Source organism: Dromiciops gliroides, chromosome 1 (genome assembly GCF_019393635.1).
Source record: "Dromiciops gliroides isolate mDroGli1 chromosome 1, mDroGli1.pri, whole genome shotgun sequence".
Classification (NCBI taxonomy): domain Eukaryota; kingdom Metazoa; phylum Chordata; class Mammalia; order Microbiotheria; family Microbiotheriidae; genus Dromiciops; species Dromiciops gliroides.
The window spans coordinates 668,965,277-669,101,836 of record NC_057861.1 but is presented as its reverse complement, the minus strand read 5'-3'; the positions used below and the strand labels follow the sequence as shown (position 1 = coordinate 669,101,836).

The 136,560-nt window shown below is 40.5% G+C and overlaps 1 protein-coding gene across 1 annotated transcript; it reads right to left on the bottom strand.

Annotated features, from left to right (window-relative positions):
* Window positions 1-35,926: 35,926 nt before the first annotated feature.
* CCDC12 (coiled-coil domain containing 12) lies at window positions 35,927-109,895 on the bottom strand. Its single transcript, XM_043977958.1, has 7 exons — window positions 109,777-109,895; window positions 67,856-67,923; window positions 46,208-46,287; window positions 43,643-43,704; window positions 43,228-43,262; window positions 37,284-37,360; window positions 35,927-36,727 (listed from the first exon to the last, which is right to left on the bottom strand). The coding sequence occupies exons 1-7, from the start codon at window positions 109,870-109,872 to the stop codon at window positions 36,660-36,662; spliced, it is 486 nt and encodes a 161-aa protein (XP_043833893.1). The 5' UTR covers window positions 109,873-109,895; the 3' UTR covers window positions 35,927-36,659.
* Window positions 109,896-136,560: the final 26,665 nt, after the last annotated feature.

Here is a 136,560-nt window from a genome sequence, read left to right as displayed (position 1 = left end):
CCTCATTCTCTGCACATAAGCTGCACATGTCTTCATGAATGAATGAATGAAACATTTATTTGGCAACAATATTCCTTGGAGTTTTCCTTTTGGGGTCTCTTTCAGGAGGTGATCGGTGGATTCTTTCAATGATGATTTTATCCTCTGACTTTATAGTATCGGGCCAGTTCTCCTTAATAATTTCCTGGAATATGGTGTCTAGACACTTTTTCTGATCATGGCTTTCAGTCTGTCCAATAATTCTCAAATTATCTCTCCTGGATCTGTTTTCTAGGTCAGTTGTCCTTCCAATGAGGTATTTCACATTTTCTTCTATTTTTTTCATTCTTTTGATTCTGTTTGACTGATTCCTGGTGTCTCATGGAGACATTATCTTCCAACTGTCCAATTTTAATTTTTAATGCATTGTTTTCTTCAGTGAGATTATGTATCTTTTTTTCCATTTGGCTAGATGAATTTTTTTTAAGGAATTGTTTTCTTCAGTCAATCTTTGTGCTTCCTTTTCCAAGCTGCTGATTCTTTTTTCATAATTTTCTTGTGTTGCTTTAATTTCTCTCCCCATTTTTTCTTCTACCTCTCTCAATTGATTTTAATTTTTTTTTAATTTTTTTTTTTTTTTTTGCGGGGCAGTGGGGGTTAAGTGACTTGCCCACGGTCACACAGCTAGTAAGTGTCAAGTGTCTGAGGCCGGATTTGAACTCAGGAACTCCTGAATCCAGGGCCAGTGCTTTATCCACTGCGCCACCTAGCCGCCCCCTAATTGATTTTTAAAAATACTTTATTGAGCTCTTCCAAGAAGGCTTTTTGTTCTTGAGACCAATTCATCTTCCCTCTTCACATGTAGGCAATTTGAGAGTATTTTCCTCATATGAGTTTGTGTTTGCCTCTCCCCTGTCAACGCAGAAGCTCTCAATGGTAAGAGATCTTTTTTGTTTCTTATTCATATTGAAGCTTTTTTTTTTTAAGTTGAGGTCTGCTGTGGGGGCACTAGGAGCCCTGTTTCAAGCTTCTTGTGCTGGGGTATAGGGGCTGTGTCACTGGCTTTCTACACTGAGGCCTCTGTGGCTTGTGGATTTCTCACCGCCCTGGGCTTGTTCCTGGCCCACTGGAATGGCTGGGTCTGGTCGCACCTATCCTGTGGGTGACCCTCCAGCTGGCAGCCTGTCCTCTCAGCTAGTGCTGGTGGGTTTCACCACTGGCCTGCTGCACCACCAGCTTATTGAGCCAGGATCCAGGGGCCTCAGTTGCTTGGCTGTGGCCTACAGCATCCTGCTGACTTGCCCCAACCCCCTCCATGCTGCGCTGCAGTGTGCTGCGCCTCCCTTTTGCCCAAGTGAGACCAACTTTTCCCGAAGTCTTCTAAATTACCTCTGGTTGGAAGACTGTGTCTCTCTGTCTCTTTGCAGATTCTGTAGTTTCAGAATCCATCCAGAGGCTTGATTTAATCTTCTTTTTGAGGGAACCGAGGGAGAGCTCAGGCAACTCGCTGGCTTCTCTCTGCCATCTTGGCTCCCGAATGAAGCAATTATTAAGGACTTACTATGTGCAAAGCACTGTGCTAAGCACACAAACAGAAAAGTAATATAGGAGCTGCTTCCAAAGAGCTCACATTCTAATGGGGAAGACAATGTATATGGAAGGTTTCAGTTGCAAATCAGATAGAAAGACTCCATGGACCTTTGAATGCATCAGCAAAGCAGATGGTAAGGCTTCTTCTTATGTCATTTCTACTGATAAAATGATGTCTGATGATAGTAGTAGCATGGTGATCCTTTCTCAAATGCTTATCAAGAGTCTTACCATGGGAGAGTATTCCATGAAACTGGCTTATTATCTTTGGGTGAACAATAAAACAAGCTCTGAAAACTCTGGGTTTTGATTTCTTCATCTATAAAATGAGGGGATTGGACCCTAGATGCATTTGAAGGTCCTTTTCAGCTAATGATCCTACATACTCTTATTTGCATTTTATTGCCTGGAAGCCATATAGCTGCAACTTTCTAATATTTTCCGATTTCATTTCCACTATGAATGTCAAGATCAGTGTAATTCAATTCCTCCATTGAGTGTGTCAGCCCATTAGTCATTGGACAAGAATCTCAGTTTAAGAATCAACAGTTAATTTAATGTTTACAGTCTTAAAATGGTGTGGTTTTTTAACACTTTTTGTTCTTTTCACCACAATTCCACCATCATCACTTCAAAAGGGAAACCAAACAATCTGAGTGATTCTTTATATTTTTCTTTTTTTATGGGTCACCAGCCAAATAATTTATCGCCACCTAAATAGTCTATTTGTTTCTTTTTCTTTATTTGGTGAGGCAATTGGGGTTAAGTGACTTGCCTAGGGTCACACAGCTAGTAAGCTAGTAAGTGTAAAGTGTCTGCAGCCAGGTTTGAACTCAGGTCCTCCTGAATCCAGGGCTGGTGCTCTATCCACTGCGCCACCTAGCTGCCCCAATAAGTAGTCTATTTGTGATAAGCCTCTCTATACTTAGGAAAACTGGTCCTCAGAAAGCAAACACAGTCTGCTATTAGAATTATACTCAATATGGAATAAAAATGGATCATGTTTATTACATCAAACTAGAAAGGTTTTGCACAAACAAAACCAATGCAGCCAAGATTAGCAGGGAACTGGGGTGGTGTGGGGGGATTTTATAGCAAGTTTCTTGATAAAGGCCACATTTCTCAAATATATAGGGAACTGAGTCAAATTTCTATTAATATGAGCCATTTCCCAATTGAGAAATGGTCAAAAGATATGAATAGGCAGTTTTCCAAAAAAGAAACAAAAGCTAGTTATAGTCATGTGGAAAAAAATGTTCTATACCACTACTGATTAGAGAAATGCAAATTAAAACAACTCTGAAGTACTACCTCACATCTACCAGATTGGCTAATATGACAGAAAAGGAATATGACAAATATTGGGGAGGATATGAGAAAAGCAGGACATCAATGCATTATTGGTGTAGGTGTGAACTAATCCAACCATTCTGGAGAGCAATTTGGAACTATGCCCAAAGGGCTATAAAACTGTGCATACACTTTGACCCAGCAATACCACTACTAGGTCCGTACCCCCAAAGAGAACAAAGAAAAAGGAAAATTACCTATATGAGCAAATATGTGAGTATACAAACATCTTTTGTGGTGGCAAAGAATTGGAGATTGAGGGATGCCTATCAATTGAGGAATGGCTGAACAAGCAGTAGCATATGATTGTGATGGAATACTGTTGTACTATGAGAAATGACAAGCAGGATACTTTCAGAAACCTCTAGGAAGACACATGTAAACTGATGCAAAGTGAAATGAGCAAAACCAGGATAATGTACACAGTAACAGCAATATTGTAGGATGAAAAACTGTGAATGACTTAGCCATTCTCAGCAATACAATGCTCCAAAAAAAAGAAATTATGGAGTCTGAATGCAGATTAAAGCATACTTTTAAAACTTTATTATTCTTGGAGTTTTTGTTTCTGTTTTATTTTGCAACATGGCTAATATGAAAATATTCTGCATGACTATACGTATATAATCTGTATCAAATTGCTTGCCTTCCAAGGAGGGGGAGGAAAGGAAAGGAGGAAAAGAATTTGGAACTCAAAATTTAAAAAAACCAAATGTTAAAAATTATTTTTGATTACATGTAATTGAGAAAAATAAAATTAAAATTAAAGGTTAAAAAAAATCTCTTCTAAAAAAAAAAAAGAATTCTACTCAAAGCCTTTTCCACTATAGGACAAACTGTCAGTTTGCATTCCAAAAACAACATTAAAGCTAGTTATGCAGTGTGTAGTGGATAGATTAGACTTAATTAGTAGATTGGACTTAGACTTGGGAAAACCTGAGTTCAAATCCTGTCTAATATACTTTATTAGCTGGGCCTTAGTTTCTTCACTTGTGAAATGAGGGTGATAATAGTCCCTCCTTCCCAGGGTTGTTGTATCATATAAGATAATATTTGTAAAGCTTAAAGTGTTATACAAACAGTAGCTATTATCATCATTATTAGGAATTTTGTCAAGCTATAACTAATATAAAATAGTGGCCATAAGGTAACATTAGACAGATAAGTACAACACAGAGTTATAAAATAAATTGTTATGTTAGATCCAAAGGGAAAAAAGGAAGGTTGTTATGCAGAACACAAGAAGTGACTCAAGGAAGATTCCTGGAGAAAGTGACATAAACAATTTTCATAAATTTGCAGACACGGAGACTGTCTCATCCACTGGAGCTCTCTCTCTAACCCAACTCTCACTCAACAGCTACATAAAAGTACACAACCGATTCTAACAGTGTATGGAGCAGCCAAAGATCTTACTCCAAGCATCTTCTCTCCATCTGTATTACAAAGGCAGCTTGGTGTAATAGGAAACACACTGATTTTAGGGGTTCTGGCAAGGTGGCTAAGTGAGTGGTCATGAATAAGTCCCATTCTTCTGAACCAACTCAAACAATGACAAAGTAGCCAAATAAAAAAATCAGGGAAGGGAAAGGAGCTTTTACAGGAAAACTAACAGAATGACCAAAAAAAGAGCTTTTTTTTTTTTTTTAAAAGAGGCCTCAATACAATAAACACTAAGGGGAAATTTGGAAATAATGGGAAATGTTCAGGAGAAAAGAATAGCACCTTAACAACAACCAAACTTCTGGAAGAAGGAATGGATATACGGAAGGAAGTTCCACAATGGTTTAGGATCACAATAAGAGACATAGGAAGAGGGGCAGCTAGGTGCGCAGTGGATAGAGCACTGGCCCTGGAGTCAGGGGGAACCTGAGTTCAAGTCCGGCCTCAGATACTTGACACTTACTAGCTGTGTGACCCTGGGCAAGTCACTTAACCCCAACTGCCTCACCAAAAAAAAAAAAGAGAGAGAGAGAGAGAGATAGGAAGAAATCTGGAATCTATAAGACTGGAAATAAAACCATGGAAGTAACAATTCAAGAAAGCAAACTTGAAAACTCACAACATAGAAAAGACAACAGAGAATTTCATGGAAGCAATGGATTCTTTGAAGAAAAAAGTGGCTCAGGCAGTACAAAAATGAAGTAATACAACTATAAGTAATAGATCAAAATTTTAAATTGATAAACCTATAATCAATCAATCAAAAAGCATTTATTAAGCATCTGTTAGGTGACAGACACTCTGCTACGTGCTAGGGATGCAAATACAAAAGCGAAAAAAAACAGTGCCTGCACTACCTAAACTTGGAAATAAAACAACAAAACTAATTAAAAAAAAAAAACAGATAAGGGGTAGCTAGGTGGCACAGTGGATAAAGCACCAGACCTGGAGTCAGGAAGACCTGAGTTCAAATCCGGCCTCAGACACTTGACACTTCCTAGCTGTGTGACCCTGGGCAAGTCACTTAACCCTCATTGCCCCACAAAAATAAAATAAAATTTTAAAAAATAGATGCAAATAGTCCTCAAAAGAATTGCAAACTATTAACTTTGTGAAAGAATGTTCCAAATCACTCAAGGAATATGCACATCAAAACAACTCTGACTAAAGTGACTAAAATCCCCATACCTTTTGACCCAGAGATTGTAGTATTAGGTTCATAACCAAAGGAGTCATTGATGAAAGAAAGAAAGAAAGGAAGGAAGGAAAGAAGGTCCTTAGATACACAAAAATATTTACAAAGCACTTTAATGGTAATAAAAAACTAGAAACAGGGGGAAGCTAGGTGGCACAGTGGATAGAGCACCAGCCCTGGAGTCAGGAGGACCTGAGTTCAAATTCAGCCTCAGACCCTTGACACTTACTAGCTGTGTGACCCTGGGCAAGTCACTTAACCCCAACTGCCTCACTTTAAAAAAAAAAACTAGAAACAAAGTAGATTTTTGGGGGGATGGTTAAACTAATTTGATACATAAATGTCATGGCATGTTACTCTGCTATAAGAAAAAAATTAATATGATGACTACAAAGAAGCATGGAAAGACTCATATATGCCATGCAAGGTGGCATATACCTGTAATACCAGCTACTGAGCAAGCTGAGGCTAATGGATCTATTGAATTCAGGAGTTCTGGGCTGTAGTGGACTAAGTCCATCTGGTGTCTGATTTAAGTAGGATACCAATATGAATCATTACAAGGGGAGTGGATGGTGAGGGGAGCACCAGACTTCCCAAAGAAGGGTAGACCAGCCCAGGTTGGAAATGGAACAAGTCAAAACTCCCACTTGCCAATCAGTAATATGATTAAGCCCTTGTGTAGCTGCCCCGTCCTTTCAAACTGAGCAAGATAGGGCAACCCAGTCTTTAGGAGAAAAAACAAAATACTTACATGAACTGATGCAAAGTAATCAGCCTGGAAAACAATATACACAATGACTACAATGAAAATGGAAAGATCAATAACTATTTTTAGAAATGAGGGTTGTAAAATAATAAAGAACAATGTTCTCAAAGAAGAGATATGGAAGATGCCTATGTCCACTTTGCTGAGATGGGATATTCATGAAAGTGGATCATTCCATATATTTTCTGATTTTTAAAAATATATTGATTGGTTATGCTGATTTTTTTCCTCTCCCTTTTTCTTTTTTAAAAAAGTATTTGTTATGTGAGATGGCTCTCTGGTAGAAAGAGGGATACGTAAGGAAATGTAGGTATTATAAAAACAAATGCTATCAATTTTTTTTAATTTTAAACAAAGCTGATTTTTAAAAGATTAATAAAATCTAGAAAACTTTTTGCTAATTTGTCCAAAAATGATAGAATGACATATTAACAAAATTTAAAGTGAAAAGAGAATTCAAAGTAAATGAACAGGAAATAAAGAAAATTGCCAGATTCTAATACACTGAATTGAATGGCAGTAAAACAGAAAACTTAAGAGAGATAAATATCTACAAAATATGTACAAAAAATTATATAAAATTATCAAAACAGGAAATAAATAATGTAGACAACTGAATCTCAGAAAGAGAAAGTGGGAAAGCCATAAATGAACTCCCACAAGGGGAAAAAACCTCAAAGAATTATAAATTATATATAATACTTTAAAAAAATTTCTATGCTATACAAACTATTTCCAAAAAGACAGAAATATGGTACTTTGCCAAACCATAAGATAAGCATGGTCTCAATTCCCCAAACTGAAGAAGGATAAAGAAATGAGTAAAGCAATATCACTAATAAACACTGAAATGAAAATATTTTAAAATATGGCAAAGGATTATATCAACATATCAAAAAATTATTCATTTGACCACATTGGATTTATATCAATAAAGCAATGATGATTCAACATTAGGAAAGCATTTTAAGCCCAATAAAGCATACCAATAACAAAAACAATGAAATTCACATGTTTATATTAATAGAAACAGAAAAAGGCCTTTGATAAATACAGTATTTATTTATATATTTTAAAGCATTTTTTTTTTAAAGAATGAAAAGGCCTTTCCTCAATATGATCAAAAGCATTTACATAAACCTAAAGGCTAGTATTATTTTTAGGGAAGAATCACTAGAAACTTTCCCAGTAAGATCAGGAATGAAGAAAGGATATTCACTGTCACCTTTATTATTTGACATAGCACTAGAAATATGTACAATAGCAAGAAGATAAGGAAATAAGACTTGACAAAGAAAAGGCAAAACTATTTCTGAAATTGCTTAGAAAACCCTAAAGAATCAACAAAAATTGAAACCCTTATTTCCTCAAAGTTGCAGAATACAAATAGATCTACAAAAACATCATCAACTTTTCTATATGTGATGGACAAAAACCAAGATGATCTAGAAACAAAAATACTATTTGAAATAATAATAAAATGCATTTAAACACCTGGGAATTAATCTACCAAGGCACACAAAGGACATTAAAATAAAAGCTATAAAAGAATTTTCACAAAAATAAAATTCTATTCAATAAAAAAAATTTTTCTAAGAAATAAAGTCCTAAATAAGTGAAAAAGTATTTACTATATTGACTGTGCCAATATATTAAAAATTATGAGACTACTGAAATTAATTGATAGATGTAATGCTGTACCAAAGTACCAATGAATACTTTATAGATATGGACAAAAATAAAATTCATAATGAACAAAAGATCAAAACTACACAGGGAGATAATGAAAACAAGTAGGATTGAAAAAATCTGTTACTGGATTTTTTATAAAATTGAAGTTGCCAGTGAAACAGCAAACACAAGACTTAGAGGGAAATACGTACAGTAGACTAATCTTCAGTAGACCCAAGAACACAATGTCCTGAGGAAAAAAATATTTAGCAAGAATTATTTAGCTGGGAAAAATAGAAAGCAGTTTGGCAAAAGTGGGTTTAAACCATCATATTACTTCTACCATATACTATAATATTCTCTAAATAAATAAATGAGGGAAGGGAGGGAGGGAGGGGAAGAGAGAGAGAGAGAGAGAGAGAGAGAGAGAGAGAGAGAGAGAGAGAGAGAGAGAGAGAGAGAGAGAGAAGGAAAGAAAGAAAAGGAAAAGGGGAAGGGGAGGGAAGGAAAAAAGAAAGGGAAGGGAATTGATTAAAAATTTAGAGGAAAATAGAAAGTTATACTTCTCACAACTGTGGAAAGAGGATGAATTTGTAATCAAGGTAAAGAATACTATAAAAAACATAAAAATAAAAAACTTTTGCACAAGTTAAATAAACAGCAAGAATAAGAAGAAAAAATATGGAATGGGGGAAAACATCTTTGCACCAAGCGTCTCTGATAAAAATCCGACATCAAGCTGTCAATTAGCACTTATTAATCTCTTAATACACGACAGGCACTCTGCTAGATGCTGGGGATACAGTCCCCAATCTCAGGGAAGGAAGGAAACAAGCATTTATAAAGCACCTACTATGTGCCAGGCACTTTCAAAGATATTTTATTTGCTTTTTCCCCGGCACTATTTTCTACGCCACCTTCGGAAGCATGCCAGGGACGGCTCAAAAATGGCATCAGAGAATCACTCCTGACTCCACTCTGCTCTTCCCTTAGAGCTACTCCTGGAACCCAGAGCAGACGATGGGGCCGGTCCAGCTGTGGTAACTCAACTTCTTTCATCGGTGAAAGTCCGGACTGGGGTGAGAATGCCCCCGAGCTTCCAGAGGCTGCGTCGGGTGTCAGCGGATGTGGGTTCGAATTCTAGCTCGGGTATTACTGCCAGAGTGTCCTCGGGTTTCCTCGGGTGTAAAATAAGGGTTGGCCTCTGAGGCCCCTTCCCACTCCAAATCAGGAATTCTTTGATCCTATGTATAAAGCGTTGCGGAGTAAACACAGCAGAAACAAAGGAACGATAAACCGCAATCCCTACAACTCTGTAAACGAAGACCAGCTTCAGCAACAACACAACTCAGATACCAAACATTGGGCAACATTCGTTCTAACATAAATCTCGCCACCACCCCTTCATTCCTCTTAACAAGGGTTCACTCCTATAGTGTAAGGTCGAATGTACCAACGGTTTCAACTGCTCTTTGAAGCCGTTTTACTCAACTACTTTCTGAGGCTGCAAATAGTGAATACGTTAGGGTTTCCTATGATATGTTGAAATAGAATATTCAATTTTTTAATTAAGAAAATAAGGGGCGGGGCTACTGGACCTAGAATCAAAGGAAATGAGATTGAAGTTTTGTTTTGCTTTGTGTAACCTTTGGCAAATCGCTTCCCCTCTCTGGGCCTCAGTTTCCCTCCCTGTAAAATAAAAGGGTTGAACTAGATAATCCGAAAGTTTCCTCTCAGCCCTAAATTATGATCCTATGGCTGGGCATCCCACCCACCAGGGTCTATTGCCTGTTAATCTAGGGGCTTCTCTTCTGTTCTCAGTTCACTCCCTACCTTATTCCCCTGCCCTGAACTGAGTAGGAAATATTCTAATCATATCTATAGCACTTGTGTTTTATCAGTAGCTCCTAAAGTGTTCACTTCAAGAGCCAGCTCTCAACCATGTCCTCCATGAAGCTTTCCCTGACATTCCCACTTCCAGGTGAAAGAGAGCTTTACCTCAGAAATCTTCACCTGGGAATCGTCTTTGCCCTTGCCTCCCTTTGTTTCTCACCTCTCTATGTCAACTGAGGCACTGAATGCAGGACCTAACAAATGGTAAGAACTGAATAAACAGTTGTTGAGTTTGATTCAATAAACACTAATAAAGCACCTACTGTGTGCTAGGTCCTCAGGCTCTCAAATGTTCCCTTGAAACTCTCCCAAGACAATCAGGCAAGATCAGAGTTGATGGAGTTGGTTTGACAAATATAAAATATATGGGGTACCATGGGTAAGATGTAGATGTCAAGATAAGGATTCAGAGTCATCTGCAGAGACATGTGATATTAGTAGCATAATGTGTGACTTTGCCAAGGGAGGGTTAAAAAATTATGAGTAAGGGGCAGCTAGGTGGCGCAGTGGATAGAGCACCAGCCCTGGAGTCAGGAGTACCTGAGTTCAAATCCTGCCTCAGACACTTAACATTTACTAGCTGTGTGACCTTGGGCAAGTCGCTTAACCCCAATTGCCTCACTTAAAAAAGAAAAAAAGAAAATTATGAGGAAGACTCCAAGGATTCAACCTTGGAGCATGGGAGGGGGATAAGAATCCAGAAAGGAGATAAAAAAGGCATGGCCAAAGAGGTAGGGAGAGAGCAGGATATTTATCATGTCACAGAAACCAGCAAAGGAAATTCAAGGAAATTTTGGTTAATTCTCAAATTCATATTTGTTATTTGATTCTTTAGATGAAAGCTACTACCCTCATTAGGGACTTTCAAAAATGTGTCTCCAACCCATGGATTAGCTTTGAGAACCAAAAAAAAAAGAACCTTCAATGAATGAGAAATTCCCATGTGATACTAGAGGCGATGAGAGACAGGGAAATGATTTAGTCAGACAGCACATTAGGAAGGTTATTTTGGCTACTGGGCAAAAGATAAATTGGAATGGGGAAATAATGAAGAAGAGAAGAATTTTTTTAAAAAGAAGAATGGGGGTAGGGAGGAACAAGAGAAAGAAGAAGTAGGAAGTAGCATGGATTGAGTACCAGACTGCTTCAGACACTTCCTAGCTGAATATGTCGCTTAAATGTCTTGGGGCCTCAGTTTTTCAATATGTAAAATGGGAATATTCCTTACACACACCTTCCTGTCCCATAGCTGTTGTGGGAAAGGCACTACAATAAAACCCTGAAGCGGTTATAGAAATGTGAATTATTATTGAGGAAGAAGAAAAAAAGAAAGGAGAAGAAACTGTGAATGCTCTGCATCTGAGAGTTCTACACACATGTGGGAAGGGGGCCTTTGCACAGGAATCTATTGTTTATGAACGAAATTGTTTGTTGATCAGCACTGGAAACCAAAAGTGTAAATATGAGATGTAGGATAATTTCAGTATAAACATCTACAATTTTTTGTTTTTGCATTGGAATCTCTAGCAGCCCAGGCAAGCTCCTGTTTCTCCCCAGTGGTCTCAAGGAAGAGGTGACAGCTAAATGGGGCCTTGATGGGGAGAAAACATTTTATCAGACAGAGAAGGTGGGGAGGGGAGTGGAGAAAAGGATGGGATCCATTCCAGGCATAGGGACTGTTGTGAGCCAATTCACACAGTCCTGTCATTTCTACCTGAACAATATCTCTCCTTTACTCCCTGTGGTCTCAAATGATACAGCCACTCACCCCATCCCTGACCAGGACAGGCCTTCATCACCTCTTGCCTGGAATATTACAATACCACCACCACCCCTCCTGCTTCCTCTCTCCCACCTCTAATCCAACCTCCACCCAACTATCAAAGGGATTTTGGGGAGGGGGAGGCAATGAGGGTTAAGTGACTCAAAATGCTCTCCACTTCTTACCTCCAGCTTCAGAATCCTCGGCTTCCTTTAAGACTGCCACAAGACTTTTCCTGGTGTCTCAGAAAAGTTCTTTAAGGTTATAACCCTGCCCTTTAAGGGTACATTCTACTAAAAGCCTCCACAATCTGGCACCAGCCTAATTCCCCAGACTTATTTCCTATCACTGGTTCCTCCTGAGCTCCACATTCCAAGCCCCCAGCCCTGCTTCTCCTCTCCTTACACCCTCTGTATCTTTTTGAAGGCCTGGAATTTATTACCTCCTAACCTCTACCTCTTCAGACCAACCCCCTGACTGCTCTAGATTCAGCTTTTAAAATAAAAGTATTTTACTATTTTCCAGTTACATGTAAGGATAGTTTTCAACATTTTTTCATAGGATTTTTAGTTCCAAATTTTTCTCCCACCCTCCCTTCCCTCCCTCCTCCCCAAGATAGAAAGTAATCTGATATAGGTTATATATGTACAATCACATTAGATATATTTCTCCATTAGTTATATTGCAAAAGAATCAGAACACAAGGGGAAAATCTCAAAAAATAACGGGAAAAAACAGCCCAAAAGTGGAAACAGTATGGTTCAATCTTCATTAAAAATCCACAGTTATTTTTTCTGGATGTTGAGAATATTTTCTATCATGAGTTCTTTGAAATTGTTTTGGATCATTGCACTGCTGAGAAGAGCCAAGTCTATCACAGTTGATTATCATTCAATGTTGCTGTTACTGTGTACAATGTGCTCCTGGTTCTTCTCCTCTCACTCAGCATCAGTTCATGTAAGTCCTTCCAGGTTTCTCTGAAATCCTCCTGCTCATCATTTCTTACAGTACAACAGTATTCCATTACTTTCATATACCACAACTTGTTTAGCCATTCCCCAGTTGATGGGCATTCCCTCGATTTCCAATTCTTTGCACCACAAAGAGAGCTGCTATAAGTATTTTTGTACATGTGGGTCCTTTTCTCTCTTCTCTGATCTCTTTGGGATATAGACCTAGCAGTGGTACCACTGGGTCAAAGGGTATGAACCGTCTCATAGTCCTTTGGGCATAGTTCCAAACTGTTCTCCAGAATGGTTGGATCGGTTCACAGCTCCACCAACAATGCATTAGTGTTCCAATTTTCCCAGTTTTTCCACCATTTATTATTTTCCTTTTTTGTCATATTAGTCAATCTGGTAGGTAAGAAGTGATACCTCAGAGTTATTTTAATTTTCATTTCTCTAATCAATAGTGATTTAGAGCATTTTTTCATATGGCAATAGATAGCTTTAATTTCTTCCTCTGAAAATTGCCTGTTCATATCCTTTGACCACTTCACCTTAAGGCTCTTTCTGATTCTCTCAGTTGTAAGCACTCCCCTTCCACCCCAAAATGGTTTGGGGGAGACTTTGTACATTTGATATTTACTTATCTGTGTCCACACCATTTGCCCCCCTGGAAGAATGTAAACTCATTGAGGACAGGGATTATTTCTATTCCTGTCTTTTTATCTCTAACATTTATGCCTGGTGGGCATAAGAAATGCTTGTTCAGAAGCTGAAGATTTTTAATCAGGGAGTGATAGACATCCTCCAGACCTATTCTTTGAGAATATTTCAGTTTTTGGACAGCTATCATCGCTTCAAGTAATGCGGATTGTAGGGATGAAGACCAGAGAGGAAGATCAATCCCCAAATTGATCCAACAATTTCATTATAAAGATGAGGAAATGAAGGTCAGAGAAAGAAAAGAACTTGCCCAAGGTCTTGTAGGTAATGAAACCAAGGACATCTGACTCTAAATCTAGTGGACGGAGGAAAGTGGACCAACACATTGGCTATGAGTAAGATGGTCAGGAGGAGGGAGGGTTGCCTGACATGGTAGGTCAGGGGAGGCAGCCATCAATCAGGATTGTGGAGCCCCTATGTCGCAAAGACGTATTATCACCCTCATTTCACAATGAAGAAATCTGTTATTAAGGGTCAGCACCATCACTTGAGTTCACATTCCAAGTCTGGGACTTGGCAAGTGATTGCATGTGTACGCCCGGCATATAGTAAGTATTTAATAAATGTCTATTGATTGTTTGAAGAGTGATGGAAAGGGAAAAATCAGAGGCCCTACCTTAATAAAAAGTCACTTTTTAAAGGAAAAATTTCATCTGCATTTTTTAAACTGAGAAAAAGAGTAGAGGCAGCTAGGTGGCACAGTGGATAGAACACCACCTCTGGAATCAGGAGGACCTGAGTTTGAATCAAACCTCAGACACATAGTAGTGGAGTGACCCTGCAAAGCGACCCTGATTACCTCCCCCCAAAAAACAAGTGTAATGAGAATTGTTCAGAGAAGAATCTCCCAGTGAACTTGATGAAATTACAGAGGGTACCCCTCTGTCTTCAGGTCACCTCCCATACAATGAATAAAAGATGAATCAATGAATGAATGCATGGATCAGTGAATGAATGAATGAATGAACAAAAGAATGAATGAATGAAAGAAAGAAAAAGCATTTACCATGTACTAGACACCCAAAGGTCTGTCACCTTGCTGGGAGGACACTGGAAACACCTCTGATTGATCTCCAATAACTGGGGTTGCCTCGAAGATGACAGGTGACTGAAAGGCTAGGGGAATGGATTTTTGTTGGAAGAGTTGGCCCTCCCTTGAGGTTTATAAAAGCAAACTGTGAAATGACTCAGTACATTTTTCTCTGATGGTCTTCAGACAGCAGAGCAACAAGTGGGGATTGGGAATGTGTGCGTATTGGGAGGTGGCATTCTTCCCTCCCCTTCCCCTAGAAGCATAAAGAAGAAGCACATGTATGCCCAGGTGACCTGAATTTATCGTCCTCTTTCTGACTTCCTGTGTCCTTTCTAAGAAGGACTTTCCACACTAAGATTCAATGGAAGCCAGCAAATTGATAGAATTCCCACAGAGGCAGAACAGATGAAGATAATATGCTTGTTCACGGCTTGAGAAGGGAGATGCTAAAAGGGGTCTTTCCCTGCTGTTAGAGTCACCTCGAGGGTAGATCCAAGAATTTCCAATTTTGAGAGTTCAGAAATTGACCTCTTAGAGGGAAACTGTCTCAGCTTCATGTCTCTTGGAGCCTCATCTTGGGGGGACAAAGGCCCAAAATGAATGGAGTTCCTCCTTAGCCCCCGTGGTATGTTTACCTGTAGGTCGGGGTTCATACCTTTTTTGCATTATGGACCCCTTTCTCAATCTAGTGAAACCCCTTTTTAGAATAATGTTTTTAAACACCTAAAATAGAATACAGAGGATTACAGAGGAAACTGGTTATATTAAAATATAGTTATCAAAATATTTTTTCAGTTCATGGACCCCAGGTTAAGAAGCCCTGAAAGTTTAAGAGAAGTCCAATGGATTGCTTGATCACTTGATATTTCTGTATTTTTAAGGGCTCCTATGAGACCTCGTGTTTTATACATTTTGGCAGGTGGGAGAGGTATAAAATAAAAAGAAAGCTTTACCATACATTATACTGAACTATTACACAATTCTGGAGAAAATTAGACATGAGACATACCTAAGCTTTCTTTTGGAGATTTCCCCAAAGCGACACAAGGACAGGGCACAAGACAAAGAAAGAAACTAACCCTTTTGAGATCAGCCCCTCAAATGTCACTCATGGCCTAAATCCCTTTGCCAAGACTTTGGTGTCATCTTGATCTGGTTTGATATGTGGGATCTTGACCTTGGTACCCAAATTCTCAAACTCAGGAAATCTAAGATCCAGGACCGTCCAGTAACATGAAAAGTCCAGTCAGGAGATCGAGTCTCTGACTTTGTTCAGAAAAGAAAGCATAGAGGGGGGGGAATAGGGAGGAAGGATGAGAATTTGGAACACAAAGTTTTAAAAATCAATGTTACGATTTGTTTTTACATGTAAGGTGGGGGAAAATTCTAAATAAATAAACAAATAATTTTTTTTTTAAAAGAAAGCAGAAGGCAAGCCAGGAACAGGAGGTCCAGAGACTACCATCTCAGACTACCATGCACTATAAATCACCATTTTCTGCTCCTGAGGGGGAGAGGGAGGGAGCAATCCCTTTTAACTCCTTTCTTATATTCCATTCTGAAAGTCTAGGGCAGAGAAAATGAGTGAACAAGAGCCAACTCTTTTCACAGCTCATTTTTATAGACCACAGGGGATAGGTGACTCTTCCAACAAGAGTCTGTCTCTTCTGATTCAGTAGCCAATCATGTGGGAGGCAGCCCCAGTTACTGAAGACTAATCAAAGGAGTTCCCTGTGTCCTCTCAGCAAGGTGCCAAGTCACACATCTCCCTCCATGGGAACTGTCTTTCCAACAATGGCCTGGGCCCTCTAACTCATCAAGTTCATTGGGAAACTCAGCAAATTGACCAGGGGGTTCCCCTGATCAACACCCACTTGTCCTTACATAATGAAAAAATAATAGGATAATATTTTAGCCAAATACAGAGGAGGTCAAGAGAGGGAGAGAAAAAAGAAATATTCTCTTAAAATATTTTATAAGAAGGCAACATTCAGTTCCTTTGGATCTCCCCCAAAAAAACTGAATCTAGTTTTGTTTCTGGTGGGTCCTAAAGGTCAATCAGTCTATAAACCTTTATTAAGCACCTACTATGTAATGGACACTGTCCTAAGTGCTGGGGAGGCAAAAAATAACCCCTGTTCTCAAGGAGGAGGCAAAAAAAGATGATCCCTGATCTCTCACAGTCTAATGGGAAGACAACATGCAAACAACTTCACACAAACAAACCACATAAAAGCAAGGTGATAATATATAGGAGGAACCAGAAAAAGCAAACAAAATCCCCAGATCCCAGGTTCTAGAAAAGTACTATACATCTTTGACTATTGACATCCAGAGAGGCTCCCAACCAAAGGACTGGCCACTAGGGATAGATTCTTTTTTTGGCCAATGGTAAAACTATGTATTGGTAAAAAAAATAAAATAAAAACAAAAACCAGAACCCACCTATCTACTGAAGTCAGGATCTGCCTTGGCAGAGGGAGTGCCCACAGAGATGAAATAAAGAGATCTTACAGAGTTCTGATGTTGAAGTATCTTAGACTGGGAGGCAGAAGACTTGAGTTCAAATCTTTCCTCTGCCACTTGTTTTGTAAATTCCTTCTCCGGATCACACTCAGAACCAGATGATCTCTAAGGTCTCTGCCAGTATAAGCAACAGATGAACTCATTAACCTAAGACCCTTGACCTTCTGTACCTCATCTTCCCCATCTGTAAAATATTGACAAAGACCATTGGACCGTTGTTGGGAAAGCACTTTGTCGATTTGGAAGCACTATCGGTGTAGGCAAGTATAATGAAGGAGGAGGAGGCAGCTTATGTGTGGTACAGTGGCAACAACTCTAGCTTTGTGCATGGGATCAAATTCTAGCTTTGCCACCTATGCAACCTTGGTTTCCATTCCCTCATCTATGGCAGAGGAGGCTTAGATTAGAGGGATCTGTAAGATCTCTTCCAGCTCTAAATCCATGAGAGAGGAAAAGAGAAAAGGAGAAAATAAAACATGGTCAGACCTGTACCTTAGGGGGGGGGGGTTTGGGCAGCTATGTACAAAGAAGATTGGCCCAGGGAGAGACTAGAGGCAAGGAAGTCCATTTATTTAGGACAGAAGGGACCCTAAGAAAGAGAAGTGGAGGAAGGGAGGGAAGGGGAGAGGAGGAAAAGAAAGACTGGGTCCCAGACCCAGACTAGGCAAGGCAAGAAAGGATGCCCCAAGTTCCGACCATAGCCCTTTGGAGAGAGGAGAAGTGTTGATTCCCTCTGGCACAAGTTCATTTCTTTTTCCAGTTACTTTGGAAACATTAACACAACCCCTGTGATAGTAATGCCAAAAGCTCAGGATTCTCAGACACTTTAAGGTTTACAAAGTACTTTCTTCAAATAGGTGAGGGGGGTTGGAGAGGTAATGCAAGGATTGTTATCCTCTCTTACAGAGAAGGAATGTGGGGGTTCAAAGAAAGGAAGTATCTTGTTCAAGGTCACACAGCTAATAGCCAAAGCGTTGGAATTAGAATCAAACCCAAATGTATAATTATGTTTAATGTTATTGTACATATATAACCTATATCAGATTACTTGCTGTCTTGGGGAGAGGGGAGGGAGGGGGAAAATTTGAAACTAGAAATCTTATAAAAACAAATGTTGAGGGACAGCCAAGTGGCACAGTGGATAAAGCACTGGCCCTGGATTCAGGAGGACCTGAGTTCAAATCCGGCCTCAGACACTTGACACTTACTAGCTGTGTGGCCCTGGGCAAGTCACTTAACCCCAATTGCCTCACAAAAAAAAAAAAACAAAAACAAAAAAAAAATGTTGAAAATTATCTCTATATGTAACTGGAAAATAATAAAAAACTTTTATAATTTTTAAAAAAAGAATCGAACCCAGATCTTCTGATGTCAAATTCAGTTCTCTTGTCACATCCCTGTCTGGCGTAGGATAAGGCTAGTATAAGGATGGAGAGGGGGGCGTTCAGATGTGGGAGCCCTGGTCACAAGGAGCACAGGATGAGCTCTTCATCAATCTAAGGAGGCTTCCCAAGAGAGACAAAGCATGAGATCCAGATTCCAAATTATTTCATTGAATTTCAAATCCATCATCATTACACCAAACCCCTCCCCTCCTCTTCACTTCCTGTCTATTGATGACATCCTTCCAGTCATGAAGGTTTGCATCCTAGTAATTCATCCTTGTCTCTTCCCTCTTCCTTGCCCCACCATATTCAGTCAATTACCAACATCCAGCCGATTCTACCTGTACAATATATCTCTCAGTTGTCACCTCTCCACTCACACAGCTACTACCACAGTTCAGGCATAAGCACCTCTGGTCTAGACTACTTGTAGTAGCTTTGGAATTGGTCTCTCGGCATCCATCCTCTCCCCATCAGCAATCCATACTCCAAGTGGCTGCCAAATTGCTATTTCAAAGACCTCAACTCCCTTGCTCAAGAATTTTCAGTGGCTCCATCTTGCCTCTAGGATAAACTCCAAACTCCTCTGTTTGTCTACTGAAGTCCAACACAGGCTGTCTCCAGACCATTCTCCAGCTCCCCTTCATTCATTCTATGCTCTGGTCAGACTTGCTGTTTGCTCCCTCTGTCGGACATTCTATCACCATCTCTATGCCTTTACACAGACTATCTCCAACATCTGGAATTCTCTCCACCTCTTAAATCCCTAGCTTTCCTTCAAAGTTCAACTCGAGTGATGCCTCCTAGACGAGGCCTATCTTGATTGTCACCCACCTTTTTGCTGAGTACTCTCTCCCCGAACTATTTTGTATTTACTTATCTGTGTGCATTGGTTGTAAGCTCCTTGAAGGCAGAAGCTGTTTTGGTTTTTGTCTTTGTATCCTTAATATGCATGCCTAATGTGGTGACTAAGACATAATAAACACTAAATAAATGCTTGTTGGACCAAGGAGCCCCCACCTGCAGAGCAATGCCCTTATCCAAACACCTGCTGGCCCTGAGATCAGCGACTCTTGACTGGCTGCCCAAAGTCATTTTGATTTGGCTCTGGACTTGTGGCTTTACTTGACTGAGTGTGGCTCCAACGATTTCCTCTTCCATCTCCCCCACTGCCCCCATCCCCACCCCAGCATCTCCTTAGATGGATCACAAGTCTGTCTGTACTGTCTCAATAACAGGGCCCCCCCATCTCCCCTTCCTCAGACCACTCTTCTTGGCCTTGGAGTATATTTGGGGGCTAGAAGGAAGCAGTTCAGGGGCCCCAATCTGAGATCTGAGAAGCTAGTAGAAGGTGGAGAGAGGGCGATGATCCGAGGGAGGGAGGGAACAAGCTCTCCCCAGGAGTTATTACAGCCAAACCAAGGGCAGGGGGCAGGGGGCAGGGAGAAACCCAGGAACAAGAAAGGAGATTTTGCCTACAGACTTTCGATACCCACTCCCCATAATTGTGGCCTGTGACCAGCTATGTGTGACCATGTTTACATGGATCTGTGTGTAAGATTGTGTCTGTTTTGTGTCTGTGTATGGCTCTGGGTGACTATGTTTATACATGTCTGTGTATATCTATGTCTCTGTGTGTATATGCGTATGTGTGTGTGATCACCTCCAGGACAGGACACTGTGCTGTGTGTCTGTGCGGTCTGGCTCCTCTCCCCCTCTCCCTCCCTCCTTGTGGCCTAGCCCCTCCCTCCCTGCCTTTGATGGGGAATTGGATTCCCCGGCTCCTGGCTGGAGTGAACATGTGGTATTTATTTCTGTCCCCACGTCTGCCCAGAGGCCTCTGAGTAATGGGAACGTTTAAAGAAAACCAATAAATACAGCCCAAATACGGACGCCATTCCCAGGCTGGCCAGCACAGCTCTCCCTAGTCCCTACCCAGCCTCCTAGATCCCCAACCTGGCCAGTCATTTAGTGTGACATTCCATTAGTGTTTGAGCCTCTCTGGGAAATCATTCTTTCTAAAAAGAAGAGAGTTGTGGACAAGGAAGCACAATACAGTGGTTAGAAACCTCCTCAGACCCCAGGCAGCAGGCATACCCATCAGTACCCCCCACACCCCAACTTGTCCCCTGGCCGGTTAGTGACAGGACTAGAAGTACAATCCTGAACTCTCAAACTCTCAAACTAAGGCTCTTTCTAACCTTTCTTTGGCCCAGGGAGTTCTTTCTGAGGATTCGCAAGTAACTAAGGGAGAAACACACACACACACACACACCAAGATAAAGTTCCTTCCCAGGATGTGGGGAAAATGCAGATTAGTCAGATGCAACCATCCTCCCCAATTAAGGTAGCCCAAAGAGCTTAGCATGACCACTTAAAAGTCCAGCCCTCTCTCTGTGAGGGCATTCTGTACAGAAAAATAATTGAGTGTCGTGGTCTAAAAGGCCAGACACCTCCGTAGGACTGTCCTATAAAGGACATAACTAAGGGATGTTTCCAAAGCCCAGCACCCCCTTCCCAGAGCAGTCACCCATAAATAGAAGTAATTAAGTGTTGGGCTATTGTAAGCCAGCCCCCTTCCCCTCGAGGTGTCCTACCTAATTACCTAAGGAAAGTAATGATGTATTCTAATTGAAAACTCTAGCCAACTCCATGGAGTTTTCTGTAAAGACAGGTGACTGAGAGTTGGAGGATTTTGATCCAGCCACAGGATTTGTCTAACCGGAAGTACAGTAATTAAGAATTGTGGTTTAAAATCCCAGAGCCCCTTCTCACCCCTCCATGGAGATGTCCTGTAAAGAAGGTAATGGTTAGGGGCAGCTAGGTGGATAGAGTACTGGCCCTGGAGTCGGGAGGACCTGAGTTCAAATCCGACCTCAGACACTTATCACTTACTGGCTGTGTGACCTTGGGCAAGTCACTTAACCCCAATTGCCTCACACACACAAAAAAAAGAAAAAAAAGAAAAAACAAAACAAACAAAAAAACCAAAGAAGGTAATGGTTATGATGTCCAGTGTGCCCTGCCCTGCCCTGCCCCGCTTCCAAATCCAGCTACCTCCCCACCATAAGATTGTGAAGTAAAGGCAGATAATTAAGTGTTGTGAATCAGTCCCAGAGGGACTATCAGAGTAAGTGTTGGGGAATGGACAAAGGACTAACAGCTGGAGTCAGAAGCGTGGGGGCAGAAGGAGTATTCACTGTGATTATTAATGCCAGACCATTACCTAATAATTTGATCCCAAAGGTAAGGAGCCACTAGTTAGGATAAACTTGCTGAACCATGAAAAAGATTCCTAATGTTAGGGTATCATTTGGGGGTGGGGAGCGGCACTTGTTAATGTTTAACAATCAGCTTTCCAAAAAGGCATGATGGGTTTTTAGGTTTAATCTGCATTATTAACATTTTCTCCATCACTTTCTTAAGTCTAGACAAGTACAGAACACTAAATCAAGCTCTTATTCGTGGCACTGATGATTTCTGAGGTCACACTGAAAAGCTCACACTGAAAATTTAATAATCAATCTTTCCAGAGCCAGTTATGAGCTGGCTCAAAAGGGAAAGAGGCATATATAATAAAAAATATTCAGATCAGGGAAAAAGAAAAAGAACCTCTGTGTTCTCAAATATTTATAGCAGCTCTCTCTGTGGTGGCAAAGAACTGGAAATCGAGGGGATGCCCATCAATTGTGGAATGGCTGAACGAGTTGTAGTATATAATTGTGATGGAATGCTACTTTGCTGGGAAAAATGATGAACAGGTTGGTTATGATTTTTTTTGTTGTTTTTCTTTTAAATGGAAAGACTTGCATGCGATAATGAAAAGTGAAATGAGCAGAATCAAAAGAAAATATAAATACTCAAATCAATTACAAGGGACCCATAAAGGAAGATGCTATCTACCTCCAGAGAAAGAAATAATAAATAGAAGTATACATAGTATAGCTTTGCATATATTTATAAATCTGTGTTATATCGTGACCTCTAATGTGAAGTGGGTAGGGAGGAAGACAGTTCATAAATTTTTAAATTAAATTTTAAAATAAGTTAATTAAATAAATTAAATTTTTTAAATAAATTATTTTTTTAAGTCATTTGACTTTGGAGTTTTAGGGTATGTAATACTGAGGGCTCTTAGAGCTTTAAATGCTGCAGAGTGTTTTGTCCAACTTCCTCCTCCTGCCTTACCCTTACCTCTCCCATGCTAGGGTGGTCAGCATCACCACTCAGACTTGATGCTGAGCCCTGATCTAGAGCCAAGTGGGCTTCTTACTCCTGAATCAAACCTCTGGTAAAGGGAAGTAACGAAGTACAAAGGTTTAAGGCACCAGTATCCCTGCAAAGAATAAACCCTGGCCGTATTTCTGGTGAGAAGGAGCTGTATTCAAGAGAAAAGGAGGGTCATTTCTCCCTAAGATCATCTGCAGATAGAGAATGGTGCTCAAGGTTTGTGATGGTACACTTGGAGTACTGGGCACTACCGAGGGTCCTCCCTACCCTCTTCCAGTTTCTAATGGTTCAGGGGAGATGACAGGGAGGAAGGAGAACGCATGCATTCATCTGTTTATATGTATGCATCTGTGGTTTTTTTGTCCGGGTCTATAAATGTCCATCTCTATATGTCTGCCTAAATATCTATCTGTATTTATGTCTGTGTGTGTGTGACTGTCTACATGTGTTGAGTGTCTGTCTCTTATGTATAATCTGTATCTCACCCAAGTATGATAACATACATGAAATGCTTTGAAAACTGTGGAGGAGATACATAGATGTGAGCTATTATTATATCTATCTGGTTTTGGAAGTCTGTCTCTGTATATGGTGATTTGTAAATATTCCTTGGATTGACCTATGTCTCTGAGGGCACTTATGTGTCCATTAGTATGTATATCTTGAACAGATGATGCAAATGGAGAAAGCTCTCAGGACAGAGTTAATCAAGAGGAAAAGAATGAGATGGATTGCCTTTGGAAATCATACCCCAATTTTAATGACCCCAAGCTTTGTCGTGTGTGTGTGTGTGTGTGTGTGTGTGTGTGTTTTAAATACCCACATTCTTCAGTGCTAGCTGTGAATCTTGGAAAGATCCAGTCTCTGAAGAATTGAAATTGAGGATCACCGAAAGGACAATAGCAATGGGCAAGAGCAGGATAGGAAACATCACCAGCAAGGAATTGTCACTATGATTTCCCTTGGGTATCACAATTTGTTGGGCCTGGTATAGGGGAAATTGCCTTTGGTCAGGAGTCAGGAGATCTGGGTTCTAGTCTTGGTTCTTTTTTTCTTTCTTTCTTTCTTTCTTTCTTTCTTTCTTTCTTTCTTTCTTTCTTTCTTTTTTTTTTTTTTTTTGCTGTGTGATCTTTAGCAAATCACTTGTCCTTTCTGAACCTGCTTACTGCCAAATGGGGATGATAATCCTCACCCAAGCCTGCCTCAGGAGGGAATGGTAAGGAAAGCAGTATGGTGCATCATGGAGTGAGCATTCAGGTCAAAGAATGATCTCAAAGGATGAAGTTCAAACTATAAACAGCCATACTAAAATTTACCAGATCATTTAACAATAAGTTGAAATGTAGATTAAAGCAATTCTAAAGTTTTTCCTCATCACCACCAGATTGACAAAGAGGGGGAAAAAAACAGAAGCAGCATTCCAAGGGCTATGGAAAGACAAGCACATGAAGACAATGTTAGGCAAACTCTGAGTTTGATCTGGAAAAACAATTTGAAGTTAATGAGAGAAGTCGATACCCCATGACCCTGCAATCCTACTATGAAGTATAATTCCCAAGGAGGTCAAAGACAGAAAGGTCCCATAGATACCAAGATAACCACAGTAGAGCTTCTGATACTGGCAAAATATTAGAAACAAAATGGTTTACCTCAACTGGGGAGTTGACAGAACAAGCTGTGGTAGATAAAGTCATGGGAAAGGATGCCTCTATAACACAGGATGAATATGAAGAATTCAGAGGAACGTGGGAAGCCTTAAATGGACTGATGAAAAGCGATGCTAAGTAAATACATACACTGTGTCTGGGATAACAGGCAAAGACAATGTTAACAGGCAATTGAATGTAGATTAAATTCAGTGACTAATCTTAGATCCTGAGGACACGATGAAACTCGACTTCTCCCTCCCAGTAGAGAGGTGGGGGAACTACAGGTGCAGCATGTGACAAATGCTCTCAAACAAGGTGCCCATGGGGGTCAATTTTACTCAAATGTAAATAGCAGAAGATGGCCAGTATTTTTAAAAAGTCATCAATAATTGTTTTTTAAGGAGCACTGGAGTCAGAAGAATTGAATTTGAGATCTGGTTTTGCCATTTACTAGCTGTGTGACCTGGGGAGAGGTTGTTTCTATGCTTGTGACCTCAGTTTCCCCATCTGCAAAAGGAGGTGGCTGGAATAGATGACCCTTTCTAGTACCAAATACTGTGCTCCATGCTGTCCTAACAGTCCTACTTTCAATTGATGGGTCTCACATCAGGCATGAAGGGAGATGGGAGGAGGATGGGCCCAGGCCACAGTAGCCTGAGTGAAGGGACTTGGCCCAGGAGCCAGAGTCAAGCAAGGTCTGAGCCAGGCCCCGTGGGGTTGGTTTTCTATCCAATTTGTTTATTTAAATTAAAGAGGGAAGGGCAAACAGGCAGCATGAAGCAGGTAGTGTGTGTGTGCCCAGCTAGACTCCGGGGAGGGGGAGGCGCTGGGGTCAGAGCCAGGCTGCCCGCCACTCTCTGGACTAGCTCAATGGCTCCCCAGGGAATAGCCGTCCCCTGCGTGCTTTATTAATCACTGAGTTTCATGTTTGCATTAGGGCTGGGGTTTGGAAGATGTTTCAGATTCCTCCCACCCCATTTTTCCATCCCATTTCATTCCCCACCACCTCCAGGGAGCCCCAGCAACCTGGCCTGGATTTTTCCACTCTAGCCACCAACTCTCACTTCATAAAAACTTCCCCGGCCACCTTCACCCCTAGGTCAAGACCATATGAAAAGGATACTTCTTCCAGGAAGACTTCCTAGACTTATTAGACAGCAGGGAGATTCACTGCCCACCCCTCCCCCCAACACTCCTGCCCCCTGCCCCATCCTCACTCTCTTGGGATATAAGCATTCCCTTCAAGTGTCTCTCACTCTTCACCTCTCAAAAACTCACTTTCATTGGTGTAAAGTGAACGCTGACCCTGTGGAGATTGTGGCCCTAGATTTAGTTCATGTCTGCATCTGAATTTGGGGCTGTCTCTGCCTTGGGTCTGTCACTTTCGAGCTGGGAACCCTGATTGGAAGGAGGTGCCTGTCTTTGTCCCTTCTCTGAACAGAAATATACCTGGAGAAACAAGGCTCAGCTTGTGGGTTAAATGTCCCAAAGGCCCAGGCCATGACCGGCCCTCTCCATGAGGCCCTTCTCCTCCCCAGGCCTTTTAGAAGATTAATCCCTTTACAAAAAAACCAATTCACTTGACAGAAAGATCATCCATATACAACCTCAGGGGCAGATAGATGGCCCAGTGCATAGAGTGCTGGGCCTAGAGTCAGGAAGACTTGAATTCACATCCGGTCTCAGATACTGTGTGACCTTGGACATGTCACTTAGCCATGTTTGCCTCAGTTTCCTCATCTGTAAAATGAGCTGGAGAAAGAAATGGCAAACCAGAAAACCCCCTAAAGGGGTCATAAAGAGTTGGAGATGACTAAAAATGACTAAACAACATACTTCCTAGGGAGTTCACCTTCCAGTCACAAAATTTACACCCAACTCCAATGGGAAGAATGGGAAACAGTTGTGTAGTGTGGTCTTCCAATACAGAAGCCCTGGGTTTAATTCCAGATTCCAACACTAGCTGTGTGGTCCTGAACAATTCACCTCCTCTCTCTGGGCCTCAGGTTGTCCATCTATCAACTGAGGATAATTCTTTTCCCCCTTCCAGTAGGGATTTGTTATAAAGAAAGTTCTGTCTTTAAAGGGCTGAAGCAATGTAAACCATCATCACTGTCATCACTACTACTACTACTACTACTACTACTACAACCCCCCCCACCACCACTACCACTACCACTACCACTACCTACTACTTACTTACAACATTAGTGTCTACTGGTGCCATCTAGTGGCTCTGAGAAGATATTGTTCAACTTTACCTAAGCATACACAGTTCAACTGCAATACTCTCTAGGAGCCCCCCATTCAACTTGTCCAAAGAACAGTTTAAAGCTGCAGGCTATATTCCTTCCTCTGTTCAGATAAGGAGCATCCTCAGGAGATGCTTCAGTGATACCCTGAAGCTACTCTAAGGATGTCTCTCTAAAGATTACCAATAATACTGCATGCTCTCAAGTACTTAGCACTGTTAGAGCAAATAACTGAAATGATTTTCCATAAGCAATGGTTTAATGTCTAATGTCACTACTTAACACATAGAAGTGTCTCTTTATTGACTCTAGGATTAAATATTATTTCATGTACCACATCTTTTAAATTTTCTATTTTTACATATGCTTTATAACATGTATAAGTTTTATTAGTTGTTCACACATATAATTTCCAAAAAGTATACACATTTATTGAACGACATGTTCAAAATTGTTTTTATGATAGTGTGATCAAAGCTTTGAGGTCACTAGGTGGACTAAAAGACCAAACTTCCCCTCAGATTCTGTTCTTGCCTGGTTTATGAAGGAAGCCCAACTTTGAACATCTTCATGCAGCAGAAGCCCTTCTCCTCATGTCCCACCTCTCAATCCCAGCTGTCCTTTCCCAAAGGGGCAGTAGTAGTCATTTTTTCCTCCAGGCATATATAGTAGATCTTTGCACATTGAAGCCCCGCCTCCTTTTCCCTAATAGGCACTTTAAGCAACAGTAGCTGCATCAGATGGATCTTGCTAAGTGTAAGTGTAGTCCAGGGGCATATGGAAGAAGCAGCCAGAATTCGCTGTTTAATCCTAGAATCAATTGATGAGTTCTTTACTGAGCACCTTTGAGGTCCTGGATGCCAAAGAGAGATAGAAGGAAGTACAAAGTAATAACTGGATTCTTAGAGAGGACAGAGGACCTATAAAGATATATACTGTCTTACTTGTGTGAGTACCCAGATACTGGTTACAGAACTATGGGAATTTGGAATAAGTACTTGAATTGGGTCTTGAAGGACAGGCAAAATTAAAGCATAGGAGGGGAAAGGGTGAATGGTGACTGCAGACGAGAGTTTTACAAGGGTTTCTTTGGGTTTTGCTTTTAAGTAATATTTTATTTTCCCCCAATTACATATAAAGACAATTTGAAACATTAACTTTTTTTTAAATTTTGAGACCCAAATTTTCTCCCTCCCTTCTTCACCTCCCCCCTCCCTCAGATAGTAAGTAATTTGATGTAGATTATACATATTTACAAAGGTTTCTGAAAAGGGGAGGAGATAAAATTTTTAAATTGGGATCCTAAAATTGGGGCTAATGGATCTTAGAGAGCAATATTATATAGAGAGGAAGGAACCCTGGGCAGTTACTAGCTTTGTAACTATGGGGAAATAAAGCTACTTGAACCTCATCTGTAAAATGGGGCTAATAAATGCCTTTAGCACCTTCAGTTCATGAGATTGCTGTGAGGATCAGGAGAGAACATGTGTGATGTGATGTGCTTTGTAAATCTTACAGTGTTGGGGCAGCTAGGTGGTGCACCGGCCCTGGATTCAGGAGGACATAAGTTCAAGTCCAGCCTCAGACACTTTGACACTTCCTAGCTGTGTGACCCTGGGCAAGTCACTTAACCCTCATTGCCCCATCCAAATCATCATCACCATCATATAGTGTTAGAATCCATTGGAAGACCAGTCTTCCAAAAGTCAGACTTGTGCTACCTGACATCTTGCTGCATTAATAAGACTTAGAGCTAAAGAGGACCTTAAAGATCATTGGGTCTAACCCCCTCATTTTAGTCAGTAAACATTTATTATGACACGCTGGATTCTGTGCTAAGGAATACAAAGAAAAGTAAAAGTCCGTGTTTTCAAGGAGCTCAAACTCTAATGGGAGAGACAACATGCAAATATATATGCACAGACAAGCCCCATACAAGACCAATAGGAAATAATCAAGGGAAACATTAGAATTTAGAAGGATTGGGAAAGGCTTCCTACAGAAGGTGGGATCTGAGCTGGGAGCTGACGACCAGAGGAGAAACTTCCTCAAGGCCATTCAGACAGGAAATAGCAGAGCCAACACTAGAGGCTGAAGTCCTCTGAAGATAAAAAATCACCAGCTGTCTCGTCACAGGCTCCTTAGTGAGCCTTTCTGTGTCCCTAGACCATAAATCTATGCTCTGATGCCCAAAATCCCAACCCTTACATTCAGCAAGCCACTCAAGCTCCTTCCCCTTGTCCTTCTGTGGCAAATCCGATTGGTTCTTCCAGGCAAAGGCGCCTTGACTTAAACAGAAGAGAACTGTCCATAGGGGCTGGTCCTCCCCCCGACTTAGGTCCCAGGGATCCAGGAAGTTGATGAAGAGCACTACAGTTAGGACTGAGCTGGGAACTTTCAAGGCTTTTGTCTCTTGTCAAAATATTAGCTACAACAGTGCATGCAGTGAACTGATACTGAGTGAGATGAGCAGAACCAGGAGAACATTGTATACAGTATCATCAGCATTATGTGTTGATCAACTGTGATAGACTTGATTCTTCTCAGTAATACAACAGTATAAGATAGTTCCAAAGGACTCATGATGGAAAATGCTCTCCAAATCCAGAAAAAAAACCAACAACTGTGGAATATGGATACAGATTGAACCATACTATTTCTTTTGTTTTTGGTGATGTTTTTTTTTTCTTTTTTTGAGGTTTTTCCTTTTTGTTCTGATTATTCTTTCCCAGCATGACTAATGCAGAAATTTGTTTAATGTGATTGTACATATATAACCTATATCAGATTACCTGCTGTCTTGGAGAGGGGGGAGGGAGGGGAAGGAGAAAAATTTGAAACTAGAAAACTTATAAAAACAAATGTTGAAAACTATCTCTACATGTAACTGGAAAATAATAAAATACTTATAATTTTTAAAAAAGTTCTTTGAAATAAACTTCTGCAATGTTTTTAAAAACATTAAAAAAAAATAGTGCATGCAGGCTCCAAATATACTGACTCAGAGTAAGTCAGATCTACAGTAGGCATCAGCCTGGGCTCTGTAACTAATTAGATGTGACCTTTCAAAAGCTGCTGAAGTCTTCTAAGTATTTTCTCCTGTCAGATGAAGGTAAGCACTCCTGCCCTACTTCACAGGGCTGTTCTAATGAGAAAATGACACACCGAATATATAGAAGAGCTCTTTGGACTAATGCAGCACTACACAAGTGGACCATGAGTGCCAGCCTGCCGTGCCAGTCTGTCCAGACATATAAAGAAGCATGTCAGTGTCTGGGTGAGGTTATCAGGGTGGTATCATAAAGAGTTCTGAATTGGGGCAGCTAGATGGCGCAGTGGTTAAAGCACCGGCCCTGGATTCAGGAGTACCTGAGTTCAAATCCGGCCTCAGACACTTGACACCTACTAGCTGTGTGACCCTGGGCAAGTCACTTAAACCCCATTGCCTGCAAAAAAAAAAAAAAAAGAGTTCTGAATTGAATTTGGGATCAGAAGACCCAGCACTCAAGTCATTGAACTTCTCTGCCTCAATTACCTCCTCTGAAAAATGGGAACAATAATCTTTGAAGTCCCTTCCTCATAGGACTGTGGTAAAACTGGAAGTCATAGACATGTCAGCTCATATTGAAGAAGTTATCCCTCATGCAGTTGGTCATCATGCATGTGTTAAGGGGCCAGGATGAGGCAGAGTTATGCTGCCTGGTGAGCCTAGGAGGTGGCCCGAGGCTCCCTTGGTGTTATTGGCACCTCCCTTCCAATTCCAATGCTCACTGTTTTAGCAGCACCTGGCCTTGCCTGGGAAGCTATCTGAAATGGAACCTAGAGATCAGGGTTCTATAAGAAAGACGTTTGGGTCCTGGGCCACTTTCCAGGATCCCCACAAAGGTAAATAAAGTGCTAATTGAGGGGAAAGAGCCTACTGCAGTATCATAGCAACCATGTAGTTCTGGGCTACCCAACCTGAGGTGTACGTCCTCCCTTCCCCAGTGTGACAAGAAACTTGTCAACGGATGGATAATAGTGCTTGGTAAATACATTATCCTATTGAACTATCCCAGAAACTCCAAACTGATTTCCAGTCAAAGAAGTTACAAAATTTTGGTATACTGTTGGGGAAGAAAACAAATCTTTATTTCCTATGTGCACCTGCATGGTAAATTCTAGACTTTATTTTCTCTCATATTGAATAAGGGGCACGGAGAAGTCTGCAGAAAAGCCAGAAGGTGTGGGTGAAAAAAAGACTGGAAACTCATGTCCTAGTCTACTGAATCTTTTAATGAGTCAATTTTATTTTCACTTTCTATCATCAGATACATGGGCTCAGTTGTCTATACGAATGAAAAAAGTACAAGCAAAATCCTAAGAAAGAGCACTAAAACTAGCAAACCAAATTCAATGAAACCAATCGTAGAAATTAAATTGTTTAAAAAGCAAACACCCAAACCTTGGAAATAGTTAAGCTATAATTTGGACACAACAGTGTCAATACTTTGCATCGTACTTACCTTGAGCTTTACAGGAGTTAGAGGGTATCTTCTTTTTTGTACTCTTTTGGGTTGGTTTTTTCCCCCATTCTGCATTACTGTGTGTGTGTGTGTGTGCGCGCGCGTGCGCACACACACACACACACACACACTCACATTTCTTTGAATTCATTTTTTGTGTTTTATTTTTGACTAGACCTATGATTTCCTTGGTATAAGAACTCCCAGTGAAGGGAGTCACTCCTTATGGCACAGTCCTTATGGTATTATTAACATTACACAGGGGCAGCAAGGTGGTGCAGTGGATAAAGCACTGGCCCTGGATTCAGGAGAACCTGAGTTCAAATCCAGATTCAGACACTTAGCTGTGTGACCCTGGGAAAGTCACTTAACCCTCATTGCTCTGCCCCCCCCCCAAAAAACCATTACACAGGAGCCCAGATTTAAACTTTAGAAGTCATCAAGTCCAACCTCATCATTTTTCAGATCAGGAATCATGTATTGGTTAAGTGATGTGGTAGGAAGATACCCCTAGGAAGGGTCTGAGGCAGGATTTGAATCCAGGTCTTTTTGACTCTAGGTCCAGCTCTCTATCCACTCTATTATGTAACAAAATTGGTCTGGCCAGTTCCCAGAGGATCGTTTTGCTAATCCATGTCCACTATGGGAATCTGTTTTGCTTGAGTATGCTTTTATTTGTTTGTGGGGGTTTTTTGTTTGTTTTTTTAGTGGGGCAACTGGGTTTAAGTGACTTGCCCAGGGTCATACAACTAGTAAGTGTCAAGTGTCTGAGGCTAGATTTGAACTCAGGTACTCCTGACTCCAGGGCTGGTGCTCTATCCACTATACCACCTAGCCGCCCCTTGAGTATGCTTTTAACAATGTTATATGGGAATTTGAAGAATTGTGGCAAGTTAACATGAATAAACTAATGCAATGTGAAGAAAGCAGAACCAGGAAAACAAAGAGATGATTACAAGAATAATGTAAACAAGACCAGCTGAATTCAGATTAAATGAAATGATAAACCTTGGCTTCAGAAAACAGATAATGAAATATTTCCCTCTTCTGAGTAAAGAGGTAGGAGACTGGGGCAGCTAGGTGGCAAAGTGGATAAAGCACAGACCCTGGATTCAGGAGGACCTGAGTTCAAATCCAGGCTCAGACACTTGACACATACTAGCTGTGTGACCCTGGACAAGTCACTTAACCCTCATTGCCTCGCCTTTAAAAAAAAAAAAAAGAGGTAGGGGATTCTTGGTGAAGAATGTTGCATGTGCTATCAGATAAGACTGCTGTGTCATTAACTTTTTCTTTGCTACAAAAGAGGATACAAGAAGGGGGAAGGAGGTGCAGTGTAATATCAGGATATTGCTGTGGTACATAAAAGAATATCAAAACAACTTCTAAAAAAAACTTTACTTGTAAAAATAGGGGGTTGCCTTCTCTTCTTTGGCCTTCCAGAGTAGAGGAAGGCACAAATTTTCTCATTATTTTTATTCCTAATAATTTAAACAAACCACAGCCTACATAGATATTCTAGAACTAGATATTCTAGAATTTCAAATATGAAATCCCAAAGGATTTCAGAATAGCAAAATGTATTTCTTCTATCCTGTTACTTCCTCAAGCTTAGATTGTGTAAATACCATTAAGAAATTTCTCTACTTCTCAATTTAGCTCTTTAAAACTGTTAACAAGCCCTTCCATTAAAGTTACACAGACAAATCATCAAACTTGTTTTGTTTTAGAGCAAGTGTATTAGATTAGGTTCTTCTCCAATTCTTCACAAAGTTAACAAAGTCAAGCACTCTTCAGTATCCCTCATGAAATAAATCGTGAATTCTTTCTTTAGTACGGGTTGGAAGGCATTATTAAACATGGCAAACACCAAACATCAGAAAGAAAAAAGTGAAACTGACTATATCCTAACAGGAAATGACTGGTTACCAATGTGGGGGTATAAGACTATCAAATTATTAGAGCAGAGTTAAAAATCAACATAATTTAGAAAAATAAAAATCAGAAGAAAATAGTGTGTGCAATTAAATTAGTTCCAACATGACCTATTTAAACACTGGAAATGGAAAAAGAAATGGACATTGGTTTTAAACAGTTCGTATGAAATTTTAACCAATTTAAAGCAATCACTACCATGTGGAAGCCAAGAGACCCCAGAAACCACCTGAGCCAAGATTTATTGCTTTTGCCAAGCAGAGAGATGGTCAAGGAAAACAACATTTTAGAATAACAAGTCATCTGCAAAATATCTACAAAAGATCCTGGTAGAATGTAAGCAGTACCCCACTACCTCAAAAAGCAACAGGAAGTAGTAATGGGAAATCTCACCGTGTGACCTTTTATAATGAGATCACCCTAGTGCAGCAGAGAGCGGGGTTTGGAGTTGGAAAAGTTGGTTTTGAATGCTAGCTTTGCCACTTAGAACCACTGTGACTTTAGGTAAGTAAGTTGATCTTTTAGGAATTCAGTTTCCTCATCTATAAAGTGGGAAGACTGAACTAGATCACCAGATCAGCAGTTGTCAAATTGTGGTCCATGGAGACTCCTCACAGTGTGTGTGAAGTAAAAAAAAATACCCTATTATCATAGTAACACTAAGTTGTTACCTACATATTAAAAAACTCCTTCCTTTTCCAGCCCTATCCTTGAACAGTCAGGGTTTCTTCATATACATCTACCAAAACAACCTATCACAAGAGAGTGAATGAAGAAGCAGATATAAGGGGCAGCTTGGTGGTGAGGTAGATAAATCCGTTCAAATCCAGCCTCAGACACTCACTAGGCTGGGTGACCCTGGGCAAATCACTTAACCCCAACTGCCTCTCACAAACAAGCAAAAATAAGAATTCAGCGGTCTCCTATTAAGTCAGGCATTAGATTTACAAAAATATGTAGAATAATATCATGCTTTTCATTTTTTTTGGTTTTGGAAAATGTAGTTTTATCACACACAAAAGAAAGTTAAAACAAAATGGGTTTATTCGTTTTAAATGAATCAATAGTTTAAAACTTTGTTTTGGTTTCTAATACAGTAAACATCGATAGCTATAACCCACATATCCAACAGCACTTTGAGGTTCTCTATAACTTTTAAGACTGCAATTTGAGAACCACTGGGCCTAGATGAAGTCTCAATCATGACCCTATGAAAGACTTAACAACTCTCTTATTCAGTTTAAAACTTGGAGCAGTGAAGCAAAGATTTTGCCTCTGTGAATCAATGGACACAACTATAGAACTGCTATCACTTGGGGCTCCTCAGACTGTAGTAGTTGGGAACCTTAGGGTCTAGCCCAAGAAATAAAAGAAACACGCAAGTGGATCCAGCTAGTCCTGAGGATGGTTGTTAAGTAAACTGTTGAGGAAACTGAGGCAAACCAGAGTGAAATGACTTGCCCAGGGTCACACAGCTAGTAAGTGTCTGAGGCCAGATTTGAACTGAGGAAGATGAGTCTTCCTGACTCCAGGCCCAGCACTCTATCCACTATGGTGACACCTAGCTGCCCAGAAGGGGATTTAGATGCCATCGAATTGAACTTCATTTTACAGGTGAGTAAACAGGAGCCCAGAAAGACTAAACAATTTACCCAAAGTCACCCACATAGTGACAAAGTGAGGATTTTAACTCGAGTCCTCTAACTCCAAAGCAAGCATGCTTTTCCCTGTCCTACACTGCCTCTAAGTCAGTGTCTAGGCCAGCTGAGGGAGGGTCTAGGGACAGTGTCACAGTTTCCTGGGATAGGAATACAGACTGGAAACCTGGATTCGGGGAAGCAGTTTTGCTCTAACAGGTCAGTTACAGGCATCACCTCTTGGATTTCACATATATCTTGTTTAGATTTTTTATTTATGCAATGTTGCCAACAGTCAACAAGCTTTTATCAAGAGCCACGATGTACCATGCCAATGTTAAATGTTTAATCCCTTCCTTCCCCCATTAGACTATAAGCTTCATAAGGCAGAGATTGTTTTAGCTCGACTATCTCTCTGAGAATCCAGCACAGGGCTTCAAACACAGGACCAATCAGTCAACAAGTATTTATTAAGTGTCTCCTCGGTACCAGGAATTGTGGATCCAAATAGAACTGGGAGAGTCCCTGCCCTCGAGCACCACTGTACTGGTAGACAACATGTCTTGGCAAACAGAGGCAGGACCAGGAGCTCTGAGGCAGGGTCACAGGGATGCAAGAGGAGCTCTCGGGCGGTAAATTGTCACAACATTTCTACGAGTGATTATATTGATTTATTGCTTCCTGAGTAAGAGGTAGAAAGGCAGGAAGAGAAGGCTGTGGGACATTTTTCTGGAGGCAGTAGAGATGAGAAGATTCTCTGGCTGGCGAGGCCCTGGTAGATGGCTCACTGGAAAGCACTAAATCAGTATTTGATGTGATGCTTGCTGGCTGCTCTGGTTCAATTCAACTCAAAATAACTAACATTTATTGTTCCTCAGCTGCTGCCTGAGCCAGATCTGGGGTAGACAGCGAAGCCAGGGCTCACCAGCTTCAGGGCCAGCAGCCATGACTTCCTTTTCAATTTATTTTAAGGTCAGTTGTTTTTCCACTGTTTGTCCTCTCTCCCTTTGGATCCTTCAAACCTGCTTGGAACTGCTTAACACAGAGCAGCTCTCCCCACTCCCCAAGGACACTTGTATAGGCCTCAATGAGCCCTGGGAATGGTGCTCCCTTCAGTTTCCTTTGGGGCTTTCCCCTTGAGTTTTTTCTGCTGCCTTTGTTCCCAGATCTGGTCTTAAGAGTTGAAAGGTGTATCATAGGGGGGGTAAGCCTTACAAACTCAGCAGTGCCTGCCCCCCACCTGAACTGCCCTCCCCTACTCAAAGGCTAGTTTTTCAACAATTATCATTCCTCTGGTTTAGACAAAAAGGTAGCACACATCAAGATTATTCCAACCCTTTCCCACTGATGATCAGATGAAATAATATTAATATAAGTCACAGGGGCATGGTAAAGTATTGGCAGAATAAAGGGGTCACAACTGGGTCATGACAAGCATTTCAGTCTCATTCATACACTTGGGTCTGTCTTTATTTCTAAAAAATTGAAAAAGTCCAAAATATATACATCTATACATATACACATATTATACACAGCAACGTTGCTTCCTGCCTTGCCATCACCCCCTACCTGTCCAGAATCAGTTTGCCAACTGGCCAGCATTTGTTCAACTTGGCTGATATTTTATCACAGAAGCTTCTTGCTGTCAGCAAACTATTTGGAATAAGCCATCATGGAACTCTGAATGCTAAGTGAAATACACTTTTCTCACTTTATTTTTTTTACTTAAAAAATATGGCTACTATGGAAATATGTTTTGCATGATTTCACATGTATAATTGGTATCATTGCTTGCCTTCTCAGTGGGTGTGGAAGGGAGGGAGAGATTTGGAACTCAAAATTTAAAAAGAATATTAAAAATAAATAATAAACTGAAATGGTTTTGGTTTGTTTTTTTTTAAAGTAACATAAAAATGGAATATGCCATCATGTGAACTGGTGGAAAATGTCAACATGGTGATAACAACAGAGAAGCTCTTACTGCTGCATCATATTAAGGCTTTTTTTTTTTTTTCAGTTTAGATTATAGTATTCATAGACCAGACATATTCAAGCCACACATCTAAAATGTACTCAGATGGGCATTAAAAGGAGTACCATACTGGAGGGTGGGCCCTTGTCCCTGGCCTAGAAGGTTCGGTCCACACGGCTGTCTTGCGTGGCCAAGGGCTGAGGAGAAACTGTTTTAATCTGAGTCACTCTCTTCTGGCTTTGGAGGTTCCAAGTCATCTTCTTGGCCTCTAAGTCTTTCTCCTACAAGGAAAAAAATTTCAGAAGGGCTGTAAAATGGGGGCCTCAAGGACGGCCTAATAAATGACATTTTGGCTTAACGGACTCATTAAATGGATCCATTCTGGGGTGAGTCAATCTAAAAGTCTTTGTCCAAAGCCAAATATATTCAGAGGGATGGGCTCTGAGAGTAGAAGGGTCCAGGCTGAAAGGCTGTATGCCATACCCACCAGGGTCATGAGAAACTAATTCAATGGGAAAATTGCTCAACTGAAATCAAAGAACTCCAGGTTTGATGCTGGCCATTTAGCCGCGTTACTTAGGACAAATGGCTTAATCTTTCAGGACTTGAAAATACAAGGTTGGGACACAATGACTTCTATGGGCTAAATCTATGATCCTAATCAATGCCAGCTCCAAAAAAACTGCTAAAGCTTGGGAAGAGGGCACCATCACGGTGTAGACCTCAAGGGGTCAAGACTCTAGGATCTGACTTGGGCTCAATGGAACACTAACCTTTCTTTAACTTGCTTCTGACACTCCACTGGTCAAGACCTATGCCAGAGGTCAGTAAACTTACGGATTAGCTCTGCAATGGCTCTCTGTGTCCTCTTCTCTAGCTTTTCCAGCTTCTTAGCCACATCTCTCTTTAGGTCCCTGGAAATGAGAAAAAAGAATGGGGACAGATTACTTTCACAAAGGAACATGTTTTCTTCAAAGGAGAGTTATGGTCTACATATAAATTCTGATGACTGGCTGCTTACAAAAGCCAGAGAAGAGAAGGTCTGCATCTATGACAGTGACTGGGAGTCTTCCAGTCAGACCAGAGGCACAATTATCAAGTAGCTTAACTCACTGAAATTCAGTATCTATTAAACGTCTACTGTGTAAAAAAGACATAAATAAGAATAACGCCCAGGGCTTCAAAGAACATATATTTGTAATCTAGCAAGGGAAATGACCCAATAAAATTAACTACACTACTGCCCAGAATGTAACACATTGGAAAAGTATACACTAAGTTCTATGACAGATGTAAGGAAGGAGACTATTTAAACCATTTTAAACCTGAACTGAACCACAGAAGATGGAGGGTATTTCAATAGACCAGGACTGGGAAGGGGCATTTTCAAGCACAGGAGATAGCCTGAACAAACCTCCAAAGGCAGGAAAAAAACAGTGCTAAGAGTAAAATTTCAGTGCAGGTATTCCTGTTCCACACCTAGAATTCCAGCCGCTATGCCATGCTACTTCTCAATATGTACCTTGAACAGATCCTGCAGATGGACAATGAACTAGGCCCACAAATGAAGAGGAGGAGAATAGTAATAGCTAACATTTTACAAAGCACTTTGATTGGACTAGACTTGGGAAACTTCACAATGCTTTAAATGACCATTATCTCCTTGAAACAAAGGTCTACCCTTGTAACACCAACACTATCACAGGGCTGCTATAATGGCTAGGGAACACAGAGTATCCAAAGAATTAAAAGCTGAAAGTCACTCAGAGGGCAGTGGATATATTTTCAGTAGATATGAGTAGTCTAAACCTTACTGCCAATAAAGAATCGCAGGAGAAGCAGCATTAGAGATATGATCAAAGAAATGTCTGACAAGGAAAGGAAACATGATGGAGAAGAAGGGTTAACCAACTGAAAAGCCCTTGAACACTGCTGTCAAAAGATGCAGAGGGCAGCTAGGTGGTGCAGTGGAAAAAGCACTGGCCCTGGAGTCAGGAGGACCTGAGTTCAAATCTGGCCTCAGACACTTGACACTTACTAGCTATGTGACCCTGGGCAAGTCACTTAACCCTAATTGCCTCACCAAAAAAAAAAAAAAGAAAAAGAAAAAAGGGGGGGGGGCAGCTAGATGGCATAGTGGTAAAGCACTGGCCCAGGATTCAGGAGTACCTGAGTTCAAATCCAGCCTCAGACACTTGACACTTACTGGCTGTGTGACCTTGGGCAAGTCACTTAACCCTCACTGCCCTGCAACCAGGGGAAAAAAAAAAGAATCAATTGAGATTTAGGGCAGCTAGGTGGCGAGGTGGACACTTACTAGCTGTATGACCCTAGGCAAGTCACTTAATCCCCACTGCCCTGCAAAAAAGAAAAAAAAGATGCAGAGAAAGACCTGTGAACACTGATGAAGTCTTTGGAGGATTCACAGAAGGACAGGCATGGGTGAAGAGGGAGCACAGGATAAGCCAGCATAAATGGGCTACAATCTGAACCCCTAGAAGGAGTACTTTCATCAAAATCACAGATTCAATGAAGTTGAGTAAATAATAAGTGGAGACAATTGAGTGTGGAAAGCTTTCTAGAAGAGAAATATTTTTCTTGGATAGAGATCATCTGAACATGCTTCATAGACAAGGAACAAGTACAGAAAAAGATCTGATGGAAGAAGAAAGGAATGGGGAGAAAAGATGGGGGAAGTGGAAGAGAGGAAGAAAATATTATTGATAAAGTAAGGTCTTCAAAGAATGGCTCTCACACTTCCATCCCACTTTTACCTCATAGGCTGCAGAAAGTTAAGAGCTTTGTAAATGGAAAGTAGTTACGTCACATGATCATCTGTTAGTCTTAAAACATTCCCTCTCTTCTAATCAGAATGTGCTCTCCAAAAAGGCTCTAAAACGAATTCACATTAAAATAAAAAAACAAAGGGCTATCTATCTCTAAGCTGTGCTACTCTAATAGCCCTTTTCCCAAGTTAAGTGTCTTTATACCAGTGTGTGTCCTAACAATGCATGTGCTTGGGCTTGTGGACTGAATCACCACAGTATAATAAAAATTTGTTCCAGCACAAACGGGCCCACCCTCATTAATTATGGTAAGGAGGGGAATAAGAATGGATTAAGCACTTACCCAGGCACGGTGCTAAGGGCTTTGCAATCATTATCTCATTTGAGTCTCACAATTGATCCTACAAGGTAGAAGTTATTATTATCCTCATTTTATAGTTGAAGAAACTGAGGCAGAGGGAAGTTAAGTGACTTGCCCAGTGTTACACAACGAATAAATGTCCGTGGCCCGGTTTGAATTCCAGGCCAGGTGCTGTATCTGCTGTACCAACAGCTGCCTCATGGTGGGGGTGTTCCCACACGCAAATCCTAAGAAAAGTTTGACAGGTGATCTGTGGAAGCTTTTAGTGAGTCAAACCAAAACTGAGCCTTAAAAGAATGTCACAGATTCATTCATTCCTTCAAGTAAGTCAATAGTCATCCATGTACACTGAGGGGGAAAAAAACTCACTGTGCATCTCTGTGTTTAGGGAGCTCAGTGTAAATAGCAAAGATATCACAGCATGAGGCTAAAACAAAATGGAAAATGCTAAGTATGTAAGAATAACAGAGAGAAATAGTGTTGTGAGAGTTCAGAGCTAAAGGTGATTTTCAGCTGGGGGAATAAGAAGGCTTCATGAAACAGGTGGTATTTGAGCTGGCCTCTAAAGGATTGTGAGGAAGGATTCAAACAGGCAAAGATGAAAGATTTTGTTTTGTTTTGTTTGGGAGGGGTGGCAAAATAATTTTCTCCCATCTAGAAAGCAATGAAAACTACCCATAAGAAAACAGAGCATAGCCCTTGACTAGAAAAGAGGACTTTGAGACGGGGGAACGACACAAGACACCGGGGTGGAGAAGACAACTTTACCCTTCTTTGGGGTGTGGGAGGACACAACATGGTCCAAAAGCTGTTGAGCAGATGACTTCTGCCCACTAGAAAAGAAGGGTGTGACACAATGCTGCAATGAAGTGAGACAGCTTTGGGCCCTCCCCTGGGCAGTCCTTTCCCTGGAGGAATCAAGAGAAAAGCGCCCCATAGCACTTCTTAAAACCACTTGGGATAATAAGCTTCTGCCTGTGACACAGAAGCCAGCTAAGCAGGAAGATGCAGAGTTTATTAATTATCACCTTTGTATTCAATTCTCACTATACTTAAGAACCCCACCACATGCACTGTGAATAATTTACCTCCTGTGTTTATTAACAGACATAGAGCTTTCTGTGTCTGGTGCCTGCATTTACTCTCAAACGTCTGTTCCAAACTCAGTGCCTCCAGGAAATCTCAGACTAATTCTACCCATCTCTAATGACTCCAGCAAACCCTCAGCACTAATGGAAACTGCTGTTTGCATTTGTTCATGTATTTGTACGTGGCTTTCACACAGTTTAAGTATTTTTTATCTATGCCTCACCTAGATGAGACCACAAACTCCTTAAAGATAGGGATCTGGCTGACCCCTCTCCAAAGTGGGAACCCTGTATTTCCACTATCAATTAAGTAGCCAGAACAGGGCACAGACATGCAATGTGAGTCTGAATCTCATCTAGAAGTGTCTCCCAACTATAAATTTTATGGTCTATCTATAAAGTTCTATAGTCTGTGATCAACAGAGGATTGGAATAGCCCCTAAGATCATAGAATGCAATCCTCTTATTTTATGGAGAGGAGAAAAGGCATTTGCTCAAGGACATAAAACTGCTAAGGAGCAGAGCCAAGAGTCAAACTCAAGTCTTCTAACTCCAAGCCCAACCACTATTAGCTGGGGTTGGTTATCCTGTCATCAAGAGTATTTTTTTTTGACCTGGGCTCTTTAGGGTAAACTCAGTAATGAGGTGGTAAAACAAAGTAGCCCAGGCCATTGTCCCTTCAAGAAGCCACTGGAACAAGATGCTCAGGCCATTAGGTAACAAGGGCAGAGTGGTACATGGGGCAAATATCAAGCCCAGGGAACTGTCACTGGGTGGTAGCTGGTGTACACTAGGGGCTGCAGCAACATGTTTCACCGCAAAGTCAAAGACACATGGCTAGGCCATGAGCACACGGGCACAAAACCAGACTAGAGCACTTTGTAATTCATCCCATTACCTGCTGTCCTAACCTAACTCACTCTTCCTCTTCAAAGAAGATGGAGCTGCTGGAAGCTGGGAGTCATTCTCCCAACTAGGAAGGAATAAACAATGGCCAACTGTGTCCATTCCTAATGGAATGGCTTCAATGGCTTCAAATTCCAAACAGTAACAGAATATAAAAGCCAAAGGAGCTGAGCTCAAAGTTCAGGTATGGTTTTCATTTGCTTATGTCTGAAGTCACACTATCTATATGGGTTTTTTTGTTTTTTGTTTTTGCGGGTCAATGAGGGTTGAGTGACTTGCCCAGGATCACGCAGCTAGTGAGTGTCAAGTGTCCGAGGCCAGATTTGAACTCAGGTCCTCCTGAATCCAGGGACGGGGCTCTATCCACTGCACCACTGAGCTGCCCCCTTTTCACTATCTATAAAGTAGGAAGAATAAATCCTGTTCTCCCATACTTTGTAGGGAGGTGTTGAGAACAAATGAGATAACACGTAAAATTGCTTTGAGCTATCCCCCCCCCCAAAATTACCTTATAAACATAAAAGCCTTTAAAAACTAAAAACTCCCCTGTTTCTGGATGTAAACTTTTAAGGATTTCTCTTACAAGGTCAGACCACAGGCAGAGTGACCCCAGGTCAATATTCCAGCCACCTCTGTTTCTCCCCTTCTGGGCTCCATTAACAAAGGGATCAGGAGCCTACTAGGCCTGACCCTTCATGTCTTTCATCAGTCTCTCTGGCCAGGCCTCTTTGAAGAAGATATCCTGAGTTTTCAAGGACCTTCTTCAGAATCTGGTTATTATAGCCCCTGGTGGGTGGCAACTGGCTTTAAGATCTTTCTCATTCCACTCTGTCTTATGAGAATGCTTAAAGCATGCTTGAGCTGTCTGACACTGAGAGGCTTACAAAGTCTTCCATAACGAGAAAAAGGTCCACTCTGTTCCATTCCAGAATGGGTGGGGAGACAGAAGGCAGACCAGAAAAGGCACTGTCTGAATCTATTCTGGCCGACATTCTCACCCTGAGAATTGGCTAATGCAGCCATGAAAAGAAGACCTGTCTGTTCAGGATCTAAAAGAAATTGGAACTCTTTTCTCTTCTTTCTATGATTATTCCAATTCAACTCACAGGCAGCTAGGAAACAGGGGGACCAAAAAAAGTAATGGTTGGGAGTGACTGGAGGAGCTTTTAGCTGCTACCACTGAGTTCCTGAGAATGCTTCACAGAGCTGCCTGTCTTTTATTCCTGGGTACCCAGAATTTTAGCTACAATGAACTACTCATGGAGAAAAATACTCATGGAGTAAGTCAACTTCAATCATGCTTTTGGCAAAGGTACTCAGTCAAATTCATCAAATGAAAACTAATGGAAGGGACATAGGTAGGTGGACTGGTACAGTGGAAAAAAATGCTGGACTTGGAAAGAGGAGACCTTGGTTCAAATCCTGTCTCTCGACCTTAAGAACGGGCTATGAATATGGGCCAATTTCACCTTGCTAAACCTTCATTTCATCATCTGTAAAATTCCTCCTATCTCATAGGACTATGTAAGAGAAGCACTTTGTCAAATGTAAAGCACCACGGGAAAGTGTAGTTATTACAGGAAAACAATAAGTGGGCTTGTTATGTCAAGAAGAAAATATCTAGAGACAGTAACACTTACCAATCTGGCTTTCTGGGGGCAAGGTTGGCCAAATCCTAGGGAAAAAGAAACATAATGTCAACAGAACCAGAGCCCACAGAAAGAGAACACAGGCAAAATGGTCAAGGGAAGAAAACCTACATGGTTTCCCATGGACTCTACTCTGTCCAGAAAGGGACACCCTCCAACCACTTCCTCATCATTATATTCAAATGCTCCACTGCAGAAATTTTGTAAATCATTGACCACCTGTGTTTGCTCACAAAAGTAACTCCTGACTGTGTTAGATGCTAAGTTCCTAGAAAACAGAATTTGTATCAGTTGAACTCAATTATTCTGCACTCAAATAGGAATCTTAATAAAGACTTGTTGTGACGGGGTGTCAGGGAGAGGGAAGGGAGTGGGGGAGGAGAGAGACATCATTCGATAAACATACCACTTCCTCAATAATGGGCTCAGGCTTTGCTGCTTCCAGTTGGTCTTTTACTTTCTCTTCCACTAGAAGGAGCAAGAAAATAATACAAGGTAAAGGTAATGACTTAGGCAGGAAGGCAGAGCCAGGCAGCACAGGAAGAGGTCCCTGGAAGAAACTGCCTCAGTGATCAGCAGGCGCACACCATTAACATGCCATCCCACTGTATTTTTAGCTATCATGTGTGCTATGGTAGGAGACAGCTCCCTCTCTGTATCCTGTGCCAAGGAAGTTATCTGTCTCAACTGGGAGATTTTGTTTCACTGTCCTGCCCTGGGCCCCAGTGCACACCAAGAGCTGATGGGAGCTTCTTCTTCCTCTCAAGCTTGAGTTGTGCATGATTCTAAATCTTTCCAGAGCACATTCACCTGAAAAGCAGTTCCAAGATGGGAGCTAGGACTGGTTCAACCCCAGGAAATACACAAATGGCCAAATCAAAGCTCTGCTACTTACTACACCTCTACGACCTTGGCAAAGTCCCATAACCTCTCATCCCACATATCCTCATCCACAAAATGGGGGAAGCAGGCAGGGCAGTGGTAAGGGCAAGGGTTCAAACTAGATAGGGGAAGCATGATTATGGAAATACCGCTGGCTCGAAACATTTATTCACTGGAATACCCATCTGGTTTCTTACTGTGCAACCTCTCTGAGCCCTAGTTTCCTCGTGTACAAATTGAGGAGGTTTGGGCAAAAAGGCTGCCTCAAAACAGATCAAATGATGATCAAAAAAATCCAATGACAATGACAAATGACACTAAGTGATATTTTCCACACCAGGAGCAGATAAAATGTTAGCCAAAAGCACATGGGCAGAGAGGGGATGGTGTGGAAGGTGTGGAGGGAGCCATAAATTGTTGTACAAGGATCTGTTTTCCATGGAGATTATTTTTTTTTTTCTTTTTAAAATAGGAGAGGCAGGGAGAGAATAGTGATAGTAATTGTAAAAAAGAGTAAGGTCATTGAAATACTTTTAAAAGTACACAAAAGATATTTTTAAAAGGCAACTGGTATGAAATAGATTCACAGTTCATAATACAATCCTTTTTGTGTTCTAATCTGCATACTGAAATACTACCCTTTTCTTGGTGTTTACATTCAGAATTAAAAAAACAATTTTAATGAAGTGGTTTCACTAGCTGACTTTTTTTTTTTTAAGGCAATGGGGGTTAAGTGACTTGCCCATGGTCACACAGCTAGTAAGTGTCAAGTGTCTGAGGCCGGATTTGAACTCAGGTACTCCTGAATCCAGGGCCAGTGCTTTAACCACTGCGCCATCTAGCTGCCCCTAGATGACTTTTAAGGTACATTCCAGCTAAAGAAGCAATATTTGGAAAGTTCTTTCAATTTTAAAATTTTAACATCCTAAAACTGACGTTTCAGGTAAGCATTAGGTACTTCAATGGATCTCTGACCTTATTAATGTGGGTCCTCCCACAATATAGAAACTGAAACCCATCCAGACCCCATCCTCCAGTTATTAAGTTTTGTCCATGCCTTTTCATATATCCTGGATAAAAGGGTCTACCCAATGTGTTGAAGGCCACTCTTTCAAAATGTCTTTAACCATTATAAGGCTATGCTACACTATATGGACTATCCAATGATTACCATCCTTGCTAAATGACCAGTCACCTCCTTTTATGGTCAAAAAGCCCATGGATGACATCTTTTATGACACTTTTCAGGTCATCACCGATAATGTATTACAGCTTATCTATGCCCATATCACGTGAGTTCCCATGGTTGTTGCTGTCAGTGTCATTACCATCATCATCATGTATAGCCCTTTAAGGTTTGCAGCGCTCACTGCTTAAGATTAATGCTTGAAGGAATGCATTGGGGGGGGGGGGGGCGGGCGGCTGCAGTGGCACAGTGATACTGAAAAAACAGAGGGCATGATGCTCCATCTCCTGATTTCCTGTATTTTCATTCATTGTCGCCCACTGCCTGGAACTCTCTCCCTCATCTCTACCCCCAGCTCCCTTTAAGTCTTGGCCAAGGTACCCAATTTCTGCAAAAAGCCTTGCCCAGTCTTCCTCAATCTTAGTGCCTTCCCATCCAGGATTATCTTCAGTTTATCCTGTATATATTTTAGCTACACACGGTTGTTTGTAGGTTGTCTCCTTATCAGACTGAGAGCTCTATTTTTAGTATTAAATGACCTGTGGTGTGCATTTTTTAAAGTGCCGTCAAAACAGTGAAAGAAATAGGAGGAAGGGACCAGCTACAACTTGTTTCCATCTAGCACTAGCTAAATAACTTAAGTAGCTCATGCACTACTTTGATTCCCCTTCCTACTTGTCGTCCCAAAAAGATCAGATCCTTCAAAGCCAGTGAGTCGATAAACATTCATTATGCACCTACCATGGGCTAGGTACTCTGCTAAACAAAGGGAACACAAAAGAACATGGGAAAGGCACCGCTTAAGGTCTGTGGCTCTTAACTTTCCCCAAACAGATGGCAACAAAACTGTGCAGTTGTTTCTCCTACCCTTTCTTTCCTCCCATCAACCCCATTCATCCCTACCTGAGGCTGGTTTGGCCTGAGGCACCTTCCTCTTCTTTAGCTCCTCATCCTCAGGGACATAGTTCCGCAATTTGAGTTCCCTGTGGAATCAATCACATACAAAAAACTATGTTAAAACATTTAGGATTCTTTTATAAAAGCTCCAGAGTCTGGAATCCAAAGCCCTGGGAAGCACCCAGCTATGAGGTATGAGCAGGATGAAACAAAGAGGCTGTCAGCAAAAGAAACAGTCAGATGGGTAGGAGTAGAACCAGGAAAAGAGGCGTGCCACTGAACCCTAAAACTTCCAGAAGAAGGTGATCGATAATATCCCAAGCTGCACAGAGCTCAAGAAGGATTTGGCAATTCAGAAATCACTATTAACTCTGGACAGAGGTTTAGTTGAATGGTAAGATCAGAAGTCAGACTACACAGAGTTAAGAGAGTGAGAGGGAAGGAAGTAAAAGCACCTATTGTAGAGGGCCTTCTCAAGTTTAGCAGCTGAAGGAAGGTGAGATATGGAGCATTAGTAGGGACGGATAGATGAGGTGAGGATTCGGAGGAGATGAGATGTGGGCAAATTTAGAGGCAGAAGAGAAGCAGTCAGTAGACAGAAAGAGATTGAAGATAAGTGAGAAAGTAAGGATAATAGAGAGGGCAATCTGCTGGAAAAAGACAAGATGGAAAGGGATCGCTTGTGGGGCAGCTAGGTGGCACAGTGGATAGAGCACCGGCCCTGGATTCAGGACTCCCTGAGTTCAAATCCAGCCTCAGACACTTGACACTTAACCAGCTGTGTGACCCTGGGCAAGTCACTTAACCCTCATTGCCCTGCAAAAAAAAAGAAAAAAAAAAGAAAAAAAAAAAGAAAGAGGTCGCTTGTACATATAGAGAGGTTTACTTTGGCAAGGGCCACAACTTCACACGAGACAGGGGTGAAAGAGGAAATCAGTGGCAGAAGACACCTGACTGATGTGAGTTGAAAAGGAGGGGAGAAGGATCTTTTAGCAAATGTTCTCCATTTTTTCAGTAAAATATGAAGCAATGTTTGTAGCTTAGAGGGTGGGGAGGAGGAGAAGCTAAGGGAGGTCTATGGGGGGATGAAAAAGTTTCGAAAAACCACTGTAGTGAATGGAATGGAGAATCAATTAGGGAGACATAAAAGGCTTGCCTTGTCACAGTGAGGATCCAGTTGAGATTTTGTAATATAAATTTGTTGGGGACCTAGGTAGCACAGCTTTTGTAATTTTTTTCTGCAGCTTCATTTGGCAACACATAAGAGTGAAGGCAGCAGATGTTGGTAATATTCCAAGGCTAAGGCTTGGCAGGGCAAGATCTTCAAAAAGATAAAGAGGCAAAGGACTAGAAGGAAGAAGACAGTGTAGAGCTGAACTGGTTCACCAAAGGGTCAAGATGAGGAAGCGAGGAGAGCATAGCCTGGGAAAGAATTGAGGAGTCAAGAAACTAAATGTCCCAATGAGGACTAAGAAAAGGGTTTGGGGTTGCAAAGCAGAGGAAGAGACAGACATGACAATTGATCGTGATGAGATAAGGGAATTTCAGAGTTCACGAGATGGAAGTGGAGCATCTGGGGGTGATGGCAAGATCAAGGGTATAACCAACTCTGTATGTAACTGAGGTTAGGTGGAGACTAGGTAATGGGATATTAGTCAGTTGAAGAACTGTATAATTAGGGTGTTTGAGGGAGTATCAATATGCATGTTGCAGTCCTCTAGTACGAGGGCAGGAGTTGGAGAGGAGACAGACTGTGAATCAGGCACTAAACACATTCAGGAAAGAATGGGAGCATCTTGGAAATCAGTAAACAGCAGCTATCAGAATTCTGATTAGGTGGGAGCCATGGGTTTAGTGAACCTCAGAGGAGGACAAATTACTGTGTGATTGTGAAAGAAGGTGATCTTAGAAATGACAAGGAGGGGCAGCTAGGTGGCACAGTGGATAGAGCACCGGCCCTGGATTCAGGAGGACCTGAGTTCAAATCCGGCCTCTGACACTTGACATTTACTAGCTGTGTGACCCTGAGCAAGTCACTTAACCCTCACTGCCTCGCAAAAAAAAAAAGGAAGAAAGAAAGAAAGAAATGACAAGGGCTTTGTCTATCCCATTCATCAGTTTAGTCAATTTTTTCCTTAGATATTGAAAAAGGTAAACTTCAGTCCACCCTTTGTCCAGATTAATAAAGATTAACGAAGCTTTCTTGTACTAATAAGGTTAAAATTCAAGGATAGGATCTCAGCTGATTTACTGATATAACTAAAAAGAAAGTTCTTAAAGAACTAACCTACGCAAACAGCTCATCAAATTACCAAAGGACAACACTCTAAGACTGATCCCTAGAGTTTTTGTGGGTTTTCCCCATTTCTATAGTCGACTAAACACCAAGCATAAACAGCAGTGGCTGTGGGGAATTTAAAATAGTCACTCTGCTAAGCAGAAGGGATATAAAAAAAGAGGTAAAAGAGAGACTCTAGGGGGAGCAGGTAGGTGGCACAGTGGATAAAGCACTGGCCCTGGATTCAGGAGGACCTGAGTTCAAATCCAGCTTCAAACACTTGATACTGGCTGTGTGACACTAGGCAAGTCATGTGACCCTCACTGCCCTGCCCAAAAATAAAAAGACAGTCTCTGCCTTCAAGGAGCTTGCAATCTAATGGAGGAGACAACGTGCAAACAAATATATATATATAAGGTAACTTATATCCAAGACAAATAGGAAATAATAAACTGGAATTAAGAGGGGTTGGGGAAGGCTCCCCATACAAGACTGGATTTTACCCGGAACTTAAAAGAAGCCAAGAAGGTCAGTAATCAGAGTGGAGGAGGGAAAGCATTTCAGGCATGGGAGGGGGGACAGCCAGAGAAAATGCCTGGAGCTGAGAGATGGAGAGCCTTATTCACAGGACAGGCAGGTGGCCAGTGTGACTGGACTGAAGAGTTTGTGTTGGAGAGTACGATATAAGAAGAGTGGAAAGGTAGGAGGGTGCTAGGTAGAAAGAGGTCTGAAGGCCAAACAGAACATTCTGGATTGGCTCCTAGGGCAATAGGAAACCTTGAGACTTTACAGGAGGGAGGATGGTGGGGGTGACAAGACTGGACCTGCACATCAGGAAAATCTCTTTCGTGACTGAATGGAGAATGAATTGGAGAGGGGAGAGATCTGAGTCAGGCAGACCCACGTGGGGCTATTGCAGTTGTTGTTTTTATTCTCAAAAAGGACCATGACATCAGGAGGTGATGTCATGACTTGAACTGAACTGAAGTGTGGGAGGTCACCCATCTTTCTCCTCCAGAGCCAACTGGGTCCAGTGGCAAGATATATATCAGGATAACTGGAGATGACCCCAGATGTTTTAAGGCAACTGGGGGTTAAGTGACTTGCCCAGGGTCACACAGCTAGTAAGTGTCTGAGGTGAAATTTGAACTCAGGTCCTCTTGACTCCAGGGCTGGTGCTCTATCCACTGTACTACCTAGCTGGCTATTGCAGTAATTAAGACATGAACACCTATACCAAGGTGCTCTCATAGTCAAAGGAGAGAAGGGGGTATATTCTAAAGATGTTGCAAAGGTGAAATTGAGGACAGATCTAGATAACAGCTTGATTATGGGGGGGGGGGTGGAATAGTGAGGACGCTAGGATGATCCTAGGTTGTGAGCCTGAGGGACTCCAAGTAATAGGGAAGGTAGGAAAGGAGGAAAGCTTAGAAGGAAAGATAATGAGTTCTGTTTTGGACGTACTGAGTTTAAAACCTGGAGCTCCAGTTTGAGATGTCTGAAAGGCAACTAGAGATTCAAACTTGGAAGTCAGCAGAGACTGGGACAGGAAAGGGAGATCCGAGAATCATCAGCATAGAATCCTTGATGAGGTCACCGAATGAAGTAGTATAGAGGGAGAAGAAGGCACAGGACAGAGTACTGAGGGATATCTACAGTTGGTGTGTCATCTCGAGGAGGATCCAACAAAGGAGACTGAGAAGGACTGGTCAGATAGGTAAGAGGACAATCAGGAGAAAGTGATGTCCTGAAAACCTAGAGAGAAGACAGCATCAAGTAAGAGAAAGTAATCAACAGTGTCAAAGGCTGCAGGGAAGTCAAGGAGAATTGAGGATTGAGAAAAGGTCACTGGATTTGACAAGCAGGAGATCACTGGTAACTTTGGAGAGAGCAGTTTTGGTGAAATGATAAAGTCCAAAGCCAGACTGATGGCAAGGGGTTAAAAAAAAGAGTGAGAGGAGAAAGTGGAGAGACCTATTTGTAGATGGCCTTTCCAAGGAGTTTAGCTATGAAGGGCAGAAGAGACATAGGATGATAGCTAGCTGGGACAGAAGGGTCAAGTGAGGGGCTTTTAGGATGAAAACACTCAGAGCGACTATTTTTAATTCCCCACAGTCACTGCTTGTTTATGCCAAACGAATGAAAATTGTTCTCTGGAACACCCTGGAAGCACAAAGGCAGCGACCCAATGCAATTTCTGTGGACCTGAACCAGGGGCACAAAAACGGAAGTACAAGAAGCCAAGTCTCCTCGAAATTTATAAAATTTTGGATCTGAAACGCCTCCAAAAAGCAGAGGGGCAGAGAGGCTACACGATATATTCTCAATCCAAGAAATCTACATGGGAAAGCAGATTTGCAGCCAGAGCACCTGGGTCTCTAAGCTAGTACTTGTGAGAATTTGGGAAGGTTATCTCATCAATAAAATGAAAACCCTGACCTACATCCAAATCTTGAATCCTTCAAAAGAGGCTTCTTCTGCAAGTCTGCGTCTTCCCTCCCAATGTCCCCATATTTCCTCTATTATGGTTCTGAAGCCTTCCTGGGAGAAAGCTAGAGGTGTTGTATTAGTGGTGTGTGCTAATGCAAGGACTCCTGTCCCAGATCTGACTAGAGCTACGTGACCTTAGGTGTGGTCACTAAATTATTGCTCTAGGTCTAGGTTGCTATCTATGCATGGGCTGAAGTAGATGAATTCTAAGGTCCTATCATAGACTCTATAATTCTACAATATAAGATCTTATTATATTTGGGATGCACCTGCTAATGATTTTTGGCTATTTTCCAAAATTCTCACTTAATAATAGTAGTCACCTCACAGAGGTAATAGAATGATCAAATCTGATAATGTATGTAAAGTGCTTCACAAACTTTAAGGTATTATATAAATATCAGCATTTATTATTATTACCATTATTATTATCACCACCACCCCCAGTTCTTCATGGTATTGCTGGAAGTCAATCTGGAAATGCTCCACGGATACCAAATTATAAGAATGGCTTCAAGAGGCATAGCTCCTGGGGCAGCTAGGTGGCACAGTGGATAGAACATCGGCCCTAGAGTTAGGAGGACCTGACTTCAAATCCAACCTCAGACACTTAACACTTACTAGCTGTGAGAACCTGGACAAGTCACTTAACCCTAATTGCCTCACCAAAAAAAAAAAAAAAAAAAAGAGGCATAGCTCCTATCTGTTGTCAGAACATTGCCTCTAATACTCTCCATTTTCTTTGTCCTTGTTATTTCCCTAAACTACTTGGTCAAATAGCCACTCTTCTTGCCTCTTTCCAGAAAAGGGGTCTCAAAGCCTCTCATATTCCAAATCTAACATTCCATCAATAATAACAAAATGATCCCTTGAATGACCACTAGCTACCATTGCACAAAACAGTGGTTTGGCTTTGGTTCAGTTTACTGAATGCTCAGTCAGAGGAACTAAGAAGTCGTTGATCACACCACACCCTCTGGTTTGTATTATTTTTAAGCCTTCTCCTACACTGCTGACACAGTATTTCCTGAGAAGCCACCCAAGGGGCAAGGCACTCTATAAATCAAACCACAGAAACGGGTACTACCCAGCCCTGATCCTAAGAGGTGGTGTTCAAAACATCCCAACTCAATCCTGGCTCTGTACACTGCATGCCCACTATCATCCCAGCAAGCTTACCTACCTACACTCAACACTTACTTAGGAAGCAGAATTCAGAAGTTCTCAACACATGGAGTCTGAAGTGCTGGTCCAATTAATTAATCAATAAACATGTATTAAGTGCAGATGGTATGTCCCAGGCCCTATTCTAGGCCTGAAAAACAAAAGCAAAAATGAAGTAGTCCTTGCTTTCAAGGAGCTCAAATTCTATGGGAGAGGGAGACAACATGTATACACATAAGCTTACGTAAAATACATAAGATAAAAAGACAAATGGTTTGTGGGGAGGCCACTAGCAGCTGAAAATCAGGAAAGGCTTCATTCATGTAGCCCACAGCACTTCAGCAGTTTTGAAGGAAGCAAGAAACTACCAAGCAGAGGTAAAGGAGGGATGCATTGAGGCATGGGGAACAGCTAGTACAAAAGCTTGGGAACAGCAACAGGAATATGAGACTAGCTAGAATAACAGTTTCATTGGACCAGGGCAAGGGGGTGATGTATAAAAAGAATAAGAAAGGTTGGATAGATCAAGCACAAATACCCACAGGGCCATAAGGAACCATACCACAAATTAAGTAAGTAACTTCTCAGTATCCTCTCCTCTGTATACATCAAGTAAATTCCATTTATTCTTGAGTTGAAACAGAACAATTTACACAATGACCACAGTATTGTAAAGGAAAACAGCTTTGTAAGATTTAAGACCTTTGATAAGTGCAATGGTCAAGCATGAGAACTGATGGGTGATGGATTTATGGTACAGGATGAGACATACATTTTTGGATAAAGGAACTGCATAGATTTGTTTTACTTGATTATACTTATTTGTTACAAGGATTGTAGTTTGATTGCTTTTTCTCATAGGGAAAGTAGCTAGAGATACTATTGCCAAAAAAAAGAGAAAGAAAGAAAAGAAAAATGAGTCACTGAAACATTTTCTTAATGTACAAAAAAGCACAGGAGTTCAGAAAGGAAACACAAACACAGGAAAGGTTTGAAAGTAACGTGTTGAATTTAATATACACTTTTTTAAGAAGCAAGCTTTATATAAGTGAGGTTCACAATTCCACATATAATTGTTTTCTGTTCTACTTTGTATATGTATATGTTTCACAGATTCTTTTTTTTTTGTTGTTCTATTTTTCTGTTCTGTTTTTCAATGTTTGCAAAGTTCATCATTTAAAAAAATTTAGACATGGGGCAGCTAGGTGGCACAACACTTACTAGCTGTGTGACCCTAGGCAAGTCACTTAACCTCAATTGCCTCACAAAAAAACAAAAACAAACTTAAAAATTTAGACACAAGAAGGAATGCTAAGACCAATCAAAATCCAGAAGACTGATGAAACCTATTTTCAGAGAGGTGATGGGCTGCAGGTGCAGAATGAGATATCCATTTTCAGACATGAGCAATACAAAATAAATGTATTTCTTTGACACTATACTTATTATTTACAAAGATGGGCTCTTATGAGGGAGGCCAGAATTGTGCAAAAGGAGCTGGGAGCAGTACCTGGGATACCAAAACATTAAAAAATAAAGAGGAGGGGGAAAAGATGTTAATAAAAATTTTTTACAATACTCAAAAAAAAGAACAGGAAGAAGTTCAGAAGGGAACACAAACAGTCATGATTATAATATCCATAATCTTTAGCCCAGAGATTCCAATGTTAGCCATATACTCAAATATGGCCCCTTCTATAAGTAAATGTTTACAGTAGCACTTTTTGTGGTATCAAAGAGCTGAAAACAAAGTAGATGCTCATCAGCTGGGGAATAGCTAAACAAATGATGGTACAGGAATGTAACAGAATATAGCTATGCTGTGAGAAATGACAAACATGAAGAATACATATTAGTATGAAAAGACTTCCATGAATTCATGCAAAGTGAAGGAAGCAGAGCCAAGAAAACAATATACACAATGACTATCCACAATGTAAATGGGAAGAATAACCACAATGGAACAATCAAAAATCAATTTAGCAAAATTACAAAAATCAAGCTTGGCTCAAAAAAAAGATGTGAGGAGTCCACAGGTATGAAATATTACACACATCGGGGGTTTTTTCTAATGTATTGATTGGTTTTATTCATTTTTTCTTCTTTTAAAAAAATCCTTTGTTGTATGGGATGGATAAAAAGCAAAATATATAAATAAAAAACCATTCTTGAAATGCGCAGAAGATAGTGGAAGTTAAGAGGACACACAAGGCAATACTGAAAGTACTTTAAAAAAAAAAAAACAAGCTGTACATAACAGATTCACATTTCCATATAAATTTGTTTAGAACTGTCTGGTTCCAAAAAAAATTTTTTTAAATAAAAAAGGGAAAAAAAAGAAGTCTAGTTCATAATAAATTTTTCAGAATTCCCCCTTCTCCTATGGTGCCTCCCCTTTGCCCCCACCACAAGGGGAAACACAACCCTTTTCACACTCCTAATCCAGTCATCTGGTTTCATCTTGTTGCTCTATTTTTTAGAGGTAGAATCTGAGGGGGCAATTGTATCAGGCAAAAGCACGTGCACAACTAGAAGGAAAAATCAAAAAGACAAGTTCTTATCTGATCTCAAAGACCCAAAGTTATACACCCTTAATTTCCCTGACTCTTCTCACACAACCGCTCAACCTTGATGAAATGCTCCATAGCCCAAGGAATCAATGTTTACACCAAATCACCGGCACCTTCCCAGACTTCCTCCTTCTCTGCACAGACAGAAACCCCCAAGTCAGAACAAGCACCTAATTGCTCTCTGGAGACTTCAAAGACATTCTGGCTAAGAGCCAGTGTCAGGGCTTTGGGCCTGTGATAGCTCTGGCAAGTAGAAGATAAAACTTAAACTCAGAAGACTTAGAAGCAGCCTTAAAGGTAACAGAGTGGACATATTTATAGTGAACACGCACTGTATAAAGCATATTTTTGATAAACTGTGTCTTTTAATTATCCTTCTTATGACCGCTGCCCAATCTGTACACCAGATAACAAAGAGCAGGGCCAAATGCACCCCTATCCTTTTTTTTTTTTTTTGCAGGGCAATGAGGGTTAAGTGACTTGCCCAGGGTCACACAGCTAGTGTCAAGTGTCTGAGGCCAGATTTGAACTCAGGTCCTCCTGAATCCAGGGCTGGTGCTTTATCTACTACAACACCTAGCTGCCCCCCCTTTTTACTTCCTCTATAGCTGAGTCTTTCTTCTAGTGACAGGTTTTAATTCCCTCCAATTCCATCTGTGCTTTCTCTGCCTCCCACCCAGTCTAATCCCTATCTGGGAAGACAAATTAGAGAACAGGACAAGAATATGTCATTTTGTCCTTCCTGTTATCTCAGAGAAAGAAACAAAGAGTAATAAGGACTAAGTGTAAATGACAAAGTTTAGTTTGAGGATTGTAAATGAGCCAAATTCTGGGATCCAGAGCTCTGTCACTTGGGAAAAATCAACCAAGAAGAGCCTAATCTGCAAATTCTACTCCCATTCCCCTATTCTTCCTAATCCCTTAATTTTCTTACAATGAGAAAAGGTTCCTTATCAGAGCCCTTTCAAAGTAGACCAGGCTGCCTTGGGGGGTGGATGTTCTCCCGTCACTGGAGACTCTAAGAATAGGTTTCTGTTCAGGTACACGTAGGACTAGGTAAATTCTAAGGTTCTGTGACTGGTAGTCCCTGCCTTAGCCCCTGGCATGGGAAAATTCACGGCAAGAAGGGGTATGTCAGTCAAATATGTCACGCCAAGAGTTAACGCCTTCAAATCAAAAGGTTATGGAACTTAAGAGTCATATTTGCCAAGGAGGTGTAATAGGGGCCTCTGTTTGCTGCTCTTGTAGGCAGCTGCCAAGAACAGGGCTGAGAACCAGCTCCTAACTCAATCAATAAATATTCCAGCACCCAGGAGTAAGATAAAGTCCACAAACAGCTCTCCTTTGGGGCGCTAAAGCCCACAGAGACTGTCTTCAGTGGAAAAGGTCAACTATACTGGGTATTACTCAGCAGAAGAGAGACTGAAAATCATCCATAAAACATAACAGCTTCAGAATACTGGGTGTCTTACCTGTCTTACACACGCTAAGTGATCATTTACAAAGAGAAAAACCAAGATGTGGGAATTAGCTCCATTCTACTCCTGTTTTCAAGGTCAGAACAGGGAAAGCAGAGAAAGAGGCAGCACACTGTACACATTTCAGCAGGTCCTGAAAAAAACAAAGTGGGGAGGCAAAAGGTGTACTTTCTTCTAATATGGATAGTCATTAATCCCCCATTTCGCTGTCTGAAATCTATGTAATTTCTTTCAGAACAGGAATGACCTGAATCTGCCTCGGCCTATGTTTGAAGCACTTTCTTATATTGTCAGCTACACTTCCCTACACCCAATAAATCCCCAATAAATTGTGCTAGTGGTCAAGAATTAGAGCCACAAGTATTCTTGGTGATTCCCAAAGGCTGTGACCCAGTGGCTGAGAACAGGGACAGATATGGTTTCTTTTCTGGCCCTTAAAGTCTCCAGGGGAGAATCTGAAACACACCCAACAGGGTCTAGCCACCCTCTCATCAGCTGTGCTGCGGATACTGCTGCCTTATTTCCCAATACCCAAATCAAAAGATAGTATCTTTCAGACCACACTAGTAGGTTTGTGAGAGAATCTGCAAGTCCTACTACTAGAAGGGCCTCCCACCAGACTGACTATAAACTACTAGTTAATCTCCAACCCAAGCAGATAGAGGTCTGGAAAGCACGGTGATTTCATCTGGCACTAAGACTGACTGCTCTTATATACACCCTCTCCCTGCCCAGAATTCCTGTGGTATGGGAAGTCCCCAAAGGCAATAAGCAACACACTGAAGGCCCACTCTCCCCTAAAAAGCAAAAAAAACAAACCCTCTTCTCTTTTAATGTCAGCAACTGACTTCTCAGTACACCATATTCCAGCGCAACCCTAGTCAGTAATCAAAAACTGGAATTCGGGGAAATAAAAAATAGGTCATATAGCAGCAAAAATAAAGGAGTAGGAATCAGGAGAGCTGGGTTCTCATTTTAAGTTCTGCCATCAACTAGCCTCATATCCTTGGGGAAATCACCTCTCTTCTCACTTCACACTATTACCTGTCCAACAGCAATGCCGAGATCCACACCACCTTGTACCTGTGTGCCAGAAGGAAAACAGAAATGGCTAGATGGCATTCCCCAACAGAAAGAATGCTCAAGTGCCAAATAAGGTGAGGTAGTCCCCCAATGTCCTCTTACACACCAACTTCCTCCCATTTCTTGTTTTTTTAGTCCAATACATTTAATGTTTACTGGCATCTCAACTTCTTCTTTTTTGCTAAGACTCAATATATCTAAAACAAATCTCGTTATCTGTCTCTTTTCCCTTTCCCTCTTTTTCTAAGTTCCTCTTTACTGTCAACTACAAGTTGGGCCCAACGGAAACTAAAGAGGGAGTGTGAGAAGGAAGAGGTTCCAGTAGCTGATACTTTTTTGTAAAAAATCCCAAAGGCAATCAAGGAACTAACATGCCACTCAGCCTGAACTTGGGATGCTCTCCAATGATTTTTTTCTCCCTTTAAGTTCCCCTCGAGGGTCAGGTGACCTTTGTCTTACAGGTATGCTACATACAGGGCAGGAGCAGAAGTACACTGTGTGACCTGCCCCTAGGACAACCCAGGATCCTCTTCTACTCCAGGGAAGACTTTGCCTTAGGTTCACTTAACTGTTTGCTCATTTTCTCCAGATGTCAGGAGTGCAGAACCAGGAAGAGAACCCAAGTGTCCAGATTTTCAGTCCAGAGCTCCTTCTACTACACCACATCTTGATTAAGCATTAATGCTTTCCCTCTTTTTTGTCTGTACTTCCTTTCTCATATTTGGTGATACGGTTTATTAAATTTGACCAAGGAAGAAAAAGGGTGGGTTCCTCCTTCTTGTCAACAAACTGCTATTACAGAATTTCTCCCCTAAACCCCCAATCCACTCCCTCATTTTCACAAGCAACAATAGAAACATCAGTCAATGAGCATGATATCATATGATCCAAAAATACTCAGAAGTGAGAAATGACTCATTTTTACTTTAAAAGTTAAGAAATAATTCCAGTATGCCAGGCTGTCATCAAAGTCTCACCACTACTGAAATGTAGCCACCTGGGACAAATGGGTGAGACTGCAACTGTACCAAGAATACCATCCTCTTGAGTTTGAATTTTCAGAAAGAGAAGAACATCAGGTAATTAACACCTTAGGGGGTTTAGAAACTTGGGCAGGGCTGGGCTGGCTCTAAATGATATGGAATCAGCAATTAAAGTCCCACAAGCAAAACCTGAGAGTGCAGTCTTTTCAGAAAGGTTAAAGTCATGTGCCTCGGATAGGACTGGTTGAGAGATTTCAGTGTTAACAATAAAAAGGCAAGTGCCACAATCTGTCCTATAGTAAGTGATACCCAATTTGGTTTGAGAAACCAGTGCCCCCAAGGCCTAATCTGAAGAGCCCAATGTTCAGTTAGCATCTTCCTAGACAGGTGAGAAGAAAAAAAGCCATAAGAAAAATGTACTTTGAAAGAGTTGGTGGAAAGCAGCAGCTGAAGCAGCAGGAGAGAACTCTGTGACTTCTTCTGCACAGGATCAGGAAGACCAGTGCCACTGAATGAACCCCTCTGCACATAGTCAACAGGGGTGAGCCATCACTGGAATGAACTCCCAGAAGCCAGGCTTAAGTAACGGCCCTGTTATCTGACCTGCCCTAGCATAGGCCTTCTGTGAGCTTGATCTTACCAAGCTGTAAAGTCTTTGCAGACAGTCCAATGCTGAACTGTAATTGTAAGGAAATGACTAAGTGCTGAAATAATGAGAAAAGGATTAATTATAGCCCAAGATTCTGCATTTCGGGGGCTACTTATTCATTATACTTATTATTATCAGCTCAAGCCTCTCTCCCCTTCACATTCCATAACCCATGGAGATAAAATCATAGAATCACAGAATGTTAAAGGTGGTAGACACCTTAGACTTATGAGATCATGTAGTCCAACCCTTTCCTTTAATGGGTGAGGAAACCAAGACCCAGAGCAGATAATATTCATAACAAAGATTACCTTGCATAATACACAAGAAACTTACCACAGAGAAGGGAAATGCTATACCATTAGCAGGATTAGATAGCTAGCTATAAACACCAGAGTCTTTTCTACACTTATTCTAGGCTTTCAGAAACTTTTTACCATAAAACAATTGAGAAACAATGAGGCAAAGCTGATCATTGGGGAAGGAAGGAAAACTAACCTCTATATAGAGCAAAAGGGAGACAATGAGCAGAAGCAAAGGATGTTAGGAGAAATTCCAACCACCCTGTCTCACACACACACACACACACACACACACACACACACACACACACACACACACACACACACAATTTCCAATTATTCTACTATATACCATGGTCCTTTGAAGTGGTATTAGGGTCATTTCTGCCTGGTTATGAACCTGTCACTATGCTTTTGAGTGCTGACCACTCCCCTATTGTTGTTATCCCCTCAGACTCCCTTAGTAGAAGGTAGATGTGTTTACAGTGTTACCTTGTTGGAAAGGGAAAAAAATATAAAAAGAATAGAGGGATATCTTAGACAAGCCAAAAGACACAATGTACTCAATGCAATGAAGGAGCATAATATTTTAAGAATGACTATGTCTATTTAAGAAAGCAAAATCTAGAAACAAAGTAGTATTTATCAATGGTTAACAGGTACTATATGAATATAATGAAATATTTTTTCATCATAAGAAACAATGAATATGAGAAATTCATAAAAAGTGACAAGAATTAAGAACTTGAAACCAAAAAACCAACATACATGTAGACTACAATAATGTAAGCAAAAGAACACTAAAAAAAGCCCAATGCCAATTAACTTTAATGACTAATCATAAAGCAGAAAAAGAAATGAGGAAGTACCTCCAACCTTGAAGTAGAGACATGGGGAGTTATAGGTTTGGAATGCTGCATGCATTTCTCAAAAGTGGTCATTGTCATTGGTTTTGTTTAACCATTTTTCTTTCGTCCAAGGGAGGGTTACTTTGGGAAGTGGGGTTGTTAGACTATATCCAAAAATATCTGTGATGTGAAAGCAAAAAGCATCAACAAAATGTTTTTAAAAGTGGTCATGCGATTTCAGAAAGGCATGGAAAGACTTATAGGAACTGATGTATAGTGAAGTGAGCAGAACCAGCAGAACATTGTGCACAGTGACAGCAATATTGTTCTATGAAGAACTGTGAATGACTTAACTATTCTCAGCAATACAATGATCCAAGACAATGCCAAAGGAGTAATGATGAAGCATACTATCTACCTCCAAAGAAAGAACTGACACTGACTGAACACAGACTAAAGCATGCTATTTTTCACTTTCTTTCATTTTTTTCTTTTTGTCAAGTTTGCTTACACAAAATGACCGATATGGTAATGTTTTACATAATTGCATATGTGTAACCTATATCTGGTTGCTCACCACCTCAGGGAGGGGAAAGAGGAGTTATAGAATATGGAACTCAAAACATTAAATAAAAATGCTTATTATTTTTTTTTTAAAGTGGACATGGTGGGGGCAGATAGGTGGCCCAGTGGATAAAAAGCACCAGCCCTGGATTCAGGAGGACCTGAGTTCAAATATGACCTTAGACACTTAACACTAGCTGTGTGACCCTGGACAAGTCACTTAACCCTCACTGCCCCACCCCACCCCCCCAAAAAAGTGGACATGGAACTGGACTAAATAATCATGTTGAAGCCATGAAAGTTAAGTCTATAACTGTACAAATCAACATTTATTTTGTTATTGGGTTAAATAGCTTAAGGAGTTGATTCAAAAGAAAAGAATGATAAAATAACTAAAAAATGGAACCAACAAGGAAAATCTTAAGCTCAAAGTTGACCTGAAAGGCTATTACATGAAGGAAGCAGATAAATAGTTTTATAACTAGCAAGGTGAACCTGCCAAGACAATTCCTCCCATTTTGCTACCCCAAAGAAAAAGGGGAAATTTGGGGGGAAAGGGGGATTAGATGATGATTCCTTCCAGGGCTCAGAAATTAAATGATTCCGGTGATTTTGATTAGTGGAAGGTGCTTCTAGAATGGAACTTTCTCCACCAATGTTTCTTTGGCTATTTTTAATAACATTTTCCCAAGTACTTAAATTGGGGCTGGTGTTGTCCAGGCTGAAGGCAGGATTAGGCACTAGGTAGTGTGGGAGCCAGTACAACGAGGTCTCACAGATCTTAAGCTGAAAGGCCAAGCCCCCTGATTTTACAGATGAGGAAACTGAGGCTTGAAGAGGGAAAGTAAGCCAGCGATAGACTGTTTTAATTAAGAACAAGTACCAAATGTTCCCTTGGCAGAAGAAGTTTTGGGAATCTTGACTTTGTAGGGGTATGATAGATAGGAATTCCTAGAGAAACTATTTAAATGGCAAGAGGAGAAAGAAAACTGAAAAGGACTAAGCTACTTTATACATTTATGACACTATGGGTCATAAATCAGGTATTGATTTCCTTTGATCTGACAAGATCAGTCATCGTATGGGCTCTGAAAATGAAATACCATATCCAGTTAACACACAGGATACACAAAGCCTGAGAAAGACCTGGGAAAAGTGAAGTGAGATTTAGGGAATTTCCTCCAGAGATCTTTAAAACCATAGGAATAGTAATACTGGAGGGGTTGTGGGATGATAGGCATACTAATACATTGTTGATAGAGCTGTGGAATCATACCACCCTTTTAGAAAGCAATTTGGAATTATGCAAATATCCTTTGAACCAGAGACCCTTATTAGGCTTATATTCCATGGAAGTCATTATACACCATAAACACCAAAATAGTTATTATAGCTGCACTTTTTTCTGATAGAAAAGAATTAAAAACAAAGTAGATGACCATCAATTGGGGAATAACTATAAAAAATTGTGGGACATGAATGTGATAGAGTATTACTGTGCTGTAAGAAATTATATAGAGATTATAAATTATAAATAGAGAAGCATGGAAATATATGCATGAGTAAGTGCAGAGTGAAGTCAGAAGAGCCAAGAAAACAACAACTACAACAAGGTACATGAACAAGGATCACACACCAAAAATCAAAAGTGAATGGAACAGTATTCTAAAGATCAAGCATGACTTAAAGAGATTTGGGAGGACACCCCAATCCACCCCTTCATGGAGGTGAGAGGTCTATAGGTGTTACACATTGCACAGATTTTTGGTCTTTTCAATGTGTTGATTAATGGGGCTGATTTTTTTCCTTTTTTTGTCATTAAAAAACACTATTTGTATGTTTAAAGTGATTGTATAAAAAATAAAACCTATATCAGATTTCTTTCTGTCTGGGGGAGGAGGTGGAAGAGAGGGAGGGATAAAAATCTGGAACTCAAAAGGTTATGAAAACAAATGTTGAAAACTATCTTTACATGTAACTGGGGAAAAAAATAAAATACTATTAAGATAAAAAAAACCACAATTAATATATCAGAATTCTCACCCAAAAAAAATCTTCACAGAATTTGGATGATTAAAAAAAATACAATTTGTTAAATAGGATGGCTCTCAGAGAGCAGGAGGAATAAGGATATGGGGAAAAACTAGTAGTAGTAGGCTTCCACCAGTCTTGGACGACCATGGATCAGCGCCCGGAAGAGCCACAGGCCACAGTGTGGCTGTGCAGTCCGAAAACCATGATATAAAAAACAGAAGACAGGGGCAGCTAGGTGGCGCAGTGGATAGAGCACTGGCCCTGGAGTCAGGAGTACCTGAGTTCAAATCCGGCTTCAGACACTTAACACTTACTAGCTGTGTGACCCTGGGCAAGTCACTTAATCCCAATTGCCTCACTAAAAAAAAAAAAAGAAAAGAAAAAACAGAAGACATCAATAAAAACTTATTAAATTTTTTTTTTTAAACCCAACCTACCACTAATCTACTTGGGTTACCTTGGGCTCGTTCCATCTTTCCTAAATTCTCAGAAGGATGGACTTAGATAACCATAATAGGCTTCCTTCATTTCTAATGATGCAAAGCACTTTCTAATTACTTCATAAGGGTCCTTAATCCTAAACCATATTTTCCCACCTATTTTTTGCTGCCCTCTATTCCCACTTTTGCACTGATATCATGAATCAAGTGGCATGATTTCATTTGGTCTTATCAAGTTCTTCATAGAATTTCTCTATCTCCTGATCCTCTGTAATACACATTTGGCACATTAGCTCCAGTTATTTTTATAGTGGCTTCTCTGCAAATACTTAGCATAAGCAACACAATAATAGACGACCAAATGTCCTATGAAATCATGTTTCCTGTTGCCTTTAGAAACATAATAAAACCAACTCTACCAACTTTATTTGCCTATATGCTGGTCTTCAGTTTAGCTGCAACATCCTTTTGTCTTCTAGCTTCATTTATAATGAGAATGTCAAGATTATGATTCTAATCCAGTAGTATGGCTACCTCTAGTATTATGTCTACCAAGTCACTGGATAAGGATCTCACATTTCAAGAACCAAGAGCTGAGTAAAGGTTTATAAATAGTCTAAAAACCATTTGACTCTTTGTATCCTCAGTTACCTTTTCCATGACTTTGCCACTGTCACCACAGAAGTGAAAGGTGGCCGCAAAGGACTAAGGACTGTTTTGTATGTTTCTTTGTTTCATGAGTTGCCATGGTCAGAAAATAAGTGCGCTGCTCATCAGTGATGAGCTTTTCCATATTTAATTAAGTCAGTTAATCAAAAAGCAGATAGTGTTTGCAACCAGGACAATATTTAAGGCTTTTCTTTATAGCAAGGCAGAACCTACAGATTACACTCTACAACCAAAGCCTTCGAGAACTCAGTTACCACCCTACCACAAGAGGCATCAGAATAGTATTTTATGGATTTAATAGTAATATGCTAAAGTATTATCTAGGCATTTTGCCCCTACATTAAATGGCCTGAGTCCCATCATGCTTTTTATAGACTTCTTGTATCTGTTTTAAATTCTTGCTATTGCCAGTTATGCCTGCTTCTAGCCTCTCTTATGGGAAAACATCCTAAGTCCCTGTAACCACATTCAAATGAACAAATGGCCCTGTTACTTCATAAATTATTTATGTGATTCTATGAGAATCTTTTTTGGGGGTTAAGTGACTTGCCCAGGGTCACACAGCTAGTAAGTGTCAAGTGTCTGAGGCCTGATTTGAACTCAGGTACTCCTGACTCCAGGGCCAGTGCTTTATTCACTACATCACCTAGCTGCCCTGATTCTGTGAGAATCTTATGAGGAAACTATTCAAAAATGTATTTGTTGTCCCTCATTATACTCTCCTAGAAAGAAATATAATCTTTCTCCATATTTTCAATATCTTTCTACATACATCAGTATTGCATTATATTAAAACATACATACTTGACTCACAGGAAAATCCCTTGGAGACCCTCTACTTAATATCTCTTTATTTTAGGCACAGTCTTAAAAACCACTGGTTATCCCATTTCCCAGTCTATAGAAGCTGCAAAGCACCAAATTCAGATAAAGAAAAAAAAAAAAGGTGGCTGTGGCTGCTAACTAAGGAGGTTGCTAGAGATAGGCAGGACTGATGACAGAAACAAGAGTTCTTATCCTTGGGAGGCACAGTGGAAACAGCACTAGATTTGGGCAAGCTTATGTGGATTCAAATCCCAGCTCTGCCACTTAATACCTGTTTGACCTTATGCAATTCACTTGATCTTTGTGTCAGATTTCTCTTCTGCAAAATAAGGAAGTTGGGCTCAATGACCTCTAAAGTGATGGTCCTCTGAACTCTAAAATACATTGGATTGGGGATCTTTGTTAACTGGAGTAGAAAGAAGCCTTTTCTGTAAGACTTCAACACACTCTACTCCAGCATATTATAATAATCAATGCTCATTTGGAACTATGCCCAAAGGGCTACAGAACTGTGCATACCCTTTGATCCAGCAATACCACTGCTGGGTTTATATCCCAAAGACATCTCAAAAAAGAGAAAAAGACCTATTTGTACAAAAATATTTCTATCAGCTTTTTTTGTGGTAGCTAAGAATTGGAAATCAAAGGAATGCCCATCAATTGGGGAATGGCTAAACAAGCTGTGGTATATGATGGGTTTTTTTTGGTTTTTTGGTGAGGCAATTGGGGTTAAGTGACTTGCCCAGGGTCACAGAGCTAGTAAGTATTAAGTGTCTGAGGCCGAATTTGAACTCAGGTCCTCCCGACTCCAGGGGCCAGTGCTCTTATCTACTGCCCCACCTAGCTGCCCCTGTGGTATATTGTTAAGGGCTAAAATTCTAGCTAAACTGTCTAAAATATCTAATGAGTGGTCGCCAATAAATTATAAGCTTTAGCAAGAGTTAGACTTTTAAGCATTTATTAAGGAGAATAAGAATTTGGTAAAGAGAAAGAAAGGCCTAGATTCCTATCTATTAAAGGGAGAGCACATTTCTAGCTCCGCTCTCCAGCAGAGTCCAAAGGAAAGAGAGTGAGAGCGAGCGCCAGTCTCTTCCTTCCTCCTCCCACTAGCCCGCGTCACTTCCTGACGCCAAAGAAATGACTCCTGGTCTTGCCCTCAAAGACCTTCACTTCATGGGCAGAACTCTTCTACAGTAAGTCTCCAGCAGGTGGCATTATTCCAATCATTACAATATGATTGTGATGGAATATTATTGTGCTATAAGAAATGACAAGCAGGATGATTTCAGAAAGGCCTGGAAAGACTTGTATGAACTGATGTATAGTGAAGAGAGCAGAACCAAGAGAACATTGTGCATAGTGACAGCAACACTGTGTGATGAAGAACTGGGAATAACTTAACTATTCTCTGCAATACAGTGAGCCAAGGCAATTCCAAAGGGCTAATGATGAAGCCTACTCTCCACCTCTAAAGAAAGAACTGATACTGACTGAACACAGACTGAAACATGCTATTTTTCACATTCTTTCTTTCATTTTTTCTTTTATTCAAGTTTTTTATACAAAATGACTAATAAGGTAATATTTTACATAACTGTACATGTATAACCTATATCTGATTGCTTACCACCTCAGGAAGGGGGAAGGGAGGGAAGATGGAGTAGAATTTGGAACTCAAAATTTTTAATAAAAATGTTTACTAAAAATTTCTTAAAAGAAGAAAAATAATCAATGCACCCAAAAATGACTCAGTCATCAAGAAAAGATTAAATTATGTTCCAGATCTTCACTAAAGAGGGCAGAGAACCATAAGGAATCACAAAAATGAGTTTGTTTGTATCTTAAAGAAATGAACAGCAGTTACCCTCAAAATTCATGTAAAGGCGCTCACTTCCCAAATATGCTATAGAGAATCAGTGTAGTTCATGATTTCTATAGGAGCAGGACTAATTGGCCACAGGCATCTCTTCTAACTCTAGATTCTTTGTGTTTACCTAATTTAATTCCAACTAAAATCATGGATCCCAGCTACAAAAAATAATCATCTGAGACCTATAGAAACACTCCACAATAAGGCAGCATGTTACAGGGGATCTAGTGAAGTGTTTGGAAACAGGAAGACATAGGTGCAAATCCTACCTTTAGCACTGAATACTGTGTGATCATGTGCAAATGAGTTAACACTTTCTATTAAATACATTTGTGGAAAATTAAGATAAACTCCCTGAAATATCTTCCTCCCAGGGTTATTTTGAGGTGCGAGTGAGATTTTTTTTTTAGTGTGTGTGTGTGTGTGTGTGTGTGTGTGTGTAGGGGGTGGGGAATGTGTATATGTGTATGTGTATGTATGTTATTTACACTCTGCAAACTTTAAAGCATCATGTAAGTGTCCATTATTTTTATTATTAATATTATGAGGAAACAATGAAACCGTAAAGCAGCAGGTGATGGTTCTAGAAAGCTGTTAGGTAGATTTGTCTTATGCTGAGCTAAACTTGTCTCCCCCAAATGAAGAATTGCTGACTTTTAGTAGTATTCTTATGTGGATATATCTACATATCTTCTTTTTTTTTTTTTTTTTAAGTGAGGCAATTGGGGTTAAGTGACTTGCCCAGGGTCACACAGCTAGTAAGTGTTAAGTGTCTGAGGCCGGATTTGAACTCAGGTACTCCTGACTTCAGGGCCGGTGCTCTATCCACTGCGCCACCTAGCTGCCCCTACATATCTTCTTAATTCACAGAGACAGTAGTTTATAAAATGGAAAAGGCAGTGTACTTGAAGTCAAATCCCGCCTCTGCCATTAAGTAGCTAAAGAAGTTAAATCAGCCATGTAAACTGGCACACACAGAAGCCCAGAGTATGAAGAAACTGGGTCCAGTCTAGGAAAAAACAAAAAACAAAAAAACAAGTAAAAATGCAAAGTCAAATGCTCTAAGTAGGTACTGTGCTTCAGGCCGCGGCCATCACCTCTACCACCTCAGACCATTAAACTAAAGATCCCTCTCAAATCATCTTCTCTAAGCACCAGAAAGATGAAATCATTTGCTCTAGGTCACACAACTCATCAATGGCAGAATAAAGGCTAGAAGCCAGGCTTCCAGATTTCTACTCCAGTGCTCTTTCCAATCCACGCTGGTAGGTGTGGGAAGGAGGGAAATGAGAACATGGCTGAAATGGAACGCTCTTCCCCAAATCGTACAATGGGTTACCAGACAATACTACGTCACCATATATCACAAACCAGCAAACAAACAAACACAACCAAACCATCGATTACCTGTGTTTCTCTCCTCCTTCTTCCTCTTCTTTGAACTGTTTACTTTTTGGTTCCTCATCTTCCTTAGTCTGTAAAATGGTAAAGGAAAAAACGCCCACTAAGTTTAACCTTTATCTCTGGAATAGCAAGTGATCAAAACACACATGTGAGAGAGAACGCTTTTTGCACCTTTCAGCAGTCAGCAATTGCGGTGATTCCTTTGTGGGCAAGGGCTCTGGCTTTGGCATCCCAAGCGGGGAGTTCAGAACCTGATTCTGCTACTTATGGCAAGTTACTTTTCCCTCTCTGGCTCTGTCTTCTCCTCTCCATGTCATGGAGGGAAATCAGCACCACCCCCTCCATCCCCTCCCCCTCATCTGCCAGACTGGAGGGCATCCCCCAGGGATCTGAGCATGTGCCTCAGCCCCCTCTGCTGGGCATGTCCCTTGCTAAAGGATATTCAAAACCAAATGCTTCTGCTTGGTCCCAAGTGCCTCCTGACCCCATGATGAGACAGTGTAAGAGGAATGGCGTGGGGCAGCTAGGTGGAACAGTGGATAGAGCACCAACCCTGGACTCAGGAAGACCAGAGTTCAAATCCGGCCTGAGACACTTGACACTTACTAGCTGTGTGACCCTGGGCAAATCACTTAACCCCAATTGCCTCACCAAAAAAAAAAAAAAAAAAAAAAAAAAAAAAAAAAGAGGAGTGGCCACTGAGCAGCCAAGAACTGCCCACTCACACTTTAAAGGGAGATACGACTAACTTCTGCTTCCCTTGTTCCTCTCTTCTGAAGGTGGGCAGCTCTCTGACTCCCCATCCCCAAGCTGAGGTAGTTGCTCCCACATGACAGGAAGACCATGTATACATCGGACTGAGCCTGAAGCCTAATTTCAAAATCCAAGCTGCCTTTTCTACTTTGTGTTTCTTTTCCTGAGCAGAGGTGACTGGAGAATGGTCCCAAGATGGATGCATCCCACTTCAGTGGTTACCTCAAAGATTCAAGAGGTTCCAGGTGACTTCAGTTTGTTACAACCCTTCTCAAAGGAGAAGACAGCCACCAAAAGGAAGGTCTTCAGCACAGCACCTGGCACACAACAGGCTCTTAATAAATGCTTATTGACTGACTGCTAGAAGATGCAAACTGTGAGGAAATTGCTCAGATAGTACAAAGTCAAGAAAAAGATAAAATGGCTCTTCAGTAGGCCACAAAACATTGCACGTTTTAGGAGTTATAGGCTACTGTTTCATGTTTTAGGTCTTTATCAATGTGCACCTATGAGTCTGGGAAGGGATAGCTTGGGGATTTTTTGGAAATTAAGTCTCCCCTTATCTCTCCCATGTTTGAAGTGTAGAGGTCCCTCATATGCCAGACCCCAATAGTGATAGGTATATTATCTGGCCCAGTTCACTCCTTAGGCAGCCTAGTGGCCCTGAGAAACTAGGGGCTCACCTCAAGAGTATCAGACTCGGGACGCTAATCCACTGTTGGTGGAGTTGTGAAAAGATCCAACCAGTCTGGAGAGCAATTTGGAACTATGCCCAAAGAGCTATAGAACTATGCATGCCCTTTGATCCAGCAATACCACTGCTGGGTTTATATCCCAAAGACATCCCCCAAAAAGAGAAAAGACCTATATGTACAAAAATATTTATAGCAGCTCTTTTTGTGGTGGCTAAGAATGGGAAATCAAAGGAATGCCCATCAATTGGGGAATGGCTAAACAAACTGTAGTATATGATGGTGATGGAATATTATTGTGCTATAAGAAATGACAAGCAGGATGATTTCAGAAAGGCCTGGAAAGACATGTATGAAATGACACAGAGTGAAGTAAGCAGAACCAAGAGAACATTGTACACAGAGACAGCAATATTATTTGGTGAAGAACTGTGAATGACTTGACTTTTCTCAACAATATAACGATCCAAGACAATCCCAAAGGACTACTGATGAAACACACCTCCAAAGAAAGAACTGATATTGGTGGAACAGACTGAAGCATGCTATTTTTCACTTTCTTTCATTTTTTTCTTTTAATCATTCTCTTGTACAAGATGACAAATATGGTAATGTTTTACATAATCATACATGTATAACCCATATCAGATTGCTTTACTGACTCAGGGAGGGAGGAGAGGAGGGAGGGAAGGAGGGATAAAAATTGGAATCCAAAACTATAAATAAAAATGCTTATTACATTAAAAAAAAAGAGTACCAGACTTAATGCAGATACCTGATTGGCTTCAGCTTTACTATAGACAAAACCCCCTAAACTTAAATGATCCACTAGCTTCCTCCAGTAGAAGGAAATTACAGGCATGAACAACCATGTTTTAATCATTTCTGTAATGGTGGAAAAAATAAATAGCTGTCCTATACATGATCTACTAATACAGTGAGTATTTTTCTGGAAGGAACTCTTTCAAACTCTTTTCAGGAGACCCTAGAAAAATGAACCATTCCTAAGCTTTGTTTAAGATATTTCCACAAAGAATTTGTTTTGCTTGACTATATGTGTAACAGGTTTTGTTTTTTATTGTTTTCTCAAAGGAGAGAGGAGAAAGAGGAGCGGTAGAGAATATCAACTTGAAAATAATATAAAACTGATTAAAAAAAAAAAGACATTTCCCCAGAGTTGTATTTTGGGGCAGGGGTATAATGACTCAGTAACAATGAGGAGAAAACCTTAATCATTCTCTATAGAGGCATGCTCTCCTAGGACTGAACTCAGACCACATGCGTATAGAGTTCAGAACTCTTAGTAAGAGATGAAGACTCAATCCCCCAGGATCCAGCAGGTTTGTTACATATAAAATTAGAAGATTAGATTCCATAATTTCTAAGGTTCATTCTAAGCCGACTGGGTTATGACCCTTATTTTCTTTATTTTTACAATTCTTATTACATTCCTATACTTAGTTTTTTTGGGGTTTTTTGTGGGGCAATGAGGGTTAAGTGACTTGCCCAGGGTCACACAGCTAGTGTCAAGTGTCTGAGGCTGGATTTGAACTCAGGTCTTCCTGAATCCAGGGCCAGTGCTTTATCCACTGTGCCACCCAACTACCCCATATATGCCTATACTTAGTGCTGAAGGGGATAAAGGAGAAAGAAAAGACACAGTTGTTGTGTCTTCTGAAAAAAGGGATTAAAATTTAATCAAAGTGCCAGTGTATGTAGTCTCTGAGTACACATACACCAGGAACAAGGAATATTCTATTCAAACTTCTTAAGTTCACCTCATTAGGAGGATCCATCAAAATGAATGAGGTCTTGACCATCAATACTTTTTTTAATGAAAAAAGAATAGAGGGCAGCTAGGTGGTGCAGTGGATAAAGCACCGGCCCTCGATTCAGGAGGACCTGAGTTCAAGTCCAGCCTCAGACACTTAACAGTTACTAGCTGTGTGACCCTGGGCAAGTCACTTAACCCTCATTGCCCTGTTTAAAAAATGTTTTTTTTTAAATGAGTAATGTTGATACTTACACTGAAACACAACACAAACTACACTAACAAAGAACTGTACTAGCCAGCAGCAGGGCTAAGGCTTTCCATTTTTAACAGACTCCACTGCCAAGGGTTGTTCCATGGATTATTTCATAAATGGAATTAGAATTTGTCTCATGAAATGAGGTACTGTTTCATGAAAGTTCTGAATTTTCATGTTTTAAATTACGGGAAGAAAACTGTTTCTGAATCCAGTTGTTTTCTTCTTCTTCTCCCTAAGTCATGTTCACATCTTCAACCATATAGAAGTACAACAGTTTCCAAATGAAATTGCCAAAATACAAACAATACAAAATTTGTCACGTAAAAGCAAAATATTTCATGACATCTGTTTTACTATGATTTGAATGAGGTATTAATATAAGGACACACAGAACAACTACTACCCCCAACTACACCAAATAGTAATGATTTCAAATCCTACACTCTTCCCCATATACCTAGAAGCCATGGAGTCCTATAAACTGGTGGCTCAAACATACTCCTTCAGCACTTACTATAATAAAATACATTTTTGTCAATAACCCTGTTGTAACCTATCTTCCTATACAAGTTTTGGCTACCCAATCACATGGTACAGAAACAATATTATACTTTCCAAGTTGGAAGGGAGACTGACTGCGATCCCATTCCTAAAAAAACAACAATAACCACCTCACATCTACGATGTTCCAGGCCAGTGGTCAGTCACCCTCCACTTCAAATCCTTCAATGACAGGAAGCTTAGCACCACCCCTGGGGCAGTCCATTTCATTAGCAGAAAGATATGTTGGGAAGTTTCTCCTTAGATCATGCTTAAATTTGCCACTTTGAAACGTCCACCCTTCATTCAAGAACAAAGCGAATCCTTTTTCCACTTGATAGCTCTTTAGATAACAGAAGGCAGCTATCGTTTGTCCTCCAAGTCCTCTCTTCTCCAGGCTAAATATCCACAATTTTTTCTACTGATTCTCATATGACATAAACTCAAAGCCCTCCACTCCTTGTCGCTGTGCTCCGTACAGTCGCTATTCTATCAACTGTCTTCCTAAAACAAAATGCCCAGAACTAACTAGAATACTCCAGATACGGTCTGAACAAAGGCAGAACACAGCAGAGCCATCAGCTCTTCATCCCTGCACACTGTGCCTTCAGCATGCAGCCTAAGGTCACGTTCCTTTTCCTGGATGCCATTATACACTGTAGACTCAAACTGCACAGTTCACCAAAACTCCCCATCTTTTCCCAAGGAACTGCTAACCAGTTGTGCCTACCCAATCTTGGATTTGTGAAGTAAAATTTCTGAACACAAGTATAAAACCTGACATTTATCCCTATGAAATGTCATTGTTACCTGATTAGACCCAACATTCTAGCCCTTTTAATCCCTCCTAGTTGTGTCATCTACCAATGTGAAAAGCAGGTCATTTATGCTTTTAAGTCGCCACATCATCGTTGTTGGTGTTTGTCCTTCGTTCTGGAAGAGGTCCATGACATCAAGGTGATGTCATGGCTTACAGTGAACAGGATTTAAGTGAGGCCCGGCTATGCAAAGTCACCAGCCTCACTCACTCCTCCAGAGCCATTTGGGTCCATCGGCAAGATATACATCAGGCCAACTGGAGATGGCCCCGATGCAGTGGAAGACCTTTTAAAGCTAAGGTCTCAGGTCTGTCTCCACATCCTCCTCAGCCTGAGGCCCAACCCTCTTGGCAACTACCTGCCCTGATCATTACTTTAGGAGGGGACCCAGCTATGCTCCTCTTCATCTTCTTTGCTCATAACTCAACTCTGGACTTCTCCTCTCCCACCCCCTCTTTCCAGGCTCCCCCATTAGAATGTAAACATCTTAGAAGGAGGAACTGTCTCCTGTGCTTGTATTTGTAGGCCTGATGCTTAGTCCGGTAGTAAATGCTTTATCTATCTACTGATAACAATGTTAAACACGGGGCCAAGCACAGACGGATCAGATCCCTGGAGTACTCCTAGTGACATCAAACCACTGATGACCACTCTCTGGGTCCAGTCATTTAACCAATTCCAAATCCACCTAGCTCTATTCTATTTAACTCCCACCTTCCCACTTGTCCACAAGAACAGCACAGGATATTCTGTCAGAACTTTGCTAAAATCCAGCTGATCATATTGAAAGACAATAGAACTAAGATTGACGCAGTGACTGCTGGTGATTTCAGTGAAAATCAGGTAAAGCGGGTCCTCCTCCCTCTAAATAGATCACGGTGTCCAGGTATGGAATTATACAAACTGTCAGACAGAGTCAAAGTGTTACTTTGTTTTGCTAAACTTCTCAAGGGGGCAGGGGAGGACCCACTTCCATGTCATGAGAAGAAATACCCATTATAAAGAGACAGACGTATTTTTTAAAACAAGCATCAAAAAAATACCTGTTCTTATTGTTCAGTCGTTTCAGTCATGCAGGACTCTCCATAAGCCCATTTGGGGTATTCTTGGCACTGGACTGATCTGCCCTTTCTTCCTCCAGCTCATTTTACAGAAACGGAGGCAAAAAGAGTCAAGTGACTTGCCCAGGGTCACACAGCTAGTAAGCATCTAAGGCCAGATTTTAACTCAGGAAGATGAGTCTTCCTGACTCCAGGCCTGGCACTCTTAGGCACTAAACTCTATACACTATTTCCCTAATCTACCTGACTAGCAATTTTGTCAACAAAGAGAAATAAAGCTAATCTGACACAGCTTGCTCTTGATAAAGTAATGCTGGCTCTCTGTGATCATAGATTCTTCTTCTAGATATATACTAGCCATCTCTTTAATTACACATTTTAGAATTTTGCCAGGAATATAAGTCAAGCTTGCTGATTTATAGACTGCAGATTGTATTTTTCTCTTTCACCCTTTTAATGAGTTTGATTTTCTAGAGATTGATAATAGCTCTCTGAGAAGAAAAGCCAAAGTTCAGGTCAAAATATAGTATGTCCCTGGAAGTGGTAAATTCTCCCAGGTAGAATTTTTAATTAAAAAGCCCTCTCTCTCTGCTCTGGTTTCAAAAATGCTCAGTTAGTTTCATAACATAACAAAGCAAAGACCATATCCTGACAGTTAGTTGTCTTTTAGCAGGGATAGGGCACAGGGACTCTCCAACAGCTGTCTCAAAGCCACCATCCACCAGGGGCGATTTCTCCTAAAAATCAAACCCAACTCAAGAGTTCAGGAAGCACACATTGTTCACAGATTATTTTGCCAAAGAGAGCAAGAAGTGTTCCGGAACACAGAAATACTTACATAATGCAGTTCACCCTATCAATACTTAATTAGCCTACAAGGCACAATCCAGGACAAAGAAAAATACCATTTCCATCTCCTGAGAGTAGAGAGCATGAATTTCTGAAAAGGATTATGCAACAGCAGATAGGCATCTCCAGAGTCTGAAGAAAAGCCATTATCATTTTCTTCTAAATTGAGGAGACATGCTTGATGAAGTGCTTTCCTGCTTATCAGGTCTGGGGAGAAAAACACAACTTTGGGCTCCGGAGTACAAAACACATAATAGAAAGACAAAGATCGCTGCAGCACATCCCATATATTAGTAAAAGTGTAGAAGGACTGAATCTGGACACACACACACTCTCTCAATAAACTCTAGGGCCTTGCTTTTGCCTCCAGGAGCAAATCCAAACTGCTTTGGTTAGCCTTCTAAGCCCTTCATAACCCAGCCCCCTCCCTACTTTCCCAGGCTTCTTACACCTTACTCCTCCACACATACTCTTCAATCCAGGGACAACTGGCCTCTTGGCTGTCCCACAAACAAGACACCAGTTTTGAGCATTTTCTCTACCTCTACCTGTCTAGTATTCCTGAAACACTCTCTGACATCCTCCCTGGGTTCCTTCAAATCCTACCATTTTAGGTTTTTTACTCTTAGATTTTACTCTTCTTCTACAGGAAGTCTTTCCCAATCCCTCTTAATTCTAGTGCCTTCCCTCCCTTAATCATTTCCTATTTATCCTGTATATAGTTTGTTTGTACATATTTGTTTGCTTGTTGTTTCTCCATTGTGAGCTCCTTGTGGGCAGGAACTGTCTTGTGCTTCTTTTTATATCCCCAGGACTTAGCACACTGCCTGGCACATAGTACTATTATAATACTTAATATCTGTTGACCAACTGCTTATTTGACATTAAAAATTGCATGTCCGTCATTCCCCAATTGAGAAATGGTCAAAGGATATGAACAGGCAGTTTTCTGATGAAGAAATCAAAGCTATCTATTACCATATGAAAAAATGCTCTAAATCACTACTGATTAGAGAAATGCAAATTAAAACAACTCTGAGGTGCCACCTGACACCTATCAGGTTGGCTAATATGACAAAAAAGGAAAATAATAAATGTTGGAGAAGCTGTGGAAAAACTGGAACACTAATGTATTGTTGGTGGAGCTGTGAACTGATCCAACCATTCTGGAGAGCAATTTGAAATTATGCCCAAAGGGCTATAAAGCTGTGCATACCCTTTGACCCAGCAATACCACTATTAGGTCTTTTCCCCAAAGAGATCATAAAAAAGGGAAAAGGACCCACATGTACAGAAATATTTATAGCTGCTCTTTTTGTGGTGGTAAGGAATTGGAAATTATGGGGTTGCCCATCAACTGGGGAATGGCTGAATAAGTTGTGGTATGTTAAGGGTTAAAATTCTAGCTAGTCTGTCTAAAATATCTAATGAGTGGTCGCCAATAAATTATAAGCTTCAGCAAGAGTTAGACTTTTAAGCATTTATTAAGGAGAATAATAATTTGGTAAAGAGAGAGAGAAAGGCCTAGATTCCTATCTATTAAAGGGAGAGCACATTTCTAGCTCCGCTCTCCACCAGCATCCTCAGGAAAAAAGCCCGAGACCGAGCGCCAGTCTCTTCCTTCCTCCTCCCACTCGTCCACGTCACTTCCTGATGCCTGGTCTTGCCCTGTTTGGTGAGTTTTTATAAGGAATATAGACTAAGCCTAGATTTAAGACGATTTGTACTGTATTTCTATTTTCCTATCCTTCTAATCAACAACACCTTATATACAATAAAGGCTCTATCTAGAAAACCAGAAGCTTCTTCCATTTACTAGTCTGGGAGATAAATTAAGGGAAAAGTTAAGTAGGGGAGATTTATGATCTAATATCCAATTTTAAATCTCACAGTTATATGAATGTAATGGAATACTATTGTGCTGTAAAAAATGATGAGCAGGCAGATTTCAGAGAAACCTAGAAGGACTTACATGAACTGATGCTAAGTAAGATAAGCACAACCAGGAGAACATTGTATACAGTATCATCAACATTATGTGTTGATCAATTGTGACGGACTTGATTCTTCTCAACAATACAATGGTCCAAGATAGTTCCAAAGGACTCATGATGGAAAATGTTCTCCAAATCCAGAAAAAAAAAAAGAACTGTGGAATATGGATACACATTGAACCCTACTGTTTCTTTTCTTTTTGGTGCTGTTGTTTTTCTTCTTTAAGGTTTTTCCTTTTTGCTCTGATTCTTCTTTCACAGCATGACTAATGCCAAAATATGTTTAATGTGATTGTACATATATAACCTATATCAGATTACTTGCTGTCTTGGGGAGGGGGGAGAGAAGGGAGGGGAGGGAGAAAAACTTGAAACTAGAAATCTTATGAAAACAAATGTTGAAAACTATCGCTACATGTAACTGGAAAATAATAAAATACTTTTATAAAAAAAAAATTGCGTGTCCCTCAACTATGTCAAATTCAATAAATATAAATCAGAATTTGTTACCTTTCCCCTCCAACCAACTCTTCTTCCAAACTTACCACTTTATCACTTTCAAGGGCAACACCATCCTTCTAGTCACCCAAGTTTGTAACTTCTATGTAATCCTTAACTTTTGATTCTCATTCATTTCCCATATTTAATCAATCGACAAATCTTGTCATTTCTATCTCCACAAAATCCCTCCTGAGTCCCATTCTCTCCCTTATCACAACCAACACTCTAGGTCAGGTCTTCATAACCTGTCACCTGAAATACTAGAATAACGTTCTATAGAGTCTCCTTTCCTCAGGCCTCCCTCCTCTTCAATTCATCCTCCAAAATGATTTACTAAAGCATAGTTCTAATCATGTCATACACACTCCTAACTCAACAAACTCCAGTGGCCTTCTATTGCCTTGAGGATCCAACATAAAGCTCTTTTTGCCTTTCTAGTCTTCTTAAATATTCAGGGCTGGGTCTGACTCAGGCCAGTCCCCATAGTTTAAGTTCAATATTGTAAGAAAATAAGATACTCATAGGTCATTCAACAGTTAACAAAAAAATTTTACTTGGCCACAGCAGGATAGTTAACAAGGATAGGGCAGCTAGGTGGCACAGTGGATAAAGCACCGGCCCTGGATTCAAGAGGACCTGAGTTCAAATCCGGCTTTAGATACTTGACACTTACTAGTTGTGTGACCCTGTGCAAGTCACTTAACCCACATTGCCCCAAGCAAAACAAAACAAAACAAAAAACCAACAATAACAACAAAGGGGGGGGGGGCAGCTAGGTGTCACAGTAGATAGAGCACCAGCCCTGGAGTCAGGAGTACCTGAGTTCAAATCCAGCCTCAGACACTTGACACTTACTAGCTGTGTGACCCTGGGCAAGTCACTTAACCCCAATTGTCTCACAAAAACAAAAACAAGGATAGGTACTGAGGACACCTAAAAGTAACTCAGCTGAGTGAAGCTCCCTTGTCTTAAATTACCTATTTGGGAGCTTTGTAGGAAGTAATATCAGCAATCTAAACCTTTAGGGCTAACATAAGGAATAACTTCCGCAAAAGTAGAATGGACTGCACCTTAGGAAGTAGTAAATTCCTCCTCACTGGAGGTCTTCAGGCAAGCTTAACTACCCTGTCAGATGTAAATAGACAGAAAATATTTTTTCAAGTACAGATTAAGCTATATGGCCTCTGAAGAGTACTCATATTACTATATTTTCTTAATATACATTTTCTTCCATCTCCTCTTTTACCTAGACTGTTTTTTGTTTTTATTTTTGTTTTTTAAATAAGGTTCATCCTTCCAGAACCATATTTGGTCATGGCTCCCATCTCACCATGTGTCATTGATGAGGTCAAATTTGCTTCCAAGTCAATATTGCTAATTCATTTTGCTTGTTACCCTTAGCTAATTCATTTTGCTTGTTACACTATCTGTTTGTGTACCGATATCTAAAGCCATGGATTTCATTGTTAAGTCCATTCTTAGATTTTTTGTTTTCCTCCTGTGGATTTCTGGGTAACTATACTGCTATTCTCCTTCCTACTTGATAGCTATTCTCCATAATGGCTAGTCTGCAGTCTGGTAGGTGTTTATATAGGCAGCTCTCTCTATCCCCCACACACTTCATTACCTTTCAATTTAAAGATTTGCAAAAGGTCCATTCTTATTATCCTTTTTTAAGTACACCCCATTCCTAATCAATATTTTAGGCAGGGCAGCTAGGTGGCACAGTAGATAAAGCACCAGCCCTGGATTCAAGGGGACCTGAGTTCAAATCCGGCCTCAGACACTTGACACTTACTAGATGTATGACCCTGGGCAAGTCACTTAACCCTCACTGCCCCAGGGGAAAAAATATATTTTAAGCTGTGTTGCAAAAATCCAAATCTTATTCTCAAATTTCTAAAGGTTTTCACTTCCTTTTCTCAAAACAATTATAAGAATTTATATAACACTAAGATTTGAAGAGTCTTTCTGAGAAGGAGTTGTGAAGAGGGCAAAGTAGGAGTCAGCACTTGCCCAGCTCCTCCCTCCAAAACACCTGCTCCTTGACCTAGAATCTAGGCAGCCTAGATTCTATTACCCTGTTGTTTTATACTTACCCTTTTCTATTTTACCCTGTTGGGTAAGATGAATTTCTGTTCCCAATTGTATGTGTATATTTTATTCTTCCCTCCTTGAACCAGTGCAGATGAGACTGAAGTTCAAGTATGGCCTACACCACCCCTCTCCATTCTCCTTCCATGCCCCATTTACGTGAGATCATTTTCCCCATTCTTCCTCTCTCCCCCTTCTCCCAGTACATCTCTTTCTCACCCTCCCATTTTCCTTCTGAGATCATCCTAACATAATAGAATCACACCCAGACTCTTTATCTAAGTAGACTACCTTTTAGACACCTGTTGGTAAAATTCTGAGGGATTACAGGTATTATCTTCCCATATAGGCACACAAGCTGTTTAACCTTGTTTCATCCCTTAATGACTCCTCACTCATGCTTATCTTTTTTGCTTCTCTTAAGTCTTGTGTTTGAATGTCAAATTTTCTACTTCTTTTCATTAGGAATGCTTCAGTATCCTCTATTTCATTAAATATCGTTTTTGTCTCCCGTAGAATTACACTCAGTTTTGCTGGGTAGATTATTCTTGGTTGTAATCCTAGTTCCTTGCCTTCTAGAATACCATAATCCAAACCCTCTACACCTTCAAAGTGGTAGCTGCTAAATCTTGTGTGATCCTGACTGTGATTCCATGATATTTAAATCCTTTCTTTCTGGCTGTTTGCAGTATTTTCTCCTTGACCTAAGAGTTCAGGATTTTAGCTATAATGTTCCTGGGAGTTTTCATTTGGGGATTTTTCTCAGAAGTAACCCAGGAATTCTTTCAATTTCTACCTTGTCCTTTGGTTCTAAGATATCAGGGCAGTTTTCCTTTATAATTTCTTTAAATATGATGTATACATCTCTTTTTTGTTGTTGTTGTTCACGGCTTTCAGGTAGTCCAATGATTCTTAAAACATCTCTCCTTAATCTATTTTTCCAGGCCAGTTGTTTTTCCTATGAGATATTTCACATTTTCTTCTATTTTTTCACTCTTTTGACTTTGTTTTATTTTTTTCTTGATGATTCATAGTCATTAGCTTCCACTTGGCCAATCTCTAACTTTTTAAGGAGTTATTTTCTTCAGTATTATTTTGTATCACTTTTAGAAAGTTGTTAAACTCTCTTTTCATAATTTTCTTACATAGCTCTCATTTCTTTTCCCAATTTTTCTCTACTGCTCTTATTTGATTTTTTAAATCTTTTTTTTCTCTTTAAAAAAGTGTTGTTGGGGGCAGCTAGGTGGCGAAGTCACCAGTGTGACCCTGGGCAAGTCAACCCCCATTGCCTCACCCCCCCAAAAAAAACTGTTGTTGTTGTTTTAACTTCATTGAGGAATTCTTGCTGGGCTTGTGTCCAATCTGCAGTTTTATTTGAGGCTTTTCTTATAGATGTTTTCAAGTTATTGTCTTCTTTGTACCTTGATCTTCCCTGTCACCATAGTAGCTTTTTATGGTCAGGTTCTTTTTTTGTTTTCTCATTTTCTTTTCCAAACAACTTTTAAACTTGGACTTTATGTTTGGGGGGGAGGGAGGGATGTTTGGCCTCAGCTTCTATCTTTTTATGCCCTGCTGCTACTCTGATAGGGGGCAGCTAGGTGGCTCAGTGGATAAAGCACCGGTCCTGGATTCAGGAAGACCTGAGTTCAAATCTGGCCTCAGACACTTGACACTTATTAGCTGTGTGACTCTGGGCAAGTCACTTAACCCTCATTGCCCTGCCCAAAAAAATAAAAAAACAAAAACAAATAACTCTGATAGCCTGTTTTCAGTGTTTCAGGAATGATGTGATCTGAAAATAGGTCTGTTCATTGCCCTCCTGGATCTGTGCTCTACAAGTTCTTGACCCAGGTTTAGACTGCTACTAGACTCAATCACTTTTAGGCTGCTAGAAGGTTCTGCAGATTCAGAGTGGCTAAACTGCTGGCTCCTCCTTGGTTTTGGTCTCCTTCTCCAGTTTATTTCAATGCATACAAGCACAAGGCTGAAGATTAGAAGAGAGTCCTCATTCTGTTCTTGGGCTCAGAACCACATAGCTATATTTCTGGAACTTGTTTCTTGCTCTTTACACAGGTAGTGCCCCTGCTCCCTTGCAACTACTCCTCTCCAACCTCAAACTGTGACCTGGGATTGGTCAGATGATAAATTCTGGCAGATAGCACCCATTCCCACTCCCAGGGCTAGTATGGAGGTCCCCTGGGATCTCTGAACAGGGGCTTCCTGCCCTGATGTTCAGTCCCCTTACCATTGCTGGGTGCTGAAATTCTCCCTTAAACTGCTGGCTGTTTCCGTTACCACCACCCTCTGCAGTTGCTACTGCTGCTTGGCTTCTACCTCTGCTGTGCTGCACTCCTGGCCAACCTCCATCCAAAGACCTCTCTATCTTCCTAAGCCACCAGGGTTGGGAAAACAACTCACTGACTTTTTCTTCATTTTCCTGATCAGAATTTGATTTGGTGTGTTTTTGTTTTCGTGCTATGAAGGAGACTATGGAAGAGTTAAGGTAAAAATGCCGCTTCTCACTCTGCCATTTGACTCTGCACCGTCCTCAACACTTTACAAATATTATTTCATTTGATCCTCACAACAACCTTGAGGGAGGTGCTATTATTATTCCCAATTTACAGATAAAGAAACTAAGGCAAAAGAGGTTAAGTGACTTGCCCAAGGTCACAGGGCTACTACATATCTGAGGCTGGATTTGAACTCAGGTCTTCCTGACTCTGGACCAGACGTGGCACCTAGCCACCAAACATTAGCCCAGAGCTAATAAAAAGGCAAAGAGACAGGAGACAGGGTGTCCTCTGTAAAGAACAAGAAGTCAGCCATTTGACTGGACTAGGTGGTAAAAAAAAAAAAAAGTATGGGGCTAGAAAGTTAGACCACAGTCAGGTTGTGAAGGGCTTTAAAAGTCAAACAGAGAGGGTTATATTTGATCCTAAAGGAAATAGGGAGACACTGGAAAAATGATTAGCTAGTAGGTCACCTTTTTTCTAAAAGTTAATTCACTTTCCCTAACAGAGATGCCTGAATTTTGCATTTTGATAAAAGAAACAAGGAAACTGGGTTTCTCAGTCATCCAGGCAGAAGGCCCTTTATCATCCTTTCTGCATTAAAAAAAAGAAGTCATTCCTAGGTTGTAAGAAGATTAATATCTGGCTTTCCTAAGTATTATTTGTTGTTAGTATCACCTTTACTATCTTTAGATATGACACCCCCCCCAAAAAAAAGGGCCAAATTTAACCACCAAAACTGAGGGCCAAGTTCACTTAAATTCAAACAAAGATTTCATATACCCAGTGTTAAAAATCTCAGAGAGATTAAAATAAACAACAGGTTTTGGATAGCCAAGGTTCATCTCCCTCCCCTTCCATTTTCTTTTCTCTTTAGAGAGAACAAAAAAAAACTCTGTTGTAAGTACTTGAATTTCTTAAACCTGCTAAAAATCAAAATACATGAAGATTTCACAAATGCAAATCTGAATTATAAGTGTAAGACAAATCTAACTCTGCATTTGTGAGCTGATTATTAACCTGCTTTTTGGAGCCAATGTATTCTTCTTTCATTAATTAAATAGAAAATTACCATCTGATAAGACCCTTCAATCAAGTATGGAAATCACTGGACACAAAGGTATATAAATCTTTCTGGTTTTCCCTTTAACCTTTTATAGTTTATTAGTACTTCCAAGTCTCTCTTGTAGAAAATTTCTATATTTTCTGCTGCTGAGGTTCTGGCATGGTGTGACTCCTAATTTTCTACTCATTGAAAGTTATACACGATATATATAACCTATATTGGATTGCCTGCTGTCTAGGGGAGGGGGGCAAGGAGGGGAGGGAGGAAGAAAAATTTGAAATTGGAAATCTTATATAAACAAATACTGGAAACTATCTCTACATGTAACTGGAAAATAATAAAATACTTTTATTTAAAATTTTTTTTAAAAAAAGTTATACATGGTATTCGACAGAAACAAAGGGTTAGGGGAAGCTATGTGGCTCAGTGGATAGAGAACCAGCCCTGGATTCAGGAGGACCTGAGTTCAAATCTGGCTTCAGACACTTGACACTTACTAGCTGTGTGACCCTAGGCAAGTCACTTAACCCCAATTGCCTCACAAAAAAAAAAAAGAAAAGAAACAAAGGGTTAGTTAGAACTGGAAAAAAGTTTAATATCTCGATCTAGTTCAATCCCCTCATTTTACAGATGAAGAAACTGAGGGCCCAAAAAGGTCAAGTGGTACCATGGTTACCCAAGGAGTAGTTAGAAGAGCTGAGATTTGAACCAAGATTGTTAAGATTCCAAATCTAGAAATCTAATTCTCACTTCAGTACACCATGCTAAGTGCTCTGTGTGTGTGAGTGAACTGAAAAATTTATTTGAATTTGTATATCAAAGGTGCCATTTATAAAACAAGGGGGATATGCTAGACTTTGTTTTACTACACTGTGACTTAAAAGCTACAGTATCTAATTTATTCATATATATGTATGCATACATATATGTACACATTTATTCCACTAAGTTATATTAGAAAAAAAAATTTTTTTAATTGTTTTAGGACCACTAGGATTCTCATCAAGCTTCTAACATTTTATGTCCATAGTACCTTGATTTTTAAAAATTAATTATATTTGAAATGTAAACAAGACTCCAGAGAAACCTGGAAAGATCAATTTATTTCAACTATTAGAAGAAGTTGCATAATGTTATAATGGTACTGTTCTAATAGTGGGAAAGGAAATAAGTTTCCCTTCAGAACTTTAGTATCATCAAAGAGTCGTGAGGGAACTAATAAGAAAAAGGGAGGACCTGGGAGTAGACTGGCTTAGTTTTGAGGTTTTAATTGAGGAAAAGATGATCCACCAATTATGAGCACTTCCACATACACAAGAGAACACAAAAGAGTATTATATATGAAAACAATGAATCCCTATCTCATGCCACTTGCTTTAAAAAAAGAGAGAGATAATACATTTCACACACTATTTTCAAAGCCATCCTGCTTATGGCTCCTTAAGAACTACCTTCTGTTCTCTTCTGTGAATCTTAAGAAATGTTTCAATGACCCTCTTTCTTCAGCATCAGTATCACACATGATTAGGGGACAAGTCTTTCAAAGTTGTTTTTCTTTACAATGTTGTTATCTCCTGGTCACTTAATTCTGCATCAGTTCATACTAACCAGGATTCTCTGCAATCATCTTTCATTGTTTCTTGCACAGGGCAAAGCTCCACCACCGGCTAAATTTTTGGAAAGAGTGGTTGGCCCTGCTTTGAGGCTTTGGGTTCCCTTCCAACTCTAGAATACTGATTCTATAAAATTCCCTCCACCAAAACATACAGAGAACTATTATTCTACAATTTAGACTTAAGGAGTTACCCAGAACAACTCCTGCCCATGTTGTCTGCATCACACTGGTAGGAATCACATTAAAATAAAATTGGAGATTGTTTAATAAAACAAATAAAAATACGACACAGACAATATTCATTTGTATTTTTCTGAGTCAAGATGAGGTCAGCAGGGTTCCCTTTCCAACTGAGTTTGACACCACTAGCCTAGAACACTGAGGTTAAAAGACTTGTCTGTTTCCCAAGATCAGTATGAGTCAGAGGTGCTCCTCTAACCCAGGCTTACCTGACTCAGGCAGGATTTCTATGCATTATACCAATCTATTCTGTTTTCTAAATAGGTGAAGGCAGTAAAGTTGAGAGGGGAAATGGATTGCCCATAATCACCTGCTTCTATGCACCAGAAGTATGATTCAAATCCCAAATCTTTCCTGACACTTAATCCAGGATTACTGTTCCCATTCTAGAGGCAGAGATAAGGCCAGTATCTTATGGCCTTTGTAAAACTCTAAAAAGATGTCGAAGAAATGATAGCACAGACTGCCTTTTGTAATTCCAGACACTGTACTTGTCAGCTGTTCATAAAATACCCTGGAACTTGAGGCCCTTCGCAATCTGGCTCCAACCGAGGTATCAGCCATATTGCACATGATTTCCTGTCCATTCCACTATTCCACATTTCTCCAGGTTGTCACTTTGTCCTCCAAACCTGTGATACAGGTCAGATATCGTATCTTCTCAGATGAATGGCAGCACTACTACATCTGTATTAGCGATATCTTATTAGTAGCACAACCTTTTATTGATTTGTCATTTTAATATCATTTCATAAAAATTATTGTGTCTCCTAAATGTTTGATACAATTGGCAAAACGTAAGCACTTTAATACATTAATCAGTGACAACGGCCTTAGGTCAAATGGGGCTTCCATTTTAACTTCTCTAGTTATTAATACCACGTACGTCCAATTTCTACAAGAAAGGTAAGAATGAAAGGGTTAAAGAAGGACAAATCAATATAGTATGAACCTTTCGAAATCAAAATACTTCATAAGTCAATTACCAAGTAAGTAAAAAGTTTTCTAAGAGTTAAATTTTCTCACCTTAGGATACCAAGTCTAAGCTTTTCAATGTGACCAACTGTTTTTCCCAGGGTGTTACAGCATTAAAAGAAATAAACTAAATTTAAGGCAAGTCTCAGCTTTGGTGTGATCTAGAAGTGCTGAAAGAATAATCAGAATTAAACTTTCATTATAAGTCGGAAATTGTATAATTAACTAAGGAAAAAAACACTTTCTTCTAAAACTCACCTATAAGTATTTCCTTTCAGGTAGGGAACAATTTATACTTTAATTATTTAGTAGATAAGAGTTTCTGGACTTGGGGTCAGGAACAGCTAAGCTCAAATCCTACCTCAGATACTTACTCTAGACAAATCACTTAAATTCTCTCAGCCTCAGTTTCCTCATCTGTAAAATGGGAATAAAAACAGCACTTTCCTCATAGAGCTGGGACAGGATTAGAGATAACACATGTCAAGTACTTTCCAAACCTTACAGTTAGCCATATTAGCTACTATTATTATTGTTGTTGTTGTTGTTGTTATTTCATTAGTTAACAATGAAGATAGCATTTCACTCTCATTTTTTTAAAGCTTTTAAAATATTTACTGAATACAAAGGAAAAGATTCCCCGCCCCCGTAAATTCCTGGGGTCCCTTAGAGATCTTTTCAGTTCCACCAAACTGGCGAAAGTGAAAGTGAAAAAGCAAGAGTGTTAGAAAACAACAGATCAAGGGATGTTGAAAATTGGGAGAGGAAAAATATATCATCTTAACTAACTGTAACAGATGCTAAAACTGAGACTTAAGTCACCAAAATCAGATGAATAAAAAATAACCAGCTATTCTGAGTAAAAGAAACAACATAAATATCTAAAATGCAAAGATCAATTACTTGAAATCAATCTTAGGTCATCTAGTCTAACTGTCCACCTAATATAACCAAAGACAACTTAGCCAATAACTCCTGATGAATATAATTTTTTTCATAAAACCACTAGTACTCATTGTGTAAGAAGAACTTTGTAAGCAGTGCAAATAAAACACATACTATCAATATTTGAGAAATTCACTACTCAGGTGCCACACTTACCATGACTTCCTTCATTTGATGTTGCTATTTAACTAACTCTAGATTAGGCAAATTAACAGTAATCTTGCAAAAACAGTACTTAATCTTGCAGAAAGTACTTACAGAATAAAATTCCTACCTCTAGAAGCAGAGAACTACAGTGCAGAGATTCAGTGGCTTCAGGATCACCAACATTAGCTATCTGAAGAATTCACACTTCTGGGAGGAGTGGCAAAGTGAGAATACACAAGGGATGAGGGAGCTATTTACACTAAGGCAACAGCTCCCAATTTTTCTTGGTTTAAATTAATCCAAAAGTTCTAACTGCTAGAGTCCCATGTCTCTTGACAAGCACTACACAGACTAGCAACATGTGATTGGGTGGGAAGGTAAAAACAACAAAGCCAAATACCAACATTTCACATAATTCCTATTACAAGTGGCAGCTAGGTACCAGTGGAAAGAACACTAGGGATGGAGTCAGGAAGACCAGAATTCAATCATATTTTAGATATTTGCCAGCTGCGTAACACTGGGCAAGTCATTCAACCTCTGAGTCTGTTTCACCATATAAAAAGGGTTTCAGGGTTGTCATGAGGATAAATTGATATATTTATCAAGTGCTTGGTAAACCTTAATGCGATCTATAAATACTCACTATCATCATCATTAATACAGCTTCCCTTTGATGTGCCTCTTTGGTTAAAAATATCTTAGGGAGGGCAGCTAGGTGGCGCAGTGGATAGAGCACCAGCCCTGGAGTCAGGAGTACCTGAGTTCAAATCCGGCCTCAGACACTTAACACTTGCTAGTTGTGTGACCCTGGGCAAGTCACTTAACCCCAATTGCCTCACTAAAAAAACAAACAAAAAAAATATCTTAGGGAACTCTGAATTTCAATAAACTAACAAGAATTTAAAGGACTACTCAAATTAAATGAGTGCCAAACAATAACTGTTACATAAATTCTAAGTGAGAAGAAAGGGAGAAAAGAAAATTATGCTGCAGTGAGACAGTAAGGTTATATAGGGAAATAGTCCTTGCACTGTCCCAAATATAAGGCCAAAATTTTGTTTGCTGCTGACAGGTATATATGATAAAGATGGGAATCTGGGCCAGGAGAATGGAGGTTAAAGATCTAGGGCCCCAAGTTTAGCTCCGGTTCTTATTTTACTTGATTTGTGTACCTAAGAGTATGGTGGGAGCTGTATAAGAGAGGTCCCCAGTGGTTTGCCCCAAAGGATTAAGCGGTTGGCCCAGTGCATTTAACATCAATGACTTGATTAACTGTTGTGGTTCGTCCTTCATTCTTGAAGAGGACCATGACATTGGGAAGTGATGTCACAACTTGCAGTGAATTGGATTCAAGTGAAGCATAACTGTGCAGTCACCAGCCTCATCTTCTCCTCCAGAGCCACCTGGGTCCAATGGCAAAATATAAATCAGGACAACTGGAGATGGCCCCAAACTTGAACTAAAATGATCCTTTAACAAAAGTGCACTTGACATCAAACTAGGCCAGAAAGCTAAAACAATGCACAGTCAAGAGCCAAAAAGTTCTTTAGAAGTTCTAGAAAACTAGGATGACTCTAATATGGCAAAAGGTAAAGTCTTATCTAGTTGGGGTTTTTTAAATGTTCTTCATAAAATGAGAAAATGCTTGGCTAGATGGTAATTCGTCTGAAAAAATATTTGAGGATTTAGTTCATTATGTGTCCACAAAGTGATGTGGGGCTTAATTAAGCGAGGCACAGGTTCCAGGAAGCAGGAAGTAGTCCCTTCGGTACTCCACCCTGTTCAGACCACATCACAGAATCACAGAATTTGAGAATTAGAAAAGACCATGTAATACAATGCAAGCAAAAAAGAAATCTCCGCTATCATATCCCCACCAAAACATCTACCAGCCTCGGTTTGAAGACCTCCAAAGAAGGGCACCCAGCACCTCCCTAGATCCCTGGAGTACTGTGCTGAGTTCTGAGCCAAACAGTCTAGGAATGATTTCATAAGCTCAAGAATGTCCAAATGAGGGAGACCAGGATGCCGAAAAAGCTCGGAATGAGTAAAGAAAGAGTGTGCCTCATCAGCTGTGTGATCATCAGCTGTGGTGGTTTTAGCTCTTCTCAGCAATGCCATGATCCAAGACAATGCCAAAGGACCACAGTCTCACTCTCCCAGTCTGATGCAGCTCTTTTGTACGGTCCAGTTTACATATACCATGACTTCTGTTAGGTCTCTGGTAAGGAAACTTAGACAACATTGTTACTAAGGAAAACGAGATTCAGCGTAGGTGCCTTGGAGAAGCTTTCTTCCAGGATCATACCATATCTCATACCAAACCCAAAGCTTGCTTGTACCTCTGATGGAGCTTATTTCCCCAATTTTCACCACCCTTTAAAGAATCTCTTTACATAAAGAAGGAAACGTTATTCAACCTGATAAGATTATAGGCATCTGGGGCAGCGAGGTGGCGCAGTGGATAGAGCACAGGCCCTGGAGTCAGGAGTACCTGGTTTCAAATCCGGACTCAGACACTTAATACTTGCTAGCTGTGTGACCCTGGGCAAGTCACTTAACCCCAATTGCCTCACTTAAAAAAAAAAATATTATAGGCATCTGCCACTGGATGAAAGCAAATGATGATCCTCCATAAGGTTCTAAAGACTGGCTGGTTAAAAGATCAGACAAGCGGGCAGCTAGGTAGCACAGTAGATAAAGCACTGGCCCTGGATTCAGGAGGACCTGAGTTCAAATCCTACCTCAGACACTTGACACTTACTAGCTGTGTGACCCTGGGCAAGTCACTTAACCCTCATTGCCCTGCCAAAAAAAGGAGTTGTTGGTAAGTAGCAAACCCTAAATCAAAACCCAGGCTGTAGGGGTAAGTTTAGGAAATGGAAAGGACTTAAATAATATTTTACTAGGCACATCTAATATGACAGGATCAAAAGCACATGTTCTTTACTTATAATTCAAATGACCAAAGCCAAAAAGGTAACAGTATGCCTCTTTAAAATACAAAAGGGGTAGTGGGAAAAGGTCCCTGAAATGAAAAGGGTTTTCTCCCTAATTAACTACCCATTCAAAACTTACCTCAAGAGATTAGTTCTTGATGCATAAATCAAAATGGGCCTGAAATGCAGACTGCAGTCTGAAGAGCACAGTAGCTTACTCTACTCCACTGTAACCACAGCAACTAGTTTCCTCAGGCATGGATTTCTGCCTCTGAAAGAATAAGCAGTTGCTTCCCTTCCCACTAAAAAGAATTTTTTGTTAGTCAGAGAAAGGGAAAGAGATTAATAGAGGATAGGAGACTGAATATGATTTTTAGTAACAGAATAATAACACAGTCATGTAAAAACATTTGTCATATGGCATAAATAACTAACTAACATTATACTTTACACTGGTCATATCAGAGTTAGCAAAAACATTAATACACACTTTCAACTTTCCTGGTTAGTGACTCGATCATCTAAAGTTATATTACAAAATCCTTTCTCATCTCCCTCAAAGTCCCTTTTCTCTAATCCCCAGAAATGGCATTTCCTCTGAAACTTTTCCAACTATTACTAACATGTAATGTTATATATAATGCTATACATGATATAAATGATACAGTATACTTTCTAAAATGTACTTGATTAAATTAAAGCAAGGCAATTCAGAAAGCCATTACATTAATTTAAGATTTATGACCCTTCACAGATATCCAGAGTTCTTCACAAGTCTTACTTCATGACCTGAAAACATAGAAGAGACCTTGGGTTCTGCAAATTTCTGCCACCAAAACACAAGCTCAAGCAGGTTCTGATATGCCAGTAAATCTTCCAATATTGTCCTCACCAGTTTTGCTGTAATTATTTTTGTACAAATAGGTCTTTTAGGGGGCAGCTAGGTGGGGCAGTGGACAAAGCACTGGCGCTGGATTCAGGAGGACCCGAGTTCAAATCCAGCCTCAGATACTTGACACTTACTAGCTGTGTGACTCTGAGTAAGTCACTTAACCCTCATTGCCCCCCCCCAAAAAAATAGGTCTTTTTCTCTTTTTGGGGATGTCTTTGGGATATAAAGCTAGCAGTAGTATTGCTGGATCAAAGGGTAGGCACAGTTCTTTAGCCCTTTGGTCATAGTTCCAAATTGCTCTCCAGAATGGTTGGATCTTTTCACAACTCCACCAACAGTCCTCACCAATTCTGAAGACTAGCCAAGTATGAAGAGACATCCTCATTTGGCTGGAGTTTAATTGAAGAATGAAACCCAAGCAACCAATGAAATGAAATTTCATGCAACCCATGAAATTAAGAAAAATATACAATGGCCCTCATTTCTCTACCTGTCCTCTTTTTTGTCTGGAGTAACATTGGCAGCATAGTAGAAAAAGAAACAGATGCTCCCACACAAGGTTTTAAGAAACTTATAAACACTCATTTAACTGGTGGAACTCTTAAATATGAGCTCTTGTCAGGTAATTAACAAGTCAGCACACTACTGAGGAAACAACCATAATCATTTTTGTATTCTGGGGTTTTTTAGAGTTTTTTTTAGTGAGGCAATTGGGGTTAACTGACTTGCCCAGGGTCACACAGCTAGTAATTGTTAAGTGTCTGAGGCCGGATTTGAACTCAGGTACTTCTAACTCCAGGGCCAGTGCTCTATCCACTGTGCCACCTAGCTGCCCCTGGTATTCTGTTTTTAAATGAGAACAGAAGACAAAAGGAAGTTACAGCTCAATGGAAAAGTTCACAGGCTTTCCTTGGAAAAGGAAAAAAAAAAAAAGGAGGGGGAATATTTTGTGGAGCTGGTTTTACTTTGCGTCCAAAGACAAAAAGAAGCAAATTTTCATGATAATTCAGTCACATTACAGTGCTCGGGATAAGCACTTGAAAATAGATCATCGTTAGGGGCAGCTAGGTGGCACAGTGGATAAAACACCAGCCCTGGATTCAGGAGGACCTGAGTTCAAATCCAACCTTAGACACTTGACACTTACTAGCTGTGTGACCCTAGGCAAGTCACTTAACCCTCACTGCCTCACCCCCAAAAAAAAAAAAAAAAGATCATCATGAAGATAACAAGGCAGCTAGGTAGCACAGTAGATACAGCACACCTGGAGTCAAGAAGACCTGAGTTCAAATTTGACCTCACATGTTTACCCTGGACAAGTGACCGTATTAACCTGTTTGTCTCAGTGGCTTCATCTGTAAAATGAGAATAATAGCAGCACCTACTCCCACCATAGGGCTGTCATGAGGATAAAATGAGATAATAAGTATAAAGTGTTTTACAAACTTTAAAGTGTTCTAAAACTGAAGCCTATTTACCAACATATATTCTAGAAAATAAAGAGGTAGAAAAATTTTCTAAGGGTCTGATGAGACCCTCCAAATTAGATCAAGTACTTTAATATTTGATAACTTCAATGCAAAGATGGACATTAGGAAGAATAGTGACAAATACTGCAAAATATGATACAGGATCAAGAAACAACAAAAAAAGCTAAAGGTTTATACTACACAGATGCTTCTCCCTATCTCTCCCCCCCCCCCATATACAGTTTACATATATATCATAAATATTTTCTTCAAGAGGTAGGAAGAGTTGGACACAGTAAGAACCAAATAAAATTTTTTAAACTACACATTTTTAGCAGAAAGACAAATACTGATTATAGATGTTAGGCCAATTTTGAAGAACAGCTCCACCCTGATTTATTTAAATAAATAAAGTGCCAAAAACAGGAAATAGATGAAGGATAAAACATGACATAAACTATCACCATTTTCTATGGAAGCTTGACCAGTATTATAAAGCAAAGACAACAAAGAGACCAAAAGTCCTTAAAACATCTTGGCCAGCAGACTTGATCTCCTTGCCAAAGACATATGCAAGCCAATAGGAATACCAATTCAGAATACAAATTGGTTTGTAAAATCTTAAAGAGTACTGTAAAAGTTTATGAGCAGTATCACCTCATAAAACAGTCAGAAACATTGGAGGGGAAAACAATTTTACAAAAGGCTTGGTGAAAGACTCAACTCTGTCTGACTATCCAGTCATTTATGGATGAGATAAGGAAAAGAACAGAGGAGTAATGAAAAAAACCTGTCAAGACTATGATAACAGATTATTCTCTATAGAGACAAATGAGATGGGGTAGTAAACAGCCATATTTGAGCTCCAACACTCATGTGCCCAATATGCTGTTGAAGAAAACAGAAATGGCACTAACAAAAGTAAAAAAAGAACAGGTGCAACAGACCAAGAACATAGAGGAAGCTTGAACAGGAGTCAATACAAGTTTGATGGCATTCAGGAATCATTTTCCAAGTTGCCTATACGTGCATCAAAGGCATCTTGGATGAAAGCATGAGAAGGGAACAGGAAGGCTTTTATAAACAACATTCTACAACAAAACACATCTTTACAGTCACATGATTAAATTGAAAGATGCAGAAAACATAAGATCCCACTATGTTAATTTTTTTTAAATGGGAGAAAGTATGGCTTAACAATTACAGAACTAATCTAAGGGTCAGGCAGATCCAAATTCAAGTCTTGGCTACTGCTCAGAACAAGTCTCTTAACCTCTCAAAGCCCGCAAAGGCAATTCTATGACCAAAAGTTAAAGAGCAGGTTCCTGTCTAAGAAGTTTCCTCATCTCTAATTTCCACATAAATAAAATCATTATACAGGTAAAGCTTAAACCTGTACTAAGACTTTGGGGATACCCTGTATAGTGCTCTCACTGAAGTGAGAAATTATGAGGGATGTTAAAAGGTTAAACTGTGTGTATGTGTGTGTGTGTGTGTGTGTGTGTGTGTGTATTTATAACCTATATCGGATTGCCTGCTGTCTGAGGGAGGGGGGAGGGAGGGAGAAAAATTTGAAATTGGAAATCTTATGTAAACAAATGCTGAAAGCTATCTTTACATGTAACTGGAAAATAATAAAATACTTTTATTTAAAAGGTTAAACTGCTTATATTCCTACATGGGTAGATGATACTTCTAAATCTTAAGAACTTTCTCAGTATTAGGGCAGCTGAAAGGAATATACTTAGAGGAGACAGGTGTGAATTGAATATAACAGGATGATATCTGTGAAGCATTTATTTTTTATCTTGTTTTTTTGTTGGGGGGAGGGGGGGCAGGCAAGGTGGGGTGGCTTATGTATGGGACCAGATTTGGGCTCAGGGCCTCCTGGGTCCAGGACTGGTGGCTTGTCCACTGTGTCACCTAGCTGCCCCATGATGACATCTTTAAAATAAAGTTATGGGGTAAGAGGAATGCACTGGAAGAAAGGGAAAGGGAGAGGTGGAATGGGGTAAAGTAGTTCACATTAAAGAAACAAGAAAAAGCTTATGGAATGGAGGGGAAGATGGGGAACAAGTGGGGGAGTGAGTGAACCTTACTCTCATCAGAATTGGTTCAAAGAGGGAATAACATGCGCGCTCAAGTGGGTATAGTAATATATCTTGCCTTGAGGGAAAATGGGAGGGGAAGAGGATAAGGGGGGAGAGGAAGGAAGGGAGGGCAGATTGGGGGAGGGGGCAGTTAAAAGCAAAACACTTTTGAGGAGGGATAAGGTGAAAGAAGATAGAAAATAGAGTAAATATCAAGGGGAGGGAATAGGATGGCGGGTAATATAGTTAGCAATAGTAATCTGTGAAAGAAATGATGAACAGGATGCTATCAGAAAGATGTATGAAAAATGCAATCCATCTACAGAGAAAGAACCGATGATATCTGAATACAGACTGAAGTGTAATTTTTTTTGTTAGTTCCTCTTTTTAAAGTTATTTTGTCTGTTTTCTTTCACAACCTTACTAATGTGGAGATGTTTTGCATGACTGCACATGTATAACTTATATTGAATTGCTTGATTTCTTAGGGAGGGCTAAGGAGGGAGGGAGGGAGGAAGAAAATTTGGAACACAAAGTTTTTAAAAAATCAATGTGAAAAAATTTGTTTTTTTATATGTAACTTGGGGAAAATTCTAAATAATTTTTTTTTAAAAGCCTTAAAGAAAAAGAAAAAAAGAAATCTGGGTGTTAGATTGATAGGAACTATGTAGATGGTGAAAAGAATACTGAAAATAACCACACACTAAAGGTTCTAGAGGAAACTAAAAGGAATAACTTTGTTAGTACATTCAGTATCAACAGATAATACTGAACCAATGGAAATAATTCAACATCAATCTCACCAACTCCTTTGTTATGAAAGCCAAGGACCAAGGAAAAGACCTAGTTTGAATAAGACTTCTTTGACTTCCAATATGTTTCTTTAATATCAGCAATGCAACAATGAAAATCCAATAAAATGTCAGATTTTTTCAATGTGTTCATCAGTTTTTCTCATTTTTTTCCTCTTCCTTTTTTCATTTGAAAATTATTTGTTATAAGTGATGGCTCTGTGGAAAGGCAAGAAAGTGGAATAAAGAAGAAAATCTACATGATATAAAAAAGGTAGTAATAAAAAAATCTTTTAACAAAAATAATGGAAACATAACATTTATACAGAAGGTATCTGAAAAGTCTTAGCACAGTTTTAAGCTTATTAAAGTTGAAAACTGCACTAAGACTTTTGAAACATTCTGTATAGTAATAACTACCATGCCATACTGAAGAGTGTATAGGCAAGAAAAAATGAAAAGGTCCCCAAACAAATCATTTTCTCCTACAATGCTTAAAACCCAACTTGACTCCTTTGCTTCTGTCCTTCCCATATCCTAATCCACATCATTCAATGTGAGTAAAAAGGGTTTATCATTTGTTTTCACAAAGAAAGCCTAATCAAATGCTTCTGCCATGAAGTACTCAGTACCCAGCTACAAACTAAGACAATAAGAGAAGTGGAAGGCCCAGGCTACACATTTAAAGAGATCAGTTAAAATCTAAGGTTAGGTGACATGACAGAAAATCCATCTCCCCATTGCCATGATAATGAAGTCAGTTTAAAAAAATACTTATTCACATCAATTCCTTTGAACATATCTCTCTGGAATCTAAAATTATAATGGTTAAAGTGATCTTAAGAACTGAGGTTTCAGGGGGGCGGCTAGGTGGCACAGTGGATTAAGCACCGGCCCTGGATTCAGGAGGACCTGAGTTCAAATCCAGCCTCAGACACTTGACACTTACTAGATGTGTGATCCTGGGCAAGTCACTTAACCCCCACTGCCTCGCACAGAAAAAAAAAAAGAACTGAGATTTCACTTCTGCTTATTTTTGAGAAAGCAGTAGAGCTGATGGCATTTCTTCCCATTTGGTAGTAAGAGTGACTGGATAGAAAGAGAAAGGAGTGTGAATGGTGGTACAGCCAGCTGCAAATAAGGCAGGTATGTTGTTGTGGTAGTAGCATTACAAAAACAGTTCTAGGGGCAGCTAGATGGCACAGTGGTTAAAGCACCAGCCCTGGATTCAGGAGTACCTGAGTTCAAATATGACCTCAGACACTTGATACTTACTAGCTGTGTGACCCTGGGCAAGTCACTTAACCCTCATTGCCATGCCCCTCCAAAAAAAGTATCTTGTCAACAAGTAGCTTTTTCTTGAAGAGTTACAACAACCTTTATAAATATGCCCTACTGAACTTTAATGATGCAGTGAAGAAGGGAGCTGGTGTTACTGGGGTAGATGACACTGTGAAGTGCCAATCAATCATGGTGCTAGAATAGAACTGGAGAGATAGGTGTATTCTAATGAAAAGAGCACTGGCCTGGTATGCTCATTGTTGTTCACATATTATTAGTTAGCAATAGTTATTATATTATTTTTACTGTTCCGTCAAGGAAATATTTTGTTTCTTGAGGAACAAAAGGGGGGAATGTGGTAAAAAGTTTTAATAGTCGGTTAGATAATGGCGAGACGCCAGGTTTTTTTTAGGACCACCCTTTTGGGGAGGAGACCAACAGCATGAGCTACGCACACCAGTCCGCCTTCGACGCACGCCAGATTGCCTGCTGAGCACTCGACTTCCGGGGTGCGAGCTTAAAAGGCAAGGAGAGAACGGAAGTGGGGCTTTTTCCTGCTCCGCTGGTCTCCTGGTTGCGCTGCACAGACAGGCGCTGACTGGAGTTTGACTCGGCCCGGTTCTCGGTTAACAGCACGCGCTTGACTTGGTCTCTCTCCCCAAAGGTGGCCTTGGGTTTTGGTGAGTTTTATACGGAATATAGACTAAGCCTAGACTTAAGACGATTTGTATTGTATTTCTACTTTCCTATCCTTCTAATCAACATCACCTTGTGACTACCATACAATAAAAGCTCTAACTAGAAAACCAGAAGCTTCTTCCATTTACTAGTCTGGGAGATAAATTAAGGGAAAGGTTAAGTAAGGGAGATTTATGATCTAATATCCAATTTTAATCTCACATCTGGATTCCAATTCAGACTGCCATTCAGTGTGGTGTGGGCATGGCCAAGTTGCTTCACTTCTCTGTTCTCTCCTCTTACAGTACATGAGCTTTCAAACAATCCTTCCAATTCTATTTTTCTGTGATTTTGTGAGTGATATACCCTGTGAAGACCTTGGGAAAATCCTAGGACACACTTACTAACCAGATGACTTTGAGGAAGCGCTGAGCCTCACCTGGCCAATCTAGAACATACTACTGATTTACTTTAGGCTAGATTTCTGGAAGTCCCTAGATAACCACAGCAAGATGCCTCAGCCCAGAGGCCCAAAGACAAGAAGCAATCTGCCTGAGGTCAAACACTACTAAAGGAAGGGCACAAACTAAAACTCTCATCTTTTTACCAACTAAGTCCCATGCTCTCTCTCCTGTGCTACATCACCTCTCCTCCACTACCCTGGTGCAGGCCCTCACCAACCTATGCAACACATATCTGCCCAAGGCACATGCATGGCCATGTGATTCCCCTGGCTCCCATTCAGTTGGAGGCTAAAAGTGCTTAGTTTGACATGTCAGGTCATCCCAACCTACCTTTCCTGTCCTATTTTGTACTTCTGCTCTTTCTGAACTCTCCAGTCTAGGCAGACCAGACTATTAGCCATTTCCCAAACTCAGTCCTTTATCTAGTGACAGCCTGCATTTATACATACAATCCCCTATGCTTTGTCCATCTCTGCTTCACAGAAACCTTTTCTTCTTCAAGGTTCAACTTAAATGACAGCTTTTTGGTGAGCCCTCCCACATCTCCCCAGTTCCTGGTGCTCTCTTCCTCACTTCCTTGTACTAATGTGTTTGTATATACTGTATCTTTCTGCCTTCCCTTCCTTCCCCCTATAAGCTCCTCAAGAACAAGGATCGTTCCATCGGACTGTGCTTTATAGCCTCAGCACCTAGCACAGTTCCTCACACATAACTGGAACTTCACCAAACATGTGCAGAACTGGCCCAACTAGGTCTCCCACTACAACCCTAGATGCCCCCAACCATGCCGGGCACTCATTTCTCATCTCTGGACCTTTGTAAACACCGTTCCTACTAGCCAGCATTCCTTCTACACTATCTAAACTCTCATGACTCTTTAGATGCCCACCTTCCCCCACCTCCTTAACCAAAAAACCAATGTGACCTCCCTCAGAGCGTGGGGCTCCTACAGGACTCGCTCATCTGCCAAACTCAAATGACATCATTATATTCTTCTATCTGACAGTTTTAGATTAATCATCATTGTATTATATATGATCTTATGTCCTCACATCAACATTAAGCTCCTAAAGGGCACCAGGTTTTAACCTTATTCTACATCCCTCACAAAGATTTGATTTAGCAAAGGTTTAATAAATTTGTCCATTTCTTGGTTGCTCCAATTTCACCTTCTCCTTAACAACTGTATGTTTTACATGACTACACATATAGAACCTATTTAAAATGCTTAACTTTTTAGAGAGGGGGGTAGAGAGGGAGAAAATTTGGAACTCAAAAAAAATTTTTAATGAATGTTTAAAATCTCTTTAGAAGCTGGCTGTAACTTCACATAACCACTTTTTTAAAGCCTCCATTTATCACAAAATATTTATTTCATAAACCCCTAAGATGTACAGCTTACATTATATGTTATGAAGAATTACAACAGTATATTATACTGACCTGCAATTGAATTCACTAGTTACAAATACTGACCCCATCTGCTCATAATTTAGGAAAGATGAAAAATAAGTTTGACAAACAAAAGAGAATAAAATGTAATAGCCAAATAAATTACCATATGATCAGACTCATCTAGAAACTCCAATTCCTACCTACTTTTTCTGGTCCTTTTTTATTTGACATTGATGAAAATTTAGTTTGGGAAGAAACACTTTTCAATGAATATTTATAAAACCCTAACAATATTAGAAGGTGACTAGATGGCAAAGTGGATAGACTGCCAAATCTAAAGTCAGGAAGACTCATCTTCCTGAATTCAAGTCTGGACTCCGACACTTACTAGCTTTGGTACCCTGGGCAAGTCACTTAATCCTGTTTGCCTCAGTTTCCTTATCTGTTAAATGAGCTGGAGAAGGAAATGGCAACCCACTCCAGTTTGCCAAGAAAACCCCAAATGGGGTCATGTAGAGTCCAACATTACTGATATGACTGAAGGACAACAGTATTAGATGACAGAGACCAGGCACTCCCCAATTTGCAAATCAGTTCCCAAAAGATCCTTTGTAATTCAGTTGTTTGAAACTCAAAATATTTACACTGCGGTTAGGTTTCTAGGATACTGAACCCACAGTAAGGAAACTACAGAACTATACTAGTCAGTTTATTGGCAATGAAGCAGGAAGCCAGCCATAAAAGGCCTGAAGAAGTTCCTGACTTCAAGGAGCTTATATTCTACTAATAGAAAGAATATTTAAACACCTAGAAAAATACAATATAAATTAAGGGGACAGAGAACACTAACAATTATGAAGCTCAGGAAAGAAGGTGAATAAACTGAACCTTAAAGTAAGGGAAAGACAGAGACAAGAAAAAGAAAGGCAGAGACAAGAAGTACATTCCTATTAGCTAGGTGGCACAGCAGATACAGGATATAAAGCATCATCAGACATGGAGGGAAGAAGACCTGAGTTCAAATTTTGCCTCAGTTTGTGTGACCCTGGACAAGTAGAACTGTTTGCCTCAGTCTCCTCATCTATAAAATGGAGATAATAGCACCTACCTCCCAGGATTGTTGTAAGGATCAAATGAGATAATAATTGTGTATGTATATAGCTTATAATTATTCATTAATTTAGTAAGCCCAAGGTGCTAATCACCTACCAAACAAGAGTGCTTGGTTTCACCTTAAACTAGTATCCTCTCTGATAGAAGAAATATGACCTAACAGTGCATAGCAGTTTCCTCCCCATAATAACAAGAATAAACCTTTTCTCACCAACAGCAGCCAATGAGCATTTCTGACTTGTTTCAGCACCTCAGAGTCCCACAAGACAGGCTTCTAGCCTTGGAAACTATGCAGCAAACCCAACTCCAACTTTTAATATGATTCACCAATATGTCCTCTCTTCGATTTTCATTTATCTCTGAGAAAAATATTAAACAATATATACTTAATGAATATCTGTTGATTAATTAAACCAAGTAGCTAGAAAACTTAGAGCTTAGAGAGACAAGGGGAGGGTGGGAGTTAAGATAAATAGAATACCTATACAGAATTAAAAACTCTTCCTTTCTCTTTCTGTAGAAAAATTTGCCTAAACCAAGATTTCAAACTGAAGCCTGAGCCAACATGAAACCAGTGTCTCAGTTCACACAAAAGCTTCACTTTCAGATTTCTTTTTTCACTTACTGCATCACATTCTTCTTCTGATAAACCTATAAATGCTAATCGCAAAAACAAAAAGAAAAAAGAAGCCGGCCTTATTTTTTGCCGACAAGGTCTTTTGATCTAAGAAGACTGAGAATACCTAAGAAAAGAAAATAATTAAAGTTGAAAAGAAAAATGGGAGGTTTATATATTCCCATATACATTTTCTCCACCACAGTAAAGTCCAACACTAGCGTGCCAAATGCTGTGAATTCAAATATACCTAGGAATTATCACCACAGAATCCTTAGGGATAAGGGCTGGGGATTTTTTTCCAGGATAAAGAAGAAACAAAAGAAAATTCCGACTATAAAGAAAAGGGCTTTGTGAGACAACAATAAACCCTTGGATAAAGGGGGCATGGATTTTTTTTTTAAAGGCTTACAATTGACTATACTTTCAAACATAAGAATGAATTCATTCCGGGAACTCTGTAATTATTCTTAAATTCCTGGGACTCCAAAACACCCTACAAGGATCTTGCCACCAATCAAGGCAGTTAATTTCTTACTTTAAGAACAGTAGCATCCTCAAAGGTAATGCAAATGATTTCAATAACAAGTTAGCTCTTAAATTGGAAAGAGAAAAACCATGTGATTTCCGGGTGCTTATTGTTCAGAAATGAGCTCATAGCCAAGAGTTTTCTGATGCCAGACAGACAGGGCTTTAATAGAAGAAAAATAATAAAAAGGCCATATTTTTAGCCTACAATGCTATTTTACATATGTGTATACAGCAATGTCAAAGCCTATTCCATGCCCAAGAAATGGTTCTTTCAACTGCCCAGAGGGTGTCTTAACTTCCCACATACTCAAATCCTTTCTTTTAAAAAGTCTTCTTGTCCACCTTGTAGTCAGACAGCAACTCCAACCTCACTAATCAACTTCAGCCACAACAAGTAGGCAAATAAACTGTTTAAGAGACTAAAGCACTAGTCATAAGATTCTGACTAGTATTTCTGGCAGCAGACTGTAGTAGATATGTCACAATACAGAGTAATAACTATCTGGGTAGGCTGATAAACATCAAAGAAAGAAGTTAATAACAGACTCCCCCAGCCTATTTATCCAAAGACTTAGGTCTTTTACTTTTGCTGAGTATCAAACACAATGTAGGATGAATTAATTGAAAATGAAATCAAACCTTGTTGAAATCATGACATGACAATAACGGCCTGACAATATTTGTCCCAAATGGCAAGGACTACAACAGTATAGGCAAATCCCTAAACTGTAAGATACATACACACACACACACACACACACACACACACACACACACACACACACACACACACAGCCCAATCACTATTATTAACATTTGCTGATGACCCCACAGCCAACTAAAAGACACACAGTATAAGCTGACTTTCCAAAATACAATAGACATTGTCAAGAACAGGGATGACTAGAATAAGAGGCATGCTAAATCATGTAACAGGGCTAACAGTATCCAACAAAGAAACAAACAAAACAAAACAAAAAATCAGAGAAAGTATTCCAGCACCTTGGTCAGATCCTCTATGGAAGCTATACAGAAAGACATAAAAAACTGAATGGGGAGGGGCAGCTAGGTGGTGCAGTGGATAGAGTACTGGCCCTGGATTCAGGAGGACCAGAGTTCAAATCCAGCCTCAGACACTTGATACTTACTAGCTGTGTGACCCTGGGCAAGTCACTTAGCCCCAGATGCCTCACCAAAAACAAAAACAAACAATGAATGGGGCACCAGTGGGGCAAGTAGCCACACTAATGAGATCATAGAGGTATCAAAGTAGTAGAAGGATTAATAACATTCACATTTTTATAACAACTTAAGGTTTACAAACTGTCTTCCCCACAACAACCTTATGAGGTAGGGAATCTAAGAATGATTACCCCCATTTAACAGACTAAGAAACTGAGGTTCAGTAAGATTAAGTGATTTAAGATTTGAAGCCTTCATAAGATCACATATAGCTGGAAGGAACCTCGGCCAGGTTAAATGACTTACCCATGTTCACACAGACAGCAAATATCAGTGGCAGGATTTGAACCCAGGTCCTCTGACCTCAGAGACAGTATGCTTTTCCATTCTACCACGCTGCCTTCCTAAGGGGTCCTTACTCATAAAGTATAATTTTATTTCTACTACTAACTTTTCCCAATTTGAGGAAATAAGGGAAATAGCAGGAGAAAAGAAATACTAATTGTTCTTTTCCTCTCTAACTGCAGGTAAGACTCTCCAGCTCACAATGAAGCAGTGTAGTGATCCTTCCACTTAAGTCACCTGCAGGTAACATCATTTTATAGCCAGGAACTGGTAAAGACAGTGAATGTCTCAAGGTTATCCTCCATGATTACCTAGAGACATGATGCCAGCTCTAATACTCTCTCAGTGAAAAAGAGCTCATACAACATAAAGGCACAAAAGGTCAACCATGTATTTTTTTAATCTGGAATTGCACATGGATCTTGGTGAAGCTCACAGGAGAACAAGGAGAAGGAGATATTTTTTAAATGAAACACAAATCAGAAACGATGACTTGTCAGAGCAAAAATACAATTAAGGTCAACATGCAAACCAACAAATTTGTTCATTTAAACACCACCTGGCCTGCCTGGTCTTTAATGTTAGGAAGTTAATGAATGGACATCTTTCTCAGGCTATACTGCTGACTTCACTTTGAGAAGATCATACAGTCAGATCTACCATAACCACTTCCTCAAGCAAACTTTGTCCGAGTAAAGGGCCATATTTACTGTATATCTTCTGGTGCAGTTGGAGCTTTGGGTGGAGAAGAGCTAGTACTAGGTACTTCCCAACATGGCCCCTGGCCCTTGGCCCAACTTGTCACCTACCAAACTTACAAGAGAACTTTGCCAGAATCAGGATACAGTCTGAGGCCCAGGACATCTCCACTATTTATTGTAGTACTTATGTGTTTCTTACCTATGTAACATGTATAAAACTGTGCTCCCATTTTAAATCTTTTTTGAATTTGACATTGATATTTTTGAACACTGTGTCCCTAAACCCATTTTCCCCATAAGCCCTGTGTGGTTTTTTGCTTGATTTTGCATAGCGCCAGTGACTTGGGGAAATTCATATGTCTCATTATAAGAGAATTGACTGTATTTAGAACAAGGGTCCTTTATGATCATCAAGTCCAATCCCCTCATTTCACAAGTTTCTGGAACAGAGGCCTCATTTCCAAGATATATAAAGAACTGATTCAAATTTCTAAGAATAACGGTCATTACTCAATTGATAATTGATCAAAGGGTACAAACAGACAGTTTTCAGAGGAAGAAATCCAGGCTATCAATAGCCATATGAAAAAATGCACCAAATGAATAATAATTAGAGAAATTAAAATTAAAACAATTCACCGCCATCATGCCGGGTTTACAAAAAAGGAAAATAACAACTGTCAGAGTGGCTGTGGGAAAATAGGCACATTGATTAATGCACTGCTGGTGGAGCTGTGTAATGGTAAAGTGGTCCAACCATTCTGGAAAGCAATGTGGAAGTATGTCCCCAAAGTTATTAAACTGTGAATACTCTTTGGCCAAGTGATAACCACTACTGTATTTCTATCCCAAAGAGATCGAAGAAGGAGGAAAAGGACCCACATGCACAAAAATATTTACAGCAGAGAATTGGAAACTAAAGGGGTGCTTATCAACTGGAGAAAGGAAAAACAAATTAAGGTACATGAATATGATGAGATACTATTATTGGCTCATAAGAAAAGATGAAAAGGATAGTTTCAGAGGAAAAACTGGGAAAACATGTGTAAACTGATGTGGAGTGAAGTGAAATGAATCAGGTCAACAATTCACACAGTAACTACACCACAGAGACAAATACCTGTGAAAGAATTAAGAACTCAATGCAATAACCAACCTCAATTTCAGAAGTCTCATGATAAAACATGCTACCTACATCCTAATAGAAGGAATGAACTCAAGATGCAGAGTAAACCATATATTTTGGGACACAGTCCATTTGGGAATGTTTCATTTGACTATGCATATTGGGAGAATTTTTTCTTTCTTTTTCAGTCGGAGGGGAAGAGGAAGAGAGGTGGATTTTGCTCATTGGCAAAACTTAAATTTAAAGGACAGAAAAAAATAATAAAGGCATAAAGAAATATAAGGAGAAAGACCACCTTAGCTCAGACTTACCTCAATCAATTAATAAACATTTATTAAGCCCCTATTATGCCAGCTGCTGTATTACTCACCTCTCTTTAAGATTACATAATTGTTAACCTCATAATTGTTCTTTCAGTCTTAAGTCTCCCCCTACTCCAATCTATTCTCCACACAGCTGCCAAAGACTTTGCATAAAAAGCAGATTTACATTTCCCTGAACAAAATGCAATGGCTCCCTACTCCTTCAAAGATAAAATTCCTCTGTTTGGTTTTTAAACCCTTCATGATGTGGATAGAACTTGGCCTCAGTTCTAATATCCAGCCAAACTAAACTCAAACTCAGCTCTCCCCCTTCTGTCTCAGTGCCTCTGAACGGACCATGCCTCACACCTGCCCATCCTCCACACCTGGAGACCACTTAGTTTTCACCTCTGCATCACAGAATCTCTCTTCTTTCAATATTCTGCCCAAGCACTGATTCCTGTAATGTCTTTCCTGATTCCCCCTAAAAATTAGTGCCCACTCACCTTAACCAAACTGTACTTATTGTGCATTTGTTCTGTTTATGCTTGAATATGGACAAGTCTCTCCCGCAGAATTCACTAAACCCCCTGACAGTATAAATTGCTTCATTTTCTATATCTACAGTGCCTTACTCATGGTAGGAGCTTAATAAATGTTTGCTGATTACTACTTGATTGAATTAGAAGACCTTTTCGGGGCAGCTAGGTGGCGCAGTGGACAGAGCACTGGCCCTGGATTCAGGAGGACCTGAGTTCAAATCCAGCCTCAGACACTTGATACTTACTAGCTGTGTGACCCTGGGCAAGTCACTTAACCCTCATTGCCCCACAAAAAATAAATAAATAATTTTTAAAAAGAAGAAGAAGAACACCTTTCCATTGGCCGGCCAAAGCTTAGCATATATCCAAACAACGATTTAAAAAAATACATGGTAGATTTTTCCCTCCTCTGAACTCTTATACCAACCATCTACATAATTCATTTAACAATTAATCATAAAAACAAAAAAGTAATAAAAAATTAAAGAAATGAAATGAAAAAAGTTTTAAAAATTAATCAAGCACTATTTTGTTCTACCTCTTCTAATGTTCCTTTGAAATATACAGACGGAAAACCTGTAACTTCCTCAGCAAAAGAACTACTGGCGAGGAAGCTGCCTTAGAAGGTAATCCCAAAAGGTAAGGGACAGTCCTAGGCTCACATAGCTAGCAGGTTTTCCTGACTCCAAAGTGCTCCATCCACTACATGCTGCAGTTAATACTGTCTTAAACTACTACTTAAATCCTTTCATTATTTGAATTTTCATGCAGCGGATGTGGAGTGAGAGGCCCTGGCCTGAAATTCCAGCTGAACTCACCAGCTCTATGACCATGGTACAGGCACCTTACTTTTCTCGGCTTCAGATTCCTGATCTTTAAGAGAGGGTTGAACTAAATAATCAGGAAGGTCCCTTTCTACTCGAAATCCTAAAATGTCTTCACACAATTTAACTTACTGGCTCCTTGAAGACAGAGATAAAGTCTGATTATAGGGACTCAGACACTAGATCAGGGAATAGGTGCCAGGAGCCAAGCCCCCCAGGTGCAGATTACCTTCTAATTGAACGTCATCCCTCTCTCCCTCCCCACACATCTTGGAAGAAGGCAAAGAGAACTGGGAATTGATTGTGAGTTCTGTCAGGCTGGCCCCTGGGGACCTAATCATCTAACCATGACACCCAACTGTATCTTCTTTCTTCTCTGGGCTTTGAGGGACAACAGACCAACTTTACCCTAGCTATCACAGGCCCCTTGAAGGTAGTGGTCTCAATCAAATGTTTCTTCCCTATTTTATAGAAATTGAAATTTCTCCTCTCCTAATCCTTTGAAATTCAAAGTCCCTCAGATACTTAACACTTACTAGCTATGTGACCCTGGGCAAGTCACTTAACCCCAATTGCCTCACTAAAAAAAAAAAAAAAAAAGAAATTCAAAGTCCCTCCATGTCCCTATTCCCTGACCCCCATTCACCTTAGCCCTACCACTCCCAAATCCCTATCCTGCTCTGGCTCCCTCTTCTATTATGCCTTCTGGAATGTCCATTCTACTGTTAACTTTCCTTTAAGTATAGCCAAAATTTATTCTTCCTTGACTGACATTCTCTATTACTTTCCATAATGACCCTTCATAACTTGTCTTCCCAAGACTGCTAGATCACCCTCTTCCATCCCAACAGAGGTTCTTACCATCTACTTAACTGCAACAATTGAGGTTATTCATCATTTGCTCCCTCTGTTCCCCTATTCTAAACTTCAAAAACCCTCTTCATTCCCCATTACCTCCTCCTTTGCACCAGTCTTTTCCAATCTACCCCCACCCCTTACTTGGGCCCTTGCTGCCCTTCCTTCAGGAATTTGACTCCTCAGATGTCTCTCACCTCAAATCTCTCCTTATCTACTAGTACCTCCCCAGCCTTCTAAAAAGATCCCTTGCTCTCCCCAAACAAAACAAAACAAAACACCTTGCCCATCTTTTCAAGCTATGTCCTACAACTTTCATTTTTTCCATAGACAACCACCTAGAAAGAGACATCCCTATATACTCAGTGACCCCATTTCTTCAACTCCCACTCACTACTCAATAATAGCTCATTCTCATTCTCAACCCTCATATACTCTCCTATACCGAGGCCCACCTTCTCTCATGCTTACTAACACAATGGGTTGGGGAAAAAAATGGTCTACACTTTGATTCTCCCTGTCAATATCCTTCATCAATGTCTCTTGTTTTGAGTGAGATTCAATCCATTCCTCTTCCATTTCTTCATCCTCTGTGCAGTTAAGATTCTCCAAGCCATAATGACTATAATTATTTGCATTTAACACTATCAAAGACAGTAAAAAATAGTAAGAATAATAGATCATTGATTAATAGCTAGAAGGGACTTTAAAAATCATCTAGTCCAACCTCTCCATTTTACAGAAGAGAATATGAAGCTCACACAGGTAAAGTCAATCACCTATGTTCACAGAGTGCATCAGAGGCAATGTTGAACCTCAGACTTTGTGGGTCTACTTGACTCCAGGTTCAGCACACTATGCGCTACATTTCACTACCTCTCAGTCTCAAAAGAGACTGCCTAGGACTGCTTAGTAGCATTCTAACATTTACTACCCTCCCACTGCAAAGGGGCTCACAGGCTCCAGATCTTTCTATCCAGACTTTTGCTGCATCATCTTACCAGCTGCTGGCTCACTTTATATGTCAAGAAGTTCAATGCCTTGTTCACACCCTTCCCCATGCCCTTGTTCTTGGGGATTTCAACATACACACTCAATTACCATGGACTCCCAGTTCCTTTACCCCCTCAACTCTCTTGACCTACAATTTTACTGTACTCTGGCCCCACTCAGGAATTGTGATATCCTATCATCAGTAACTGTCTACCATCATGACCAACAACTTTGACTGCTTTTAAATCTGATAGTATCTCCCATCAACAGCCATCAAGTTAGGAATTCAACAAATAATAAATATCTTTATACTAGGTAAGCAACTAGACACTGTTGATACAAAGATTAAATGATACAGCCTCTACCCTCAAGGAGTTTACAATCTACCACAGGGATAAGAATATACAAATACCTGTAATACAAGTTAGGAAATGTTAAAGTGCCTAATAGTATATGAAGAGAGCCAAAGCAAGAGACTCTAATCTACCTTTCAAATAGAAGAAATGAGATGTCTGTGGAGGGGGAGAAGTTCAACCCAGGGGTGAAATTAGACTACTGTGAATAGGCAAGTTTGACAGGAGCAGAGTAAGTATATCATTCCTATCTTACTTCCTCTCAGTTCTCCCTCTTCACCTCTAACTTCTCAAAGAGACTCTTGGGGATAAATTTTGGTAAGATTGTTTCATCCTTGTTGTAAAAACAACAACAAAAAAGAGCTTATAGTCTAATAGCATGTATATGGTATGGTTAGTTATGTATACAAAATAGTATCAAGAATAATCAAGAACATAATGGTAGGAAAAGACAGGCCTTGTAGGGCAGATGGAACAGGAAAGCTGTTCCTCTGTTAATTAACCTTTCCATGGTATGTTACTTGCATATACTACACATGCACATATGGTTTAGATCTATAGACTCATAGACCCTTAAAGTCAGAAGGAACTTTAGATCATATAGTCCAACCCCCTCATTTTACAGTTGAGGAAACTGATCCTCAAAGCAAGGAAGTAATTTGTCAGTTCAGTCATTTTTCCAGTCACCTCCGACTCTGTGACCCTATTTGGGGTTTTCTTGGCAAAGTCACTGGAGTGGTTTGCCATTTCCTTCTCCAGAAGTAACCTGTGGCAGAGTCCAAAGTGGAACCAGGGTTTCCTGATTCCCAATCTTTGTAGCATACTGATCCGTGTACGTCTCATCCTCTTGCTAGACTGCAACCTTTTTTTCGGCAAAGACGCAGCTGTAGCATCTTTGTATATCCAACACCAAACACAAGGTTGGAATTTGAGAAAAAGACCCTAAGTTTTCACCCCTTTCATCCTGGGCAACTAGTACAAGAAAAGGACTTTAATCCAACTTCATCTGACAGACAGGGACAAAGAAGAAGTAGTGAAGGCCAAAGAGAAGACAGACACTGGGAAACAGGAAAGAGGGGATACAGAACCCTGTCTTCTGACTTTAAATCCAGTGCTCTTCCCATTACATCACTCTGCCTAACTTCCTCAGATCATCTTCCAAGTTATTCAGATTCCTTTCACTCTTTAAGGTTGACAAGGGCACGGAGTAGAGACACCCACTCTCCCTTCCCCACGGAGGAGAAACGACCCCTGGGGAAGCTTGAAAGGCAACTTCCATCTCGTCTTGTCTCATCTCCCCCTCCCCACGCCTCAGTTTGACTTTTGAGGAGGGGAAGGAAAGAGAATCTCTTCGCTGACACGCTCGCTTGCCTCTCATCGGCTTCTCCTGGCGGAGGCAGGGGGGGCCACGTCTGGAACCTCAGACACTCGTGCAAAGGGGGCTTCGGGGTAGAGACCCAAGCTCCACGCGCATGCGCCTATCGAGAGTCCTGCAGGCCAGATCTGTCCCGGCACGCGCTCCGGGACGTTAGCCCGCTCCGTCCACACCTCTCTCCCTGCGGCGGCCTCATGCCGACCATCCCGCCTTTCTGTCTCCCCCTCTCACCTTGCGCCCGGTCTTTTCTCTAAGCGCCTTGAGCCTCTCCTTCCGCCGCAGCGCCTCCTCCTCCAGGCGTCCAACACCAGCGACCGGTGCAGCCATCTTGTTTCTCAATTAGCTTCCGGTCGGTCGGGTACAGAGCTCGACCCCGAAGAGTGACAGCTCAAGAGAGGAAGGGATAGGCGGAGAAGCGAGGGGCCGGAGCCTATTGACCAATAGTGGCAGCGTAGAAGCCTGAGAGGGCGGGATCGGGTGAGGACCCAAGGCAGCACTAGGGAAACTATTTCCTTTGAGACCCCATTAAGCCATTGCCTATCCCAAGAAGTGCTTTTCTGATCAGGTCTAACAAAGGAGCTCAGAACGCATCGATAACGTTCTCTTGCATTAGATCCAAAAATAGAGCAGTTCATCATTTGCATTTTTTAAAAGGTGATTTGATTTATGCATGACTTTTAGCTACACATTCATTGCATTCAGTACAATTAACTCTTCAAAGTATAGTAGCTTGCATTTATATGGCATTTTAAGCTTCGAAAAACACTTTACTTACATTTTATTTGATCTTGGCAACAGCCTCCTGTTGGGAGGAGGGAAGGGGGGGGGAGAAAAATTTAGACCTCAAAATCTTATAAAAACAAATCTTGAAAACTATCTTTACATCTAACTGGAAAAAAATAAAATACTATTAAGATTGAAAAAAAATGATGAAAGGTTTGGTTTCAGAGAAACTTGGGAAGAGTTGTATAAACTGATTCAGAATGAACAGAACCAAGAACAATGTATATAATTTTAAAAAAAGAAACAACTTTCAAAGACTTAAGATCTCTAATCAATGTAATGACTAATTATGATTCCAGAGGACCAGTGATAAAGAATTAGGGCCACCTCCTGACAGAGAGATGATGGAAAATGAGCCGTATATTTTTGGACATGACCAATGTGAGATTTTTACTTGAATACACATATTTGTTATAAGGGTTTTGTTTTTATTTTTTCCTAGTTGGTGGTAAGATGGAAGGGAGAAAAATTAAGGATTGTTCATTAAAAAAAGTGTCAGGATCCCCATGCCAAGACTACAACCCCCTTTTTCTACCTCCTCTCTTTTTACTATCAGAAGACACCCTGTTTTCCAGAGCTAAGGCCCAGCAATCAAGCTGTGCCCTCAGCTTGGCATAACAATAATCCTTTTTGCTCACCCTCTGGTTTAACTTTGCTGCAGTAAAATCCCAGAATTGTTTCACACTAGGCCCAGGTGGTCCCTGAGCTCAGACAAGCACCTGCAGGAACTATGTTTGGGTCATGAAGCCCTGGTAGGAATAAGACATCTGATTGTTGCTGTCACCTCTCATTGTCAAGGCTACAGCTCACTGTGTAGCCACTAGTATATATATTAAGGCTCAGCCTCACTGTAGTGGGTCTCCTCAGTATCAAAGCAGACCCTCTAATGCCAGTCTAGTTTCCTTCCTCCAACAGAATAAAGAATGTTTTTTGCTAATAACCACTGGTAGCTCTCTGCCTTTCTTTAAATTTTGTTTTGTTTTTCAGAGTTAATATTTGGGGTATCACTTCTGGGAGCTCTTTGGTATTTTTCACAGTTACCAGCCATTGCATAACTTCTATGACTCTTTGGTAATTTATTTACAGGGTGTGACAAAAGTAATAAAAGAGCTAAAGAAGAGGAAGTTTGGGGCTACATAATCTCTGAAGTCTCTCCCAGTTCATCCTGGAAACACCTAGAATTTGTGGGGAAAGTACTGTGTACCCCAAGTTTCTGTGAGTCTCTCTGACTTTTGAGGATCCTTTCAACTCAGAGATTCCTTAAGAATGGGTATAATTGTATACATTACAAAATAATGTATGCCTTTTGATGTCCCTTTACTAAAGCATTCCTAGCAATGTTCCTATTGCAATCCTTTTTGCTTTCAAACTGAGTTAATAGTTTTCTAAGAAGTAGAGTTGCAGAAGTCTGCTAAAAATTCAACAGATTGTTTTTCTTGCTCCTAACTTCTGCAAAAGGTTTCTACTTCTTCTACCCGCCTCCATTCCTACTCAAAGAGTATCCTCTCTCAATGTCATTCTTGGGGTATTTATTGGTATCCAATCATACATACATCCTGAAACCTTCCAATGTCATTAACTATATGTCATTTTTAGTTGTAAGAACTAGCTCATCATAAAACTCCTAGACAATAGGTGCTAACAGTTAAAGCTACTGTGTTTCTTGAATATGTGCCAAGGTCAAGATTTTGTCAATCAATCAATAAACATTAGGCACTGTGATAAGTGCTGGTGATACAAAAAGAGGCAAAAGATAATTCCTGTCTTCAAGAGGTTCACAATCAAATAGGGGAGACATACACACACACACACACACACACATACAGAGAGAGAGAAAAACACCTATTATGTGCCAGGAATTGTGCTGAGCTCTAGGGATACAAAAAAAGAGACAAAAGACAGCCCCTGCCTCAAGAAGCTTACTACCTAATGGGGAAAAGGACATGGACTCAATGGAGGATGGAGTGGAGTAGAGAAAGACTTCAAGCAGGCAGACCCATTAACAGGATATTGCAATAGTCCAGACATAGGTGATGAGGGCCTATACTGCAGTGGTAGCTGTATCAGAAGAAACAAAGGGGCATTTTCAAGAGATGTTACTGTTGGGGCAGCTAGATGGTGCAGTGGATAGAGTACCGGCCCTGGATTCAGGAGTACCTGAGTTCAAATCCGACCTCAGACACTTAACACTTACTAGCTGGGCAAGTCACTTAACTCCAATTGCCTCACCAAAAAAAAGAGAGAGAGATGTTACTGTGAGAAAATTATTATTAATATTGAATTTCTTGGAGGGACCCAGAGATCAGTTTCTCAGTCCTTTCTTCCCCCTACTCCAGAAAGTCTAGTTCTCCTTGATCTGGGACAAACCCAAGGGAAGAAAAGAAATGGAGATAGATTCATTTGTTTAGCTCAGTGAAGGACTGATGGGGTCAAACCACACCTAGATAATAGACTTGACCTTAAGCAACTTGAGTAAGGGTCTTTTGCTTACTTTTCCCTGATGTCATCTGTAGAGTTCGTTTTAATGTAGACCACCTTCAAATTATGTCAACCAGTGGAATTGAATGATGCTAACCAATTAGCTTTGATCAATGTATAATGACCTCAATAATAATGGGTGAGAGACTGTGAGGAATTAAGGATATAACATCTAGATTAGGAACCTAAGGGATGTGAAGGATGGTGTTCTCCTCTGCACCAATGGGGTGAGGGTTATTCAGAGAAGGTTTAGAGGGAAAGATAATGAGTAAAGAAAAGACTATCCCCCAGCTAGTCTCACATACCCTAACCAATTAACATTCCAGCATGTTCAAGAACACCTAACAGGGATCTTAGGAGTACTATAGGAAGAGAAACTTTTTAACTACATAAGCAGGAATAATCTGCTATTGAATCACATTATTCCTCAAGACTTATCCTCTGACCAACCCTGGAACTGGTACTGGTACTTGCATTGTTATCCAGAAGGCAGATAGAAGATCAGGAGAAACAAACTTGAAGAAGCATGGCCTTCACTGGAAATATTCAAGGGGGCCTTGACAACTTTCACACTTCCTACATGCACAGTTTACCTGAGATCTGACCAGATGTAATTCATCACCTAAAATAGTACATTTCCTTCAATGAACTCTACTTGAACATATGAGTTATACATTGAGTTTTGCTTTCATCTTTTGGTGACAGGAGTAATGTTTACTACATCACCATTGTTATTCATTTAGAAAGCCTCTGTTACTAAATGTTGGGGAATTAGTGGGAGAGTCTCATTACTTCTCCAACCCTGGAAATAGCCCAGTAAATTCAGAACACCAGAAAGGCCATGAGCAATGACCAATATGGAGATTTCAGAGAAATATGGGAGAACTTGTATGAGGTAATGCAGAACAGAACCATCAATAGAAAGAAAGCCTTTAACCTGGAGGGGATGAAGTAGATGAGGGACACAAAAAAAAAATAGTACAGATACAGATCAACTGAGTGTGCAGAAGTACAAATTCAGGTATAGTTGTGCCTAGAGAAAGAATAACCTATCTCCAAAAAGTCCTGCTTCTGTCCACTGTGGCAGTCAGGGGTGAAGTCCAGCTTTAGGTAGAAAGTGTTGTGTATTGTCAGTCACAATCACTACATTAAGTGGTTTTGCTTAATAGTTTTTGTGGAAATGTACTTTTTGGATGGTTTGTTTGGAAGTGTATGTGTGCCATGTTGAAACAAAATGTATCAAAAGAAATTTCTAAAAGAGATTAAGAAAAAGTGTCTCTGAGCTAAGAAGGTAAGTAACTGAATACTTATGATTCAATTTAAAAGAGATCCTACTTATAGTTTTAAGAAACTACTCCTTCAGGGGCAGCTAGGTGGTGCAATGGATAAGGCACTAGCCTTGGATTAAGGAGGACCTGAGTTCAAACCCAGCCTCAGACACTTACTAGCTGTGTGACCCTGGGCAAGTCACTTAAACCCCATTGCCCTGCAAAAAAAAGAAACTACTCCTTCATCCATTGATTGCTCTCCCCTCAAAATTCCTATAACATTTATGGCTCTGAATTATTTATTTGGGCACCCCTCATCATTTGCTATTTCAAGTTTTTCAATTTTATCCCCCTTCTTTAAAATGAATACCAGTAATGTTATATGGTTGAAAACTTATATAATATAATCTCAGAAGTATAAAAATTATTCAGTGGATAAAGCACTGGCCCTGGATTCAGGAGGACTTGAGTTCAAATCCAGCCTCAGACACTTGACACTTACTAGCTGTGTGACCCTGGGCAAGTCACTTAACCCTCATTGCCCTGAAAAAAAATATTCAAAGGGCAACAGAAAGACACATGGTAAGTATAACTAAGCTAGAGTCCCACATCTCTAGTTTTCTCCATCTGGAAATCCTGCCACTACCTTACACAACAACAAACTTTGAACTGAAATCATCTTTCCCCTCCTTCCAAATTCCGTTTTTGTTCATAATGCTCACATCTTCTCACCCACCCAGGCTCAAAGTTGTGAGGTCATCTGTCACTTGTCCCTCTCCCTGACTCCTCACAACCAATACACTGCCCAGTCACCTCAATTGTAACCCCCCTCCCATCTCATATCTATATCTTTCTCTCCAATCACACGGCTGTCATCCTAGTTCTGGATTGTCATCTTCCAATTTTATTATTATTTATTAAAAAGTTAGCCTCCCTGCTTAATAAATGCTTATCTTTTTCTCTAGATGATTGATGTAGAAGTGGTCAAACAATTATGGAAAGGCAATTTGGAATTAAGCTAAGAAAGTGACTGAATATGCCTATACTCTTATATCCAGTGATCCCATTTCAAGACAGCTACATAAAGGAGACCAGGGATAGAAATAAAGGTGTTATATACACACATACATACATACACACATACATACATACATACACATACATACATATACATATACATACATATACATATATATATATCCATACTTTTTTGTAGAAGAACAGGAAACAAAACAGCTGTCCATCAAATGAATTGCTTAAATAAGTGTTTGTACATGCATGTAATGGACTATTAATGTACCATATGAAGAAATAACCATGAAGAATACAGAAAAGCATAAGATTTACATGCACTGATGCAAAGTGAAGTAAGCAGAACCAGGAAACTCGCTGATGCAATGACTATGACAATATAAATAGAAAGAACAAAAACAAACAAAATTGAACTTGGTTTGATTATGATGACTGTGCTTATCCCTGAAGAAATGGTAAGAGAGGAGGGCATGTGAGTCCACCAACCTTGGCTCAGCTGATGTAGCCACAAAATGCAGACTTACATGAGGAGGTTTTAATGTGTTAACAAGGTCCCATGATCCCTTTATGAGGTTGAATACTTTTCTGTTTGAGTCAAGAAGGGAACTGAGTTTGCCTGACCAAATTAGTCATGCCTTTGGGAAATTGAAATAACTAATTTCTACACAGAGTTCCAGAGAGGGGTTCCCTGAATAGATCAATCAGCTGGATTCCCACAGTCTCTCCACAGTTCCACTCTCTTCTCTCCTCCTGGTCTTAGCTACTTTCTCCCTCAGGTGTCTGCTTCTTTGTATTTGTAGCTCTCAGGGGTGTGTGTCTGTTGTCTGCTGGATACAGCATTTCCTACTGGTTGAGGAGTTCTGCTCCAAAACAATAATAGAGCATGATGGTGAGAAACCCTGTTCCCCCACCCCACCCCCCACAAATTGATTTTCTCATGGGTGACTTGTTCTTCCAATTCTTTTGGATCCCATCTTTGAACTGTTCCTACTCTCAATTGTTGAAATTTGCTCAGAATTTAACTATTTGAAGTCTCTCCCTATTCTCCCCTTCCCTCCCCCCAACCCCATTGCTAATTTGTTTACTCAACCAGCTCCTTTCTTGACTTAATCAATGGCTTAGAAGGAAAACAATTTACAAATTCTTCCCCCTTTAATTTTCATATTACTTCTTTAGTCTTTTTTTTTTTGCCCCATCTCATTCTATTGTGTAATACTTATTTGTGGATTACATTTTAAGCTTTTAGTTGGCAAGGACTGTGTCATTTTCCATTTTCATTCCCTCAGCACTGAGCACATGGCCTTTCATTTAGTAGGCACTTAATCAATGCTTGTTGTACTAAACTAAAGCTATAAGGCATCCTATAAAGGTACCTCAAACTCCAAATTGTTCAACCTCAGACTCAGATTAATAAGAAGATATTCCTTTTCACTACATCTTCGGGGCAATGTAAAGTAACACAGAAAAGGAATAAAGAAGCTTTGGTTATTTTGGTTTTGTTATCATTGATTGGTCATTTTCCAGTCGTGTCTGACTCTTTGTGACCCCATTTGGGATTTTGTTGACAAAAATATTGCAGTGGTTTGCCATTTCTTTCCATATTACAAGTTCACAAAGCCTGACTTGAAAGAGCTAGAATTTTAGTAGGTCCTATTCATTTAATAGTCATGAAGCTTCTGGACATGAATTCGGTGGGACAGTGCTATGTAGGAATTGAGATAAGTTTTGAGTCTATTAATGTCACCCCACTCCACTCCCTTCCCAGATAGGTGGTATAGGGGAGAATGAGACCTGAGGCATTGGGGGAAAATAGTTCGTATGTTTTTTTCATGATGTTTTCAAAGTAAATATCTCTTTGTTACTGATGTTAAGTGGTTAAATGAAACCAGAGTGCTTGTTACTGGCATCTGACAACAGGTGAACACAGCTGGTTGAGGGTTCAAACCAATGTAGTGGAGAAGAGACACCCCAACCCATCATTATCCCCTGGAATCCCAGAGGGAAGATATAGCAGCCTGTTAAGAAATAGTAAGATCAGAGCATGCCCCTACATTGGGATGAAACTACTGTATATTAAACCTTTACATTAGAATCATATTAAATTTCATGTTAAAATGCTATTCCAGGGGCAGCTAGGTGGCTCAGTGGATAAAGCACTGGCCCAGGATTCCGGAGTACCTGAATTCAAATCTGGCCTCAGACACTTGACACTTACTAGCTGTGTGACCCTGGGCAAGTCACTTAACCCTCATTGCCCTTCAAAAAAAACTCCCCAAAACAAAAAAACAAAAAGTAAAAAATGCTATTCCAAATATAATATTTTGTCACTGAAGATAAAAGCTCTTTAAGAAAAATATTATGCTGCGGAAATATGGTTAATGTGAATGTACATATATAACCTATATCATATTGCTTTCTGTCTTGGGAAGAGGGGAAAGATGGGAGGGAGGGAGAAAAATTTGGAACCAGAAATCTTATAAAAACAAATGTTGAAAACCATCTTTATACATAACTGGGGAAAAAAGAAAATACTATTAAGATAAAAAAAGAAAAATATTATACGAGGAAATTTTTATATCAAACTCATCCGAGGCCTTAGAGTCATATTATTGTTGTTATTCGTTCTTTGTTTTCAGAGAGAACCAATGATATCAGGAGGGTGATGTCTTGACTTGCTCACGGATTTGATTTAAGTGAGGCAGAGTTGTGCAAATTCATCAGCCTCATTTTCTCCTCCAGAATCACTGAAGTGCAGTGGCAAGACAAAAGTCAGGAGGACTAGTAATGGCCCCTAGAGTCATATGCCAGTGTGGGGAAGAAGCTGAATCTAATTTATGAATTCAGGCTGTTTTAGAAAGATATCCTTACAAAGTACACCAACTACTTCTCTTGTATATACAATGTAAAAACATATGGTTTTAGTACTTAGCAATATTACTTTCTCTCTCTTTCTTTCTCTCTCTTTTTTTAGGGGGTGAGACAATGAGGGTTAAGTGACTTGCCCAGGGTCACACAGCTAGTAAATGTCAAGTGTCTGAGGTCTGATTTGAACTCAGGTCCTCCTGAATCCAGGGCTGGTGCTTTATCCACTGCACCACCTAGCTACCCCACTTTTTCTCCTTTTTTTTTTTTTTAAGTGAGGCAATTGGGGTTAAGTGACTTGCCCAGGGTCACACAGCTAGTAAGTGCTAAGTGAGGCCGGATTTGAACTCAGGTCCTCCTGACTCCAGGGCTGGTGCTCTATCCACTGCGCCACCTAGCTGCCCCCGATTTTTCTCCTTAATAAAGGATAATTATTTGAATTATCTGTGGAAAAACATATTCTTGCAATTAAATCTCAGGATAAGACCAAGGTTAGATTAAGCACTGATTGATAATACTTAAGGATTATTGAACAAGAATTTTATGACCTATAAGATGTGGCACAGATAAATCTTTCTAAGTCCTGACTTGAAGGGGGAGGGGGGGTGCGTAAGACTGGAAAAACATGGGGAAACAAGGAGGTTCTTTGGCCATGGAGGACTATGGGGTGAGATTCATTCAAACACAGCAAGGAGACAGCATGGAAAGTCCTTGATCTTGTTCTCATAGGAGATAGAATCTAGAATGACCTTTGAATAAGGAGTTTGGAAGGGAAATATATGTGAAAAAGAAAAGTCATCTTTTTTTTTTCTTTTTGCTTACTGTTGTTTCCCTACCCAAGTCCCTCAGGTCTCCACATCCTTTCCAGATAGAAGGGTTGGGAGTAGTTCTAGGCCCAGATTGAACCTAGACTGAAGTTTTGAAGCCACAAACTAACCTAGCTGGGAAAGCAGATAAGGGAATAACTCCTCCCCACCCCATACCTATCTCTCTGGCCAGTCAAGTCTTTTTAGATTCATGTCCTTATCAAATCCTCTAAATACCAACCATTCCAGGTTCCTGAAAATATCCCTGGCTTCCTTGCCAGCTATAGATCCATCTACTGTCCCCAGTGCCAGGGTAGCAGTGAGGGAAAGGCAGTATAGTTTCATTCTAGAGACGTAGGTATTAACTAGCAGAGCCCAGATTCAATTCCAGGCCTTCTGATGCCCAAATCTACTGATATGTTTTGTTTTCACATGACCAAAATTTCTCCCCATATCTTTCTCCTTCTTCCTTCCCAGTGAGTCATCCCATAGCACAATAATATTTTTCCAATATATTTTTATTTCTTTTGCTAAATATTTCCCACTTAGATGTAAAAAAATTTTTAACATTCATTTTTCTAAATTTTGAGGTTCAAATTCTCTTCCTCCCTCCTACCCATGCCCTACCCCTTGGGGAAGCAAGCAATATGATATTGATTGTACATGTGAAAGTCATGTAAAATATAAGTCTGTATTAGCTCTGTTGCAAAATAAAACACCAACATGCACACAAAAAAGAAAAATAAAGAAAGCTTTAAAAGTGCTTCAGTCTAAAAAAAAGTGCTTCAGTCTGCACTCAGAGTTCATCAGTTCTCTCTCTGCAGGTGGATAGCATTTTCATTTTGAGTCCTTTGGAACTGTCTTGGATCATTGTCTTGATCAGAGTAGTTATCTTTCACAGTTGATCATCCTTACAGTATTGCTGTTACTGTGTACAATTGACCTCCTCATTCTACTTACTTCATTCTGCATCAGTTCATATAAGTCATCTCAGGTTTTTCTGAAACCATCTTGCTCATCATTTCTTATAGCACAATCATCCAACAGAATCATATACCACAGCTTGTTCAGCTCAATTTTCAATTCTTTGCCACCACAAAATGAGTTGCTATAAATGTTTGTACAACTGTCCTTTTCCATTTTCTTTGATCTCTTTGGGATATACCTAGTAGTGATATTTCTGGGTCAAAGGGTATGCACAATTTAGTTTGATAGCCCTTTGGGCATAGTTCCAAATTGTTCTCCAGAACGGTTGGACTAGTTCACAGCTCCACTAATAGTGCTTTAGTGTCCCTATTTTTCCACATTCCCTCCAGCACTTGTAGTTTTCCTTTTCTATTATGTTAGTCAATGTGATAGATGTGAAGTGGTATCTCAGAGTTGTTTTGATTTATAGTTCTCTAATCAATAGTGATTTAGATAATTTTTTTCATTGATAGCTTTGATTTAATCTTCTGAAAACTGCCTGTTCATATCCTTTGACCATTTATCAACTTGGAAATGGCTCTTATTTTTATAAATTTGGCTCAGAAGAAATAATATTTTTGAATAAATGAAAGAAAATAAAAAGAAGAGAAAAAATCAACAAAACTGATCAACATATAAAAAAGCCTTCATGTACCTCCCAGCTCTGCAAAGAAATGAAAAAGGGGGTGTCCTCTTATATTTTTTGTTTAGGGTCATGACTGGTCTTTGAAACTTTGCAAAATCCACTTGATTGTTTTGTGGTAGTTGTTCTTTCCACTTATCTTGTTGTAGTCAATGCATATATTGCTTTCCTAGCTCCTCTTATTTCACTCTGCATTCATTTTAAGTCTTACTATTCTCTGTTTTCATCATATTCATTGTTTCTCACAGTATGGTAATAGTCAATTACATTAACTTACCATCATTGTTTAAAAGCCATTCCACAATTGATGAGCATCTAGTTTGTTTCTAATCCTTTGCTACTACAAAAAGTGCTTCTTGAGGCAGCTAGGTGGTACAGTGGATAGAGAGCACCAGCCCTGGATTCAGGAGGACCTGAGTTCAAATCTGGCCTCAGCTGTGTGACCCTAGGCAAGTCACTTAACCCCAATTGCCTCACACCAAAAAAAAAAAAACAAAACAACAAATAAAAGTACTTTTATGCATATATCGGTATATAAGGAGACTTACATGTTATCAATGGCCTCCTTACGGTATATGCTTAGTATTTGCATTGAGGCAGTAGAGTGGATAGAGCTTTGAACTTTGAGTCTGGAAGACCTGAATTCGAATCTGACCCTCAGATACATACTAGATGTGTGATCCCGGGGAAGGCATTTAGCCTCTGCCTCAGTTTCCTCATCTGTAAAATGGAGATAATAATAGGACCTACCTCTCAGAGTTGTGATGATAAAATTTACAAAGTGGTTTCTTTTTTCTTTCTTTTTTTTTTTTGGTGAGGCAGTTGGGGTTAAGTGACTTGCCCAGGGTCACACAGCTAGTACGTGTCAAGCATCTGAGGCCAGATTTGAACTCAGGTCCTTCTGAACTCAGGCCTGGTGCTCTATCCACCTAACTGTCCCAAAGTGGTTTCTTTAAATGCTAGTTATTGGGGCAGCTAGGTGGCGCAGTGGATAGAGCAGTGGCCTTGGATTCAGGAGGACCTGAGTTCAAATCTGACCTCAGACACTTGACACTTACTAGCTGTGTGACCCTGGGCAAATCACTTAACCCTCATTGCCCTGCAAAACAAAACCAAAACCAAATGCTAGTTATTATTATTAATATATGGAACTAAATTGTCCTTAATGTTCCCCATGTATTGTGGGCTGGGACTAACTCAAGCTGGTCAATTTGGTAATTTATGTTCAATATTGAAATGAAATAGGTCATTCAACTAGAGATTTACTTAGCTCTAATAGCAGAGTAAGGTTATAGAGTGAGGATACCCCAAACTGATTCAGTTAGTGAAAGCTCTCCCGCCTCTGAACTGTCCATAGTGATCTCACAGCCAGTCATCAGAGAGGGTTTGGAGCTTCTTTTGGTTTTTGGTTTTTTTACTCTAAGGTTTCAAGTTAAAGAACTACCCCAGCCCACATGTGGAGGGGCTTTTTTAGATATTCCTTCTAATTCCACATGATACAGAACAATTCACCATGCATACCTGGAATTCTCTACCTTCAACAATTCCTTGGGATTCAGTCCCATCTGATCTTCATGACATCAGGGGTTTTCTTGGCAAAGATATTGGAGTGGTGGGCCATTTCCTTCTTCAGCTCATTTTACAGATGAGGAAAGCAAGACAAATAGGGTTAAGTGACTTGCCCAGGGTCCCACAGCTAATAAGTGTCTGAAGCCAGAGCCGAACTCACAAAGATAAGTATTCCAAGCCCTAGCGCTCTAGCCACTTCACCATCTAAACTGCCCCAATAATTCCTAGCTTCCCTCAAAGCTCAGCAAACCTATCCTGATTCCCTTGTAGCTACTGTTCTCTTTGTCTCTGGAAATTAATTTTTCCCCCCTTCTACCTTTAAGCTCCTTGAGGGCAGGGGCTACTTGACTTTTTTGTTTGTTTTTTAGGGCAGTGAAGGTTAAGTGACTTGCGCAGGGTCACACAGCTAGCAAGTGTCAAGTGTCTGAGGCAGGATTTGAACTCAGGTCCTCATGAATCCAGGGACTGTGCTTTATCCACTTTGCCACCTAGCTGCCCCACCCTTTTAAAAATTTACTGGTGATGCTTAATAAAGGCTCTTTGAATGAATAGATAAACTTCACCTCCTCCTAGATGTGGCTCACCCAGAAAGGACTCCACACTTCATTCTTCATTGAGGCTTCCAGCATGCCCAGCCCTAGCACCTTGGAGGAAGGAAGCAGAGGGAGACAAGAATAAGTGGTGCAAAGAGAATTTGAAGGAGGAGAGGGATGAGTGGAGAAAGTCAAATACTGAGAGACCAGGGAATGCCACAACCTCAGACCTGGAAGTGATTTCTGGGATTATTTAGCCCAATCTCCACCTGAGCAGGAAGTTCCTCTTTCTTTCTTTTCCATAAAAGTATTTTATTATTTTCCAGTTACATGTAGAGATAGCTTTCAACATTTGTTTTGATGAGATTTCTAGTTTCAAATTTTTCTCCCTCCCCCCTCCCTCCCCTCTCCCCAAAACAGCAAGTAATCTGATATAGGTTATATATGTACAATCACATTAAACATATTTCTGCATTAGTCATGCTGTGAGGGAAAAATCAGAGCAAAAAGGAAAAACCTCAAAAAAGAAAAACAACAACAAAGACAATAGAAATAGCATGGTTCAATCTTCATCTAGATTCCACAGTTCTTTTTTTCTGGATTTGGAGAGCATTTTCCATCATGAGTCCTTTGAAACTATCTTGGACCATTGTATTGCTGAGAAGAATCAAGTATATCACAGTTGATCAACACATAATGTTGATGATACTGTATACAATGTTCTCCTGGTTGTGCTTATCTCACTCAGCATCAGTTCATGCAAGTCCTTCCAGGTTTCTCTGAAACCCGCTTGCTCATCATTTCTTACGGCACAATAGTATTCCATTACATTCATATAGCACAACTTGTTCAGCCATTCCCCAATTGATGGGCATTCCCTTGATTTCCAATTCCTTGCCACCGCAAAAAGAGCAGCTATAGATATTTTTCTACACGTGGATCCTTTTCCCTTTTTTAGGATCTCTTTGGGAAAAAGACCTAATAGTGGTATTGCTGGGTCAAAGGGTATGCACAGCTTTATAGCCCTTTGGGCATAATTCCAAATTACTCTCCAAAATGGTTGGAGCAATTCACAGCTCCACCAACAATGCATTAGTGTTCCAATTTTTCCACAGCTTCTCCAACATTTATTATTTTCCTTTTTTGTCATTTTAGCCAATCTGATAGGTGTCAGTCAGGTGGTACCTCAGAGTTGTTTTAATTTGCATTTCTCTAATCAAAGTTCCTCTTTCTACAACATCTCTGATAAATGGTTAGTCATCTAGCTCGTTTTGCAGAAGAAAGAGGCCCCTCACTTCTTTGGACAGCTCTGGGCTAATTGTTAGGAGGCTCTTTCTATCAAACCTAAATCTCCCTTGGGCAATTTTCTCCTCAGCTCTTAGTTCTGCTTTTGGGGGTAGGGGAGGCAGACCGGACAAAGCTAATTCCTAATTCCTTTTCCCCAGATTTCAAGTACTTGAAAAAGGCAATCACGTGCTCCCGACTCTTCTCTAGTCTAAGATAAACATCCCAAATTCTTTTAATCAGTTCTCTTTCGGTGTGAGCGGAGGGTTACCCTCTCCTAGATGCTCTCGCTTGGGATGTCCTTCCTAAAATGAGATTCCTGGAACAAGAGTCGGTCCTGAAAACGTGCAGGGAAGCCAACAGGGCACTGCCACAATCTCCCCCTCACATTTAGCACAACCCCGGCACGTAGCAGGTGCTCAATAAATGCATGTTGACTTGACCCTGGACCGGGTATCTAAGATCTTGGCCTGAGCTCCTTCACCTGAAGGTTTGGAGCCCCACCCGGGGAGCCCACCACCTAAGGCCCTGGGGACATTTAGGGGGCGGGACTCGGGGTGAGAGGGGAGGCCGGGACTGGGCTGGACCCGCCTCCCGGGCCGCCTCTGACCTCAGGCTCCTCCTTTCGTCCTCTCCGCCCCTAGCACCTTCGGAACGGAGGGAGCTGGCGGGGCCAGGGGGGTAGGGAGGCAGCCGCGAGGTGCAGGAAGCCTCGGGCTGGCTACGGAGTGCGGCGGCGGCGGCGGCGGCAGTGGCGGCGGTGGCAGCAGCGGCCGGACCCAGGCGGACGAGGGGAGCCCGGAGCCCAGGCGCTCCGCGGGCTGCAGCTGGGCTCGCTCGGGAGCCTGGCCTCGGCCGGCTCCACGGGGACGCTCTCCCGTCCCCTCCCCTCCGCGCTCCCGGCCCCGGGAGGCATGGGCCGGCCCGGGGACACCTGGCGCCGGGCCCTGCTGGCCCCCTAGGAGGGCGGGAGGAGGCGGCGGCGGCGGCAGCAGGTGGAGCAGCGGAGAAGGCGGAGCCGAGCCGAGCCGGAGGGCCGGGCATGGCCACCACCGAGAGGCTCTACGAGCTCTGGATGCTTTACTATGCCAAGGTGAGCCAGCCCTGCTCCGGGCCGGCGGGCGCCCGGCAGGCCGGTCTGGGCCGCCGCCGACTCGCTCGGTGTCCGCTTACTGCCCCCCTCCCCCCTCCCCGCAGGCTGCCCTCACTTCCCTACTACTCTCCTTCCCCTCTCGGGTCCCGCACCTCCTCTTCACCCTCCCCTGTGTCCCCTCACTTCTCCCTGTGACCCCTCACTTCTCCCTGTGTCCCCTCACTTCTCCCTGTGTGCCCCCTCACTTCCCTTCTTCCTCAGTTCCCCTAACTCTCCCTGTGTCCCCTCACTTCCTTTCTCTCTCAAGTCCCCTCACTTCTCCCTGTATTTTCCCTCACTTCCCTTCTCCCTCATGTCCCCTCACTTCTCCCTGTGTCCCCTAACTTCCCTCCTCTCCGCCTTCCCCTCTCTGGTCTTTCCCCTCCCCCCCCAACCTCCCCTGTGTCCCCTCACTCTCTGTGTCCCCTCACTTCTCTTTCATGTCCCCTCCCTTCTCCCCCTTGTCTCCTCACCTCCCTTCTCCCCCTTGTCCCCTCACCTCCCTTCTCCCTCTGTCCCCTCACCTCCCTTCTCCCCCTTCTCCCCTCACCTCCCTTCTCCCTCTATCCCCTCACCTCCCTTCTCCCTCTATCCCCTCACCTCCCTTCTCCCCCTTGTCCCCTCACCTCCCTTCTCCCTCTGTGCCCCCTTACACCCCTACCTGTCTCCTCACTCCTTCTTTGCCTTATTCTACCTGTGTGTTGCCCCATCTCCGATGTATATAGTGTACTGAATAAATCCCATGTGTCCCTTTCATCCTTCCATTAGTTTACCCCACAGACCAAAGAAACACGAGCCTCCATAGGGCTTAGGAGACCCTCTCTGTGCTCCCCTTCATCCTTTATCTACCGGTGGGGTGGGATGGGAGGAGGCAGATAGTTGGGAGTGGCAACTGATTTTTGAGACTGGGGAGGGAGGGCTGAGGTCAGGGGAAAGACACATGGACTTGGATATGGCTACATATAAGCAGGTGTGTGTGCATGCCCATGTGTGAGCATGTATTACCACGTGTAGTGACACAGTGCACATCTATATCCCTTCCTTATCCATACAGCCCTTAATGTTGCTGAGTTCCTAATACCTCATCAAGCCACAAGGCAAGGTTTCCCATTTTCAGCAGGTACTCTTAATATCCCAGAAGGGTCCAGTCAATCCTTTGGCCATGGGGGAGAATCAGTGTTTTTTGAAAGCTGTCTCCATCTCCAAACTATAGCCTCTGGGCTAACCATTGGGCTCCATGTATCTCCATGCTCTAACTCCTCCAGGATGCTTGGGTGATGGGGAGGAGGGGGAATTGAGAGGCTGAGCAGGGAAACAATGGAGAGGGAATAGCACAGCTAGAACTTGAAATTAAGGTTTAAGTGGAGTCAGGTCCCAGGTATAGAGAAACTGGGCTCAGGAGAGGTTGATATATCTGTTATTTTCAGTAGGGGCTCACCCTTGTGACTATGTGCAAATCTGGTTCTCTCTCGAAGCCTCGATTTCCTCATCTGGAAAATGGGTACAATAATAGCCATATTTACCTAACTCATGGGATTGTTGTGAGGGTCAAATGAACTGATATTGCAAACTTTAAAGCACTGTGTAGATGTTCACTATTATTGTAATTGTATTCAAGGAGTTCAGCAGGGGAGGTGGATTTCCTGAGAAGTGTGTATAAATGGGAATTGGGGATCCAAACTGAGGGTTGGGTTGTTGTTTTTTTTTTTTTAAGCTGTGGGTGGTGGAGGGGTATTAGCATTAGGGATCTGTGTCTGAGGATGGTTGTCTATCAATTCACCTCAATTTTGCTAACATTTACTGAACACCTGCCTGTGTTTAGCACCCAGGTCCAACAAAAATGAGAACAGAAACTCTTACCCTTGAAGGGTAAGGGGCATAGAGGAACAAGTTCACTGATAACACTTGTGTGACTTATCCTGCTTTGGGGCATGATTCGATGTTTTGACCAGACCCTTGAGGCCAGATTTTGGGGAGATCACTGTTGGTGATGGCTCCATGGAACTGACCCTCCAGAAGTGTGCTAGCTTCCTCTTTTTCCTCTTGTTTAATCTTTATTTTCACTGTCAATAGTCAGTAAACATTTATCAAGCACCCACTGTATACCAGGCACTGTGCTAAGGGCTGGGGATTCAAAAAGAGGCAAAAGACAGTCCTGTCTTCAGAGTTTATAATCTACTGGTAGAGACAGCAAACAACCATGTTTAAAAAAAAAAGGCTATATATGGAACAAATAAAAACTAAAAGGATGGAAGGCACTCGAAACAATTCTTTCTTTTTTTTTTTTTTGGTGAGGCAATTGGGGTTAAGTGACTTGCCCAGGGTCACACAGCTAGCAAGTGTCAAGTGTCTGAGGCTGGATTTGAACTCAGGTCCTCCTGAATCCAGGGCCAGTGCTCCATCCACTGCGCCACCTAGCTGCCCCCAACAATTCTTATAGAAGATGGAATTTTAGGTGTGGTTCTCTGCTTTAACTAGAAAAGCTCAGGCCTGGAGTAGTTAAGAGCCTTGAACCGTGGCTTCTAGTCACCTAGCCCAGGATTCACCTCAGACCTGAAAGTTCACAGGATCATAGAGTTTTAGAATTGGAGAGGACCTTAAAGGTTAGCCAGCCCTGCCTGCTCATTTGATAGGTGAACAGAGGTTCACAGAGATGAAGTGACTTGTCCAAGGGGTAGAACTAAGATTCAAGCCCAGGTCTTCCGAAGGACTTTTTCAACTATTCCTAATGTTTCTGGGTTGGGGGTGGGGGAGGGGGGGAGAAGGCGTGGAGTTCAGGGAAAGTGATGGAGAGGAAGACTTCCCCACAGTTTGTCTTCTTCCCTTCTCCCCACTACCCCCTGACATGGATGGTTTGGGGTTGAGGGGAATGGACAATTGGACCTCCTTTCCATCCTTTGGGGACTGATCCACTCAGATTTCATGAACACTCACTATGTCCTAGGCCCCTTCTGTTGGAACATTGGTAATTCATATGAGAGGCTTATAGAGTGACAGAGTTGGAAGGGATCTTAGACCATGGGAGGTCAGGCTTAGGAAGGATATGAGAATACAGCAGGACCTAAGAGAACATCTAATTCAATTTGCCCAGGATCATCTCGCAAATTATTGGCACTTGCACTCCTGACTCCCAAGTCCAGGGCTCTATACAACATATTGTGCTGCCTGATGAGGAATCGGGCATTGTCCTATTCTTCCTGAGAGGAGATGAGATTGGTTGAAGGACAGCATGAGAAAAAGGGAGTAGTGAGTTCTGTGGATGAATGTTAAACAGGAGGGAGAAAGGGAAGAGGAAAATCTGATCATGGGTATCAGTTCTCTGGTCCTAACCTCTACCTCATTGGAGGTGTTCAAGTAGTGGACAGATGACCATTTAGTAGGTAAGTTGTAATGAGGATTCTTTTGGGGGGGGGGCATGTGTTAGTCTGGATAGCTTCTGAGGATCCTTCCAATAAGATTCCATGATACCTCTAAACCCCTTTACCACTCCCTGCTCATTTCATCTCAGTTCTATTTGACTTCCTCTTTAGATATGGAAACTAGCCAGTTACTACCTGGTTGAGGATATCATTGAACATTTCTTCAGCCATAGATCTGGAGTTTACTAAGCAGCTCTATGACCTTGGGTGGGTACTTCATAAAGCCATAATTTCATGGAACATCAGAATGGGAAGGGACCTTGGAGATCAACTGTTCCAACCCAGAGCTGAGGATTAACTTCCCTTGACAAGGTGTCATCCAGCTTTCGTTTGAATACCTCTGGTGATGGGGAATTTGCTACCTGAGTCTCCTCACTCATAAAATGAGTGGGTTAGATAGATGATCCCCAAGGTCCTTGCTCCTTTTCTCCAGCCTAAAGAATCTGATTTTCTTTCCCTCTTGTCCCCTTAAATGGGAAGGAAGCATAGGAAATTATTTCCTGATGGCATTAGGGACCAGTATATATTGAGTGTAGGACACTGCCAGGCTAGTGAGGCAATAGCATGTAGGGAAAAGAATATTGGACACTAGCAGACAGGATGCTTGAGTTCAAGTTCTAAGTATCACAAACTTACTCTGACTTTGAACAAGTTCCTTTCTCTGGGCCTAAGTTTCCTCCTCTGTAAAATGGGAATATTTCTTTGTCTTCCTTATCCCACGAGATTGTTGTGAGTACCAGAGAGAAAATGCATTTGGAAAGTTAAAAGTGCTGTATGGATGTAAAGTAGCAATTTGATCGAGGGAGAGATGAGGGAAGAACATTGGAGAAAGGCCGTTCCATAGAGGTTCTTACCTTTTTGTGTATCATGGATTCCCTTGGTGGTCTGGTGGAACCTTTGGGCACCTCATACTAATGCTTGTTGGGGCAGCTAGGTGGCGCAGTAGAGCATGGGCCCTGGAGTCAGGAGGACCTGAGTTCAAATCCTACCTCAGGCACTTGACTCTTAATAGCTGTGTGAACCTGGGCAAGTCACTTAACTCCAATTGCCTTGCGACCCCCCCCAAAAAAAAGTTTGTTGTCTATATTCATAATTGGAGGACGTGTTAAATTTCAGCTAGTGAAAAATAAAATTGTATTTTTTTCCTTATCCATATTCATGGATTTACAGAAATGTATCCATAGAATCTCCCAAAGGGGGCCTAACTCTTTGGAGGTCTGTGGACTCCAAATTAAGCATGTTTAATATAACCCAATCCCCACATTTTATCAAAAAAAGGAAACATATAGATATAACCTATATCAGATTACCTGCTGTCTAGGGGAGGGGGGAGGGAGGGGAGGGAGGGAGAAAAATCTGAAATTGGAAAGCTTGTATAAACAAAAGTTGAGAACTATCTTTACATGTAACGGAAAAAATAAAATATCTCATTAAAAAAAATTAAATTAAATTAAAAAAAAAAAAAGGAAACAGCCTCAGAAAAGTTCAATTTGCCCAAGGTCATGCAAAGATTGTGTTGTAAAGAAAAATGAACAGGGTCAATCTAGAAAGACCGAGCAAAAGCAGAGTATATTTGGAGGAATGTTTCTTGAGTGACACCATGTTATAGTGGAAAGAGCACAGAATTTGGACTCACAGAGATTTGGAAACATGGAGATCTAGGTTTGAGTACTCATGTTTGAATATGTGTCTAACCTTGGGCAGATGACTTTACTTCCCTGTGTTAAGGGCTAAAATTCTAGCTAGTCTGTCTAAAATATCTAATGAGTGGTCGCCAATAAATTATAAGCTTCAGCAAGAGTTAGACTTTTAAGCATTTATTAAGGAGAATAAGAATTTGGTAAAGAGAGAGAGAAAGGCCTAGATTCCTATCTATTAAAGGGAGAGCACATTTCTAGCTCCGCTCTTCGCCAGAGTCCAGAGGAAAGAGAGCGAGACTGAGCGCCAGTCTCTTCCTTCCTCCTCCCACTCGCCCGCGTCACTTCCTGACTCCTGGTCTTGCCCTCAAAGACCTTCCCTTCATGGGCAGAACTCTTCTACAGTAAGTATCCAGCAGGTGGCGTTATTCCAATCGTTACAGTCCCCCCTGTTGTTCCTCAAGAAACAAAATGTTTCCTTGACGGAACAGTAAAAAGAATATAACTATTGCTAACTAATAATATGTGAACAACAATATAGAAAAGGAAGAGAGGAAAGTTGACATTGGTCTTGCAAAGGGAGGGCCTCTGCAGAGAGTACATATTACAGATGGTGTATATTATAACCAAAAAAGAAAAGAGAAAAAAAACAAAACAAAACTGTTCATTTAAAGTCTCTGAAAGTCTTTTCTCAGATGTCCTCTAGGTGTAGTCGTGGAATGGAAGTCTTTTCAGGGGTTGATGTGTGGATACTGGTAATCAGCCAGGAAATTTCCTACAAAATTGAGCTTAACACAACTTTAAAATAGCTTTGTCAATAATCAAATCAAACAATGAAAGTTCTCAAAAACATGTCTAAGGGAATTCAGAATCTTAGTTGTTACACATGAAACATATAATAAAACAAAAATTGAAACATTCTTTAAAATTATAATATTACTATTATATATTATATAATATTACTATAGTCCCCCCCTTATGGAGGGTAATTGAGAAGACAATTGCTGTGATATTAATTTTTCAAAATAATTTTTATCTTTGTTTCATCACTTTTTGCATCATCTGCCTAATTATCCTCATGCCATTATGAGAAATTTAAAAATCTAATATAATTGGTAACAGGTGTCAAGGCCAAATTCAACACTGTATTTATCATGACACCTGAGATAATTATGGGGGTTACCATAAAAGAACAGAGAAATGATGGGATATGAGCATTCCCACACTTGAGCAACATGTACTGCCCATACAGTATGCCAGGCTTAAAATAGGTGGATGGAATACATGTCCATGCCACCGAACATATTGGAGGAAACTGAGTCAGACTTAATCAGATGCATGGGATTGAGATGTCCATGGCATCAGGCATATAGGAGGGAGTATAGAAGCCAGGTGTAGAAGTGAGATGGGTGGGATCAATACTTCCAGCCATCTGTACAATATTGTGGGGAAAAATAAAATAAAATATTAAACCAAGAGAATCCAACCTCAACATTTGTCAAAAGCCGTTCCCTCGGCCATACCTTGACTTCATGCATGTCTCCCCTCATGTGACAGTTCAGTGTCTGCTCTTGCATGTATTCCTCTTGTGATTGGATGGCATCTTGGCCAACTGGCATCTAATAACTCAGAATAAAGGCAATTAATGTCTTAAATGATAAGTTCCCATAATCCAAGTCTCATATGGATTTAAAAATTGAGGATAATAAATGATTGCAAAAAATGTGAATACATCTTGACTCAGAATATAATATATAATTATGCAACAATTTCAAATAATACCCTTTTTTTTTACTTAGTATACAATTACTTTTGTGAAAAATCAGAACATACTTAAATACAAGTTAAAGCACAACAGAATCTCAAAGAACTTTTTTTTTTTTTGAAAAAAAGAAAACTTTTACAAATGTTCCCCTCTTTTTTTTGGGGGGGGGGAATATGCTTATCAAAAATAATACTTCTAGAATCAATTTACACTTGCCATGGCAACCAATTTGCCAGGGAAATGCTTTAAAGAGTTTGATCAAATAATCAGTTGAGGAAAAAAAAAATAACAAAAACAAACAACTCAGAATATGGGAGCACAATACTCCTAGAATTAACATTGTATTATGAAATCAAAACCATCTCTCAAAATTAGATAGATGAATGAATAGAAGAAAATACATGTGGAATAATAAAAGACAATGAAATTCAAACTAGGGAAATCTAAATGAATATGAATTTAATATTAATAAGAGTCTTATAAAATATAAACTTGATCACATGACTATAAAAAGCTTTTACAAATATTCTCCTTGTTTTAAAAACTAAGTATAAGACACAATCTCAAAAGCATGAAAATCTCTATGAAAATAAACCCATACCATTAATTTCAAAATGTAGGTGTAATAGCATAGAAATCCTATGTAACCTCTGAACTGACATTAATACTCTGAGTGAATTCAGAACACTTTTGATTCCGATATCTAAAATCCCCAATACTCATATCAATACCTTGCTGCTTACTTCTACATTTCTGTAAAATATATACCCTTCCATGGCAAAAGAAGCAGAGTCTTGAACTATGTTGATGGTTGTCATTCTTATTCAGCTTAAGTTTTTCTTCTTTAACCCCTCTATATTGTCTGTCAGTCTTTTCACCATACAAATGCTTTATAAGATTACTAATTAAAGACAAAAGCAGGTTAGCAAAATTATGAACAAATCGAGCATATCTGGAATTTAAAGGGTTTTCTAAGGTCGTCTCAGAAGCACAGCCAGGCTGGGGAAGGGCTGAGCCTGAAGCTGCAAATGTAGTTAGAGAAAGTTGAGCATGCGCATCAGTTCTCTGGACTTCCCAGGCAGGGGAAGCAATGGGCTTGGCCATGGGAGGAGTAGAGGGTGGGGTCTGGAGAGGAGGGGAGGGACCAGAGCAATTTGAATCAGACTTGATTTTGAACTCAGGCCTGGATTCCTCTTCCCCCACTTTGCCTCCAGGTGCTAGGGGATTAAAAGCTTCTAGAGGGTGGGTCATTGCCTCCAGGCATGCAAAATTAAAGCAACAATTAGTGTTAGAACTGGGAAAAGCTGCGGGAATCTCTTCAGGTTTCTCTGAAAAAGCATGGTTGGGAGAGGGAGAGATATTTCCTTGTGTGAGTAAATTGCTGGCTCTTTTAACAAAAATAAAAATAAAAATAGAAAATCCACAAAAACAAAGCATTAACATGATCTTATCCCCCATTTGTCTGGTTAAACAGACTAAAATAAAAAATAGGGTAATTAGGGAGTTTAAAAGGTCCATTCGAAAAAATTTAAAGGGAAAACACAGCCAGTACACCAGTACTTAGCAGTTAAAGGGAGAGGGAGGGGAAATTTCTTACCCAACCAGAAGATCAGAAGAAGACTGAGGTTTAGCTTGTCCCTTCGTGGTCGCCATCTGTTAAGGGCTAAAATTCTAGCTAGTCTGTCTAAAATATCTAATGAGTGGTCGCCAATAAATTATAAGCTTCAGCAAGAGTTAGACTTTTAAGCATTTATTAAGGAGAATAAGAATTTGGTAAAGAGAGAGAGAAAGGCCTAGATTCCTATCTATTAAAGGGAGAGCACATTTCTAGCTCCGCTCTCCGCCAGAGTCCAGAGGAAAGAGAGCGAGACTGAGCGCCAGTCTCTTCCTTCCTCCTCCCACTCGCCCGCGTCACTTCCTGACTCCTGGTCTTGCCCTCAAAGACCTTCCCTTCATGGGCAGAACTCTTCTACAGTAAGTATCCAGCAGGTGGCGTTATTCCAATCGTTACACCTGAGTGTCTACTTCCTCCTTTTTAAAAAGGACGGTACTACGCCTTGCACTCCTTTACCCATCAAGGTTTGTTGAGAGGAAAGTGTTTTGTAAATATTAAATGACTAAAGAAATGGGAACTCTGCTGCAGATCCACGGGCATGAGAGAAATAAAGCCACGCCATCCTTGTCTCTCCACATCCCAATGTTCAGGCAGGTCCAAGTCTGTCTCACCATCCCCTTGAGCAACTCTATTTCCCTCATGCACTTGTTCTGCCTGTAGACATTAACTTTGCTGGGAAGAGCACCATAGAATTCGGACCAAACTTGAAATGAAATGAAAAGCCCCAGGCTCAAGTCCTGACTCTGCCACTAGTTTTCTAATGTCTAACGTTTTCTGATATGTAAAATGCTTCTAGTTCTCAATCCAAAATTCTCTGAAAAGCACAAGATGGACCTATATAGGTTGCAGCTGTGTGGTTAACGTCAAATGCAATAACCTAAGGAATGCGCTTTGTAAACTTTAAGAAAACATCCGGCATATCAGGAGGAAGACAAAGCTCTTTGCTTGGAATCAAGGTATCTGAGTTGGGGTTCTGTCTGGATCTGCTGTCTTCTTATGTTGTTCTAATGTTCCTATCTGGAAAATGTAGGAAGGGCCCTGTTTTTTCCCTTTTACCTTACAGATCATTGGGGAAGGAGTAGGGGAAATAAGTGTCTATGAGGGTTAGGAGATGCATCATTGTGTTTAAGTCCCCCTCACCCCCAAACCTTGTCACTGAGCAGAGCTGCCTCAGAATAACAACTACCATCATTTCTTTGCACTTGAGAACCAAACATCCTTGTTGTTATAGATGATAAAGTTGAGGCTCAGAGAGGTTGGAGTGACTGGGCCCATGGTCACACAGTGAGCAAGTATTGAGCTCAAACACAAATCCTCTGACTCTAAGTCCAGTGTCCTTAGCACCGACCAGTGCTTCCCTTTGAAGCCCATTCTTTCCCCAGAGCTCTTCCTAGCAGGACTGGAGGTGCAGCAGTCTTCCTAGGGTCGCTGTCTCTAATGGTCAGTGATGTGCTCCTTGTCACAAGGAGAGAAGGAATTCTGCTAAACAGTTTCTCCATAAAACCTTCTTGCTTTGACTAACAGAAGAGTGGGTTTTTTTTTTAATCTTCAGAAGAGGAGTACCTAAGCTCTAGCATTGGTTTTTTGTGTTCCTGAGGGCAGGAGCACTATCTCCTTCTTATATTCTTTCCCAATGGGGCCCTAGGTCTCTGAGCGCTGGAGATGCTTGGCCAGAGGGGATAGCCCATCGTATAGTGGGAAGAGGCTTGGACTAGGGGTAGGACACCTGGATTACAATATGGGCTCTGCCACTTTTTCCTTGTCTTGCCTCGGGTAAATAATTTTTCCTTTCAGAGTCTTTTGTAAGATGGGGATAATCATATTTATCCTACCTGCCTTACTTGTTGGGAGAAAATTACTTTTGGAAACATTAAAGAGCTATAGAAACAGGAGCTACCTTTACCTGAAAAATAGAGATAATACCTATACTACTTGTATTATGATTTTTAAAAAAATAATGAACAAGTATTTAATCAAGGCTCTTTGTGGGGGGGCAGGGCAATGAAAGTTAAGTGACTTGCCCAAGGTCACACAGCTAGTGTCAAGTGTCTGGGGTCAGATTTGAACTCAGGTCCTCCTGAATCCAGGGTTGGTGCTTTATCCACTGTACCACCAAGCTACCCCCTTGAGGGTCTTTCTTAAACAGTGCTGATGTTTCCCAATGACTCCTCATCCCTACCCTGCTAAACAGAACCCTCCCTTTTATGGTTGGGCAGAACAAATGACAGATTAGCCATGAAGGACAATGTTTATTCCTCCTCCTCCTCCTTCTCCCCCCTCTTCTCCTTCTCCCCCCCCCCCCCTTCTTGCTCCTCCCCTTCTTCCTTCTCCAGGTCATCTCTCTGCTGAGAGGTCAGGTCTTCAGAAGTCACAACTGGTAGGAGTTTTGTCATCTCTCCAGTTTGTTTTCACGATAAAAACCTATGATGAATAACCAGTAATCAGATTACTAGCATGTGGGATCACTAGCTACATCATTCTCCTGGTTCTGCTGACTTCATTCTTCTCAGGTTTCTCTTGCTTGATCAATATCTGTCATTTCTTAAGGTACAATATATATTATATATTAAATATAACATGTGTTTTATGTATAAGGTCCAATAATATTCCGTTATATTCATATGCCATGGTTTTTCAGGTGTCCCCTAATGGATGGCCACCTACTTTTCTTTTAGGTTTTTTTTCTTTTTTGCTACCACAAAAAGTGTGGCTATCAATCTTTTTGTGTAGATGAAACATCTTCGTCCTCCTTTGCCCTCGTTGGTGTATGTTTCTGGTATCAGCATCACTAGGTCAAAGAGCATGTACAGTTTAGTGGCTTTCTTTTAATTATAATTTCAAGTTATTTTCCAGAATGGCTGGACATGTTTCAGAGTTCCACCAATGCTGCATTGATGAGTCTGCCTTCCCACAGCCTCTTGAATGGTTACCAGTTTTATCTTCAGTCATCTTCTTACAATAGTGATGCCACACTCAAATAGAATGGGATAGGAGGTGTGTGGGGGGGGTATATTGATTTAGAAAACTACAAATTAACATTCTCTGAATTTTGTTATATTTTTCTTTATTATGAAACATTTCCTCATTACATTTTTTTTGAGTGGGGCAATGAGGGTTAAGTGACTTGCCCAGGGTCACACAGCTAGTTAAGGGTCAAGTGTCTGAGGCTGGATTTGAACTCAGGTACTCCTGAATCCAGGGCCGGTGCTTTATCCACTGCACC

Bases quoted from the DNA above. Each gene is read 5' to 3' on its own strand.
- CCDC12 (XM_043977958.1), bottom strand. From the start codon at position 109,872: ATGGCTGCACCGGTCGCTGGTGTTGGACGCCTGGAGGAGGAGGCGCTG. The intron at 67,924-109,776 runs GTGAGAGGGGGA...ACCATTTTACAG, and splicing joins GAGAAAAGACCGGGCGCAAG to ACTAAGGAAGATGAGGAACC. The intron at 37,361-43,227 runs GTAAGTGTTACT...TCTCATTTCCAG, and splicing joins GCCCCCAGAAAGCCAGATTG to GGACCTAAAGAGAGATGTGG.